The 144,179-nt window shown below is 46.4% G+C and overlaps 1 long non-coding RNA gene and 1 pseudogene across 2 annotated transcripts; one reads left to right on the plus strand and one right to left on the minus strand.

Moving 5' to 3' along the window:
• The first annotated feature begins 74,956 nt into the window (after window positions 1–74,956).
• On the plus strand, window positions 74,957–96,256 carry LOC129623037 (uncharacterized). Of its 2 annotated transcripts, XR_008700264.1 has the most exons (4): window positions 74,957–75,186; window positions 85,495–85,547; window positions 92,723–93,336; window positions 96,029–96,256. It is a non-coding gene; the product is annotated as an uncharacterized LOC129623037 (long non-coding RNA). The 2 variants fall into 2 exon arrangements; XR_008700263.1 differs by lacking the exon at window positions 92,723–93,336 and having other exon boundaries at window positions 75,028–75,186.
• Window positions 96,257–110,818: 14,562 nt separating this feature from the next.
• Window positions 110,819–114,968, minus strand: LOC129623794 (archaemetzincin-2-like; annotated as a pseudogene).
• Window positions 114,969–144,179: the final 29,211 nt, after the last annotated feature.

Consider the following 144,179-nt stretch of genomic DNA (forward strand, 5'->3'; position numbering starts at 1 on the left):
AAAAAACTAACCAGAATTTGGGAGGGACCAAAAGAAGGAGGAGATAGCCAAATTCCCAGATTCCTACACACTGGAATCCATCCAGGCTGAGGGATGCATGTGCCACCAGGAAGGACCCTGAGTCAGACCAAATATGGGCACAGGCAAGATGAGTGGCCTGAGACAGTCCAGAAGCTAACCCCATCACCATAAAACCTGAGGCTCTGAGCCACGTGGCAGAGCAGTTCTCCTGGGCTCCTTACCCTGCTGCTCTCTAACTAGGTGCCCCTTTCCAATAAAGTCTCTTTCTTCATCAGCACATGTATCTCCTTGGACAATTCATTTCCAAGTGTTAGACAAGAGTCCACACTTGGGCTCTGGAAGGGGTCCCCCCTCCTGCAACAAAATTGGAGCGTATTTTGCAGATTGAGCTGACCCAATTTGATGATGAATATGGAAGATTAGAGAGAAAGGAATCAGGACAGCTCCTCATGATGGTGCCAATGGTTGAGATGAAGAAGGCTGGAATAGAGCAGAAATCAAGGGTTCTACTTTGGTCTTCTTAAGTTTTGATACATATTAGACCTCCACGCAGAGATGCCAGTCAGGCTGTTGGACCTCCAGTCTTTTGAAGCATAGTGTGTAAGATTGGGGTTATTCATCTAGAAGTCATCAGAAGATAGATGGGGTTTAAAGCCAACGGTGTTCAAGAGGCTCAAAGAATGTTACCCCCAAAATATTCAACGTTGGCATAAGGATTATTCTGAGCTAGAGGCAATAGAGAAACAACAGATGCAGGAAAAGCTCTCTACCCTTCCCCTATAAGCCCAAAGGTAAGGTATAAATTTTCCTTTGTGAAGGTGTCCCCCCTCCTCTCAACTATAGCAGGAAAGAACAACTCTTAATCACCAGAGACACTTCTCACCCCAATACTGCAAGAGATGGAGTCTGCACAACAAAGCTTACTAAAATAACCCTTACCTTCCATTGAAAAAGGTTTTTTTGAAAGTGTTAGTCGCTCAGTCATGTCGTATTCTTTATGACCCCGTGAACTGTAGCCTGCCAGGCTCCTCTGTCCTTAAGTTTTACCCGTATGTTTACCTTCTCACAGCCTATTGCTCCTAGAAGCCCAGACCCTTGTCTGTTCCTTATTATTTCTCCACAATTTACAGCTTTGTTAAAATGGCATATAAGCCCCAGGCTTAATTGCTCTTTCTTTGGGTCTTCAATTCTTTTCTATAGAAAAGGCCTCCATATGCATACATAATAAGCCTTTTCTTATGTTCATCTCTTTTATCAATTTAATTTGCAGTGCTCCTGGTTTAGAACCTAAGGGGACAGAAGAAAAAAGTTTTCCTGTCCTACAGGTCAAGTGACAAGGTCTGGAAAGAGAATCCAGGGAGAAAGGGACCCTCTAACAGTAAGAGAGCAGAAAGGAGAGGTTTCAGCAAAGGAGACTGGATGGCAGCCAGTGCGGATCAAGGAGTGCATGGTGCCTCAAAAGCCAAGAGAAAAGAGGATTTCAAGGAGGAATGGCCAGTAGTGTCAGATGTTGCTGAGATGTTGAGTAAAATGAAGATAGGGAAGTCATCACTGGAATTATAGAAAGGAGGCCATGGGGGATCTTACAAGAGCAGACTCGGTGGAAATATGGGGCTGGACTCTGGTTTGAGGTGGATCCAGTGGAGGAGGAGAGATGTTGACTCCTCTTTTGAGATGTTTTCCTGTAAAAAGAAGCAGCGACCTGGGGAGGCAGCTGGAGGATGATGCAAAGGGTCAAGGGAGGGGTCTATTAAGAAGGAAGAAAATACAGCATGTTTGCATACTGGAGGACAGACCATGGTGTGTGTAATGGCAAAAACAAAGTCTTTGAGAAAGCTGGACAGGATGAGGCCCAGTGAGGCAGGCATTTGAAAGTGGGCAGTCCATCTGCTGTTTTAAGGGAGAGGCAGCTCCACATGACGAATGGATTTGGAGTTGTAAAGATGAAAGACTCTTTGTCTGATTACTTTTATTTTCTCAATGAAGTGTGAGCAGAGAGTGAGGGGTGTGGGAGGCTAGGAAGTCAGCCTCCCTGGGAAGAAGAGGAATAAGCGGTGAACTGACACAGTAGGAAGATAGGAGGAGGCTCTGCCAGGATGGAGTGTCTGGCTGGTCCCCAGGGTCATTAATTTAAAGTTGGACTGGTCAGCATCTTTGCATGATTTTTTCTAGTCACATGGAGCAGCTTGGGCACAGGTAAGGAATGGGTAGAAAGCTGGTATTTTGATGGTACCAGGGTAGGTATTGGAGAAGGCAATGGCAACCCCCTCCAGTACTCTTGCCTGGAAAATCTCATGGACAGAGGAGCCTGGAAGGCTGCAGTCCACGGGGTCGCGAAGAGTCAGACACGACTGAGTGACTTCACTTTCACTTTTCACTTTCATGCATTGGAGAAGGAAATGGCAACCCACTCCAGTGTTCTTGCCTGGAGAATCCCAGGGACGGGGGAGCCTGGTGGGCTGCCGTCTATGGGGTCACACAGAGTCGGACATGGCTGAAGTGACTTAGCAGCAGCAGCAGGGTAGGTATAGGGACACAGTGCAGGGAGAGAGAGGGGCAAGGAGGCTAAGGGTCCTCGCAGAGAGAGTGAATCTAAGCTGGGTTAGGAAAGAAATGAGGGCCCAGAGAAAATAATGGAAACATCAGAGTAGAGACTACAGGTTTGGGAGCCAAGGAATACTATATTGGGGCAACAGAGGATGTGAGCTGGAAAAGTGGGAGGTGGTGACCAGAAGATGGGCTTTGAAGGCAGTGCAGCTCACTGGTCATAGTGCAGTTCACTGGACATGGACGGAACAGAGGACTTGCTGGAGGGGGATAGAGGAAAACACTGCTATAGATGATATGGTCAAGGAATGTGAGGCTGGGGTCTTGGATGGGTCATGCCTGGGAGACTGGACAGGGGTGGAGATGAAGGCAGTGAGCCGGACTTCTTAAGTGAGTGGCCAGAAGATGTTCCCTGGCAACCCCCCTAGTGAATGACAGAGCTGGAACTCTAAGGCAGGCCAGGGTCCTCAGCACTTGCCTGTAATCACTACACTATAAATGTATTCATTCTTAACATGGAGGCGCCTACAGGACCAGCCTGCCTGGCTGAATAATGCACAGCGATGAGCTTTATAATGCACTTTCCACATGTTGGGCATATGCTCTGTTGGTTGGACCACTCCAGCGGACCTGAGCAACTCCAGTCGGAACAGGGCACACCACTCACATCAGCTCTTGAAATCCATGCCTCTGAACTGCCCACTGGCAAGTGTGATGTTTATGAATTTGACCAGAACCCCTTGACTTTAGGGACTGGGCTGCCTCAGAGATCTGGGGTCTGTGTAGCAATGGCAGTAAGGGGACCTGATGTGGCTGCTGGCTTCCTGACATACCGGCTGCATGCTGCATCTCACTTAAAATGCACTGGTGTCCCTGGCTACTTACAGATGCAGCAGAGTGAATCCCTCTGCAAACTGAAGCTTTCTTTTACAAAGTGAATCATCATCTGATTAAGTGGAGATTTTCGTATTTTACTCTTTTGTTAAACTGGTGTCTAAGTAGAGTTGAAAATCTTGGAAATGACCAATTATTCAAATTTATGTTCATTCCACAAGTATTCATGGAGCCCCTCCCTCCCATGTGCCAAACCCGGTGCCAGGCATGGGGAGATGGAGCAGAGAACAGGAGAGAGAGGCTCTGGGTATGGGGAGGGTCAGGCCCTGCAGTTGCACTCAACATGGGCAGTTTTGTGTTTTCTTTTCCCTCCCTGGCCAGGGCTATCCCTGCAGCTTTTCTGGCAGGTCCTGGTGTGAGCAGCTCACCACAAGGCATTCAGAATTCAGAACACTTGGCAGCAAGGGGATGAGATCGTGGCCATTTGGAAAGGATTAGGGAGAAGTCACGCGGAGTGCGATTTGAGGCTTATGTTTATCTCAACTGTAACTTTCCAGAAAGCTGGGACACCCCATTCCAATAAAAGCTTTCCCAAGTATTTTTAGAGGCATTGTGATGGTGCTCGGCTGTGTGGATGAGGTGGTTTCTGGATTTGTGGAACTGCATTTAGTTACTTATAAAACTTCTGTTCAATTTATGAGCCAACATCTGGTTTCTAAGGGGTGTGCCATGGGCTAGTGATGGAGAAGGTAGAGCTATTGAGCTGAGAGGCAGAATTCAGCAGGGCTTCCTTGTGGCTAGAAGCTGCAGCAATGGCCAGGGCCAGATGGGCCATCTGGGTTGGTGGGAGAGCTGGGACCAGAAGCCTGGCTTCATTGTTCAGAACTGAACTTTTCCCACCACTCCTGGGGCACTGGGGCTGAGGCTCAGAATCATCTGGTTTGGTTTCACTCCAGTAATTCTGCCGGGCCCCAGGCAGGGTAGGACAAGGACCCGGCTGACTCAGAGAGCCACGGAGACAGCACTGTTCGCCAGGGGAGCCCCAGCCAGAGTGAGCTGGCTGTCTGCTGCACACCTGCCAGCCACTGAGAGATCGTTAAACCAGCGGCCCAGCAGAAGGGCCAGTGCACAGCCAGCCCCTCTGGCTCCGCAGGGCGGGGGGAGAAAGGCAGGCGCTGGGAGGTTCCTGGAGCCCAGCCTGCACCCAGCTTTTTCCACTCTCTTTTTATTATTTCCAGCAGTCCAAGGTTTTCAGTTACTCACACTCATTTATTCATTCCATCCATTCAACATACGTTGATTAATCGCTGACTTTGTGCCAAGCATTCTGCTCCATGATTTGCAGAAACTACCTCTTTGCTTTTTAATTATCTCCATCTCCAGACACGGTGCCCACTTCATAGTAGTCATTCAATGCATGGCTGCTGCCATATGGCTATCACTGTCATTAACTAGCAGTGACAAGCACGGCTAAGACAGGGCTCCTGACCTGGAGGAGGGAGAAAGGACACCTACTGGGTTCTGGGTCCTGTGCCAGACTTTGCTATACCTTAGCCCACTGCACAGAGGCTGGCATTATTGCCAGGGAAACTGGCATAGAAACAGATAATGACCACGTGTCTTGGGGCAGTAAGAGGGGCTCCAAGAAGGTCTCACTCTCGTGGTCTCATCTGAGCTGCAGCTTGAAAACCAAGTTCATTTGGTGGAAAATGGAAAGAAAGGGAAGACTATCCAGGTGGAGAAAACAGTATGAGCAATGGCCTGGAGCCTAAACGCGCCTGGAATTCAGGGGTGGGCTGTGTGGGAGGGTGGGGTGGAGGGGGCTGGCCAGAAGTTGAGAGTGGCTAGAGTCGGGGGTGCACTGGTGGGTCCTAGGTTTCATGCATTCCCTCAATGTCTGAGCAGGTCTGCCTCTAAGACATGACCTTGGATAGTCCTGAGCTGGCCATGTCCCCAGACTTTCCTGGCTGGTGTGCTCAAGTGCGGACCTTCGGGTTATTTGCTTTTCTGTTCCCACCTCTCCTTGGCCACTGCTGCTATCCCAAGTACAAGGCTGAGGGCCCTCAAGTCATGAGGTTCTTTATCTGGGCAGGAGCTGGGTGCAATGGGCCCTGAACGTTCCCATCAACACAGCTCCTAGAGTTGTAGTGAGCTCTGCACAGAGTACCCTGCTCATCCACACTCTTGCCTGCCTGCAGCCTCCCTCAGAAAGGATGCGTGGTGGTGTGGGATGGAAAGCAGGCAGCCCTCGGTTCAGCGTAGCCACTGGGGCTCCAAGGAGCACAGCAGAACCAAATCCAAATCCCTATACTGTGCCTGAGCCCTTGCTGACACAGCCTCACATTCACCTCCTCTGCCCCCACTACCCAGCAGACCCTAGACTGGGCTGGGACTCGTCTCCCTCTGTGGCTGTGCGTGGCTCGGGGCAACAGAGAGGTTGTTGTGCAGTCAGGGCTCCTGAATCCTCTATCCTGCCACTGATTTCTTTGCTGTGTAACCCTAGGCAAGTCGCTTAACCTCTCTGAGCTGTCTCATCATCTGTGAAATGGGAATACAGCATTCTCTTTGCTGTTCTGGGGTTTGGGGAAAGATTCCTGAGTAAACACAGGTAAAAACACTGTACACGGGCAAACATAACACGTGTGTATGGCGGGGGTGGGGAGTGATAATCAAAGAGATCAGAGATGCTTCAGTGACCCTCTGGCTCCCCAGAACAAAGACCCTGACTCCTGGCAGGGTGGTCTGGAGAGGGAACATGCCGGCAGGCTCTGCAGCCTCGCCTCTCCTGCCCTAGACCTGGGGATGCTGTCTCCACCCATCAGGGGAGCTGAGGAGCCCCAGGGTGAAGGGAGTAGCAGCACCCCAGCTCTCCCCACAATGGGGTGACGCCATAGTGCCATCCTACAACTGCCTCTCCGTACAGTCCCAACACCAGACCCGCCTCAGAGAAGCATGGTGAGGCCTGGCCTGAGCCATGTCTGGTCTCTCTGCTGGTCTCAGCTCCACGACCTCCCCCTAAGCCCAGGCTCTGCCAAAAGGCCCCAGCCCACCAAACCCAGAGGGTGGGCAGCGGGGGATAGAGGGTGGCTTCCCAGGGCTCTGCTTGAGCGATGAAAACCAGAGACACAGCAGGGGACACCGGTCTAAACCACCATTCGGTCACTTGTTCAGTTATTCACCAATCTTCTTTAAAAAGATCAAACAGCACACACACGAGGCATTAAAAATTCTAGTTGAAGACGCAAAGAAAATGCATTTTAAAGAGCACCCTCCCAGGTCAGTTATGTAACAGCATCAGACAGCAATGAGCCCCAGAGATAGTGGCCCATGAAAGGGTGGTAGATGCCACAGGGCAGGGGCGGCGAGACCCAGAGGGCTGGACGCAGAACAGTGGGTCAGGGCTGAACTCAGCTTCCCTTTGCACAGGGGGGCAGTGCAGGGCTCACCCATGAGGCTCACCCTGTTCTGAGGGGCTGATGCTTTCTGAGGGCTTGCCAGGCACTGCACACACAGATGAGCTCCCTCTTCCCTTGTGGGCGCCTACGGGCAGGGAGCATTGCTATCCTCACTTTTCAGAGGAGGAAACTGAGGTGAGAAGAGGCATGCCCTCTCACTAGGAGCACATGGCTCGGAAATGGCAGAATTGGGCCTGGGACCCAGTCTGCAGAGTTGGTGTGCTTAGCCTGCACCGAGTGCACCAGAGGATATGAGCGAGCAGCCTTCCCAGATATGAGAACATCAGAGCGGGAGGGACCCAGGTGACCCCAGCACTCCCTACTTTTAGGAATGAAGACCCTGTGGCCCCGCATGGTGACCGGTCCTGCTCTCAGCTGTGCAGCCAGTGAGGGGCAGCTCGGGTCTAGGCTGCAGTCCCTGACTCACTGCTGCTGCTTTATACCCATGCTGCGTCCAGTGCAGTCTGGGAACCAAGAATATGGGCATCTCTGGGAGCTAGTGAGGAATGCAGAGTCTCAGGGTCCACCCAGACCTCCTGAAACCGACACTCGCACTATGATCAGAGCTAGTAATTCGGATACTGTCTTGATTGAGAAGCACTGCTCCGTGTGCCCCACCTTCTTGGTCGGCAGTATCTGTTACTGGGAATGCCAGTAATGCCACAATAATGCCATTGTGTCCAGACACTGTAAGACTTCGGCTACTGTCTGCTTTCTGTAATAGGTGGCTTGCTGTTTTTTGTTGACAAAAAGGTATAAATGCTTGGGGAAAGTTCTAGAGGATTCTTACAGTGTTACCCAGCTGGAATATTCTAGAGATAGGTATCTGCTTCATGTAGCACAGTTCTGGGCCAGTCCAGGCTGGGGTCCTTGGGCACAGTCAGGACCAAAGGGACGCACCATCTCTGTCAGCTGGCTTGGCCCAGAAGTGGTGGCAGACATCCCTGGGAACGCAGGGGATAGGAAGGAAGAGGCTCCAGGTATTCCCTCTCTGTCTTTGATGGCTGGGAAGCTGTTCCTGTTTTCCTTCCTGCCCTTCTCCACTCACCCAAATTTCCCAAAGAAAGTGGCCCTCAGTAAAGCAGGGGAGGCTGAAGATGCTGAAGCCACTGCCTTGTTCAGGGCTCAGCTCAGTCCCAGGGACTGAGCGCAATCCTGGAGAAAACCAAGTGGACCTGTGGCTGTTTCCATGGAGCAATTTGCTGGGTAACTGTCTAGTCTCTTCTAGGCTCTGTAGAGGTTGTAGGCTTAGCTCAGGAGAGATCAGACAGTCCTTCACTCCAAAGGGACTGGCCCCAAGAGCTATGAAGATGGCAGTGTCTCCTGACTATCAATTTCACTGCTTTGAATTCAACCCGAGGAGATATTGCATGAAGAAAAGGCCATCTGCATAAAGATAATCACTGTGGTGTTACTCAAAATAGCCCCCCAAACTGAGAACCATACCCAGATACTCAACAATAGGGGTAGTAACTTATAGCACATCATTTAGATAGAATATTAGGCACTCATTAAAATTAGTATGTGGTGCTTCCCTGGTGGTCCAGTGGTTAAGAATCCATCTTACAATGCAAGGGATACCAGTTCAATCTCTGGTCTGGGAAGATCCCACATATTGCAGAGCAACTAAGCCCCTGTGCCACAGCTACTGAGCCTGCGCTCTAGAGCCCACAAACTGCAACCGCTGAGCCCACTCACTGCAACCACTGAGCCCACGCACCTAGAGCCTGTGCTCCACAGTAAGAGAGAAGCCACCACAATGAGAAACCAGCAAACCACAATGAGGAGAAGCCCCCGCTTGCTGCAACCAGAGAAAGTCCACATGCGGCAACGAAGACACACCGCAGCTAAAAAATAAATACATAAAACTAGTATGTGCAGGACATGTGGAAAGATGGACACAACACTAATGATACTATAAAGTGTTAGACCAAAAGCAGCTCAGCTCAGCACTTGTCAATTAGTCTCCTCTCATTTTCCTACAAAGGAAAGAAGTGCAAGGGACCTTGCAAAAATGAAAACAGTTATATGAGGGCAGAGTATTATGAGTTATCATAATTATTGACTATTTACAATATGCTGGGTCCAGTGCTGGTTGCTGAGGAAGGAGCAATGAATTAGAATTCATTTTCCTCGCTGTCCATCTAGAGTTTCAAATCTAATGATGGATTCCTCCTCCCAAATGTCCTTCAAAGTTGTCACAGTGTCATCTTCCAATTAAAAAAAAAAAAAAAACTTATGAGAGAAATAAGCAAAGAAAGGTGCTCCTCTCCTTCTGGGTAATGTATTTCGCTCCTGGCATCAGAGCCAGCTCCAGCTGGATTACATACATGTCAGAAGAAAACCAAATGTAAATGGGGTAGTGACATTTTGGTCTTATAATGTCTTAGTTTCCTTTGAAACAAAAACATTTTAAAAACTCCATGTTAAAAAGGAAGAAAAAAGTTAGAACTTGTTACTAATCTTGCAGTTGAATAATTAAGTATGCCTAATTCTGAAAGTAGCAACCTAAATTATTCAGTGCCAAAAGTGACATCTCTTATACCTACACCATCCCGGCTAGAGCGGCATGGTTTTAGCTTTATAGCTAAAATACGCTGCCAGAAAACCTAATAAAAGGAAGCAAAAATATTTCTGTTTATATCAAGCTGCCATTTGAGAGAGACTTTTAAATATGCTCTTCCCTATGTGTAAATCTGACAGCAGTTGCATAATTAAAACCCCAGTGGAGAGTTTCCTTTTAATCTTTTCAAAGTAAACCAATAAAACATCCTTTAGGATGTGAAATGACGGATTAATACTCTTTGCAGTTTGAATATCATTCACCTAGGGACTGCCTCCAAGAATACTGTGTAGTACTAAAAGAACACCAGTTACTGTCTTTATCTTCAGGACTTCAAGTTATCATGGGAGATGCAGATAACAACATGCCATAGGCGATACATGCATGGTTGTGAGTTCTGCTTGCTTAGGATTTTGTTAAATGGAGGAATGAATAACTGGATGCATTTACATTAAAACAAACTTGATTTCATCTCCTTGGGAATATGTCACAGAGCACAAATGGGAGAAATAATTGCCCAGGATTTCAGTTCAGTGTAAGCAATCAATATGAATAATTTAGACCACAAAGTGGATTTTCATTTTACTTGAGCTATTCAGACTGAATTTCTATTCAGCCTCAACTACCACTGAACAATCACTGGCAAATCTTCCCACTGGGTCTATGTTGTGTGGACACACGTGTGTTTCACAATTGCAAATTACCTAGCTCCAGATATGGGCCTTGTTCAAGCCAAATGTCAGGACAAATATTGCACCTCATCAGGACGTTTCATCTAACCTGAGTATACACAGCCACACCTGGATTTTTCTTCTCTCTCTCCCTCTAGCTGAAGGCCCATTCCTGACACTTCTTTCCTTCCTCTATGCACACACACACATACACACACACACACACAAACTGGTGCAAAAGAAGGCAGAGAGCTGGTGGCTACTGTTCTTGGACCAGAATTTACCCAAATGTCTCCTGCTTGCTAGCATTTCTGTCTCTGACCTTATTGGTACTGGCTCTTGTCTTCTCAGCTGTCTAAGACTTGCCAGATGCTTCTTTCTAGCCTGTCTGACCTCTAAGATGTGTCTGATCCTTCAAGTTCTCTCTGGACTTCATTGTTGGCCTGACCAACAGACCAGTCCATCTGCTCAGCCCTGCTGCGGTATCAGACACACACACACGTTATTAAATACTTCAGCCTCAAATAAGAATGTGCCCACCAATTATATGAATGAAACTGTTAGAATAAACACAGCATAACTTGGATTCTGGACCCAGCTGAACACATAATTAACTGTGACCTGAGACACATCCCTTAACACTCTGAGCCACATGGGACTGGACCAAAGGACTTGTCCTTGTTCCAATCATCATTAGTGAGGCTAGCCAAGATGTGGTGCCCATGAACACTGCAATTCAGCTGCCCTTGTTGGAATATGCTTCAACCCTTGCCTTGTAGAATAAGCTTTAACCTTTCAAAATATAGCACTCAGGGCCTGATATACACATTATATCACAATATATCATATTTATGGGATAAATGACGGCACAGTTTTCTACACTAAGGTCTAGACAAATCTGTTAGCTGGGTCTACACAATACAAGAAAATGTCCACATTGCTGCATGGACCGTGAAAGTGAAAGTGAAAATGAAGTCGCTCAGTCGTGTCCGGCTCTTTTCGACCCCATGGACTGTAGCCTATCAGGCTCCTCCATCCATGGGATTCTTCAGGCAAGAATACTGGAGTGGGTTGCCATTTCCTTCTCCAGGAGATCTTCCCAACCCAGGGATTGAACCCGGGTCTCCCGCATTGTAGGCAGATGCTTTACCATCTAAGCCACCATACACACTGTGATATTCAAATAAAACTGAAAGTGAAAGTGAAGTCGCTCAGTCATGTCCAACTCTGCGACCCCATGGACTGTAGCCTACCAGGCTCCTCCCTCCATGGGATTCTCCAGGCAAGAGTACTGGAGTGGGTTGCCATTTCCTTCTCCAGGGGATCTTCCCGATCCAGGGATCGAACCTGGGTCTCCTGCATTCCAGGCAGACACTTTAACCTCTGAGTCACCAGGGAAGCAAATAAAACTTAGTGCATGCTAATTTTCCTCTTCACTGGGTGAGATGGTAGATATCGAATCCTGACAGCCCATTTGGGACTCAGCTTTGGCTCCCTGAGCTGCTGAATCCATAAAAGCACCAGTAGTGATAATCATTGTCTCTGAAGACTCAGGGCATTTAAGGGAAAGGAACTATATAAACAGAAGTGAAACTGACGTATGTAGGTCTTTACTTAAATTTCATCCAAGTACATTTTTGCAAAAGAAGACTGAAATAAAAATCATGCTACTTCAGGATTCAGCAGAACTTATCTAACTGCCTGAGACCATGACAGCAAGTGGGTTACTGGCAGAGACCCTGCTACCTACGTGGCCCTCTTGGCATCTCTGCAAAGGGGCTAGTTGAATGCTGAGCTGGCCACCAGATGAATCTGGTCCCTAAGTGCAGCTCTTATCCGAGATGAATGTCTCCCTGCAGCAGAATTTGGAAACAATGTGCTGGGTCATTTGTAACATAGCCACAAGCTTCAGCATAGTCCTCCTACAAGGCTTGCCTACATTCCCAAACACAAATCAAGAAAGAGAACATAGTTTCTTTCTGCTTGACTAAAAAACAGCCAATCCTGCCAGTAGATTAAAGGCTCCGGCTTGGAACCATTTGCCAACATGTTGACTTGATTTCATGCATAAGGGCTGAAAAGAAGCTGTAGAAGCTATGACTGGGCAGTGAATAAAGGCAGTGAATGAAGAATAAAGAAGGGAGCTCATCAGAAAGGCACAGAGACCACAGGTCCCTGGAATGAGGCCCCATCTAGACGGACTCGTGGCCTGTAGGGGAAGGGGACACTGCCATCACCTTTTCCCTTAACCAGTGGGTCCCATTAGGAAGCCAAAGTCAGAGCACACTGCCGGGACAGAAATGCTGTGACTGTCCAATATATGCACAGGTGTGCCTCTAGGTGAAAGCAAATGGGTGTGTTTAAAAGAGGAAGAGCATAAATCAATAATGAGCTATGAACACATGATGTCATCAGGACTAAGCATCTTTAGCACTTTTAAAGCACTTAAAAAAACTAGTTGCTATAGCAACTTGATGCAGTTCTTAGAAGGGGATTTTTTTTTTAAGGGGGTCATTTTATATCTTCAATCACCATAACAACATGATATAGCTTTTACAGGGTATTTTAATCCAGTTTGTTTGTGCTTTGGACTTGGGCCATATTTGCCTTTTCTATTTTAAGTCATCAGATCAAACATGACACATGAAAATTCATTGAAAAGAAGTCCTTTCGTAGACTATACATATACGCTCAGAGAGCCATCTCTAGCTGCTCATGTTCTCCACATGGATGCAGTCTTTCTGCCTTCCAGCAGCCATCTGCAATGACTTACATTGGGCAGTTAGTCCACTTTACAGGCCAGAATTCACCCAGAGAAGGCTGCCTACGAAATCCTTCACCTTTCAGTCCTGTGAGTCCAGTCCCCTCTGTCAAACCTACCACCAGCAGAGAGGGCTTTGGGGTGACTGGAAGGAAGAGCAGCCAAATGCTTTTTTTCACCCTGGGACTCGAAGGAGGAGTGGATGAGACACAGAGTCATGCCAAAGTGACAATATTGTATTTATTCTGCACTCTATACAGTAATGGGAGGAGATCTGTTTCACATGACACCCAGGGAAATGGGGGGATGGAGAAAGTGGGTAAGAGAAGAAGAGAGACAGAGACAGGGTGGAGTGGGGAGCAGTGGCGGCTCCCGAGTCTGTATAGAAGCAGCTCAGAGGAGGGTGAAAGAAGTGGGGGAGGGGCTTCAAGGAACATTTACACAGCATTTCTTGTACTGTTACAAAACCATGAGCTGTTTTTACCGAAAATAAGAGGAAGGGATGATGGAAAGTATAGAGAAACTAATCCCTGCATTCAAGCTACCCCTTGGTGCCAATATTTATTGGAAAAGATAACAAGGTTACAAAGAAAAGAGGTCAAGAAATTGGAGGGAAATTGCGGGGTGGGTAGTAAGGGCATAAAACCAGAATCAGAGCAGCTGAAGTCCTGTTCTCCGAGTCTAATGGGCTTTTTGCTTTGGGAAGGGATGGTACAGACTGTAGGAAAAAGGTGGAAGGAGACCTGGGGATTAGTCTGGGAAATGGTCACCTTTTCCAAGGTAAAGGGTCTAGAGGACTCAGGGAAAACGCGTGGGAAAAGAAAGAAGAAGAGAGGGAAAAGAGATAAAAACGCAGAGTGGAGAGAGAAAGGGCTTTCCAGATTACCTGGACGAGGAAACCGAGGACCGGGAGCAGTGAGAAATAAGAAGGAAGCCCCAGGCCCCCCATACATACTCTCCCCTGTCCTTTCCAGAAGCGAACACTGAGGCATAGGAGGTTAGGTCACGGAGGTGGCAAGCGCTGGAGCGCAGGCGGGCCCCAGTCTGCCCCGTGCCCAGGTGAGGGTTCTCCCCGTTTGGCCTCTCTGCCGGGCAGTCAGTCACCGCTGGGTAAGCGCCAGTGATGGGCCTTTCAGGCCACCTCCCGCGCCGAAAGCCAGTAAAGAGGAAGACGAGGCAGGAAGAGAGGGACTGGCGGGGAGGAGAGGGCGCGATGAAAGTAGGCGCTCGGGCATTAGAAGGGAAGAGGGAGCCGAAGGACGCGGCTCGAGCCCCGGAGCAGTGGAAAGGGCGGCAGGTGAAAGAAGCGGAGAGGAAAGTCGCGCGCCGGGCGCGTAGCTCACCTATGGTCGACACCACTGTGCCCACGAAGTAGAAGGCGCCGGGGAAGTCCCAGCGCGGGCGCAGCGCATCGGCTCGGACGCCGGCTGCCAGCGCGGCCTCGTAGTGCCGGAGGAAGGCGCGCAGCTCCGGCTCGGCCACGCCGTGCGCCGCGCTGAAGTTGCGCAGCGTGGCGCCCCAGCGCGCCCGTGCCTCCGCCTCGCCCGGACTCTCGAGTGCCGAGAAGACGGTGGCGCCCGCCACCAGGTAGAGGCCGATGAGCGCCGCCAGCAGCACGAAGCGGCCCGTGTCCTCGTTGAGGTGTGAGCGGCGGCAGCAGCAGCAACAGCAGGAGGGGCGCGGCAGGCGGCGGCGGCAGCGGCGGTGCGGGGGCCGGGGGCTGCGGGAGGACATGGTCCGCAGCTCAGCCCCGGGGCCGGGGCGGCGCTCGGGGCCCGGGCCGCGACATCCCCCCCGCGGGACCAGAAACGTGAGGATGGTGACCAGAGGACTGGGGCCGCCGCGGAGCAGCCCGGACGGCAGGGCGCCTTCGCCTCCTCCTCGGCTCTCAGGCCGCACACGGGTCCCGCGGCCCTTCGGGCGCCAGAGCTGGGGCGCCCCTCTCCGCGCCCCGACGCCTGGCCGGCTCCCGCGGCTCCTCACCCACCGCCCTCGGGCGCGGGGGTCTCAATATAGGCCCCTGCCGCCTTGTGGCCGGAGTCCGCGGGGCCCCGGGCCTCATACTCCCCTTCAGACAGGCCGCGGGCTGCGGGCGGGGCGGGCTGTAGAGCCCGGGCGCCTAGGACTGGGACAGGGCAGCAGGGCACGGGGAGAGACCCCGGGGGCGTCCCATGAGGCGTTCCCGGCCAAGCGGCTCCCAGACGCAGGCTCCGTGGGCAGTCCAGCTCCCGCCCCCGGGCTTGAGCTGGCGGCGTCGGCTTCGGAGCCTTGGAACCGAGCAGAGTCCGGGGAAGCGCTCCCTTTCCAGCTCCAGCCGGAGAGCCGCCCGCCACGGAGAGGCGGAGTCACCGGCGCCCGGGGCGGGGTGTTGGTTGGGGGTGGGGGGGTGGGGAGTAAGGACGGGAGAGAAGGGGTGGGGAGCTGGGCTCCTGCGACGCCTTCCCGGTCGTTCTGGTGACACCAATGCGGGGCACCGAAGCAGGTGTCCGGGCTGCGGTGCAGCTACCACCCCGCCGGAGAACACCGTCCAGTCCTTCCCTGCGCTTCGGCCCCGGAATCCCTCCCTATGTCCAAGCGGCAGCCAAACTTTGCTCAACTTGACGTTGCCCTGCGGTCTCAGGTGCTGGAGGCCGAAAGACGCTAGTTCCCCAACATCGGGTTCTTGGGCTCCGGTCCGAAGTTTAAGTTCCCTTTCGCTCGCTTCTTCTTCCTGGATCCATCCACAGCACCCGGTCTCGGAGAGTTCCTTCGGGGAAGAGGATCCTTCTTAGGAGCGGGGGTGGGGTCATTGGGCTCCGGGCGGCGGGAGAACGAGGGCGTCTCCTCCCCCTGCCGACCGAGCGGGCGGCCGGCGTCAGCACCGCGGACAGCGCATCGGTGCCGCAGCCGCGGGGCGGGCGGCGCTCGGGCTGCGGGGACCCGCGGCACGGGCCCAGCCGGTCACCCTGATGCGCTACGCTCCCCAAACCCTCTTTCCCTTTCTGCCTCCCGTGTGTCCCCTCGACCCCTAAAGCAGGTGCGGTCGCTGAAGCAGAGTGCTGACAGGGCGGGGACGCTGCGGAATAGAGACGGGGGAGGAGTCAAGCGCGAGTAGGGGACCAAGGTGCCTCGGGAGGAGGGAGCGTTCAGGCCCACCCGGCAGCAGGATCTCCATTCGTTACCCCTACCCTCTGATCCTTTCACCCAGGGTGGTGGGGGACCCTGGTTAAGATCCCGGAGGCGGCAGGGTGGGTAGAGAAGATGTAGGGAGAGCTCACTAACCGGCTCCCCCAGGCCAGCAGTGGGAAGGCTGTGTTCTTGAGGCCTGAGGGGGAGGGTGTGTGTCGGGGGCCGGATATCTTCGCCCCTCTTCCCCCGCCGCAACAGGGGAACACCATGCGGGGCTCAGCCTTAACCGCTGGAGCTTCTTCGCCCAGACGCAGGCCGGCTTTGCCTGGATCTCTTAAGTTCTGTGTCGAGGAATGCCCTTGGAACAGACAGAAAACTGTCCTCTTCTGGCAGCCAGCCCCTTCTCTGTCCGTCCCTCTTCCACAGGAGAGGGGGACCCTGAATAATGATGAGATGATGCAGATGACAGAAAATGAAGATAATCAAGGGGACTGTGCTTAGATACCCTAGATGGGTGATGTGTGAAGAAATCCAAAACCAGCCCCTCACCCCAAATCTCAGGCTGTCTGATCTCTACAATAGAAAATATTCAAGCTAAGTTCCACCCAAGGTAGTGGCATCGTCAGTCCCCTAATTGTCAAGGAACTCAGTGGTTCTTGAGCAAGCCTCCACCATTCACTGAGCATTTCAAAGCCTGGAAACGCTTCTGACCCATGCCCTGACAGAAAAAGTGGAGGCCTGGAGTACAAGAGAGCTGTCCAGAAGCTGGAAGGCATTGGACTTGAGATACTGCTTTTCCCAAACCAGGACACATCAGAGACTTGGCTCTTCTTAGAAATTCTACTCCAGTTTATAGATGGAGCCAACTGTACTCTCCTTTGTGTTAGGGAAGGGACAAATGGGAGAGACTCTACCACTAACAGAGTCAGAAGCAGCCTTACTGGTCCTGATGGCATGTGGTTAGTTTTACAGTGGTCTTCTCAGAAAGGGCCAAGGGAACCTTTGAGTGAGGGGAGAGCATCTCATCCACTGAGAATACAGAACCCTCTCCTTTTCTGATGCACAGTGGGAGCCTTATGTAAACACAAATCATTGCCATTGCAGACTATTGTTATTATTGACAAAATACACTTCAATTATTCTCTCCAAGCCTTTGCCTCCCCTGGGCTCACTACTGGTGTCACCACCCTAGCCTGTTCCTCTATCCCTGTAATAACCCTGTCTCTACAAGCTCCTGCAGGTAGGGAGGACAGCCCAGCCATGGGCTTCCAGGGCTGGATTCCACTTGACTGGTCAGCTTTGACAGAAGGCTTATAAGTGTCATTCCAGGAGCTGGCCGTAGAGTCTCCAGATGAAGCTGAAGGGCATTGCCAGATCTCTAGGTGGTTTTCTCTGCCCAGACTCCCAGGGCAGGAACAGAGTGCTTTGCTACAGTGTTCTGTGCCTCTGGACTTTCTCCTTACCCATTTGGCAGAGGGCCTGCCTTGTCCTCCAGCTTGTTATTCTAGCTTGATTAGTAGCAAACCTCTGGCATCAATCTCAGCTCCGAATGACCTAATCGATTTATATAATAGGGAAATGATCACTTCCCTGAACATAGACTTGGGTCCTTTGGGGAACCAGCACCATGATGAATGATGCCTTTGCCCACTGAATCAATGTAAGTCACCAGCTTCCAACTGGCTATCCACTCAACCTTGAATGGCTGCAACAGCCTCCAAAAAATGGGGGCTTGCTATCATAAACGTGTCCATGCTTCTGTCTATCCTGCCTGTACCTGGCCGTCATTACCTTGATCATGTCCATTTGATCTGCTCACGTCACTCATGTCCCTAGACTACAGTCTCCAATGGCTCCTTCAAAACCATAAAAATTTAGTCTTTAAACCCTTGGTGGCTGCTCTTCAAAGACCTTGATGATGTGATTCCCATCGAATCATTCCAACCTCACCTTCTACTACTTGCTACTTATCCCCCAAATCCTCCATACTCAGCCCAACCACCAGTGCTTGGCTTATGCTGTGGCCCCTGCTGGAGTGCCATCTTCTTTCTCTTCTTCTCCAGCTGTTTGTGTATACAGCTCAACTCAGATTAGAGTTCTTTCAGAAAACTTTTTCTTTATAGAATATTTTGACCCAATCACATTGATTGCTGTAGATCATTTGATTCTGAATGTCCTCATGAACTTTAGACAAGACACTTGAGCAGATACACCCTCTGTCTTCTCACCCTGTCTCTCTCTGTGTCTTTCTGTACTTTGTAAAAGAAAGCACAATGGAAGGAATGTTAATCAAGAAAATTAGGTCAGGTCAAGTGCAATCAAATGATTCTACTCCTAGGTATATATCAAAATAAATTAAAACATACGTTCATGTGAAAACTTGAGTGTGGATGTTCATAGTAGCATTATTCATAGAAGTGGAAACAACCCATGTGTCCATCAACTGACAAACCAATCAGTACAATGTGGTGTGTGTGTGCTTGTGGGTCAGTTGCATCCAACTCTTTGTGACCCCATGGACTGTAGCCCTCCAGGCTCCTCTGTCCATAGGATTCTCCAGGCCAGAATAATGGAGTGGGTATCCATTTGCCTCTCTAGGGGATCTTCTCGACCCAGGGATTGAACCTAGGTCTCCCACATTGCAGGTGGATTCTTTACTATCTGAGCCATGAGGAAAGCTGTACAATGTGGTATATTTATACAAGAAATATTCAGTAATAAGAAGGAAGAAAGTACTGATTCATGCTACAACATGAATGAATCTTAAAAGCATTATTCTAAGTGAAAGAGGCCAGTCACAAAAGATGACATAGTGTATGATTTTATTTGTATGAGATGTCCAGAATAGGAAAATCCATAAAGACATGATTACTAGTGGTTGCTTAGGTCTGGGGAATTGACGAGGAATGAGAATGACTGCTAATGTGTATGAGATTTCCTTTGAGAATGATAAAAAAAAATTCTCAAATTGATTGTGGTGATGATTCCACAGATCGGTGAATATACTAAAAATCTTCAAATTGTACATTTTAAATGTGTGAATTGCATGTAATGTGAATTATATCTCAATAAAGCTGTTAAAAAACAAATAGAAATGCAATTAGCCAAGAAATGCAATCTTTACTGAAAAAATGGAAATAGAAAAGAACTTATCCCAAGAAAGATAATTTCTTTAAAATTAAAAATGGGGGGAAAATAAAATGAAAATGGGAAAAATTGGAAGCAATATGGCTGTGCTAAAGGGAAATTTTATTATGAAGTTGAACTTGAATAAAGGAGTTTTTGTCATGAAATACTTTATCTTAAAAATTAATCTGTATTGGTAATATTTTGATAAAAAATTCAGCGTTCCAAATAGCAAATTAAGTGTTCTGGGTACTCCAAATCTCTTTGATCTTCCTGACCTCAGAACTCCTCTAATATTTGTCTACATTACTCATTTGGTAGTTAGCTGTGTTACAGGATATATATAATATTATATATAATGTGAAAATATAGCATAAAATCTGGAGAAGCTGGTCATCTCTATCTCCTGTGAAGGGCCACAGATGAGCAGCCTTCTCATTTGTACAAATGCAGAAGCCCTCTCCTCTCATTTTTCTTTAATTAGTTTTGGGTAGCAGGCTCTATCGGAGAAGGCAATGGCACCCCACTTCAGTAATCTTGCCTGGAAAATCCCATGGACAGAGGAGCCTGGTAGGCTACAGTTCATGGGGTCGCAAAGAGTCGGACACGACTGAGAGACTTCACTTTCACTTTTCACTTTCATGCATTGGAGAAGGAAATGGCAACCCACTCCAGTGTTCTTGCCTGGAGAATCCCAGGGACGGGAAGCCTGGTGGGCTGCCGTCCATGGGGTCGCACAGAGTCAGACACGACTGAAGCGACTTAGCAGCTTAGCAGCAGCAGGCTCTATGTGGGCTAGTCCTGAGAATGGATAGGGTTCAGATGTATGGAAATAAAGGGTACATTCCAGCCAGGAAAATTGACCTGGGTACAAGCATGCAAGCAGGAAAGAGCATATTTTGTTCAAGGAACTGTGGTGCACAGAGAGTAGATGTGGGTGAGAAGAGAGGGAATAGCCCCTGTCTTTTATACTCCATGACCTCATTTGCTGGCCTCTCAGCCTCTCAGTATGACTATTGTATGCAATAACTGACCCTGTGAAACTCAAAGATCAATGCTCTCCTTCCAGAGTGAGAATCAGATAGCTAATATAAATCGACTCAGGCTTAATGAAGCCAATTTAATGATAAATTTTTAGTTTCCCCATATACACGACCACATGGGGTTAGCCGTGCCTACAGAGGAAAAGAGGGACAAGTGGAACCTACTGGGCACACAGTCAAGGGCTCTAGTGCTAAGATCTCCCTGGGCTCCACAAACGTCTTTGCAAAGAATGCACTGTGTCATCTTTGTATCAACACAATGCTTGAAGATAAATGAAGTCACTGATGCCTGTCTGTTTACAAGGAGCTTAGAAATGAAGCCTAGCATCCTAGAGTGAGGAGCTGCCATGAGGCCACTGGAGACCACTCCTTGCCGAATTTTCTTGTCCAGAAAACTGTGGGATTCTTGTCTAAATGTCTTCATGAGCCCACTCTTGCAATGCCAAATCACTTTTTATTAAGAAGTGATTTTTAAATGTCTATCTTAATTCTTTCTTATTTTAAAATCTGATTTTTTTTTGTTCTGTAGCTAAAGCCATACAGGTACTGATTTTTGTCCCAAATAGATTTTGACAAAGCTTTTAAAAGGCTATAAAAGTAATGTATAAATAGAATGATTGGAAGACTTGGAAGATTCAGTAAAGGAAAAAACAAAAATTACTCCAAATTCCATTCCATTATCCAGAGAGAATTACTATTATCAGTTGTTTTAATAACTCTCCTGCCTGGTTGGCTGGCTCTATTAGTCTATCTCTCTGCACATACATACTTAATTTTATTAAAATTATGGGATATGTTGCATACCACTTTAAAATTACTCTTTAACACTATAGGTCATTCAAAAAATATTTCAAGTATTTCAATTCAAACATATCTATGGGGCAGTTACTAGAGAAAGAGAGAGAGTGTGTCATTTGTTGGCATATTGTCCTTCCAAATGAAAATTTAACTAAATTTCACATTGGCAAGTATTTCTGGATTGCTCTCCTCTATCTTTTTGTATTGTCCTTTGCATGCATGCTTAGTCGCTTCAGTTGTGTCCGACTCTCTGTGACCCCTATGGACCATGGCCTGCCAGGCTCCTTTAGTTCCCTATTAAAATGGGCTTCCCAGGTGGTGCTAATGGTAAAGAACCTGCTTGCCAATACAAGAGATGTAAGAGACATGAATTTCATCCCTGCGTTGGGAATATCCCCTGGAAGAGGACATGGTGACTCACTCCAGTATTCTTGCCTGGAGAATTCCCATGGACAGAGGAACCTGGCAGGCTACAGTCCATAGGGTTGCAAAGAGTTGGACACAACTGAGGTGGCTTAGCACACATGCAAAATTTCAGTAGATGTTTGGGTTTGACTTCTCCGTGAGACTGCTAGTTCCCACTCAAATCCATTCTCTACCTCTTTTTCAACAACAGAACATCCATTTTATTTGTGGTGTCAATGTGCCCAACTCAAAGACTACATTTTCAAGCCTCCTTTGTAGTTAGGTGAGACTGTGCTTTTAAGTGCTAGCAAAATATTATATGGCACTTTCAGGAAGGCTGAGTAAAGGGAGATAATTCCATAGGAGTGAATGCCCTTTTATCCTTCAACTATTCCTCCTTCCTCAGTCATGCATCCTAGAATGTGGATGTGATGGCTGGGACTCCAGCTACCGTCTTGAATCATGAGATGACCTTAATGAAGGAAGCCTCATTGTTGAAGAGCAAGATGATGAAATGAGCTTGCATAACAGAGAAATGCCTATCTCTAGTCTTCTTATATGGGAGAGAATTAACCTTTATGCATTTGATCCACGTCACTAATCAAATATTCTGAGTATTCAAAAGTTCCTGCCTGAAATCAGTCCGAGATGAGACTTTAGACCTTCAAATGTTGTGAGACAATCAACAGGCCTGACTCCTTCTTCTGCTTCACATTCTCCCTCGCATCCCCCACTTCCCTTCTTCCAGATGTCTTGCAGCTTCCTGTGCTCTCATGGCGGTTGACTTTCCTCTGAGGATGTGTGCGTGTGTGTTTGTTGTTTGGTCGCTAAGCCGTGTCCTACTCTTTTGTTATCCCATGGACTATAGCCCTGCCAGGTGCTCTGTCCGTGGGATTTTCCAGGCAAAAATACTAGACTGGGTTGCAATTTTCTTCTCCAGGGTATCTTCCCAACCCAGGGATCAAACCCACATCTCCTGCATTAACAGAAGTGTTCTTTAGAACTGAGCCACCAGGGAAGCCCAAACACGTGTGTGTATTTCCAGTTTATTCTTATTATACATATTCTTTTAGTTGGGGGAGCTGCAATATCAGCAACTTTTCTAATTCAAAAATGCTGCTTTACCAGACTCAAAAGCAAAAACAAAGCAGAGGAGGGCACAAGGATGAAGATGCTTTGGAGTTACCATAGCAAATATTTCATTGTTTGAATGAGTCAGAGGTCTAAGAATACGGAACTGATCTTTAGAGATTAGATAATTTAATTGGGCAACTCTTATAAAAGAGGGTTGAGCCCAAGAAGAGAGAGGAATGGAAGGCAGCATTGGAGAATGGGCATTTTGTGGAAGAAATTGTTCACATAATCAAATCATTCTTCAGATTGTTAACTGTTGCTGTGAAACATGTACAAAGACAAGGTTTGTTCATTAGGCATCAGCTAAAACCCTTGTGCTGAAGATGAATCACAGTACAGAGCATCATGCTCACCTTAAACAATGAGAGGGACATGTGCTGTTTCCCTTGCTAACAGTCCAGTGATGAATCTTGGTGGGTAGAGAGGCTGGAGGAGGGCATGGACATGGGGATGGTATCTGGAGGGGTAGGATTGATGGAGGTAGATGCAGAGATAGGATGGGAAGAATCTTGGGGACCCTTTCCAGTATTACATAAGTCAGTAGGGCTTCTAGATGCAACAATATTCCTTGTGGATAGAAGCTCTTATCTATAGATGAATATGCAAGTGTGATCAGCCTGCCTTAATTCCTCCCTTCCTCCCCTCTCCTTCCACTCTTTCCTTCCTTCCATCCACCTATACAATAAATATTTCCAAACCTCTACTCTGGGCCAGGCACTGTGCTATTAAGGATTCTAACTCATGGCAGGTGATTTTAGGATGGGGTAGGAAGGAGGGCAGAGTGTCACTGGGGGAGTTGGAATCATAGATGAGAAAGCTAAGGCCCAGACAGACAGTCAGAGGTACTTATATCCTGCAGTGCATTTGTAATCTATCCACCCAAAAGCCCACTGTACTAACTGGGCTTGAAGTAGAGTGAATTCTACATCTATTTAGTCCTGGAGCCTCTTGCAACCAAATTCCCTGGAGCTCTTACTGAATATGCAGTACTCAGGGCTTTGCTTCCCTTGTGGCTCAGCTGGTAAAGAATCCACCTGCAATGCAGGAGACCTGGGTTCGATTCCTGGGTTGGAAAGACCCCTGGAGAAGGGAAAGGCTACCCACTCCAGTATTCTGGCCTGGAGAATTCCATGGACTATATGTCCATGGGGTTGCAAAGAGTTGGACCTGACTGAGAAATTTTACTTCACTTCACAGGACTCAGCCCAGACCTGCAGAATCCCAATATCTAGGGATTGGGCCTGGGAACTTTCATGGGCCACAGACTTCCCAAGTGAGCTTCCTGGACCCTCGAGTTTGTGGAAGGTGGGCTTGGGCCATTGGATTAGCTGAAGTGGGCCTTAGAGGGTCAGAGTCTGGAAATATGCGTGCATGTGTGCTAAGTCGCTTCAGTCTTGTCCAACTCTGTGCGACCCTATGGACTGTAGCCTGCCAGGCTCCTCTGTCCTTGGGATTCTCCAGGCAAGAATACTGGAGTAGGTTGGCATGTCCTCTTCCAGGAAATCTCTCTGACCCAGGGATCGAGCCTGTGTCTCTTATGTCTCCTGCCTTGGCAATCAGGTTCTTTACCACTTGTGCCACCTGGGAAGCCTGTCTGGAAATATATTTGGCTGTAATTCCAGTGTCATGAGGAAAGGTAAAAGAAATACAAAGCCTGCTCCAGGTACAGCTCTGCCACTCACTGGCTAGGTGACCTTAGCTAGTTGACCACAGCCTATGAGTAATTATTTGAGCCAAACCCACCAACAAACATACCCTTCCTTGATCTAGAATCAGATTATGTCCAGGTATCCTGGATGCCCAGCCCACAGACAAAGAGGTGATATCATTAAAAACCTTTCCTTTGAGTGATTCTTAAGAGAAACCTCTTCAGAGTTGGAGGACATTCTATTTCTATCCCAGACTCTCTTGCCTTGTTAGAAAAGTTCCCTGGAGCCTAGGAACCCAATATTTCCCAGGAGCCGTAGTGAAATGTATCTGTATCATCTCCAGGGCTCCCAAGGAGATCATCTCCAGAGCCCCTGAGGAGGTCAGCCTGAAGCCCGCTTCAACAACTCACATTCTTTTGTAGAACAGCTGAGAATCGTCAGGCAGAGAGGTGAGGGAGATTGAAAACAGAGACAAGAGGGATCAGCTCCAGAAAAGTTTGCCATAAAAGTTCCAGTCTCTCCCCACTTTGCTGAGCCAGGAGCAAAGTGCTGAGTAAAAGCACATTGGAGATTAATTACAATCTGGGAGGTGTTCTCATGATCCCTCAATATATTGCACACAAAAAGCATAAGATAATGTAACCTGAGGTAAGAAGCCAGTGGCTGGATTCACTCTGAGAGGTATGGCTGCCTGCCACCTTCCTCAAAAGCAGATATTATGAGGAGAAAAGTCCAGGCTGGGGGCGATGGGGAGGGCCCTCATGAAAATGCTGAGATTTCAGTGACTCTCCTCTCTTCCCACTTCCCTGAAGAAAACTGCATCTCAACAGGTTGCAGGTTCATGGAAAAGATCCCAGGCTCATTTGCTCATTTCTTTTTCATTTCCCAACAAGTATTATAGGGCATCAACCACATGTCAGGTGTGGTGGTAAGTGCCAGCTACAAGAGCCAAAATTGATGTTTTCTGGCCTTCACTGCAGCTTCAAGCCCCTGGGGAATCACAAATCAAACATGCATATGAGAAATTAACAATGTAACAACACTGTGAGGGAAATGGCATGGTTCTGTAAAAAGTGCATCCAGGGAGATTTTGACCAAACAGGGCAGGGATGTACAGGCATTGACCAAGAGGAGCGTGTGTGAGTGCCAGAGAGTGGGCACACAGAGGGAACAGCCTGTGCAAAGGCCTCTGGGCAGCTGGGAGGAACTGAGGAAGGGTGCTGTGGGGTGGGCGGGGCCAGCAGAGGCTCACCCCTCAAAGCTTTGGAAGCCCTAAGAGAATGGCTCCCAGAAAGGGAAGCCATTGTCACGTTGCACACAGGGGTGCTGGATTCTCAGGCTGCCTCTGATTCTCCCAGGGTCTCATTATGGGTCAGGGGGAGGCTGGTCTGGAGCTGTGACTTCCTCTCTCTCACCTGCCACATCTAAGCAGACACCCAACTCCTATCCATCCCACTTTAGAAATTGCTCTCAAATGGACCTTGCTTCCTGAGTCCCCTGCCACTACCAAGCCTTCCTTCCCCTGGACTGTTGTCATCCTCCACATTCTCCACTTGAGAGTCTTCCCTCTGCAGTCCACGCTCCACAGCAGCTACCTTCCGAAAACACACACTCGGCCTCTCCCCGACTTGTGCAGCTCTGGCGGTCCCCAGAGCCCGGAGGAGCAGTCCCAGTCTCTTCAGAGCAGCTCTCTCATCTCTGCTCTTTCTGACCTAAACTACCCACTACCTTGTCTCCTTCCTCCCTGGCATGGCCTGCCCTCCCTGTACACCTGATGCAGGAACTGCAGATGAAGGACTTCTCAGCCTTCCTCAACACACACATACCATCTCTACGCTGCTCCCTCTTCCTGCAGTGCCAGTCCTTCTTTACTGGAAACTCCTTCTCCTGTGTTAATATAGCAGCAGGCATATCACCTCCTGTACCAGGACACCATCAACCCTCCATCCCTGACCCCCAGGCAGGAAAATTCTGCCGCCACAGATTTTTCTCCCTGGTTAGGGAGGGCAAACCTCTCTTGAGGGCAAACACTCGTGCAGTGCTGGCCCATAATGGATGCTCAAGAAATAGTGAAAGGAAAGACCATATATTATGTGATTCCATTTATATGACGTGTCCAGAACAGACAACCATAGGAGAGAGAGAACAGATTACTGGTTGCCAGGGGATGGGGGGAAAGAGGGAATTGGGAGATATGAGGTTTCTTTTGGGGTAATGGAAATGTTCTAGAATTAGATAATGGTTGCACAATATTGTGAATATACTAAAAAAAAACACTGAATTGTACAGTTTAGAAGGGTTTAAATGGTGAATTTTATGTACTCTGAATTTTCTCTCAACAGAAAATTTTGGAAAAGAAACAAAAAGATAAATGAGTAGTGAATCACTTTATCTTATTTTCTAATTTCCTTTTATCTCATATCTTTTCCCTATTGGTTATTCAGTCCCCCATTAGCCAACATTTTACTTGAAATGAAAAATTTATCCAATCACAGATAAAGTCTGACTTATAATAAAATACCAATTGGCAGTGTTAGCTCAATGGGATTTGATTCTCTCGTGATGTGTCTTTTTCTTGCTCATGTAGAAACTTTGAAGGGGAGAAGCTACCAGGTCTGTGTCATCTTCAGTATGTACGCTGCCCACTTTGCTAAAGACCAAACTTGGACTGGTATCGGAGAAACAAGTTATCATTAGGATTGTTCATTAGACTGTGACCAAAATAACTTTTCAAAGCCTTTCATGCCCATGAGCTCATTGGTTTATCATGAAAACCTTCTGAGGAGGGGGGTTCTTTTGAGGGAGAGCGAAACCATGTGTCCTTCTTAGCTCAAGAGTGACCAGGGGGGCTGAGCTGAGCTCTTCTGACCTGTCGTTTCTGCTCCTGAGGGAGAGAGAATGAGCTGAACATTTTTCTCCATGTGGGTTTTACTTGTTACTCTTGTACTTGTTGTTTAGATTGAACTTGTTACTACTGAGTAATGCAGCCTTTTGAGGAAAATGAGAAAACGCTAGAAGGTACGAGATTGAAGACATCACTATGGTCACTTCAGAAGAGAAAGACAACAAAAAACCCCAGTTAATGAAGATGCTTGTGTTCACTCCACTTCAAACAACTAACTCAAACCCCCGCCTCCAGCTCCGAAAGGCCTACGAGACACACCATTAAGTGGGATTACAGCAAACCTGCTTCTCCCCAGGATGTCCCAAACACTCTTGTGATTAGAGAATTCTCAATAGAGACGCTTAAGACCTGATTTACAATAATGGATCAGTTTCAGTTTCAGTTCAGTTCAGTCGCTCAGTCATGTCTGACTCTTTGCTACCCTATGAACGGCAGCACGCCAGGCCTCCCTGTCCATCACTGACTCCCAGAGTTCACCCAAACTCATGTCCATTGAGTTGGTGATGCCATCCAGCCATCTCATCTTCTGTCGTCCCCTTCTCCTCCTGCCCTCAATCTTTCCCAGCATCAGGGTCTTTTCAAATGAGTCAGCTCTTCGCATCAGGTAGCCAAAATGTTGGAGTTTCAGCTTCAACATCAGTCCTTCCAATGAACACCCAGGACTGGTCTCCTGTAGGATGGACTGGTTGGATCTCCTTGCAGTCCAAGGGACTCTCAAGAGTCTTCTCCAACACCATAGTTCAAAAGCATCAATTCTTTGGCGCTCAGCTTTCTTTATAGTCCAACTCTCACATCCATACATGACTACTGGAAAAACCATAGCCTTAATTAGAAGGAACTTTGTTGACAAAGTAATGTCTCTGCTTTTTAATATGTTATCTAGGTTGGTCATAACTTTACTTTCAAGGAATAGGCGTCTTTTAATTTCATGGCTGCAATCACCATCTGCAGTGGATCAGGGACTGAATTAATCTATGAAAACCTATGTAAATATTTTCCCATGGATTAATAAGGAAACCCTCACTCATTACAAAGGAGAATTTAACCATACCACAGACAAATTATGTGAGTGATTTGTTATGAGCTAATACTTCCTTGGCACATACTATATGCCACACACTATTCTAAATGCTTTAGATGGATTAATGCATTTAATCCTCACAATTACCCTAAAAGATGAATGTTCCTGGTGTCCCCATTTTATAGATGAGAAAATTGAGGCACAGAGAAGTTCGGTTATTTGCCCAAACTTACACAACTAGCAGATGGCAGAGCTGGAACTTGAACCCAGGCAACCTAGCTCCAAAGTCTACCCAACAAGTGGAGTCCACAGGGTAGTGTGGTTAGTCGGTCAGGCCATCAAGGCAAATATTTTGGCTGAAACATTTGCAGCAGAGGACACAATACACAGGAGTAAATCTGCATTTAATAGGATCTCACTGGAGGTTTAATTTGTGATTGTAAAAGCTTTCTCTTGTGCAGTTTGCTTTTTTTCCCCAGAGAGGGGATAATCTGCCAGGACTGTTTTCATGCTTGTGAACTGGCAGGTGAGCCAGGTTAAAGACCTAGGAGCCTTGCTCTTGGGGAACAGAGCGAAGCTAAGTGGTCTGGGCAGTGAAGGAGGTGAGGTCAGCCTCCTTACCCAGCTCCCCGTCTCCATCCTCCTTGGCGCTCTCCAGACTACAGTCTTCATGTGCCTCCTGTCCTTGCCTCCAAGACCCTAGATTCCCTCGCCATTTCAGAAAGACCAAAAGTCACCTCCCTTGTCCTCTAGAGAGAAGTGCCCTGTTTCTTAGGCAGAGATGGTTGATTAAATTTTCAAGTAAGTAGACAAGTCAGCACTAGTTCTTTAAAAAGAAAACTGTAGCGAATCAGCAAATTCTGAATATAAGTTGGATGTTTGCCTGCCTTGTGCCCAGACAAAGGGCCTGGTACCACCTTCTCCCTGCCCCCACCCTACTCCCACCTCCTTACTTCCGGAAAAGCTCAGCAACTACACTATTTCTTCATACAAGTACAGGACCTGAGGGCCAACAGGAAGTGAGGACCCTGAGGTGGATCATTCCCTGCTCCAGAGGACAGAAGTGTGCTGGAATGAATGCCTTCTGCATTTCTTGACCAAGGTATATTCCTTGGTTGATCATCACCAGTTCTACAGTGAGAGCCATGGTGGTTCTAACTGTGTGTGTTGAGCAAATTCTGGGAAGAAAGAGCCCAGCATGGGCCACAGTGGTCGTGGAAGTGGCATTATGACTTCTTTTACTCTTTATAATTATCTATATATCTGGGATCCCTACAGAAACTTGGCATTACCTTGTTGTTTAGTTGCTAAGTCATGTCTCACTCTTTTGCGACCCCATGAGCTGTAGCCCACCGTGCTCCTCTGTCCTTCGGATTTCCCAGGCAAGAGTTCTGGAGTGGATTGCCATTTCCTCCTCCAGGGGATCTTCCCAACCCAGGGGATCAAACTCTTGGCTCCTGCACTGGCAGGCAGATTCTTTACCACTGAGCCACCAGGGAAGTAGTTGTGGAAGGAGATTATGGAAGGAGGACTAGGATCCTGTGTGAGAGAATTGGCAGCCCCCGGGGAGGGAAGGGGCAGGAAGAAGAACACTCCTGTTAGCTTGTTCCGGTGTGGCTAAGACTGTCAGGAGGTTGCAGGGACGATTAAGCGAGAGTCTAAGGTGTCAGTGAAGCTGTGAGGGATACTGGCCATGTTTTCTAACCAGGACACATGGTCTCATCCAAATGTGGCATAGGGACAGATCACTGAAAATCAGGGCTGTGCCAGGGGACCTGTGACCCATAGTCAGGTCCACTTACACAGGAATTATTCCTCTTGTGCTGTGTCCTCCAAAAAGTTCTCAGCAAGAGGAGAGAGGGATCAGGGATGAAAGAGACAGGAGAAACCATGCTCTTCATGGTCCTGGAGTAGACGTGGGTGGCTTCTGTCCACCCAGACTCCATTCCCTTTGGGAAACATCCCCTCAGTTCTCTGGTCTTGGGGTTGGGAGGCTGGTCCTGTGAAGCTCACCCCCACTGCCACCCCAAACACAGAGTTGGGCTGAGACCCAGCCAGGCCCAGGAGTGCACTCCATCCACCTGCTACAGTGTCTGCTCAGGCAAACAAGACAGACCTGGGACATTTGGTGGATCCATCAGGAAAGTGAAGCTCTCATTCAGTGGGCATCATTAGCTATGCGGATCACATCTGAGGGACCAGAGGCCAACAGGAGGCCAAGCCTGCCAAGGGGAGCAGACTGAGAGATGGAGACAAAGAGAGAAGATGTCCTGTCTTTGAAGACAAAGAGAGAAGATGAGGTCCTGTGAGTGCCTTCCTGGATTTTCTGGTTACTCAAGCCCACAAAATGCTTTTTTAAAAAAAACAACAAAAAAACAACTTTTTAATTTAGCTACTTTAAAGTGAACAAGTCAGTGACATGGAGGACATTCACAATGTTGTGCAACCCCCACCTTGGTCTAGTTTCACTTTCGGCACCCCAAAATAAAACCCCATACCCTGTCCTCCTCATGTCTCCTCCCCTCAACCCTAGCAACCACCAATCTACTTTCTCTTTCTGTGGATTTACCTGTTCTGGAGATCTCCTCTAAATGGAATCATACTGGGAATTCCCTGGCAGTCCAGTGTTTAGGACTTAGAGCTTTCACTGCCAAGGCCTTGGGTTCAATCCCTGCTCAGGGAAGTAAATCCTGCAACCCACAAGCTGTGCAGCATGACCCTCACAAAGGCAATCATACTATGTATGACCTTCTGTAACGGGCTTCTTTCATTTGGCATGGTGTGTCTGAGGTTCATCCACATTATAGCTTGTTTCAGCACTTCATTCTCTTGTAAGACTGAATCGTGTTCCATTGTTTGGGCAGACACATTTTGTCTGTCTGTTCACCTGTTGATGGACAGTTGGGTTGTTTCCACCTTTTGGATATTGTGAAGAACAACACCACTACAAACATTCAGAGACAAGTATTTTTTTGACACCTGTTTTTAATTCTTTGGAGTATATGTCTAGGAGTAGAATTGCTGGGTCATATGGCATTCTATGTCTAACTTTTTGAGGAGCAGCCAGACTCTTTCTCCATAACAGCTGAATGCGAATTCCTTTATTGTCGTGTATGACTCAAGGTTATTTCCTGGTGGCTCAGGTGGTAAAGAGTCTGCCTGCAGTGCAGGAAACCCGGGTTTGATCCCTGGGTTGGGAAGATCCCCTGGAGAAGAAAATGGCAACCCACTCCAGTATTCTGGCCTGGAAAATCCCATGGACAGAGGAGCCTGGCAGGCTATAGTCCATGGAGTCGCAAAGAGTTAGACATGACTGAGAGACTTCACTATGACTCAAGGAGCCAAGGCTGTGCCCTTGACCATCTCCAGTGCCTCCAGCAGGATATCCTCACTGGTTTGGAATAGTTCCTGGGCTGGTGATTGCAATGGTGTGATCCAACACCCAGGAATGATCACAGCTAAGGAGCCCCACCCTATTGCCTCCTAAGGCCCCTAAGGAACCATATCTCAGAACAGCCTCCATTTCTGCAGCTGGGAGAAACACACCTGGGCAATGTCCCTCGGTCTGTCTGTCCGTGCTTTCTGCCTGGCTGCGGTGCTGAGAGGAGCCAGGCTGCTTTGGGCCAACTTTCAGGTTGGGTCAAGGCTGTAGGATGGTCTTTCTCTCCATAGACCCAGGCTTTGGGGCTGAGATGGGTGAGGGAACAGCTGCCCACCCATCTTCACGATGGGAATGCTGGCCTGGGTGCCTTGGGGAGAGCTGAACCCAGGTATCAGAGGAGGTCATAGGACACGACAGCTAGCTGGACCCAGGCGGCCAGAGGCTCCTCACTTCCTCCTCTGTCCTTGGAATGTACACTCTGCCCACTGTCCCCACAATGGGAACTTTTCCAAAGATGCAGCCTTGAGAAAGTAATGTGTCATTGAGTCTAACTGGACCCAGTTAAATCCTTTATATAAACTTTAAAGATGCTGGCGGTCAAGTGCGGAGGTCTACTTGTTTGTGTCTACTGCAAGACAAGCCTCGTGTGTAAGTTCCCTTACTTATTAGCCTGCCACCCATCAGTCTGAAGTAGTCTGCCTTTTCCTTGGATTTCTCCTTGCCTTCTGTGTATGAGGGCCAGTTTCAATTTCACCCAGGAAGCTCCCAGATTACTTCCTCTCAAGGAGCAGAGGTTACTGAGGTTACAGATGGGATAAGGGTTCTTCATGACAGGTAGCCCCAAGAGGCCTTGGTAATGAAGGGAAGAGAAGGTGGGCAAGGTCTTGGTGAAGGAGGCCAGCACTGGGCTTCTGCTCAATGCTGCTGATGTTGGCAATGGGATGCAGGAGATGGGTGAGGGCTGGGGTTGGCCGGGGATGACAAAATGACCACTAGGTGTTCCCCACCCTGAGATCCCAGGCTCTCTAGGACTGTAGTCCATGAGGATTTTGTGCCACGTGGCTTCCTCATGCCCTGGGAGGTGTTCTCAGGCTTCCGTCTCTCAAACCATCTGCATCTCTCCAGGCAGGGCAGGTGAAGTGTTTTTCCCCACACTAGGCATGCATTGTTTAAAAATGGAATCACTCTTAATTGATTCATCAGCTGTGTGTGGCAGTGCCAGGAGAGAGCACGTGAGCTGGAGACCCCTTATCCTTATTCCCCTGGCTCCTGGCCCTCTGCCATGCAGCAGAGCACAATAGAGGCACAGAGAGAGTGAGGCTGTTGGCGGGGGGGCAGGGTGGTGATGGCGGGGGATTTGGGAGACATCCATCCATCATTCCAATCCGACCAGTGCAGACTACTTCCTCTCTGCTTGCAGTCCCTCAGGCCAGGGATAGGGACTGGCAGGGCCAATTGGATCTGTACTAAAGGGAAAGGGCTGGCAGACCCCACCCATCAGCCCCTTCCTTCTCATTTCTCCAGTGAGCCAGGGGTCTCTGCCCAGTGCAGACGCTTCTGATCAAGCCAACAAGGAGTCGGTGTCACAGCTCTGCCTGGGTGAGAGACTTTCTCTGTGATAGCTTAGAGATAGCTTTCTCTGTGACGACAGTTAAGACGTGGAAGGGGCTCCAGTGCCACCTGAGAAACATCTCGCTTTTGTGCCTGATCTCTGGTTATCAGGAGTTGTCATCTTTGAGTTTTAAAGGTTTAAATGTTTACAGAAAGGGGAGGATGTTACACTTGAAGACCCCTCTCTTCTGCATTGTATTTCTCCTAGGAGAGAAGTGCCCTGGGATGTCACAAATCCCCCATCCCCCCAAATCTGGAACAGGGTGCGGGTGGAAGACCCTGAAGGGGAGTGGGTGTGTAGAAGGCCAATGTTCTTCTCTATTTTTGCTGTGAGAGTCACTGCAGTGTCTGAAGGAGGGAACAGGCAGGAGCAAGGGGGGAGGCTTGATGTGAGTGGTTGCTGTGAATTTTAATTCAATTCTGTCTGGCTGGCTTACTGAATCGATGTTGGGAAAACACAGCACTCTCCTGGGAGGAGAGGTGTTTGGTATAAATAGAAGGTATTATCATTGTGAGGCAACTGGGGGATGCCATGTGGCTCAGGCAGCTCAAGGCAGCTGTAAGAACCCCAGCGGTGGGCTGTGGGGCTGTCAGCCACCTGCTCTCATTTGCTTGTCCCAAGAGAAAGGGCCTTTCCTCCAGTCAGAGCTCACTGTCAGGGTGACCTCAGCAAACCCAGAGTCCTCTCTGAGCCCTTAACCCCTTCTCTGCTGGACACATTGGACCATGTCCATTCTCAGTGGGCATTTGATGGGACTGCACCCCTTGAGGATTTTGTGCCACGTGGCTTCCTCATGCCCTGGGAGGTATTCTCAGGCTCGCATCTCTCAAACCATCTGCATCTCTCTAGGCAGGACAAGTGAAGTGCTCTCCCCCAGAGCAGGCATGCATTGTTCAAAAATGGAATTACTCTTGATTGATTCATTAACTGTGGGTGGCAGTGCCAGGAGAGGGCATGTGAGCTGGAGACCCCGTGAATGGACTGTAGCAAGGGATTACTGTTCTCCACTCAAAAGCTTAGCAAGAGCTGTGCCTTCCCCTGACCCACCACCATGCTCTTTATTTTTATTTTTTAAACTACTTTATTTCTTTTTTGGCCACACCTCACAGTATACAGGATCTCAGTTCCCTGTCCAGGGATTGAACCTGAGCCCCCTGCAGTGGAAGCTCAGAGTCTTAACCACTGGACCACCAGGGAACTCCCCATGCTCTTTATTTTTAAACAGCTTTATTGAGATATAATCTACACCCCATACAGCTCATCCATTTATGTGTATAATTCAATGGCTTTAGTTTATCCACAGATATATACAACTATCACCACAATTTTAGAACATTTTCATCACCCTCAAAAGAAACCCTGTATCCCTTAGCTATCACTCCCCCCACATCACCATGTCAGCACCCCAGGCAGCAACTCTTCTTCCTGTCTCTATAGACTTGCCCAACCTGGACATTTCATGTAAGTGGAATCATATAATATGTGACTGGTTTCGTAGTATGTTTTCAAGGCTCATCTATGTTGTGGTATGTGGTTCCTTTTTATGGCCAAATAACATTCCATTGTATGGATATATTATCTATTATTTACTAATTCATCAGCTGGACATCTGGGTTATTTCTACCTTTTTATTAAGAACAGATATTTACATTTCTCTTGAGACTGTACTTAGAAACGGAATTGCGAGGTCACGTGGTACCTGTATGTTTAATCATTCAAGGAAATCCACCTTGTTCTTAACCATAATTGCCAAATGACTAATTGATCAACTGGGGCCCTAGGCAGTCATTCAACAAACACTTATTTAACTCTTTCACTGCTCCAAGCACTCTTCTGGAAGCTGGGGCGATAACACTATGAATAGAAGTCAGCCAGCTATGTAGCGTCACTGCTCTAAGGGCTTTGGCTTTTGCTTTAAATGGGATGCAAAGAACTTAAAGGTTTGTTTTTTCTCCAAAAAGGTTTACTGAAATATAACTTACAAACATTGAGCTGCACATGCATGAAGGGTATAATTTCATGAGGTCTAACGTGTATCTATCTGTGAAACTATCAACACAAGACAGTAGGTATCATTCCCCAAAGTTTCCTTGTGCCCCTTTTTAATTTCTCCCTCCTACCTGTCTCTCTCTCTACCTACTTACTCCCAGGCAACCACGGATCAAACTACAGATTAGTTACATTTTCTAGAATTTGTGCTATTTTCAGTGTGCTTCTTTCACTTGACATAATTATTTTGAGGTTTACCTATATGGTTGCTTGTATTAATAATTCATTCCTTTATATCACTGAGTATTAGTCCATTATATGACTATAAAACAATTTGTTTTTCTATTCCCCATATATCTATTTGGGGTGTTTCCAGATTGGAGCTATTGTGAATAAGCTGCTATGAAGATTTGTGTACTTATCTTTGAATGGACATATGCTTTGGCTTCCCCAGAGTAAATATCTATGAGTAGAATATTTAACTTATAAGAAAATAACTATTTTCTAAGTTGATTGTATCACTTTACACTCCCACCAGCAGTATATGAGAGTTCCAGTTACTCCATGTCTTTTCCAACATTTGGCAGAGTCAGTCTTTTAATTTTAGCCATTCTAATAATGTGTAGTGATATCTCATTGTGATTTTGATTTGCATTTCAAAATGACTAGTGTTGAGCATCTTTTCATGTATTTGCCATCAGTGTCTTTGGAGAAGTCTCTGTTAAATCTTTTGCCAATTTTTAAAAAATGTGTTGCTTATATTATTATTATTGAATTTTGAGAGTTTATTATTTATATACTAGATACAAGTCCTTTATCAGATTTATGATTTGCAAATATTTCCTCCCAACTTGTGGCTTATCTTTTCATTCTCTTAACTGTATCTTTCAAATAGAAATTCTTAATTTTGATGAAGTCTGATGCATGAGTTTCTTTCTTGGTTCATACTTTTGATAATACAAGAAAACTTTGCCTAACCCAAGGCCACCAAGATTTTTCTCCTGTTTTCTTTTACAGATTTTACAGTTGTAGGCTTTACCTTTAAGGCTATGATTCATTTTGAGTTAGTTTCTGTATATGGCGAGGCATAGGAAGTTCATTTTTTGCATTTGGCCCTCCAGTTGGTTCAATGTGGCAGGTTTAAAAGACTCCTTTCTCCTCTGCATTACCTTTGCATCTTTGCTGAAAATCACTTGTCCTTTTACTTGGATCTGTTTCTGGACTTTCTATTCTGTGTCATTGATCTATTTGTCTATCTTTATTTTCCTCCAGCTTTATTCTTTTTCGAAGTCATTTTGGCTATTCCATGTAAATTTTAGAATCAGTTTGTTGATTGTACAAAAGAGCCTTTTAGGATTTTGATTGGGAGTTCATTGACTCTAGGGAACAATTTGGGGAGAATTGGTGTCTTAACAATACTGAGCCTTATGAGCCGTGACCAGAGTACTATATATCCCTCCATTTGTTCGTATCTGTGATTGTTCTCAGCAGTGTTTTGCAGTTTTCAGTGTTCAGGTCTCTGCAGGGTAACTGTGCTCCCACATATCTTAACGTAGGATGGTCACCTACTAGGTGAGCTCCAGATCTGTAGCAATAGATGTGGGACCACTTGCTGGGAACAGAGGTGATTATGAATAAGTGGTATAAATGCCCACTTTCCCTGCCAGAGGGTGCCCTGTAGCTGCCACTTGGGGATTGACAAGCCCTTCTGGCTGCCATCCTGCAGACCTGCAAGCCCAGCCCAAGTGCCTTGGAAATTTGTGCCCAATCCAGGCCTGGCACCCAAACCCACAGTAGCAGGATTGAGCCTCTCTTGCAGAAGGTCAGCTCCTTCCTCCCACTCAGCTTTGTGCATGTCCTTTCTGACCTGGGCTCATCATCTTAGATCTATGTGTGCCCCTTGAATCATTTTCCTGGACACCACGTTCTAAGTTTTTCAAGGAAAACACCCACAGATGAGAAATAGCCAGACTGGTGCTATTAACGCCAGCAGCCAAGACATAGTGATGTCTGGTGAGTCAGGAGTCCAGAAAAACTTCTCTAGGTTCTTCCCCTGGGTATTTCTTAGATTGGTCAGTTCCCACACTCATGCCCCATCCTTTAACCTCATAACAGGTTAAAGCAATAGTTGCCAGGCTGGTCTCCTGGCGTTTAGACTCTCAGCTCCACATCATTTCTGCATGGAGTGGGCTAGATATATCCTCTTATGTCACCATAGCCATCATATTGCTCAGCTGCTCAAGAACCATCCATGACTCCCCAGTGCCCTCAGAATAAGGTCCAAACTCCTTGACCTGGTGTTCAAGGAAGCCCAGAATCTGGTCTTTCTCCATGTACCCCAAATAGTCTGTTCCAGCCAAACTAATCTTCCCATTGGCCTCAGCATGCTTCCACCTCTAAGCCTTTACTCATGGGCGTCCTGTCCTGCCCTTTTCCCATGCACACCTGTCCGAATCTCACCTCTCAAATCCCAAATGAATTGATTCCAATCCCATTTTTCTATGAGATGCTACTAACAGTTCCAGGTTTAATTAGGAATTTTACTTTACAACTTTCTTTCACCTTCATTTGTTTTATTTAAGATAATTATTAGCTAATAATAAGAGCTTCCTTTTAATGAAGGAGGAGCCCTGGTATCTATACCAGGCACCACACACACGTCACACACAATTTTACATTCTTTCCTTTGTTTATAAATATTTGTTTTCTTATAAAAATTGTTTCTAACACACATCAAAAGTCTGGACTTCCAACAGTCCTGGTTATAGAAGGTGACATGGGGGGAGATTCAGAGAGCCTGAGTGACTGGCCCAGGTCCCACCACAGGTGAGGCTTGTGGGTGAGATTGGAGTCCTGGCCTGTGTCCTTTCCACTCCCACACAAACTCCTACAGCCCTGGACACAGGAGGGCCCAACAGCCTCACGTTACAGAGGAAAGGGATTGAAGGCCAAGAGCTGTTTGCCTTCAAGGTCATGCAGGAAATCAATGGGACCTTCCATTAAAAAAAAAAATTGTGATAAAGTACACATAACCAAAAAATGTACTATTTTAACCATTTTACAGTGGGCAATTCAGTGGCATTAAGTACACTCCCAAAGCTGTGCAGCCAACATTACTCTTTAGTTCCAACTTATTTCATCACCCCAAAGGAAACCCTGTACTCACTGAGAAGTCTCTCACTCTTACCTGCTGCCCTCAGCTCCTCGTAGCCACTAATCTGCTTTCTGTTGCCTATTCTGAAAGTGAAGAAATGAAAGTATTAGTTGTACTATTGTGTCTGACTCCTGCCAGGCTCCTTTGTGAATGGAATTCTCCAGGCATGACTACTGGAGTGGGTTGCCATTTCCTTCTCTGGGGCATCTTCCCAACCCAGGGATCGAACCCAGATCTCCCACACTGCAGGCAGATTCATTACCGTCTGAACCACCTATTTTCTGAACATTATATAAAAGTGGAATCATACGATTTTTGGCCTTTTATAACTAGCTTCTTGTCCCTGGGCCCTTTCATTTAATACTGCCATTTGAGACATATCATCTATGTTATAGTTTAAAATCATGTGTCAAATGGTTGTATCAGAATAGTATGAGCCCTGAGTGGTGATACATAGCCCAGAGTCCAGGTTTTCTGATCCCTGGGCTGTGGCCAAAAAGAGGCACCTGTCTGCCTCCTAGCGCTTGGAGTCTGGCCCACAGTCTTGCATTTCCTCTAATTCAGGAGGCCCCCCTTCTTGCTTTTCTCCCAGACCCTACTCCCACCCCAAACACATAACATCTGAAACAGAGCTGGGCAGCCTGGGCACACCAGTGCTGGTTGAATTACCTGCAGCTGGCAGAGTGTCTGACCTCCTCTGACACAAAGGGCCCAGCAGGCAGGGCTGGGGGGTGCCTCCTCCGCTCAGCTGTGGTCTCCTCTTAGCCTTCTGCAGGTCAAGCCATCAGCACTAAGCCTGAGCACCTCCCCCCACGTCCTGCCCAGCGGGGTTGGGCTGGTACCCTCTCCAGGGCTGTCTGCCCTGGACTGGTGTGTTTCCTGCATATGCAGCACTCCCCAACAGCTTGAATTTTTCTCCTCCTCCCTTGTGATTCCTCAACATGCACATGACAAGCATCAGAGATAGATGTGAAGGCCAGTTAATTCCGAGTCAGGGGCTGATACTGGTACAGACATGGCTGGATACAGAATTAAACGACTGCCAAGGTCCTCTGCTGACTCAGCACTTGGAGGAGCAAGTGGTAAACCCTGGGGCCTTCTGGAGAGCTCTGCCTGCGCAAGCGTGATCTTCACTTTTCAGCTTTCCTACCCGGAAAGCAAGTCCCAGCCATTCTTCCCACCCTACCTGCTCACTAAGCCAGGTAACGTATTGTTAAAAGGGATTTTCTGCTCTCCAGGGACCTCCCTCATCAAGTCCAATTTCCTGTCCCTACCTCTGGCACCTGAGTCCCACACTGGAGGGTCTTGGGTTTGGGGGCGGGGCGGGGGGGGATAGGATCGCTAATAGTGGCAGTCTCCAACAGACTCTCTTACTGCTGCTTGTCTCTAATAGAGACAGCGCCAAGGGCTGACTCTGAGAGTGGTGAGCTGTAATCTCCAGTTACAAACACCATACTTGATGTGCTGACCTGGCTTCCACCCAAATCCGCCAGCTTCCTCTTCAACCAGATTGTCCTCCCTAAGCCCTTCTGACATAGATGTTCCAGAGCCACCTCCAACTCTTGGTTTGAATGAGTGCATTTGGCCTTTTCCTGCAAGGGAGACACAGGTCGCAGACCTATTGTAGTCGTTAGGTTTCTGCATCTCAGGCTCTGGGTGCGGATGTGAGGTCCTTGCCTATGTCCCCTGTGCCTGTGTGTACCTGGAAGCATGTGTGCAGTGAGCAGACACAGGCTGTCTCCACCCTCTGGCAGCTGTACAACTTTGCTTTGTGCAGTCAGCACTGCTTTGGGTTTAAGGAGGTATGTGGTTTATAGATCCCAAGTGCTGTGTGTGGCCAAGGTCTCCGGTGCCCCAGCCTGTTCTAGAGGCTTTCCTAGGCCTGGATGGGCTGCTGGCAGTTTCCCCTCTTGCTGTCTTACCCCAAATGTGACCCAACTGAAGACTCAACAGCTTCTTTATTGGGCATTCCACTTGTTTCCAATTGTTAGGCTGTTATAAATGATGCTGCAAGGGTCATCTTTGTTCATTCTGTCTGTCACTGAAATGGCCTCAAAGGGAGCCAGACAAAGACAGGAGAGATGCTCAGAATCCAATTGGATTTAAATATATTCAAGAGGCGTGGCCCTGCCAGATTGGAAGAGCACAAAAAGAATTTAGAACAGCATTAAGCAGTCAATAGACAAGTTCTAATGGAGTGTGGAAGGAATGGGGGTAAGGGGGCGGGGGTGAGTGAGGTTTGCAAACTCAAACCACACTTGATAATTAGGGACAGTGTCACGCAGGGCACAGGCTGTGAGACCACCCTGTTTGGAGGGTATGGAGTGGGAACTGCAAAGTTTAAGCCGAGCTACAATATAACGGGGCTCCAATTGTCCCTACTGTCATGAGAAAAATCTCATGAGTCTATTGCTGCAGATCTCACCCCAACCAAAAATGTGGTCTATGGGTGACTCTAGCCTGGCAAGAAAGTCACACCTAGTTGCCTGGAATGGTGACCCTGATCCCCTTCAAATGATAAAATTATTGCTCCTTTAGTGAGTTAGAGGTTTTTTTACCCAGAGAAGGCTTAGAATTAGGTAGGAACATGAAAAAGTAATAACAATCATGGTATTGCTGTTTTTTTTTCTTATTAAATTTAGTAATAACCAAAGTATATTTGGTTTTTAAAGTGTTTGTCTAGAGTAACTGATAGATTAGCCCCATGACTCCATCTTTCCCTGCCCATTCCCCATTTTGGCTTAACACAGTGACAGTAATAATTTTGCTCTTTTCATTTAGGCAAAATTGCAGCCTGCCCAACTTCAAAGGGAAGAGAAATAAAGCTCCACTTTTTCTTGGGCGGGGGGTGGGGTGGGGGTGTGGATTCCCTGATGGCTCAGATGGTAAAGAATCACCTGCAATGCAAGAAATCCGGCAAGAAATTCAGGTTCCATCCCTGGGTGAGGACGAATCCTGGAGAAGGAAATGGTAACCCACTCCAGTATTCTTGCCTGGAGAATTCCATAGACAGAAGAACCTGGTGCGCTACAGTCTATGGGGTCACAAAGAGTTGGACACGACTGAGCTACTAACATTTTCACTTTTCTTCCTGGGGAGTGGCATGATTCTAGAAGGGCAAGTGGAATATTGTTGTGGATCCACGGCCACCCACCTTGTCCAGACAGTCCCTCTGAAGCCCTTTAGGTTTTTAGCGGTCATTTCTTCAAGGTCCGTTTAGTCTCCAGCACCCAGTCCCAAAGACACATTTGGAGGCTTTATTTTTTTTTTAAGGTCTTTTTAAAAAATATGGACCATTTTAAAAGTCATTATTGAATTCGTTACAATATTGCTTCTGTGGTTTATGTTTTTGGCTGGGAGGTATGAGGGATCTAAGCTCTCCAACCAGCACTAGAACCTGCACCCCCTGCATTATAAGACTAAGTCTTTACCGCTGGACTGCCAGAGAAGTCCCTGGCAGCTTTATTATGGTAGCATCTTGCCTCCAGGCCTGCCCTCAGTCTGTATGAAGTATTTCTTGCTGCACAGGAAACCACCCCCAAGTGTGGTAGCTTAAGACAATGACAACACTCACTTCTCTCATACGTCTTCAGTTTAGGGCAGGACTTGATGGGAATAGCTCATCTCTTTTTCATTCCGTTGAGCTAAAGCAGCTGGAAGGCTGTGGCCTGGCCTCCTCTGGAGGCTTACTCACCCGCATGTCTGGGGATTCATCCCAGCTGCACTTAGCAGGCAGAGACCAACAGATCCATCCATACCGTCCCTACATGGCCTGGGCTTGCGCGCAACATGGTGGCTGAGTTCCAAGACCACGTGTCTAGAGAGGGAGAGGCAGATGGAAGCAGTATTGCCTTTCCTAGCCTAGCCTCATGAATCATACAGTGTCACTTTCACCACATTCTGTGCTGAGGTAGTCACAAAGGCCCACTCGATTTCGCCAGCTCTTGGTGGGGCAGCAACAACGTTCTGGAAGAACATGTAGAACACTGATGTGGCCATTCTGGGAAACTCCAGTCTGCCCTGTTTCTGCATGAGCCTGTCCTTGGCTGTGGGCTAACCCCTGCGGATACAAGCTCCCAGGTGCTTTCAGCTGAGAGTAGTAGTAACCTAAGGGCTGTCTTCTTAACGTAGGAGTGGACGCATGGAAGTTGGGGAGCGGGTGCACAGCAACGCTCAAGGGGACATCTAGGAGTTCTGGAAAACACATCAACAGTGTCTGTTCCAGGACGGTAAGACAAAATACTGATAACTCAGAAGTCAGGGTGAATCATATTCCTGTTCCTTGTCTCATGCAGTCACAGGCATCTCAGTCTTTCAGGAAACATTAAGTGACCAAAAAATGTGAACCCAAGATCAGCTAGATGCTCATTTATAACCAACAGTTGGCCTGACCTGACATGTCCATCTCTCAAATCCTTTTGGTCTCTGACCGCTCAAGGGACGGACCAATGGCCCTTCCTTAAATCATACTGTTATTCATCTATGACTTGTTTTGATCTAACAGAGGCTGGAAATTAACTAGTTTGCTTTTACATATGGTCCTGTATGTGTGCAAAATGAAGAAGCCTTTATCCACTGAACATGTTCTTTGAATAAGGTTTTGAGAATAGCTACCAAAATATATTTATATTTGTTTTTTTTTTCTTTGAAGTATAGTTGATTTGCAGTGTTATTAGTTTCTGATGTACAGCAGAGTGATTCAGTAATACATATATATATATATATATATACACATACACACATATCTTTTCCATATTTGTTTTCATTATGGTTTAGTATAAGATATTGACTATCTTATACTCAATATGTTAGTTCCCTGTACTACACAGTATGACCGGTTTCACCTATTTTATATGTGGTAGTTTGTATTTGCCAATCTCAAGCTCCTAATCCCTGCCCCTTTCCTTTTATAATAATAAGTTTGTTTTCTATAATGACTTGCTTCTGTTTCATAAATAAGTTCATTTGTGTTATGTTTTAGATTGTGTATGCACGAGATATATGGTATTTATCTTTCTTTTTCTGACTTCACTTGGTATGATAATCTCTAGGTACCTCTATATTCCTGCAAATGGCATTATTTCGATCTTTTTTATGGCTGAATCATATTCCATTGTGTATATGTACCAAATCTTCCTTATCCATTCATCTGTCATCGGACATTTAGGTTGTTGCCATGTCTTGGCTATGGTAAATAGTGCTGCTAAGCCACAGGGGTGCATGGATCTTTTTGCATTATCGTTTTGTCTGGGTATATGCCCAGGAGTGGGCTTGCTGGATCATATGGCAACTCTACTTTCAGTTTTTAAAGAAACCTCCATACTGTTCTCCATAGTGGCTGCACCAGTTTACATTCCCACCAGCAGTGTAGGAGGGCTCCCTTTCCTCCATCCACTCCCCAGGATTTATTATTTGTAGGCTTTTTAATTATGGCCATTCTGACAGGAATGGCGTGGTACCTTACCATAGTTTTGATTTGAAGTTCTCTAATAATTAGCAATGTTGAGCATCTTTTTATTACCAAGATATATTTAAAGATCGTAATTGGGCCACTAAGATTGCAGTGTTTTGATTATGGTGAACTAGCTTCTATGAGAAAACAGTGAGAAAGATCTTTGCTTTAAGGATGAGCAAACACGTTCATGGAAGGTGGGCATGAAATAGCTGCAGAACATACTCCTCGCCTGCTGATGCCAGGAAGACTGCTTAATAGATTAATAGGAAATGTTAGGATGGTGTCATAGAGTAGACTTCTCCATGCTAAGGACATTTTTTTGTGCTGCATCAAACCTGTAGGTTTTTTTCTTACTGCCCAAACTTCATAGGCACTTAGACCCTTCTCACCACCACAGTGTAGCTCTAAGAAGGCTCAGAATAAAAGAGGAGGATTCGGTGAGAGGTCCCAGGGAAGCCAAGAGAGTGTGAGATGCCGTTCCTGGATGGAGCAGACATCCTTTGCTTTGTAAGGCAGTCTTTGAAGGAGTCAGCCTGGCTCCAGTTCTGACATCACAGAGAGAAGAACCTACCAAGCTGCCTCAGTTTCTTCAATGTAACTGACTCGATGGGTCTGAAAAGATACCAATGTTGGTAGGAACACTTAGGGGTCAGCAGCACCACTCATGCTGGGCAGTCCACCAGGCAAGCCCCACACTGCACCCCCTTCCAGGAGGACCTTTGGCACTGCAGTAGAGCTCACATGACCTCGGGTAAACATTCAGTCATGTCTCTAGAGACCAGGAGCTCCCAGCTCTCTAAGGTCCCAGGCCTGCATCTAGATTCCGTCTACTTTTCTAAATCAAAACTCACTCATTCTGATCCATATTAGAGTCTTTAATGGAGAAAAAGTTTCAGTACACAAAGTACCTTCTCTGGGAAGATAACTCATCAAATCTCGGTCTCTGTCTCCTTGGAGAAGTAAGGTGCTATCCCCAACCACAAGAGAAAGCCATTGGACGATCCCCAAACATGTGTCTGGACAACACGGAAGAAAAAGAATGATCACACTGGGGAAATACAGCAGGCTCTTCCCTGGGTGGGGCTTTCCAGGTGGCACTAATGTTAAAGAACCTGCCTGCCAATGAAGGAGACACAAGAGAGGTAGGTTCGATGCCTGGGTCAGGAAGATCCCCTGGAAGAGGGCATGGCAGGGATGTCTGCTCCACTCCAGTATTCTTGCCTGGAGAATCCCATGGACAGAGGAATCTGGCGGGCTACAGTCCATGAGGTCCCAAAGAGTTGGACATAAGACTGAAGCAACTTAACATGCATGTACTTCCCTTGGGTTCCAGGATGGTGTTCAGCCCTGACCTCCCTCTTTCCTCTTCCTCTTTGGTGGATGGCGTGGTAGGGAGCAGACCTGCTTTGGGTTTTGCTACTAGGACTGTTCCTTCAGCAATGGGAACGGCCCTGGATCTGGAGACGGAGGACTTGGAAATTAACCCCAGCTCACCCCCGGCTAACTGTGTATCTGGGACAAATCCTGTAGCCTCTCTGAGCCTGCTTCCTGTCTAAGCCTGCCTGCCCTTCCTCACAGGCGAGAGGGGAGGACAGATGAGATGTGTGGGAAAGAGCTCAGGGAGTTCCAGAACATTCTGTCCTAATATCAATGGTCATAACTGGCGCTGACTTAGCACAAGGTTCCAGGTCCCCTGTCTCAGGATGTGGCACAAGATCTCCGCAGGATCTGGAAGATACAACAGAGTTGAGTGATTCCTACTGACCCCTGGGTTGCCCTGGAGACAGAAGTTGCAAGGCCTGACTCCCTCGATGCATACTTCGAACCTCTCGAACACATAGCCTCTCAGAGCAGTGCTGTGGAAGGAGGGGATGGACTGTGGATCTGGTGACAGGAATGGATTCCTCCTGTAACTGACCACTGACACAGACCACAGAAAGTTAACTTGCAGAATTAATGAAGACCTCAGGGAAAAGCAAGAGTTGGGATGAAATGCCAGCCTCACGCTGTGTTGAATGTGATTGGTGAACTAGAATCTGTGGCTGGTGTGATCTGACCACACTCCGATTGCAGCTGCCCAGAGCTTCCACCTACCAGCACAAGCGCTCAGGAAAGTCCTGCTGTCGGTCACTTTATTGCTGGTGCACGTGGCAGCTGTGTGGCTCTTCTCCTTCAGGTGTCCGCTCTCCTGAGGCAGAGTGGAAGGTGTTGGCCCAGGGTTAGGGATGCTTAGTTCCTGACTAGCAGCTCAGAGAGGGTTTTTAGGGGCATGAGATCTCCCTGGCATCCCAGCAGTTCCTCACTTTCTCTGTACTGGAGTCAGGCTGACCTTGGAGAACCCTGAGATCTGGGCCATGACATGTCTTGGGGATGATCTTCAACTTTCAGATGAAAGAAGCAAGTCTGGGGAGGAGCTGCACTCTGATCCAAATGGGGTGCTCGAGGCTCATTTGAAAGCTCCAAGCAGAGCCACTTGAAGCTCAGCTGGTTTGCTCAGCTGCGTGTAAAAAGAGGCACTTTTATGAGAATAGAGGCTCCTCAAGGTCAAAGGCCTTTGGGGGAGGGGATCCCAGGGGTCCAGACACTGGAGAGAGCCTTGAGTAAGCGTGATTTCAGGTGCTGGGAAGGATGCCTCCCCTCCCCACCCCCCCCCTTTTTTTTTTTTTTAAAGATTGTAATCTGATCCTTGTGCTGCAGCTCAACTGCAGATGCCCAGGGGAGGGTCACAGTGCCTTAGTAATTTACCCTCCCCTGTGAACGAGCTCCAGACCTATCCTTGGAATCTTTACCAGAACAAAGCAGGTGGGCCCTGGAGGTTATCAAAGGCCCAGAGTTAGCAGTTATGAAGTGAGTGCTGAAAAGCAGGCAATGTTAGATACTGAGTTTGTTATCTCATGTTGGATGTGTGCTAAGTCGCGTCAGTCGTGTCCAACTCTTTGCAACCCCATGGACTGTAGCCCACCAGGCTCCTCTGTCCATGGGATTTTCCAGGCAAGAATACTGGAGTCGGTTGCCATTTCCTATTCCAGCGGTCTTCCCAACCCAGGGATAGAAACCGCATTTCTTATGTCTGCTGCATTGGCATGCGGGTTCTTTACCACTAGTGCCACCTGGGAAACCCTCTCTCGTGTTGGTCTCACAATAATTAAGCAGGGTGGGTCTTATCCCCATTGTACAGATGAGGAAACTGAGGCCCAGCAAGCCATTTGTCTAAGGTCAGTTGGCCTAGGGCACAGAGTGGCATCACGCTCATCCTGCCATTTCCCCCACACTCTCTTATCTGGCTTAGAGTCCACAGTCCAAATTACCAAGTCCTTAACTTCCTTGCCTTCCCTCCCCTTCTGTTAAACCCAAGCTCATTCCTGCTCTGCGGCCGCAGAAGAGCTTGCATCTGGGCTGACTGTGCGGCCTCTTTCTGTTCATGACCCCAAACTTCACACAACATCAGACACCAGCAGGCCTTCGTCACTCGGCTTCCTAGGGGAGCCCTGTCTTGCCTGCACCCTTGCCGTGTTCTTTCTCCATCTCATCCTTCCTGGAGAAAACAAACCTTTAAAGGGAACTCCTTCACTGACCTCTCCCCAGTCCCCACTGCCCACCTGCCTCTCGCTCCTGTCACAGTGGAAGACCCGTCCCTGCTCCTGTCTAAGGCCAAGCCTTAGACAGAAACCTCTTGGTCTGTAAACCCTCCCCTGCCCCCACCACATGCTCCGGCATTTCCGTCTCCAGCCCTGCCTCCTCCCTGAGCTGTGGAGTCCACATCAAGCCCCATCAAGCCCCACTTGGTGTCCAGTGGGCAGACCAGGGGCTGAGGCGGGAGACCCAAAACCAGACAAAGCCTGACCACTGCTGGGGTCAGTCATGGAGGACAGTGCCTCAGAGAATGAAGACTCATCCCCATGATTTGGGGAGATGAACGAGGGGGAAAAGCCTTGAGAGGTCATTGCCACCAGGAGGGCAATTTCCCACCTGACCCCTCAGATGTCAGTCGCTGCAGAGCAGACTGCCAACGGGAGAGAATTGGCAAAGGCCTCCTCCAACTCTGCTTTAACAGGCTGTGTCTGTGGCTGCCCTTTGACCTCAGAGCTGACCCACCTCATAAGGAGGAATTTCAGGGCCAGCCTCTCTCTGAGCAGGTGAGATCGGGGGAGGTCCAGGCTTAGGTGCTTGTCCTGCTTTGTCTTAGGGGTTGTTGAGGGTGGGGGAGATTTGCCCATAGCCACTGTCCTGGTACTGCTGGGGAAGGGGACCAAGGGAGCCCCTCCCTGCCTGCCTGGGGGCTCTGGGGCTCCAGGTTCCAGACAGGTTGCAGAGGCATCTCATTAGGAAGCTCCCTGACTCTGGGTGTGGGGACAGGCTATTCGTTCACCCTGCTTCCTGAACCATCCCCTCTCCAACTCCCCATTCTTTCCAAGCAGTTTGTTCCTTGGCCAGTGTCTGGGAGCCAATTTATTCAGGCCCTGAGGTTTGTTTTGTTAAGGATTTTAAAATGTATTAAGAAAAGTGCAAAGAGCTTTGTCATCACTTTCCCCTTTCTAATGTACTTGAGTGATTGGATCATGAAGTCCCTGTTGGCCTCTTGCACTGGCGGGCCACCAGGGGTGGCCAGCTGTCCCAGGGGCAGGAAGCAGGGGCTCAGTCCCCTTCAAGCCATTCCTCTGGCCACATAACCTGCCTGGGCTGTAATGATCTGAGTACAGGAGAAGGCGGCGGGTGGGTGCTTCTCTCTGTTTGTCTCTTCACTCCCTGTTTTACAGGGGCTGGAAGTTTCCAGGAGTCAGAGCCCGGGACTCTGGGGCTCCCAGCTCCCAGGTTACTCTACAGGGCGTGAGGAGGACTTGAATGAGGACAGTCACTGAGACAGGGGGCAAGGTGCCTGCCTCCATCCTCTCTGATGTGCCTCTGCCAGGCTGCAGGGTATGGGCCAGGGGTCCCCAGGGTCTGTCCTGAGGGCTCTTCTGGCTGTGGAGAGGATGTTTGATGTTGCTCTGAGCTGAGCTTGGGCCCTGAGGAGAGAATGTTCATCTCAAGATGAGTTTACCGGTATTATAGGTTCAGCTGTACACCCCACTAAAATGATATGTTTAAGGCCTAACCCCCAGTACCTCAGAAAGTGATCCTTCTTCCTTTTTTTGGTTTAGAAATTAATCTTTTTTGGCAATAGGGTTTGTTACCGATGCAATCAGTTCAGATGAGGTCAGACTGGGGTGGGGGGCCCCAATCCAACATGACCGGTGTCCTTGTAAGAAGAGGACAGAGTTACTCAGGCAGATGACAGTCATGCGACAAGGGAGGCAGAGAGTGGAATGGGGTGTCTCTAAGCCAAGGAAAGTCAAGGGCTGCTGGTGAAGCTAGAAGAAGAAGGAAGATTCTCCCCAATAGGTTTCAGAAAGAGTGGGGCCCAGTCTCCAGCTCTCTCTGACTTCTGGCCTCCACAACTGTGAGACAATGCATCTCGGTTGTTCTCTGCCACCCAGCATGCGCTGCTATAATACAGCAGCCCTAGGAACTAAGACAGAGGTGAAGGCCAGCGCAGTCCACAGCACCCATTTAAAGATCAGTTTCGCTGTCTGTGCCCTGTCTGTCAATGTTGCCAATCTGACCCATCAGTCATCCTCCGCCATCTGTCCCTTCATTTCTCTACTGCTGGAGCCCTGGATGGGATGCAATCACAATCAGGGCCAGGGGATCCTGTGTGATGAGTCCACGGGGACCTCAGGCAGAGGTCAGGCCTGGGGTCAGGAGCTGGGGTCATGTCTGCTACAGAGCCTTGTGCGGGGCCGCTCCTGGGAAATCTACTAGACACGCTTGCTCACTGAGTCCATGTGATTGGATTTTTAGCCAAACAGAAATTATCACAGGTCACAAACCTTCAGGATCAACTGGAGGATACTCGATATTCTGAATGGTAAATTTGTCAATGATGAGGGTATGGCATTGAGTGAAGGTCCCTGTGCCATTCTAGCACATGTCTGGCCTTCCTGAAGTCTCAGGTGACCCTGGACATGCAGCCATGTCTCCTGTATGGTGTATCATGCGTGGGGACTCTGCTGTGCTCCTCTCATGCTCACCACTCCCCCTGAGAAAACTCAGCTCTCCCAAAACCACACCTGGCCAATCGGAGAAACAAATTCAAGTCCTCAGTAATAACAATAAGCTGCATTTGTTCACTTCCTAAACCCTGTTCCAGGCATCATCCCATTTTATCTTCACAACAAGTAGATGTATTTTATCTCCTCTTATCCCCTTGTTACTGGATGAGGACTCAGAGACTCAGAGAGGTTGAAGACTGGACCAAAGTTCACACAGTTGGTGATGGGTGGAACTGGAGCCTCATTCTGTTGAACTTCAAAGCCCTAGCTGTCTCCTCTGGGTCCTGATTGGGACTCGCTCCATCCTCTTCCCAGGACAGCTGCCTACTTTCCGACAGGAGCTTTTTAGAAAACCGTAACACTTAGGAATTTCAGGCACCATAACACACAACAGCAGATGGAAAATGTTGGCGTGGCAAGTCCTTCTGGGGCAGCCTGTATGCCTGTGAATTCAGAAAAGTCTCGAGGCTTAGTTCTGGGGCTATTTTTAGCTCCTCTCAACCTTGCCAGGCGTGGCCTGAAGTTCGATTGGCCTCCCAGAGCAGAGCTGCCAGGAAGATTGAACTCTGCTTATTAAAATGCTCATGGCATTTGCGATGAGGAGCTTTTCCCAGTTAATTCTAACCTGTCAGTATTCATTCTCCCTTTTGAAGCCCAAATAGCAACGTGTCACCTCCCTAAACAAAGGGCCAGCATTGACTTTGGCCCCCTCTTCGGGTTAAAGTCATGGGAGGTGTAGGAATCAGAAAGATGGGGCTTCTGTTCATGTGTGTAGGAAAAAGATTATGGGGTTACATAAATTATAGGGCACCTATTCCATGGAAAGCAGTACAGTTATTAAAATGCCAGTGTATTTATCAATATGAAAGTCATTTATAATATGCTATAGAGTAAAAATAAGAACTTACAAAACTGTGGAGCATAACCCATTTTGTATCTAAAAATATATCTACACATAATATGTATATGAATAACTGATTCACTTTGCTATACAGCAGAATCTAGCATAACAATGTAAAGCAACTATACTCCAGTAAAAATTACTTTAAAAAGTATATCTACACACAAAAATTACCACCAAGGCATATTCTGAAATAGTTAAAATTGTTATTTCTGGGTACTGACATTGTGGATAATTTTATTTTCTTTTGTCCACCTCTCTGTTTTTTATTCTAATCTCCCCCCCACCCCCATTTAAATATTATATGTTCAAATTTAAACACAACAAATTTACTGATAAATGTGGAACTTTAACAGCAAACCTCATGCCTGAATTTCAGTGGATACTGGTCTCCCTCAAATCGGGTCACAGTAAACTTATGTTTGAATGAAATTCTATTCAGGCCCATATTCTATTCTTTTTTTTTTTTTTTAACCTAGTTTTCTATTTTGAAAAATTTAAAGCCCAAAGAAAAGTTGTAAGAATGGTACAATCAACACACCAAGTCCTTCACCTGGATGGTTTGATTGATTGCATTTTTGTCACATTTGCTTTATCTCTGTGTTGTTATATGTATTTCTAACCCCTTAACATCTAACACTGTTTTCTGTGAATGAACAAATGGCTGCAGTGGCAGGAAAGTCAGTCCTTAAAGGGCAAGGTGGCTTGTGCAGTGGGTGCTACCTGAAGTTCAGCTGTGGCACAGGAGAACCAGAGGTGGAATGCCACCCACCCCAGGTAGAGAGCAGCTTGAAAATATATTTGGAGGCTAGCAGCACAGAGCTTCTGCTGAGCTAGACAACAGGGAGTGGGATGGCAAGTGGAGGTGAGGCTGAACACACAAGCCCTGGGGTGGAGGTGGGGGTGGAGGACCCAAAAGTTCTCAGCTACCACTCAAAAGGCTTCCCTGGTGTCTTAGTGGTAAAGAATCCACCTGCCAATGCAACAGACTTGGCTTCAATCCTTGAGTCAGGAAGATCCCCTGGAGGAGGAAATGGTAACCCATTCCAGTATTCTTGCCTGGGAAATCCCATGGACAGTGGAGCCTGGAGGGCTACAGTCCACAGGGTCGCAAAAGAGTCAGACACGCCTTAGCGACTAAACAACCACCCGAAAGGGTCAAAGTGTAACGGGAGGGACTTCCCTGGTGGTCCAGTGGATACGAATTTGCCTGCCAATGCAAGGGATACGGGTTCAGCCCCTGGTCAGGGAACTAAGATCCCACATGCCTCGGAGCAACTAAACCCATGCACCACAGCTACTGAGCCCACGTGCTCTGGAGCCGGCATACCACAAGAAAGACCTGACGCAACCAAATAAATAAATACATAAATATTCATACATAGATGTATTTAAAAGGTGTAAGGGGAGCCACTGAAATTTTGTGTATTTTATAGATCACTCCACTGCCACGACAGACATGGACTTGAGAAGTACAAATGCAAGGATGAAAGAGAAGACCAGTTAGGGGGCTGTTACAGTGGCCGAGACAAGGACAGGTGGAGGGATAAGCAGTAGCTCTGGAGGTGACTGCCTGGGTTTGTTGAGGCAGCGAATAACACGGGATGGCTCCAGGTCTGGTTTGGAACAGATGCATAGAAACCAGGGCTGCTTCTTTAGGTGGGGAACACAGAAGGGAGAAAGTCAGTGGTGAGGGGAAGAGGAGGAGGGGAGCTGCTGACTTCAGTTTGGGTATATTGTGGTTGAGTAGCTATGGGATGTCCAGGTGGAAATGACCAGCAGGCAACTGATTATGGGTCTTGAGCTCAGGACCGAGGACAGGTCTGGAGATAGAGATACAAGAATCCTAAGACTCTTGTGGGTTGGATGACCACCATCTGGTTATCCTGGAGTTGGCCTATTCGTGCCTATATTGTAGCATATTTATTAATAGCTCCCTCTTTCACTTGCTTGGTTCAGACAATGATGTATATGGTATCCTGGAAAAGCTGAGATTTGTTGCTTCCTGTCTTCACTTGATACCACTCCCTGGCTTGGCCTGGCTCTGTGGTTGTGGATGTGGTTAATTACTAGAAGTCCATGTCCTCTATCCTTGGGTATCCCCACCGTGTTTCACATGCTACCTCTCAGGTGAAAGTGTTAGTCACTCAGTCGTGTCTGATTCTTTGCAACCCCATGGATGGTAGCCCATCAGGCTCCTCTGTCCATGGAATTCTCCAGGCAAGAATACTGGAGTGAGTTGCCTTTCCCTACTCCAGGGGACGATCCTGACTCAGGGATTGAACCTGTGTCTCCTGCATTGCAGGCAGATTCTTTACCATCTGAGTCACCAGGGAAGCCCCTTTCAGGTAGATGGTGCCTAAGATGTTATCTGTGTGTCCTAGGTTGAAGATCCACAGGTCCCCATCTTCTGAGGGAGTGAGGGTGGAGAGGTTCTGCGGGTTATCATGCAGGAGGCTGATGGATTGAGATGGTCCCTGACAATCTCCTACTAGGTATGGGATTTAGGAAATGTCAGAGAAGTGAGGAAACTCTAAAACATTGCCACCTTGCTCCATTCCTTCTCTGCCTGCTTGGGTTCTGACAGCTAGAGTGCTGGTGAGACCCTGTCCCCCAGAAGCCCCGGAGGCACCCAGTGCTGAATGAGTCCTTTGGGAGCCCACCCTGCTGATGAGAGTCACCCCTGGGCAAGCCCTGTTCCCTCCTGGACTTTGCTTCAGCCAAACAGCCCCCAAACATTCCCTGGATAGTTTTGCCTTTGGGACCAGGAATGCCCCCTTCCCAGGCCCTCATGCCCACTTCCCAGGCCCTCATGCCCCCAGCCCGTGTCTAACTATTAAAATTGACCTGCCCTTCCTTCAAGGCTGACTCACACGTGTCATGGTGCCCCAGGGGACTGTCTTGGATCCATCCCTGCTGGATGCGATGCTCACTTCATCTGAAAGGCCCCCGAAGCTCTCACTGCCTTCCTCATTGTTTCGTCTGGGCTCTCTTGTCTTACTCTTTGGAACTCAGGGTGGAGACACTTTCTTTTGCATTTTTGTATTTCTCTACAATGCCAAACATGGGAGTAATCACTTCATGATGTGTACAGGAAATGCGTGATGAGTTCAATTGCCAGGAATTTAGTCTCCAGATAAGAGAGCACCACTGAAGGTTAGGAAGCATAGAATAGCAGGATGAAAGCAGAATTTACATGTACTCCTGCATTCAACCGGTATTTATCAACAACCTTTACGTACTTCACACTCTGGTACATAGTGGATTTAAAGAAATAGTCACTTGAGTCACTTCAGGGACCTCACTGCAAGACTGAGTGCATAGTGGAGTTGGGAAGGGCTTCACCAAAGAAGTAACATTTAAACTGGGTATTGAGGCATGCACAGGAGTTTGCCAGACATCAGGGGAAGGGTACTGCTGATAAAGGGAATAATAAGAGCAAAGTCACTGAACCCTAAAAAGGATTGTGTACAGAACTGAAAGAAACCCTGTGCCAGGGGTGAGGGGGAAATAAGCATGTGGGACAAGGCAGGGAGATGAATCCAAGGGGGAGGAAAGGGGCCTGACATTGAGGCAAAAGGTAGGGTTTTGGTGGCTCACTGGTAAAAAATCCACCTACCAAAATGTGGGTTCAATCCCTGGGTTAGGAAGATCCCCTGGAGAAAGAAATGACAACCCATTCCAATATTCTTGCCTGGGAAATCCTAGGAGCAGCCTGGTAGGCTACAGTCCATGGGGTCGCAAAAGAGTCGGACACAACTTAGCAACGAAAGAACAACAAGATGTGCTGACTGTGAGGAGTGAGGAGTATGGAAGATAGGTAGTTGTGAACATGCAGCTGCTCCCCATCCTTCTCCTGGGGCTGCCCTGAACTCCTGGTCATGGCTGCTTTCGTTTGGATTGTAGGTCCCTAAGGGGAGCTGCTTGCCCCATACCTCATCCAGCAGCAGCTACAGATCCCAGCCACCTCCTCATCTACTCTCCTGAGACCTCAGCAGAACTGGTCTCTGGACTGAACACTCCTCTGCCACCTGTGCCCTTAGGGGGTGGGCAGATGGCAAGGACCATCCTCCCAGCTGGACAGCCTCGCTGGGCCGGCGGTGCCCTTTGGATCGTGCAGGAGATGGCAGGAGCCTGAAGGCCAATATCCGCCCTCCCAGGTGTCCAAACTTGGCAGTTTCACCAGTCTCCAGCCAACTGTGTCCTTGCAGATGAAACTGGCTAAAGGAAGGACCTGGATTCCAAATTGCTCCCTGAGTTTTTTTTAAATCACAACTTTGATGTTTCCCATTCTCTCTGCTGACACCATTAGTTCTTTTTCTTTTTTTAACCACCTTTTATATGCTACCTACATATTCTTGGTCATCCTAGGGTGTCGGATGGTCCCCTCCCCCAACTCTTAGTGCTTACCTATTCCCTGTTCCTCTATGGTCTGTTTGGAGAGCAAGCTGGCCTTTGTCTTGTTGTGAATGTTTACACAAATGAAAAATGTCAGAGTTCAATCTATAAAGGAACCCAGGTGGGGAAGTTCCCAAAGCAAACATCCGAAGGTGCAGTGTGCTTCCCCTAAGGGTGGTCCATGGGGCGAAGCTGGTGCAGTGGCAACTCACAGCCTCACATTTATTCAGCACCCGAGGCAAGAGCCCCTGCCCTCCTGGAGATTCCAAAATGAAAAAGACAAATCTGCAGCTGGTGAAATCCCAAGGTCAGTGTCACAGTGCTGTGCGAGCTCTTGGTCAGGAGTGTCTTGCCCTGGGTGCAGGCAGGGAAGATTTGGTGGAGGAAGGGCTGGAAACCTGGGTGGAAAGTGGACACGCCGCCAACAGGAGAGGACATGAGGAACGGCGAGGACATGTCAGGCTGGAGTAATGGTCTGACCAAAAATCTGAAAGGAAAGCTCAGGGACATCGATGACAGCCTGGAGGGTGTTGGACAGACTCAGAGACCCTTGAATGTCTGCCCAGGGAGTTAGGCTCTTCTGTGTGCAGGAGAGGAAGTGAGGCCTGTGGATGGGCATTTACACCTAGCACTAGTCCTCATGGTGGATATGTCTATGGCCTGGACCTGTCTGTGTTTTAAAAGATGCTGATGCTTCTTATGTGTATCACAGGATAAATTCATTTCTAAAATCCCATTAATTGTAAAATGGTCATATTTCTGAGATAGGAGAGAATGGTGATGTAGTGAAGGAAAAACTTTTCCCTCACCCTCGTAGGTTCAGTTCTTGGGGTCTGTGAATTAAAATGACAACAGGTATGAACAGGAAGAAAATGTTTATTTATGTGCATCATGCATACATGTGGATATGCTCAGTGTTGAGTAACTCAAAAGGATGGTTAGAATTGGGGTTGTATATACCTAATTTGACTGGAAAAGGTTAGTTTTCATTCCAATCCCAAAGAAAGGCAATGCCAAAGAATGCTCAAACTACCATACAATTGCACTCATTTCACACGCTAGTAAAATAATGCTCAAAATTCTCCAAGCCAGGCTTCAGCAATACGTGAACCATGAACTTCCAGATGTTCAAGTTGGTTTTAGAAAAGGCAGAGGAACCAGAGATCAAATTGCCAACATCCGCTGGATCATCAAAAAAGCAAGAGAGTTCCAGAAAAACATCTATTTCTGCTTTATTGACTATGCCAAAGCCTTTGACTGTGTGGACCACAATAAACTGTGGAAAATTCTGAAAGAGATGGGAATACCAGACCACCTGACTTGCCTCTTGAGAAATCTGTATGCAGGTCAGGAAGCAACAGTTAGAACTGGACATGGAACAACAGACTGGTTCCAAATAGGAAAAGGAGTACATCAAGGCTGTATATTGTTACCCTGCTTATTTAACTTATATGCAGAGTACATCATGAGAAACGCTGGACTGGAAGAAGCATAAGTTGGCATCAAGATTGCCGGAAGAAATATCACTAACCTCAGATATGCAGATGACACCACCCTTATAGCAGAAAGGGAAGAGGAACTAACAAGCCTCTTGATGAAAGTAAAAAAGGAGAGTGAAAAAGTTGGCTTAAAGCTCAACATTCAGAAAACGAAGATCATGGCATCTGGTCTCATCACTTCATGGCAAATAGATGGGGAAACAGTGGAATCAGTGTCAGACTTAATTTTTTTGGGCTCCAAAATCACTGCAGATGGTGACTACAGCCATGAAATTGAAAGACACTTACTCCTTGGAAGGAAAGTTATGACCAACCTAGATAGCATATTCAAAAGCAGAGACATTACTTTGCCAACAAAGGTCCATCTAGTCAAGGCTATGGTTTTTCCTGTGGTCATGTATGGATGTGAGAGTTGGACTGTGAAGAAAGCTGAAACCGAAGAATTGATGCTTTTGAGCTGTGGTGTTGGAGAAGACTCTTGAGAGTCCCTTGGATTGCAAGGAGATCCAACCAGTCCATTCTGAAGGAGATCAGCCCTGGGATTTCTTTGGAAGGAATGATGCTAACGCTGGAACTCCAGTACTTTGGCCACCTCATGCGAAGAGTTGACTCATTGGAAAAGACTCTGATGTTGGGAGGGATTGGGGGCAGGAGGAGAAGGGGACAACAGAGCATGAGATGGCTGGATGGCATCACTGACTCAATGGACGTGAGTCTGAGTGAACTCCAGGAGTTGGTGATGGACAGGGAGGCCTGGCTTGCTGCGATTCATGGGGTCGCAAAGAGTCGGACATGACTGAGCGACTGAACTGAACTGAACTGATACCTAATTTAGAAGAGGAAATGGAAGAGAGAGAAAAAAGTCTCCTATGGGAAGAACAAATGGGTTTCTTTAAGAAAGAAATATGACTTTTTAGGAGAATAAGTGGGAGATAAGAGAATTTGTGATAACATTTGTCTATACAGCTATGAGTGGCCTTTACCTCTTCTTCAGGGCCATAAAACTCCCCCAGAGAGAGTTGGTGGATTGGCAAATTATGGTAAACTTACTCTTGGCCTCTTTCCTGGAAGTGGACCCCTCCCTAAGAGGGAATTTATGATAGTCCTGATTTCTCAGAAGATTCTGATTTTGGTCAGTTAGGGGGAAGCTCCAAGAAGCTTTCTTTCTGCATCTGTTGAATCTCAAATGTCTACAGCTGAAAACAATCATTATACCAATTTTGGGGTTCTGAGTTACTCCCACAGTAAAATGGGGAAACTGTAGGAATTCCTGGCCAGACTGGAGCTGACCTTCACAACCAGAGGAAAACCAGTGATTGAAGAGTCATTCTCACTGCATAGGCCAAGCATCTGAATCACTGGGGTTATGTGGATAATTTCAAAACATAACTGATGCCGGGGAGTGGAGAGACTTTTGGGGACTGAATGATCCAGATAATTGTAGTGGTGGTGATGCCCTCCCCGCATGCCCTGGGTGGTGGGAGCACATTAGTCATGGGTTGGGGTGAGGAGAGGTGGTTGAGGAACAGGGAATAAATAAAAGGAGTGAGCAGTCTTGTTTCCAGCAGGCCTGCAAGGGCGGGTTGGGAGTGGGGGCGGCTGCCGGCGTCCCAGGCAGGGAGACATGAGTCACACCCCAAGACGTTGACCTGCCAGCACCCGGCCTCTCTGGGAGAAGGAGGGAGCAGGCAGGAGCTGGAGGTTCCAAATGCCAGGCTTTGCCTCTCACCGTAGCCTCAGGCTAGAGATCTTTGTCATCCCTCATCAGCAACCTTTGCAAAGCCACGTGACTGAGTGGCCTCTGTTCATAGTTCTCCTACCACTCTTTACCCTTAAACCATCAGAAGCTCTACTTCTGATCGGAAGAGCTGGAGCCACCCAGTCATGGTTCTACTCGTTGGGACTGTTCTCTGCTTGGGGGGGCTGGTTTGTGAAGGTGGGAGGAAGGAAAGACTCATGTCGTCTTCACAGCAGCCTGTTCTCCCCCAAGGCCTCAATTTGCTCTCGTTCCTTCTCCTGTGTGACCCTTAGCCCACGCAGGAGTTCGTCTGCCCAGAGAGGAGGTCTTTTCTAACGTTCTGAGAAGAACATCTCGGCCCTAACCCCAGGAAAGGTAGCACCTGTAAAGCTAGCCATCACCAGGTGACATAGCCAGGCAGCTGGGTGGGTCAGGACCACTCCAGCTGAGGACAGGTGCTTGCCTCTGGGACCCACTTTGCAGGAGCCAGAGGCCAGAATCATGGTCTCCTCCCGGTACTGACAGTGAGAGTTAGTGCCCCCTACCCCCTTTTAAATGTGTTTGGCTGCACGGGGTCTTAGTTGCCATACGCGGGGTCTCCGTTGTGGGATGCAGGATTTTTTTAGTTGCAGCAGGTGTGATCTAGTTCCCTGATCAGGGATGGAACCCGGGCTCCCTGTACTGGGAGCATGGAGTCTTAACCGCTGGACCAGCAGTGAAGTCCCAGAGCCCCCTTTTTATCTCGTCTATGCTCTGTAGCCTCCTGGGTCCCAGCCCCTCTGCCTCACCTTGGTCTGTGCCTCTCCCCTGCTCTATGCCTGGTCTCAGACGGGTGTGCAGCTTAGGGCCAGTGCCTCAGGCTTTAGCCTTGCTGGGGCAGCTTGGGTGGGAGCTAAAGTTGGGAGTTCTCGGCCAACCTCGGCAGAGAGGCTGAAGGCCATTGTCTGCCTGTGTGAAGGACTTTCGTTCCCAGGATTCTGCTTGACGACGCTGGGCAGTCTTGTTAGACGAGCTGAAAAGTTCATCTTTTGTTCCTCTACTGGATGTTTATAATGTCTGGGTACTTGCCTTTTTAAAATGTCATCATCTAGAAGAGCTTTATTTTATTTTATGTCCGGTCTTCCTTTCTATCTTTTAAGCGGGAAATAGAAGACCAGAGTGAGGGAGCAATTGAGAGGCTTGCTCTAAACAAGGGACACAAGATCCTTTCCCCAGTTTGCCCCTGCACCTTCCTTCCACAGCTCCAGAGCAGAGCTCATATTCCAGCCGCCAATGCGCCCCTTGACCTTGAACCAGGCACAGCTGGTTCACACTCGGACAGCCCCGGAACAGGAGTGGCTGCTCTGAAATAACTCTGAGATGTCATCCTAGAGCAGAGACTGCCCTCCTTCTTGGAGCAAAGAGGGAAGAGCTGGAAGGACACAAGATGCTTCACATCCATGACCTCTGGCTTACAAAGCACCTGGCCCTCCCCCGGGATGGGGGAAGGCCACCATTCCTTTGAGGAGGGGCCCTTGGTGAAATTCTTCCACCTCAGTATTGGGATGTGGTTGATAATAGAGATTCTCGCTATGCAATGTGGTGGTCATAGCCATGCCAGCGTATGTGAACCTACATTTATGTAAATTAAAGTTTCTAAATTAGTTCCTAGGGACTTCCCTGGTAGTCCAGTGGTTAAGACTATGCCTTTCCATTGCAGAGGGTGCAGGTCCAATGCTTGGTCTGGGAACTAAGATCCCACATGCCATGTGACATGCAAAAAAAAAAAAAAAACAAAGAACCAGTTCCTATTGCACTAGCCACATTTCAAGTTCTCCACATGTAGCTGGTGGCTACCTAATCACATGGCATGGATATGGAATACTTCTGTCATCACAGAAGGCTCTCCTGGACAGCCCTGCAGGTGACTGGGAGAGAAGTTTGACAGAATTGATCAAATCCCCTGTACCCTGACCTGTCCATACAATCGATGTTGCATTCATGCCTCTCTGACCTTTCGGTGGACATTCAGAGGCTTCATTCCCTCTGCTGACACCCCCAAGCTTCTTTCTCAACCCAGAGACCTGGTTGCCCTGGCCTTGTGAAACCTCCCTTCCAGAAAGAATAGGTAGCATGCCTCTGATCCATCTGACTAGGCAACCCCAAGGATGAATTAACAACCTGACATTTACTGCCCAAATGAACACCACTCTGTCTCTGGCGGTGAGAGCTCTCACTCGGCTGTCCTGTCTCACTGCTATTTAGTAACTGGTAGACATTGGATGACAAGACCCATTCGATGCTCTGAGGTCTGAGGATATTCTTTCCAGCTCCTGCATGTCACTCCTCCCTTCCCCCAAGAGTCACCATCTCCCCAGATAAAACTGTCTGTTAATATCCTAGGTGCAGCCTGTACTGGAATGACTTGGTGGGAGGGGCTTGTTTAAAATGCAGATTTCTTGGCTCTGCACCAAGCCAATAGAATGAGGATCTCCGCAGGAATGGGGTGGGTGGGGGGTGGGGGCCGAATTTGGAAACCACTGCTAGTGAGGGAGTATCTCAGGAACCATCCTTGGAGCCCCTGGAAACTAGAAATTGACCGCCTTTGCATTCTGGGGTCTCCAGTATATTGCAGATCATACCACCCCTGCGGCTGAAAGCTGGATACTGGGAGTTGCTGACGGTGGTAGATGACAGACGTTTGCCACACCCTTTTGTTTCTCCACCTGCTCATCCCCCATGCACACACATGTGTGCACACACAGGGGTGAGGACACATGTGCGCATGCACACTACTCCCCATTAGGTCCGCTGGGTAACTAACAGACCGTAAGAAAACCCTGTTCCCAGCGCTGCCAGGAGGAGTTCCGGGCCTTCTCTCACAGGCCCTGCTGTGTGGAGCCTCAGGAACTGAGCCCTCAGGACCTGCCTCAGAGAGAGCTTCTTTCTTTTCTCTAAATCAGGGTTTCACGACCTTTATTAGCCCTGCTCCACGTTAACGAACATTAAACTACCTCAGGGATTCTAATGTGCCATTATGTCCCCTCTTCTTGTCCCTCCAAAATATTCTACAGTTTGTATTATAAAAATAAGACTTCCCCCTCACTCCCCAAATGTAAAATTATATACACATACCACCTAACAGAGCATGAAGGTGCAGTTCATTACTGGAAGGAAAGGCATACTGCTGGAAGAGCGTCTCTCTAGCAGGAGAACACTGGCCCCGCCCGAGACTCAGATTCAGGAGGTCTGGGCGGGTGCCCAGGAATATGCACCCGGACGGGTTTCCAGGTGCCGCTGCTGCGGCCATCCCTGGGCGGGGAAACCACACTTTGAGAATCACTGCTCTAGGAAGACTGTCCTCACTCCATCCCTTGAGCCCAAAGGAAGTTCAAGCCTTTGTTTAAAACACCCAGATCATCACATGGTCTGGTCTCTCTCTGTTCTCCCCCCTTCTTCAGATCAGAGAGCCTGTAAGACCAACCCTGTTGTCAATAATGCTGATGGCCTTTCCTGGGGAATCTTCGTATTGTTATCAGACCAGTTTTCTGTCCCTGCAAAGACTCCATCCACGTGGGATAGCTGTGAAGACAGGAGATGAGAAGAGTAGCAAAGACCCCTTTCTTGCCAAAGCTATACTGAACACACGTTTCCAAACTCTACATCCAGGAGGCTGGGTGTCCTTATCCGTAATTGGTAGTAACCACAGCAGAAAACTCACACAGGGACTCTGAATGACACTGGTGGAGAATACAGGCCTCCTGTTCCAGCCAGGACTTGGAACAATCATACAGGTTGTGTATTTATTCAGACCTTGCCATCTTGGCAATGAAGAAGTTGTGTGGAGTAAATGAGCAAAAGATGGAGAACTTTTCTGCTCTGTGTTTATAGGTTTTGACATTTCCCAAACGATCCATCTTGAGGTCTCACATCAAGCAGGCAAGCAGCCCTCTGACACTCTTGTTAGAAGTTTCACACTATTTATTTTTTGCCCTGGGAAGCAATCTAGTTCTCTGCCACTGAGGCTGTCAGGCAGTAACAGAGTGCATGAGCTCACTCCGTTGTTTATGGGGCTTTCTCTGAATCCCCAGGCCTTTCCCATAGATGAGAAAAATCAGTGGAAAATCTCTCAGCAACAAGCCTGAATGGCCCATCTGTCCTCAGCTGTCCCCAACTCGCTCTTTGTTTAGTGTCCCTCACATCGATCAGCTAGGCTCTTTCTACTCTGGGCTACTCAGTCTCACCTGGACGTTTACACTCAGTTAAAGGAACTTTGAGAGGAGAATGGCCCAGATGGTGATGGACTTACATGCATGCCTTCCCAGGAAAGACACAGGGAACTTGGAAGATCTTATCTAGAGAAGGGTCCTCCAGGGGACACCACTCTGCCTTTCAGATATCCAAGCAGCTACCAGGTAGAAATCTCTTGGTCTTGCTTCCTGTGCTCCAGAGGGAAATCCTATTTTGTCAATCAGGCTATTTGCTGGGGTTTTTTCTTCTCCAAGTGGGCTTCCCCAGGTGGCTCAGTGGTAAAGAATCCGCCTGCCAACGTAGGAAATGCAGGAGACACAGGTTTGATCCCTGGGTCATAAAGATCCCTTGAAGGAGGAAATGGCAACCTATTCTAGTGTTCTTGCCTGGGAAATCCCATGGACAGAGGAGCCTCAGCAGGCTACAGTCCATGGAGTCATAAAGAGTTGGACATGACTGAATGACTGAGCATGCACACGTGCCTCTTCTTCGGGCATCTAACCTTGGTGTCCCTTGGAGCTTTTCTCTCTCTCCCGCTCCCTCACTAGGAAATTTCACTTCTTCTTCTTCTGGCTCTAAATGTCGTCTGTAGGCTGATGACTCCCAAAAGCATATCCCTGGCCCAGATCACTTTTTGAAAATGTAAACGTATGTACTCAACTGCCGACATACATTTCCACTTGATATCTCCCTGACATTCCTAAAGTAATGTGTGCAAAAGCGAACTCTTTATCTGAGCCCCTAACCCAAATCTCATCCTGCCACAGTTTTCCCATTTCGGTGAATGGCACCAGCCTCCGCCTAGTTGTCAAGTCAGGGATCTGGGAATCATTTCTGGCACTTCCTTCTCATTCATACTCCACATCCAGCCCATCAGCAAGCCCTGTTTATTCTCCCTAATGGCACCCCACTCCAGTACTCTTGCCTGGAAAATCCCATGGACAGAGGAGCCTCATAGGCTGCAGTCCATGGGGTCGCTAGGAGTCAGACACGACTGAGCGACTTCACTTTCACTTTTCACTTTCATGCATTGGAGAAGGCAATGGCAACCCACTCCAGTGTTCTTGCCTGGAGAATCCCAGGGACGGGGGAGCCTGGTGGGCTGCAGTCTGTGGGGTCGCACAGAATTGGACACGACTGAAATGACTTAGCTGAAAATGTGTCCTGAGCACCTCTCCTCCCACCTTTGTTTCCACCACCCTCAGTTAGGCCTCCCCACTGCCTTTCATGGGGTCTGCTACTGGTATTCCAACTGGTTTTCCTGCTTTCCCATCATCTGCCTCCATGCAACAGCGAGAGAGACATCTGAAAACTCCACATCAGATCATGTCATCCCCCAGCTTAAAACCCCTTGGTGGCCTCTGATACAGTTAGAATAAAGTCCAGGCTCTTTCCAAGACCTGCAAGGCCCTGCATGATCAGGCTCCACTTCCCCCTCTCACTTCATTTGGTACCGCTCTCTCTGTCACCATCAGTGGGCACTTGAGCCACACTGGCCTCTTACAGCTCCTCAGATGCACCAGGCTATTTCCTGATCCCTCTGCCTGTGCTTGCCTTCCAGGGTGCCCCGACTCCCTTCCATCTTTTAGTTCTCATCTTACACACCACCTTTCCAAAGAAACCACCTGTTTTAGTTATCCACCGCTTTGTAACAAATCATCCCCAAACCTAGTAGCTTAAAACAACCATCTTCTTCTCATAGACAACCTTACCCCAGGTAAGCTACCTGGGTTTAGCTGGTAGTCCCTGTGCTGGTCTTGCTTGGGGCTTTCTCTCTCTCTCTTTTTTGAATTAGGTATGTGGCTGTGCAGGATCGTAGCTGCGGCATGCAGGATTTTTAGTTGTGACATGCGAGCTCTTCGTTGCAGCGCGTGGGATCAGGTTCCCTGACCAGGGATCGAACCCGGATCCGTGCATTGAGAGGTTGAATTCTTAGCCACTGGACCACCAAGGAAGTCCTGGGGCTCTCTTAAGTGGCCACAATCAGACAGCGACTGGGGCTGAGACGTTCAAATGGTTTCACTCACAGTAAGCAAGATGGTTACTTGGCAGGAACATTCCAGCTGGAGCACTGGGATGACTGGGTTTTTCTATGTCATCCCAGGGGCTCACCCTCTCCAGCATAGTCTTTCCAACAGGATGGGCAGGCTGCTCTGGGCCTGGGTTGATCCCATTAAAACACTTGTTAGAATAGAGAGCCACAGATACGTATATTTCTTAGTATGGATAACTGGGCTCCAGGAGTCTTGGTGTCATATAGTAGAAAAGAACAGGAATTTGGAGACTAAGATTCAAATCCACTTCTGATTCTTGCACTTTAATTAAGACTCTTTTGGAGGACTCCCTGGTGGTGCAGTGGATAAGAATCTGTCTGCCAATGCAGGGGACACGGGTTCGATCTCTGGTCCAGGAAGATCCTGCATGCCGCGGAGCAGCTAAGCCCGTGTGCCACAACTACTGAGCCTGTGTGCTGCAGCTACTGAGCCTGTGCATCCTAGACCCTGTGCACTCAAAAACGAGTAGCCCTCACTCTCCGCAACTAGAGAAAGCCTGCTCACCACAATCCAGCACAATCAAAAATAAAACAAATTATTTTTTACAAAAGGACTCTTCTGGTTGCTAGCAATGGGAATGGATTCTGGCTTGCCTAAGCCAAAAGGGGAATTTGCCGGAAGGATCATAAGGCAGGGTTGATAACAATTCAACAGTAGTTGTCAGTGGCCTTTCTCCAGAGTACAGCTACTAACCTGTCTCAACCTATGTGTCTCTCATTCTTTAATTTCAAGTCTCACATCTCTTAAGAGTCTGCTTGATCCAGCTTGGTTTCAGTATCACATTCCTGGTCAATACATCAGCTAAGGCCAGAGGACAGGTACAGAAAAGGCTGCTGGGACCCCCTGAGAATGGGGTACAGGGCCAGAAGAGGAAAGCAGCTCATCTTCCACTTGCCTTGCTTCATTTCTCTGAAGAGCTCTCATTCCTTTTGTGGAAAAGGATACTCAGAAGCCAAGATCTGGTCTCTAGATATCCTCACCGCTATTGGGATATTGCTGCTTCCAGGGGCCTTCAGGGATCAGACAGAGGCAGAGAACATTCACACATACACACAGAGTCACACCTGCAGGGGTTAATAGTCAGCCGCCTGTTGCTCTGGCTAAGCCGTGAGAAAATCATCATGGGAAAAGAATAAAAGCAAAATATAGCAATACAGCATAACCCAAATAAAAGTACATTGGGTTGATCAGCTGGGGTTGTCATGCCCTGCTAAGCTAAGGAAAAACATAGTGTGGACCTTGGAATGCCACGTCAGCTCAAGTTCAGAACACTGCTTGTGCACACACTGAGATGTTTTCCCAAGGCATATGTGGGTCTATGACCTCCAGCTAGGGATAGCCCTTGTACAAGAAAATAACAGATAGTTTAAATTAATCAATAAAATGGGAGATGTGACTGGGAAGACAGGAGGCTGACTTCATCGTAGCACAACAGATACTTTCTGCTTGCCAAGACTAAATAAGAGAGATGTGGCTCTGAGGAACAGGGCTCTGGACCCAAGAGGTCTTGAGGCTCCTGGTCCCATCTTTAATACTTTAATCCTGTCTCTAGTTTCTTTTTCCCAAACCGTGCGTTAACCACTTTCGATCCCTACCTGTTGTGCTGGCTGCTGCACACACCCACATGTCTACATTTATTTCTGTCTCTCTGAACATGAAAAATTGAGAGTTCACATGGATGCCTGCAGTTGCAAACCAATACCACAGGGTTAATGTTCATTTTCTCTCTGTCTATATTTGTTAATCTACTGATGTTGATAACCATACTGTGGTTGTGAAGGAGAATGTTCTTATTTGAAAGAAATACATCAGATCAGATCAGATCAGATCAGTCGCTCAATCGTGTCCGACTCTTTGCGACCCCATGAATCGCAGCACGCCAGGCCTCCCTGTCCATCACCAACTCCCGGAGTTCACTCAGACTCACGTCCATTGAGTCAGTGATGCCATCCAGCCATCTCATCCTCTGTCGTCCCCTTCTCCTCCTGCCCCCAATCCCTCCCAGCATCAGAGTCTTTTCCAATGAGTCAACTCTTCGTATGAGGTGGCCAAAGTACTGGAGTTTCAGCTTTAGCATCATTCCTTCCAAAGAAATCCCAGGGCTGATCTCCTTCAGAATGGACTGCTTGGATCTCCTTGCAGTCCAAGGGACTCTCAAGAGGCTTCTCCAACACCACAGTTCAAAAGCATCAATTCTTCGGCGCTCAGTCTTCTTCACAGTCCAACTCTCACATCCATACATGACCACAGGAAAAACCATAGCCTTGACTAGATGGACCTTTGTTGGCAAAGTAATGTCTCTGCTTTTGAATATGCGATCTAGGTTGGTCATAACTTTCCTTCCAAGGAGTAAGCGTCTTTTAATTTCATGGCTGCAGTCACCATCTGCAGTGATTTTGGAGCCCAGAAAAATAAAGTCTGACACTGTTTCCACTGTTTCCCCATCTATTTCCCATGAAGTGGTGGGACCAGATGCCATGATCTTCGTTTTCTGAATGTTGAGCTTTAAGCCAACTTTTTCACTCTCCTCTTTTACTTTCATCAAGAGGCTTGTTAGTTCCTCTTCCCTTTCTGCCATAAGGGTGGTGTCATCTGCATATCTGAGGTTATCGATATTTCTCCCGGCAATCTTGATTCCAGTTTGTGTTTCTTCCAGCCCAGCGTTTCTCATGATGTACTCTGCATAGAAGTTAAATAAACAGGGTGACATTTACCCACTGATGGGGCATGAAGTCAGCAATTTACTCTCAAATGATTCTGGAAAAAAAATTCTCCAAACCATACTTGCAACTTTTCTTTGAGATTTTGCAAAATAGATTTATTTTTTAAAAGTGTTCATAGGGAATTCTCTGACTTTCCAGTGGTTAGGACTTGGTGCTTTCAGGGCCTAGAATGCAGTTTCAGTCCCTGGTTGGGGAACTAAGACCCTGCAAGCCACGCAGCATGGCCAAAAAAAATAAATTTTTTTTTTAAAGCTCTCATACAATGAATAGCCCTGCATGTGTTATTTCTTACACAGGGAAAGGGAAATGCTATGTCAAAGGGCCTATGCATTCCTAATTGTAATGACTATCACTCCTATCCCCCTCCAATTATCTTGATAATTGGCCTTATCAATTATAGACACTCCCACCACAGGGAATGGGCTTCCCTGTTGGCTCAGACAGTAAAGAATCCACCTGCAATGCAGGAAACCTGAGTTCGATTCCGGGGTTGGGAAGATCCCCTGGAGGAGGGCATGACAACCCACTCCAGGATTCTTGCTTGAAGATTCCCCATGGACAGAGGAGCCTGGTGGGCTACAGTCCATGGGGTCACAAAAGGTTAGACATGATTGAGTGACTAAGCACAGCACAGCACAACAGCGAATGGTGTCCCCACATCAGTGTTTTATCAAATTTTAATTTTTTTTAAATAATTCAGTTGATGAAATCTGTTCTCTTTTGTGCCGGGTCCTAGTCCCAGTATGCAAATTCTTGTTCTGGCATGTGGGATCTAGTGAGAGTTCACTGACCAGGGATGGAACTTGGGACTCCTAGCCACTTGACCACCAGGGAAGTCCCTCTAATGTACTTTTAATCTGCATTTCTCTTATTGTGAATGAGTCTGAGCATCTTTCAGAGAGACTCAGAAGCCAGTTGTATTTTTCTTTCCTTGAGTGATTGGGGCACAACCTTTCGCCATGTTTTTATTGGCTATTGTTCTTTTATTCCTGTAGTTATGTTATTGATTTTATTTAGGACCTCTACACATGATGGAAATTACCCCAAATGTAAATTTTAAAGATGCATTTGTATAGTTTTCATTATTATGTAGGCATATTTATGATCTTCTATTTTAGAGCTTTTTGGTTTTGTTTTACACCAACAAAGCATTATTCACAAACCTTTTCCCTATGGTTTCTTGTAGGATGTTTTTACGTTTTATTTATTTGTACATTTAGATATTGGACACAATTGATATTTATCGTCATCCAACTTCATGGTTTTTCCCAACTCCATTTATTGAATAATTCCTTTCCCCCACTGGTTTGAGATGCTGCCTTTACTGTACCTAGAATTTCTCCAAGTACTGGGATCTGTTCCTGGGGTTTCTGTTGTGCCCTTGGATCTCTGGGTTCTCTCTGAGGCACAGTTTCTCATCTGTGTCCCTGGCTCTTCCTTCTCTCCCTTCCGCTGTTTCACTGCACCCACCCTGTGCTGGGCTAGTACATTTTCCCCTCTCTCTGCCAAACAGATCTCATCCAGCGTCATGGCCTGAAGTATGAGCCATGCATTGATGGTATATGACATTATTTCTCTGGCCCAGACCTCTCCCCTGAACTCCAAGCCCATGTAGCCACCTGTCCTCTCAGTCTCCCCTTTGGAGAATTAATCTGCATTTCAAATATAACATTTCTGAATCTGAACTCCTTATCTTTCCCAGAACCTGATTCTCCCACGAAGTTTCCCAGTCAAGAAACAACAGCCCCACTTTTTCCGTAACTCAAGTCAAAAATCTTCAAGTATTTTAGAAAATATTTGTTTGTTTGACTGTGCCAGGTCCTAGTTGCAGCACGCGGGTCTTTGATCTTCGTTGCGGCACCCAGTATCTTTAGCGGTGGCATGCAAACTCTTGGTTGTGGCGTGTAGAATCTAGTTCCCCTACCAGGGTTCGAACATGGGCCCTTTGCACTGGGAGTGTGGAGTCTTAGCCACTGGACCACCAGGGAAGTCCCCCAAATCTTCAAGTCTTGACTTCTCTCTCCTTCTGTACATCCACTCTATCAAGTCCTGTCAGTTCTGCCTGCAAACATATGCAGAATCTAATCAGCTTTCACCACCTCCACCACTGCCCTATCACCCCTCACCTGGGTTGTAGCAGTAGCTTCCTAACCAGTCTTTCTATGACATCTCTGATTCTCCCCACAGGGGCCAAATCAATCCTTTTAAAAAGTAGTCAGATTCTCTCCTCCTCTGCTCATAACTTTCCAATGACTTCCAAAGCCCCACAGAAGTTCCCAAGACCCACCTAACCTCACCCCCAGCCAACTCTCAGAACTTCATTTTCTTCCATGCACCCACTCTTTTGCTGAGCTCCAGCAGCATTAGTCCCCCCTCTGTTCCTTGATTATACCAAGAGGACTCCTGCCTCAGGACCTTAGCACATGCTGTTTCCTCTACTTACAATAGTCTTTCTCCAGGTATACCTGAGACTCTCTCTCTCACCTCCTCTGTGTATTTATTAAAATGCCACCTCCTGGGAAGGTCTTCCCAGACTTCTTTGTATAAAATAGAAACCCTACCTTGTACCCCAACTTTCTGTCTTCTTACCCTGTACTTCAGTCAGTCAGTTCAGTTACTTGGTCGTGTCCAACTCTTTGTGACTCTATGGACTGCAGCATGCCAGGCTTCCCTGTCCATCACCAACTCCTGGAGCATGCTCAAACTCATGTCCTTCAAGTCAGTGATGCCATCCAACCACCTCATCCTCTATCATCCCCTTCTCCTCCTGCCTTCAATCTTTCCCATCATCAGGGTCTTTTCCAGTGAGTCAGTTCTTCACATTAGGTGGCCAAAGTATTGGAGTTTCAGCTTCAGCATCAGTCCTTCCTGTGAATATTCAGGACTGATTTCCTTTAGGATGGACTGGCTTGATCTTCTTGCAGTCCAAGGGACTATCAAGAGTCTTCTCCAACACCATAGTTTAAAAGCATCAATTCTTCAGCACTCAGCTTTCTTTATAGTCCAACTCAAATCCATACATGACTACTAGAAAAGCCATAGCTTTTACTAGACAGATCTTTGTCAGCAAAGTAATGTCTCTGCTTTTTAATATGCTGTCTAGGTTGATCATAGCTGTTCTTCCAAGGAATAAGCGTCTTTTGATTTCATGGCTACAGTCACCATCTGCAGTGATTTTGGAGCCCAAGAAAATAAAGTCTCTCACTGGTTCCATTGTTTCCGCATCTATTTGCCATGAAGTGATGAGACTGGATGCCATGATCTTAGTTTTCTGAATGTTGAGTTTTAAGCCAGCTTTTTCACTCTCCTCTTTCACTTTCATCAAGAGGTTCTTTAGTTCTTCTTTGCTTTCTGCCATAAGGGTGGTGTAATTACAACCCTGAAATATTGCATATTTATTTATGTCTGTTTATTGTCTATCTTGCTAGCATGAAAATCCCCACGAGGGCAGAGGTGTATTATTTTCTTTTACTGACACTCTTTTGCATCTAGAAGAGGCATATACTAAGTCCTCCATAGCCTCATGTGGACACAGAAGTTTATCATATGTCACGTGCTAAGTCAGTCGTGTCCAATTCTTTGCAACTCTGCCCCGTTCCTCTGTCCATGGAATCCCCCAGGCAAGAATACGGGAGTGGGTAGCTATTATTCCCTTCTCCAGGGGGTCTTCCAGAACCAGGGATCAAATCCAGGTCTCTTGCATTGCAGGCAGATTCTTTACTGTCTGAGCACTAGGGAAGCCCGTCATATATCACACTTGGAGGTATATAAGAAATAAAATTTGAATGAGCAAAATGAATTGACTAAAGTAGTTCTAAAGTGTCTTTACATTCATATTTTGATTCTGACCATTGATGTCCTTGTTTTTCCAACCAATTTTGTCCTCTGTGCCTGCAAGAGTCCCACTTAAATGACGCAGCATTTCTTAAAAGAATACCCCACTATTGTGTCCAAGAGTTTCTTCCAAGTTGCTGATAATCTTGGCCAGTGTTTTTGTATATGGACAGGTGATGACAATTACCTCCTGACTGCCACCTCAGTGGCAGATGTTAAATTGTAAAAACAACAATCAACAGGAAGCAGAACCAATGAATTATGGTACTTATCTAGTAGGACTGATTCCCCCAGTTATTCTTCTTTTCCATTTTTTTTCCTAATTATTCTTGGTCATTTTTTCTCTACGAGTAAAGTTAGGAAATCTTGTTTATACAAATAAATGATGATGATATATGACAAATAAATAAATGACAACAGTAGAAGCAGAAACATATAATCACTTGGTTGATTATTTTATGTAACAGTTGTAACTGTTTTTTGCATTAGAGTCGTATCAACAAATACCAGGTAGTCACTCCCATCCCATGCTCCTAGCAGACACTGCCAATCCATCAGGAATCTATTTTTCATGGTTCCCAGAGGAAGGCCTTAAAATCCTTTTCAACACAGTATTCCAGGTAGCCATTAGCAGTTGATTAGAGTCTGCACATAGATTAAATTCGCCAAGCCAACAGTCACTCAGGACATGTGGAAGTGAAAGGGCAAAAAAGTCTAAATCTGTTATCAGTTCTTCAACAAGACAAGATATGCACTCTAAACACCTCTTGTTGTTGTTCTTTAGTTGCTAAGTCATGACCGACTCTTTGTGACCCCACGGACTTCAGCATGCCAGGCTTCCTTGTCCTTCAATATCTTCCAGAGTTTGTTCAAACTCATGTCCACTGAGTCGATGATGCCATTCAACCATCTCATCCTCTGTCGTCTGCTTCTCCCGCCCTCAATCTTTCCCAGCATCGGGAGTCTTTTCTAATGAGTAAGCTCTTTTCATCAGGTGACCAAAGTATTGGAGCTTCAGCTTCAGTATGAGTCCTTCCAGTGAATATTCAGGTTTGATTTCCTTTAGGATGGACTGGTTGGACCTCCTTGCAGTCCAAGGGACTCTCAAGAGTCTTCTCCAACACCACAGTTCAAAAGTATCAATCCTTTGGCACTCAGTCTTCTTTACAGTCCAGCTCTCACATCCATACATGATTACTGGAAAACCCATAGCTTTGGCATTTGTTGGCAAAGTGATGTCTCTGCTTTTTAATATGTCTAGGTTTGTCATAGCTTTCCTTCCAAAGATCAAATGTCTTTTAATTTCATGGCCGCAGTCACTGTTCACAGTGATTTTGGAGCCTCCAAAATAAAATGTCACTATTTCCACTGTTTCCCCATTATTTACTAATAAATGATGAAACAAGATGCCGTGATCTTAGTTTTTTGAATGTTTAGTTTTAAGCCAACTTTTTCACTCTCCTCTTTCACCCTCATCAAGAATCTCTTTTGTTCTTTGATTTCTGCCTTTAGAGAGGTATCGTCTGTATATCTGAGGTTGTTGATATTTCTTCCAGCTATCTTGACTTCAGTTTGTGAGCCATCCAGCCTGTCATTTCACTGGATGTTGTATTCTGCATGTTGTTGTTGTTTAATCTCTATGTCATGTCTGACTCCTTTGCAACCCCATGGACTGAAGCCATCCAGGTTCCTCTGTCCCTGGGATTCTCCAGGCAGAACTGGAGTGAGTTACCATTTCCTTCTCCAAGGGGAAGAACATACAACGTTGACATACTTCCTTCCCAGTTTTGAATCAGTCCATTGTTTCATGTCTAGTTCTAACCTGCATGCAAGTTTTTCAGGAGACAGGTAAGGTGGTCTGGTATTCCCATCTCTTTAAGAATTTTCCAGTTTGTTGGACCCACACAGTCAAAGGCTTTAGTTTAGTCAATGACTAAACACCTCCACCCCTCCTTTGGGAAAAATTGAAACCCTGTATCAGTTAAAGGCTATTTAAAGACTTCCCCATCACACCCCCAGTTTAGCTGAGTTCAAAGCTAAGTTATGAACCTGCAGCTCTGCAGCCAGTCCATAGGGTGGCAAAGAGTCGGACACGACTGAGCAACTGAGTGACTGAATGAACTGAACTGGGGAACTAAGGTCTCTCATACCTCAAGGGTGAGGCCAAAATAAAGAAAAAAAGGTTAAGTGAGGACACAGGGTGGGGTCCTGATTCAATAGGATTGCTGTCCTCATCAGAAGGACACCTGAGTTCTTTAGTCTCCCACCCAGGGTTCAAACCCAAAACGCCCCCTGCAGTGGAAGCACATAGTCTTAACAACTGGACCACCAGGGAAGTCCTTGTCCTCATTTAAGCTTAATCACTTCCTTAGAGGTCCTACCTCCAAAGAAAGCCTGTGAATTGGATTTTCAACATACAAATTTTAGGGGGACACACTCACTCGGGCCATAGCACTAAGCATAAGAACACGGGGGAAAAGTCCTACTTTGTCAGTTCCCTAGGAAAAGCAAGTATTCCCTGGACACCTGCACAGGCCTGGCCTCAACACCTGAAATGATCAAGCTGAAGGATTTATCAGGGACTAGATCCAGCAATCTTGTGTTGTGTTGGCAGGAAAAATCCTTTGTCTAATTATGAACCGCCGCATCCCAGAATTGTGGGGCGAAGTCTGTTTTCAATTCCTTTTAACAGAGCTTCTCTCTGTGACAGTTCTAGCCAATTAAGCCTACTCTGCAGGTTCCAGGCAGAGAGGGCTCTGTGTATGGGCTATATTTTGTGCCCAGGTGGCAGATGGACATGGGCCATGCTGAGCGCAGCACTACTGTGCTCACCACCCCAGCTGTGCCAGGATGGCTCCCGGGGGCTTGTGTGGCAACACCGAGGCTCCCTACGCCTGTGCCAACCCAGGCCTCCTGCCCAGCCCCAAATGGCTTTGGAAAAACCTGCCTTAGGTGACGCAGGGCCTCTTTATGGGCACCGTGCCCAGGGCCTGCTGGCTTTTTAAGGACTTGTAGAAAATATCTGAAACCTGAGTTTAAAATGTATTGGTTTCAAGAGACAAAAGTTTCTAATTTGAAATCAGTAAATGTTAATTAAATGCCCAGAAAATGTCAGTGGTCACCTACAGTTTAACTCTTTGTTGTTCGTCACTAAGTCATGTCTGACTCTGTAAGACCCCATGGACTGTAGCCTGCCAGGCTCCTCTCTCCATGGAATTTTCCAGATAAAATCACTGGAGTGGGTTACCATTTTCTTCTCCAGGGTATATTCCCAACCCAGGGATAGAACCCGTGTCCCCTGCTTGGCAGGTGGGTTCTTTACCATTGAGCCACAAGACAGAACAGTAGTGGGGAGTTCCCAGGAGTTGGGACTCTTTGCTTCCAGTGCAAGGAACATGGGTTCAACCCCTAGTCAGGGCACTAAGATCCAGCATGGCAAAACAAACAAACAAAAAAGTAAGAACAATAAGGATAATTTATTTTAAAAAGCTAAAAAGTATAAAAGTCCTTTCAAATTTTCTAGAGCAAAGAGATATTTAGCATGGAGTTTGGGGGCCTTGTGATGTTCACTATGATGTTGGAGATCCCCTAAGGCCAACTTGCCCAGAGCCTGGCCCAGGTGTGTCCTCTAATGACTGTGAGGACTTGACATTTGGGCAAAGCCTGAGTCCCAGCCCACCTGCTGCCGTGTTTCTGAGGTTGCCTAGCTGTCCCAGTTTGATCCAGGCATCACCCAGGCCCCAACACTCTACAGCAAGTTCCTCACGAGGTCATCTAGGAACCACCTGCAGCATTTGGAGCTCTTGTTTAAAATGCATCTTCCTGGGCCTCAGGACCTACTGGATCAGGTTATCTAGGCAGAGCCCCAGAAAGCTGTACTTAGAACCAGCTCCCAGGTGATTCTGATACACAGTAAGCTATATACCAGCGCTTGAGAGCGCATGCTTCCTGTTTGGCGAAGAGCTGAGCTGAACTAGTGAGAAGGAGGTCTCGGGATAGGAAGCAGGACGCTGTGAGGTTCATGGCAGAGAACTGGGCCAGAGCCAGGACCCAGGGAAGATGTCTAGGACAGGAAGGGCAGCAGGTAAGCCCAACAGACTGGGGCTTGTGCCCTTTCTGGCTCCCGAATTCTCCCACCTGCCCCAAGCCAGCCTGCAGGGCTCAGGGCTTAGGCACTGGCAGAAGCTCTTCAGGGCTGGATCAAAAGAAAGGTGGGGGGTGAGGGTCGACATGCACTCATTTATTCAGTGTACATTCATCCATCTAATGTTAATGAAGCACCCACTCCACCCTAGATGCTGGGCTAGGGCCTGGCCATACAGCAATGAACAAAAATGGATGTTGTTACCTGCCTTGTGAGGCACACAGATCTGGCATAGCCTCTGGGCACATCTAACAGGGCTACTTGGGCCTGGCAACAGCTGCTGGGAAGTGAAGGTGGGATCATGGCCCAGGGAAGGGGGTCCCATTTTATTCCAGGTAGGAGGGGCTCAGGCCACTGCAGACTCTGAGGATTGTCAGTTGAGGGGTTCTGCATTATTAGCCAACCAACAAGTAAGTCAACACCTGCCTCTTTCTCCTTATCCCATCCACCTCCAGTTCCTATCCATTCTAGTTTTTAAAAATTTTAAACACCAAAAACATTTTGTACTGGGGTATAGGAGGAGAAGGGGATGGCAGAGGATGAGATGGCTGGATGGCATCACCGACTCAATGGACATGAGTTTGAGTGAACTCCGAGAGTTGGTGATGGACAGGGAGGCCTGGCGTGCTGCGATTCATGGGGTTGCAAAGAGTCGGACACGACTGAGCGACTGAACTGAACTGATAGCCGATTAAAAATGATTTGATAGTTTCAGGTGAACAGGGAAGGGACTCAGCCGTACATATATATGTATCCATTCTCCCCCAAACCCCCCTCCCATCCAGGCTGGCACATAACATTGAGCAGAGTTCCATGTTCTATACAATAGGTTTTTATTGGTTATCCATTTTAAATACAGGAATGTGTACATGACCTTCCCAAAGTCCTTAACTATTCTTTCCACCCAGCAGCTGTGAGTTCGTTTTCTAAGTCTGTGGTCTCGCTCTGTTTTGTAAGTAAGTTCATTTGTGTCATTTCTTTTTAGATTCCACATATTAGGGATGTTATATGATATTTCTCCTTCTCTGTCTGCCTTATTTCACTCAGTATGATACTCTCTAGGCCCATCCATGTTGCTGCAATCTTGTCCATTCTACTTTCAAAATATCTCTTGCACTGCCCACTTCTCTTATTCCCTCTGCCACTAGCCTAGCCCAAAGCCGTGATCATCTTCCTCCAGGGTGATGGCAGGAGCCACTGACCATTGTCGTGACAGCACCATTCTAAACCATCTCTAAAACATTATCCTAACTCCCACCAGGGACAGGGATCCCCTGCTTATAGCCTCTCAAGTGACTTCCCAGGGCTTCCCTGGTGGCTCAAACAGTAAAGAATCTGCTTCCAATGCAGGAAACCTGGGTTCAATCCCTGGGTTGGGAAGATCCCCTGGAGGAGGGCGAGACAATCCACTCCAGTTTTCTTGCCTGGAGAATTCCCATGGACAGAGGAGCCTGGTGGGCGACAGTCCATGGGGTCCCAAAGAGTCGGACACGGCTGAACAACCAAGTACAATACAGTGACTTCCCAAGGGGCTTATTTAAAATAAAATCTCAACATGATTTACAGAACTCCTGATGACTGGCCCCAGGCTTCCTCACCAACCTTGCTTCAGGCAGACACCCCTGCCCCAAAGTTTGTTGGCCTGAGGACACTCACACACCTGGAATGCCTTTCCCCGCTTCCTGTCCTGTTGCCCGAATGATTACTAGTCATCCTTTAGGCTTCTTCTTAAATATTCCTTCCACAGAGATGCCTTCCTTGGCTACTCCCTACCCTCAATACAAATGCGGTCCCCTGTCCATTTCACCTTTACTTTGTATTCATAGTATGTACATAATAATTATAAATTTCATTTTCTTGTGATTATTTAATAACTAAATCATAAGCTCCTCCAGGCGGAAAGCTGACCTGTTTTGTCACTTTTGGCACACACAGTACCTAGCACATTGGTACTCAATAAATATTTGTTGAATGAATGAATGAATGAGCGAGCACATCTTCATGCTGTGCTTGTTCCAGAGTGTCCATCCTTGTGGCAGGAGTCATGGCAAATGCAAGGAAAAGGAAGAAATCATAGTCCCTGCGCTTTGATAGATTTGAGAAGGTACTTCACGAACAAGACATTTATATATGTTATTGACTAATGAATAATTAATGAATTACTCCAAAACTTAGCAGCTTAAAATAATAAACATGTATAATCTCACGCTGTTGCAGGGGGTCAGGTATTTTGCAACAGTGTAATCAGGTGGTTCTGGCTCTCATGAAGTTTTAGTCAACACGTTGGCCGAGGCCTTGGTTATCAAGGCCTCGGTTACCTGAAGACTTGACTGGGACAGGAAGATCCACTTCTAAGATGGCTCGCTCACAAGCCTGCCATTAGTATTTGTTGTTGCCTAGTAACCTCAGCTCATCATCACACGAGCCTTTTCATAGGGCTGCTTGAGCATCGTCCTGACCTTGACATGGCGGCTGAATTCCTCCAGAACAGGCCATCTAAGGGATTTCCCAGGGGGCACCAGCGGTAAAGAATCTACCTTTCGCAGGAAATGTGAGATACAGGTTTGATCCCTGGGTCTGGAAGATCCCCTGGACAAGGGCATGGCAACCCACTCCAGTATTCTTGCCTGGAGAACCCCATGAACAGAGGAGCCTGGTGGACTACAGTCCAGAGGATCTCAAAGAGTAGGACACAACTGAAGCGACTTAGCAGGCATGCACAGACGGGAGAGTACAAACCAGAAGTCGCACTGTCTTTTATGACCTAGCCTTGGACTTCACACTGATGTTTCTGCCACATCCTATAGGCTACAGAGTTCAACTCTACTCATGGAGGGAGAAGACTACACAGGAAGTGAGGATCACTGGGGGCCACTGTAGAGGCCGGCTACCACGTGGTCCCTGCATATAAGTGTGAATTCAGAAAAGGGAACAATCTCTGGAATCATTAGGATTGATTTGATGAATGAGGTTGATTTGCTCTGTATCCTGAAGAATAACTAGCCACTGGAGAGTCCTCCGTGAGTGGAGGGAAGGCAGGCCAAGTGGGAGCAGAGCATGAGCAAAGGCACTGAGGCAGGGAATGGACATCATTGTTAGAGAGGACAGTGGTCTGGCTGGAGCAGACTGTGTTTGGTAAGGTAGAGGTAATAAGGTAAGGTAGGTGACATCAAGCGACTTAGCAGGCATGACATAAGTGGGTGACATCAAGTTAGAGCGGCTTCGGAAGGTCGATAATAAGAAACACTGTAGGCTGCCGTGACGCCTGGCTGTGCTGACGCAGAGCTTCAGGAAGCGTCATCGAGGGGCAGCATGTTGGGTGGCTTGGTCTGGGGTAAGGCTAAGGCAGATACATGAGCCGTGTCCTGGTGAGAACCAGAATTAAGATATTGGCATTAGGAGAAGGAAAGGAGGCAGTGGGTTTTTAAAAAACATTTATTTGGCTGTGCTGGGTTGTAGCTGCAGCATGCAGGATCTTAAGCCTTTGTTGCTACATGCGAAATCTTTAGCTGGTATGTGAGATCTTTAGTTGTGGCAAGTGGGGTCTAGTTCCCTGACCAGGGGTTGAACCTGGGCCCTCTGCACTTCCACTCGACTTGCATTGGGGAGTGCCAAGTCTTAGCCACTGGACCACCAGGAACATCCCAGAGTTTTAGGTATTATTACAAAGAAAGAACCAACACTACAGAAAGCCTGGGAAATGGAGGATGAGGTCTGCACCCCAATTTGTCCTGTGCACAATGTGGGGGGGCATGTTAGTACCTGCTCCACCCACCCCCCAGCATTGAGATTTACATCATGTGATATGATGGATGAAACTACTTTGATAGAAGCTGTAGACACTGAAGGGATTAATACTGTAGGAATGATTCACCTGGGGAGCAGTGTTTATTTTCAGTCAGAGGGAGGTAAAAGTTGGAAAAAGAATAGGGACTATGTGGGGCCATGCCTGTCCAGCAACCCATCACTCTCTCCTTTCTAACCCGATAGATCTAAAACCCAACACCTTTCTTGTCCTTTCTTTGTGCCCCATTCTTCTCCCAGTTACCCATTTGTAGTCTGGGCATGTGACTCCATGGTCCTAGGGAACCTGCAGTCTCCCCATTTTCCTTCACTCCAGTACAAGCCCACAGCAGTCAGGAGACTGTGCCGGGGAAGCATTGGCAGCCACTACCAGTTACTGCAAAAGGCTGAGTGATGTGGGAGACTGGGTCTTTTGGAGCCTGAAGCAATACCCAAAGTGACCAGAGCAGAGGAGATGCTGACCCAGCCAGCAGACCCTGAATTTCAGTGTCTTAACCTCTGTGTCTGTCTAATCTCTCCTGGTCTACTAAGTTCCTTGCCCACAGATAAATTTGCAGAGAAAACACAGTTGTTTTCCTCTTTGCTGTGTTTATCATATGCACAGCCCTGTGGTTACTTATACTCATCGTGTTAGAAATAATGAGGTTCTGGATTTGCATTGTCATTTCCAAGTACTTTCACAAACATCATCACGAAGGGGCATATAATGAAAAATAGAGATATCATGTATTAAGTATCCAGATTTACCCCCGGTTACTGTCATTGCATAGACTCAATCTTCTCATCTGAGAAATGGGATAGCAATAGAACCTACCTCTTCCAGCTACTGGGAGGATTGAATGAAGTTCAGCATGGTGCCTGGCAGGTAATGGTGGGAGGGCAGAAACCTCACTCTCAGAGTGCCTGCAGGCTGGTTGGGGAGACACGTGGGGGAAAAAAAATGTCTGCTTTTTTTGGGCTGCCTGGGCTTTTGTTAATAAATTTCCAGCAGGACGTTTCCGCCACTTGCCTTTTTTTAGAGACATGAAGAGAGGAGAATTGAAAACATTTCCTATGTTGAAATGAAAGGCACTATTTAATCTTGTCACCATCTGCCTGCGCTCCAGGCTTGGAGCCCACAGGCCCGGCTCCCTGTTTCCTAGCGACAGGCAGGCACACCTTCCCCATTAGAGAACACCCACTGCAGGGAATGCTTCCACCCCAGGGAACTGGAAATGAGGTGCCCCAGACCAGAAGGGGGCCCAGCCTCCTGGATGTATGTCTTCGAACAGGCCACCTTGTTCTTCTCCTCCAGGGTCACACAGCAGTAGGGCCAACCCTTAATTTGCCAAGTCCTTGAGGTCGCCCTCAGCGCCCCGAGCCCCCTTCTCATCAGCAAAGCTCTCAGGCTGTTTGCATTTCCAAGGGATGCCATAACAAATTACCACAAGTTGGGGGGCTTATAACAGAAATTTACTTCCTGGCAGTTCTAGGGGTCAGAAGTCCAGAATCTGGGTCTGCTTAGGGTGAGTCCCTTCCAGGGCCTCTGTGGGAGAACTGGCTCTGTGCCCACCTAGAGGTCCCAGTGGGGTCCCCAAGCCCTGATATTTCCTGGTTTGTAGATGTACCACTCTCTGCCCCCATCCTCACAGCTTTCCCCCTTTGTCTCTGTGTCCTCTGTTCTGTTTCTTACAAGGACACTCATAATTGGATTTAGGGCCCATCCTAATTCAGGATGATCACATCTTTCTATTTTTACCTAAATTACATTGCAAAGACCCTCTTTAAAAAAAAATTTTTTTTACTTGGCTCTGCCGGGCCTTAGTCATGGCATATGGGCTCTAGTTCCCCAGCCAGGGATCGAACTTGGGCCCCCTGCACTGGCTGTGAATAGTCCTACCCACCAGACCACCAGGGAAGTCCCACCCTCTTTGAAATAAGATCATTTTAGAAGATCTGAGGTCCCAGGTGGACAGATCTTTGAAAGGGCGGGGAGGGATGCAATTCAACCCACTGCAGAAACTAGCAAGTCACCTGGGCTCTTCCTGTCCAGGTGAAAAGCTTAACAAATGACTCTTAGGACAGTGTGTGGGGATGCCCCTGGATCCCACAGTCAAGTGATATGTATTTTGAAAATGTTGCCATGGGACAAGGCAACAGCTTAACCAAAGAAGACGTAGCCCCTGTGGTGATTTCTCTCAGGGAGGTGCTTTCTGACAAGGTGTCTTCCTGGTGATCCTGCTTGGCACAGGGCAGCAGCCATGTCTGTGCAAAGAGCAGAGAGGCACCCCAGCCTGTCCTGAGTTTCCTAAACATCTCCCTCTGATAATGAAGCTGGAACCTGATCATCTGAAATTCCCACCTTTTTGTTCTTGTCCTTTAAAAAAAAAAAAAAAAGCAACAACAACAAAAAACTGTCACACGCACTTATCCTTTTTTGAAAAGATAATATAATCTCATAGTTTCGGCTTCCAAAGGAACAAAAGGATAGTCTGTGAAGATTCTCCCTCCCACTACCGTCTCCCCACCACTCACCTTTCCAGAAGTCACTGATGTTTCAGTCTCATGTATTCTCCAGAGACGCATAAATAGTCAGATTTTCTTCTTCCACTTACTGCTTAAGTGATAGCTACTGTACGAGCTTTTGTAACTTGCTGTTACAAAAAAACCTTGCAGTACATTCTGGGGATCTCTCAGTAGCAGTCATGAACAGAGCCTGCTCGTAATTCTTTAATTATGAGAAGTATGGCAGAAGTATCCACCGTGAGGAAACACTGCAGGGAAACATTCCCTATGTTTCCTGCTGCTACAAACAGCTGCTTGGAGGAACTCTCCATGGGCATCATGTCCTACATGGGTGGCAATAAGTCTCTAGGTTAAAGTGCTGGGAGTTGCTGAAGTCCCCTCCCTCCATCACAAACCTTCTGGACTCGAAGGCCCTGGACTGAATGGCACAGCCTCAGAGAACCTGGCTTGGTTAAGACGGCAGGTGGAAATGCACCATGAACTAAAGCTTGGCCACCGGCTAAAGCTTTGCCACCAGGCACGACCTGTGTCAAGGTCCCTGGACTGAGGTGGTTGGACTGGAGACTGCAGGCTTGGTACCAACTCCAGTTCTGCTCAGTGTGACCTTGGCAAGTCACTCACCCTCTCTGGGTCAGTGAGTACCTTAATCCCTGTCACTCCCTCTTTCCCAGATTTTAGGATGAGATGGGTAGATGTGCTCCAGAGCTCACTGTAACCCAGGTCCCGACAGCAATCACATCCTGTTTATTGCTAATAATGGTGGCTATGAAATAGCGTGAACTTCATTTCACCCCTCCTGCTCCTGTGTCTTTCCAATCTTACGTCCTTGTTGTTTTTCAGTCACTAAGTCGTGTCTGACTCTTTGTGACCCCAAGGTCTGCAGCACACCAGGCTTCCCTGTCCGTCACTATCTCCCAAAGTTTGCTCAAACTCACGTCCATTGAGTCAGTGATGCCATCCAACCATCTCATCCTCTGTCTCCCCCTTCTCCTCCTGCCCTCTGTCTTTTCCAGGATCAGGGTCTTTTACAATGAATAGGTCTTTTCCAAAGTATTAGAGCTTCAGCATCAGTCCTTCCAATGAATATCCAGGGTTGATTTCCTTTAGGATTGACTGGTTTGCTTTCCTTGCATTCCAAGGGACTCTCAAGGGTCTTGTTCAGCACTGACTCTCTGAAAAGAAAGATAAGGTTGAGGGAACATCTTCCTTTTTGGAATTACCTGGTCTGCTGGGGCAATGTGGGCTTCAGGCAAGCAGGTCTGGGAGGTCTGACCCAGCAGACCCCAAGAGGCAGGGAAGGTTGTGTGGGAGATCCCAAGACCAAGTGACAGACAGGTGTCTGAGAGGACTTTCTGCCAGAAGGCCTCAAATACAGATAGCTAACATTTTTCTGGTTCTTTACAAAGTGCTTTCTCATATGTTTTCTCAGTTAATATGTGATTCAGCCAGATTCTTAGTGGATTTAAGCAGAAAAAGAATCTAGTGAATATTCTGGGTGGGAGCTCACAGAATTGCCTTCAATTTGAAGTATGCTGCTCAGAAGTCCGGAGAAGGCGATGGCACCCCACTCCAGTACTCTTGCCTGGAAAATCCCATGGATGGAGGAGCCTGGTAGGCTGCAGTCCATGGGGTCGCTGAGTCGGACATGACTAAGCGACTTCACTTTCACTTTTCACTTTCATGCATTGGAGAAGGAAATGGCAACCCACTCCAGTGTTCTTGCCTGGAGAATCCCAGGGACGGGGGAGCCTGCTGGGCTGCCATCTATGGGGTCCCACAGAGTCAGACACGACTGCAGCAACTTAGCAGCAGCAGCAGCAGCAGCAGCAGCAGCAGCTCAGAAGTCAGATGGGAGCCAGGAAAGAGGCTGTGAGACCCCATGGCCTCAAACACTAGATTTCACCCAGGCTGGACACAGGCCACCAGAGGCTGAGGTGACCTCTTAGCACAAATTGTCATCTCCATGGCTGGGACAACCTCTGTGCTGCCCTTTCAAATCACTCCAGGATGAGCGCCCCCTTCTGGCCTGGATGCCTGATGAGTGGAGCTGGGGCAGAGCCTGCACCCGACCACCATGGAGATAAAAGTGGGTGGCCTTTTCACTTTCTCCAGTGAGAAGCCAGCTGCTCCAAAAAGAGTTACAGAGGGGAATCCTCAGTCCTAAGGAGGGTGGGTCAGATGTCGGGTAGCAGAAGGGCAAGTGTTTATGACTATTTGCACAACAATCTTGGGGTCTAGGTTACTGTATGCATATCTTACTTCTTGAGAGGTACTGGGGGGTAGGACCTTTACCTGAACCAGGGCTACCGGGATCTTTGCATCAAAACCTCTGCATATCTGGCCTGACATTGCAGCTGATTGTTCACAACCAATATACCATTAGGGATGTGGTCCAGAGAGCCCTTGAAGAACCTTCCTCCCCTAGAGACTTCAGAGGGATCACAGCCCAATCATCACCTTGCTTTTGTACTTCCAACTTTCAGAACTGTGACACAGTTTTCTGTTCTTTTAAGCCGTGTTTGTGGTAAATCGTTGACAGTCTTAGGAACTGAATACAGACAATTGTTTGGTTATTCTAAAAAGGTTTTTGGGCCCACCATCTATCTGGGCTCCAGCCTCATAGACCCCCTATTCCCCACCAACTTGTGATCTCCCCTTGGTTGCCTGGATCTTGCAGCCCTGTCAGTGGCCCCTCCTGGTTGGAAGGCTCAGATCCCCCCTCTTCCAGCAGAATCTCCTCACTAAGCTCCCTCCTTGGGTGGGGGCCAGACTCCCTGGGTGCCCTTCCATTCCCTCTGGGCCCCTGGGTCCCTAGGGCCCATGCTGAGAGCAACGTCCATGACTGGTGCCACTGGTGGAAAATACTGATCTTGGGGAAAGAGGCTCTTTGTGACTCTTGGGCATTGTTGTGGCTCCTATCAGCTGTGAAAAAATCAAAGCACCTGCATGCCTAGCCTAGAATTAGCCAATTCCCCCTAATTGCCTAAAGAACTCACCTGGGCAGAAAGGGTACTATCACCATAGATGACTAGGGTGTGAACTAGGTGTGTAGACAGGGAAGAATGCAGCAAAGTGTGTTTGTTAGAATTCCTTTCTGTGTCCCATTGTCTCTGCAGGCCCAGCAAACATTTGTTTACCAATAACTCGCTTTTCCTTGGTTGCCTTCCTCTCCTTGGAGGTTTCAAACCACTACCCCAAACATCCTCTCTTGTCTTTAGGTGAAGATGATATTTAAGGTGAGTGTTTCAGCAAGTTACTCAGTTTTCCTTAATTTCTCCCATGAATACACATTATTAAAATTTTGCTTGATTTTCTCCTGTTAATCTAGCTCATATCAAGTTCATTCTTAGACCAGTCAGAACTTACAAGGGTAGAGGAAAATGTCTTCTTCCCCAACATTTACCTTGGGGTAAATGAAACATCAAACCTGCATGGAAGTGATGCAGTCTAGTGAGGAAAGACAGACAGATGCTCAGCAGCAAAAGATGTCCTTACCAGATGACAGTGAGGGGATCCTCTCCAGAATCAGGATCAGCATCCTAATTCCCCAGGCGAGTCACCAGGAACCCTTGGAATAGAATGTGGGGGTCCCAAAGTGCTACCAGGATGGAGCATCTCCTGGGGAGGGTGCTAGAGGGCAGAGGGCAGACCTCCCAGAGGGTGGGGAAATGGTATCTAAAGGAAGACAGACTTAGTGCCACCTCCCACCTAGGTCTCTGGGCTTTTGTGGTATAAATGGATGCAAAGAAGAAATGGACACTTTAAGAGTGGCTGGGTTTGATTTATATTGAAAAGGACAGGAAGTGGGCTGGTTGAGAGTGTGAGGAGGAGGACTGAGCCATGGTGGACACAGTCATCAAACTGTCCTCTATGCTATCATATAATCCTCCTCTGGTATCTTATTGGATGACTATAGTAAAGCTTTCTCCTGTTTTTCAGTTACTTCTGGATGCCAGACTGAGGATTCCTTCAGTGCTGACACTGACATCAAGGTGGGCACAAACCAGCTGCTCCTGGAGGTTACAGTTGAGTGGGACCTGCTTATATTGGAGATGGGGAACTGGGGAGCAAAGGCAAAGAGATGGGCAAGCACTTTGTGTTCTGGGCTGAGAAAGAGCCATTTGGGCAAAGGTGCCAGTTTGGGGGGGGTGAGGCGGGGAGGGTAGGGTGGGGCTGGCTTGCGGGCTACCTTTTGGCACCATTCAGGGCCAGGCTAGGGGTGCCTTCTTGGGTTTTAAACATGAGGAGACAGTGCATGTGGGGGCACGTGATGTCATCAGTGTTGCAGAAGGTTTTTCAGGTTTGTCGGCTCTTTCAATCCTTCTCCCTCCTTTCTTTGCCTTTTTCCACTGAGAATGAAACCGCACTTCTCCTTGGCTGGGACTCGAACCCAGACACACCTCTGGTTGGGACTTGAGCCCATGGGATGAGACTGGAACCCACTGTCTTTTAAATTAAAACGGATCACCTGATCTGAAATTGCAGAACTCATCTCAGGACTTAACGAAGCTCAAGTTCTTTGATTCTGGTGCAGAAAGAATTCAGGGAGAGGCAAAGTGACGTATTAGTATAGGACACTTGTGGGCGATACAAGAAAGGGAGTACCACCCTGAGAACTTAGTGGGCTCCAGTTTTATAATCAAAGGAAAATGTGAAGGGGGAGAAGATCACTTTCTTCTTCATTCTTTGAGTTTTTCATCGTTAACTCCTACATGTTGGGTGGGGGAGCTTTTGATCCTATATGGCTCTGTCATGATGCTATGGAGATGAATAAAAAGACAGTAATGTATACTAAAATATGATAAATAATCTCAGATTTCAGTATAATTTCATATTTTCCTTATATTTTTATTTTGAGTGCACGCAGAGAAGCATGTCCTAGGAATTGTTAACTTATTGACCTCACTGGGCAGGATGTGGGTCTCATTCCACCGTTGCTTTGAGGCATGTCTCGTGCTTCTGTTCCATGAATTTGTTGCTAAGGAAGTGTGCTTTCTTGAGTGATCATTAACTTAAGGGGCGGGGAGGGTCTCCCATACTTTTTTCTCTACTTATAATCCCTTAGTGGGATTAACTATTTAATCACCTACATTGTCCCTTCATTCTGTTACTATCAAGAATACCTACTGGAAATCAGTCTTGTTGGAGGTTGCAGGAATTACAGTGAGACCCACACCCAGCTTCTAGGAGCTCATCTCTGGCTGGAGAGACCGATAGATTAAGAAACACCCTTCAGTGTAGTCGAATGGGCACATATAAGTTGCCTGGGAGCACATAGGAGGACCCCCAAACTCAGCGCGGCTTCTCAGCACTAGAGTCACTTGAGCTGAGTCTTAAAGAATAAGTTATTATTCCAGGCAAAGAAAGGAATAGAAAATACGTGTGATGTAGGGAATGGTCATTGTTGCAGTTGGGACTCTGAGGTATGTGTTTGTATGTTGGGAGAAAGGAGGGTAGAGGTGAGCCTAGAAATACAGAGCATGACCAGATGGAAAAGGCCTTGAGTGTCCTACAAAGGACTCTACCCTTATCTTAAAGCCCAGGTAAAGGTCACACATGGCTTCCCTGGTGGCTCAGTGGTAAGAATCCACCGGCCAATGCAGATGTGGGTTCGATCCCTGGGTTGGAAAGATCCCCTGAAGGAGGGCATTTAAACCCACTCTGGTATTCTTGCCTGGAGAATCCCATGGACAGAGGAGTCTGGTGGGCTACAGTCCAAGGGGTCACAAAGAGTCAGACACGACTGAAGCGACTGAGCAAAGCACACAACCCGAAAGTCACACATAGACCTTTTCTCTTTTGCCTCTCGCCAGCTTCCAAGCTCTGTGTCTCAAAATGATTAGCTAAGAATGCTCAAACTACTGCACAATTGCACTCATCTCACACACTAGTAAAGTAATGCTCAAAATTCTCCAAGCCAGGCTTCAGCAATACGTGAACCGTGAACTTCCTGATGTTCAAGCTGGTTTTAGAAAAGGCAGAGGAAGACAGAGATCAAATTGCCAACATCCCCTGGATCACGGAAAAAGCAAGAGAGTTCCAGAAAAACATCTATTTCTGCTTTATTGACTATGCCAAAGCTTTTGACTGTGGACCACAATAAACTGTGGAAAATTCTGAAAGAGATGGGAATAGTAGACCACCTGATCTGCCTCTTGAGAAATTTGTATTCAGGTCAGGAAGCAACAGTTAGAACTGGACATGGACCAACAGACTGGTTCCAAATAGGAAAAGGAGTACGTCAAGGCTGTATATTGTCACCCTGCTTATTTAACTTATATGCAGAGTACATCATGAGAAACGCTGGACTGGAAGAAACACAAGCTGGCATCAAGATTGCCGGGAGAAATATCAATAACCTCAGATATGCAGATGACACCACCCTTATGGCAGAAAGGGAAGAGGAACTAACAAGCCTCTTGATGAAAGTAAAAGAGGAGAGTAAAAAAGTTGGCTTAAAGCTCAACATTCAGAAAACGAAGATCATGGCATCCGGTCCCATCACTTCATGGGAAATAGATGGAGAAACAGTGGAAACAGTGTCAGACTTTATTTTTCTGGGCTCCAAAATCGCTGCAGATGGTGACTGCAGCCATGAAATTGAAAGACACTTACTCCTTGGAAGGAAAGTTATGACCAACCTAGATAGCATATTCAAAAGCAGAGACATTACTTTGCCAACAAAGGTCCATCTAGTCAAGGCTATGGTTTTTCCTGTGGTCATGTATGGATGTGAGAGTTGGACTGTGAAGAAGACTGAGCGGCGAAGAATTGATGCTTTTGAACTGTGGTGTTGGAGAAGACTCTTGAGAGTGCCCTGGACTGCAAGGAGATCCAACCAGTCCATTCTGAAGGAGATCAGCCCTGGGATTTCTTTGGAAGGAATGATGCTAAAGCTGAAACTCCAGTACTTTGGCCACCTCATGCGAAGAGTTGACTCACTGGAAAAGACTCTGATGCTGGGAGGGATTGGGGGCAGGAGGAGAAGGGGACGACAGAGGATGAGATGGCTGGATGGCATCGCTGACTTGATGGACGTGAGTCTGAGTGAACTCTGGGAGTTGGTGATGGACAGGGAGGCCTGGCGTGCTGCAATTCATGGGGTCGCAAAGAGTTGGACACGACTGAGTGACTGAACTGAAGATTAGAACTGTTTGTCCCCCTGAAACTAGCTAGACACTGACAAGCATCACCTGTTCAGCTAAATGAATCTTCCCCTGGTTGTAAACACAAGCTAAGTATAAGTCACCTCGGCAATAGCTCACAGTTACAACTTGTAACACCTTACTTGTAACTCCTCCCTGTAAAAGTCTAAGGCAACCATTGAGACATTCTGATCTTTACATCTGGGTGGATTCTTATCTTATTGAAATATACTGACTAAGTTAATCTCCTCAAATGTCCAGTTTCTGCCTTTGACACTATGATATGCTTGCTTTTTCCAACTTCCTGGAGGGCAGAGTGACGCGATACGGCTTTGCTAAATAATACTGTACCCAACATTTCTAAAGGACTCTACTGTCTCTGTGTACTTTTCCATGTATGATCTAATTTAATTGACACTGTTGTCCTGGAAGACAGGCAGAAATCAATGTCACCATTTAGAGATGGGGAGATTGAGATTCACAGAAACCACATGGCATATGTGGGTCACACAACCTGTAAGTGTCAAAATTCTGCACTGGAAAATGGGATTTTTTTGTTTTTCTTTCTACCCCACTGTGCTCCTTCATCAAGTTAACAACTTTTAAAAAAACATTTGCTGATTTATTTGGGGGTATTGGGTCTTAGTTGTGGTACTTGGGATCTTTAATCTTTGTTATGGCGTGTGAGATCCAGTTTCCTGAGCAGGGATCAAACCTGGGCCCCTTGCATTGGGAGCTCAGAGTCTTAGCCAATGGACCACCAGGGAAGTTCCTAACAACTTTTAAAAACAGTACCAATACCCCCTTCAAAAAAGAGCCCGCTCTCTACTTTTCTTTCCATTTTGAAAGCTCAGGCCTCATTTGCAGACAACCTTAAGCAGGAAATAACACAGTATATCAGGATGATGCATCAGGATAATTTCCTTGGGCTTCAGGGCAGGGTTCCTGGGACTCAGGATTCACATTCACCAGTCATCTTGAGCTTGTCCTTCCTGAAAAGGACTCTGGTTCAGATAACTGTTGCACATGCATCCTGAAGGCCACTTTTATATAAACACAGAGCCCAAAGGCCCGGCTCTCACTGTTCTTATTAACACTGCTGCTTTCAAAGAAAGAAAAGCAGCCTTTGATTAGCTTCTGCCCCAACTGAGAGAGAGGCCAGTCAAATCAAAAACCGCTTCAGCTAAGGGAGAAATGGATGTAACAGGACTGCATTCTCTCAATCCTAATTGACTTTTCAATTTCTCTTTTATTTAATAACCTTTTCTGAAATGACTGATGTCACTGTTCTGTATTCAGAGACTTTCTCAGCTAACGTATCCAAGGCTTGGAGTGAAGGGCAGCTGTCCATCTATCACAAGCCATGCTGCCTCTTCCCACAAGAACTGAATTGAGCACTTCCTGGGTACCCACGGCATGCCTCAAGCCTATCTTGCTGCCAGAGAAAGCCAAGACCAGGTCCCTGCCCTTGAGGAGCTCACAGCCCTGGGGAGGAATGGGGAACTAACACACAGGAAGAAACGCAAGGAAAACCAATGTCTGGGGCTCCAAAGCAATCCAGGGAAATAGCCGTGAGTGGACAGATGAAAATTCCTGCCAACCTGGAGGGAAGACAGAAGTAAACCAGAGAGTCAACTAGAAAGCTATGAGCATCAGGGAGGAGGATGGGGAATCAAGCAGGGAGCAGGGTAAGGAAAAGACTGTAATTTTAAATGGGATGCTTGAGTCAAGGTCCAAAGGAGGGGAAGGACCAAGCCCTGAAAAACATCTGGAGAAGACAATCTGGGGAAAGGGAAGGGAGCAGTCAAAGGATCTGAACATGGGCAGGCCTGGAATTTCTGAGAAACAGCAAGGTTAGAGAGTAGGTGTTTTCTTGGCCAGGGGTTGTAAGAGGGGAAGGGTCCTTTTTAAAAGGACTCACTCTGGGCAGCAGTACAGGGAAGCATCTCTGAACCTCTATTACAGTTCTCTGTGCAGTTCCAGTGTGGCTGGAAGCGTGGTATTGAGGAAGTGGAGGTCACAGAGGTGAGGAGGGACAGATCACCTGGGGGTCTCAGCAGCTTTCTTCAGGGGACACCAGTGAAAGGTTGGGTACAGAGGAGAAATGTGATCAGATGTTGATTCTAAAGGGATTATTCTGTTTTAAGAACAGTGTGGACAAAGGGGTAGAAGCTGGGGGAGAAGTTAGTGCAACAGAGTTGATAAGTACATGCTTGATGTTTCCAGCTTCCAAAGTATCTGTGCATTTTGCATTCCCACCAGCAATGTATGAGAGTTCACTTGTCAACACTTGGTGTTATCAGTCTTTAACTGTAGCCTTTTGAGTGGGTATATATTAGTATCTCATTGTGATTTTAATTTTTTTCCCTAGATGACTAATGATGTTGAGCATCTTTTCATGTGTTTCATCAGTAGAGAGCTGATGGTGGTTTGGAGCAGGGTGGTGGTAGCACAGATGATGAGAAGGGTCTGAGTCTGGATATTAGAAATCTCTAGAGTGGGCATCCTTCCTGAACCCTGTGGGAGAGGGAACCACATCCAGACAAACTGGATCTCTGTCAGAATTGTTGTTCCCAATACTCCTCTTCCCCTTCTTCTAAGAGGCTAGAGCCCTGATTTTGGCCAGGCATATGGCTATCCAGAGTGTACTTCCCGCTTCCCTTGCAGCTAGTAGAGGTCATGTGATTAAGTTTTGGTCGATTCTATATGAGCAGAGGAGTTGAAGGTAGGTCCCAACACCTTCTTTAAAGGGCAGCTGGCACATATTCACCTCTTCTTTTTCTGTTTAATACTTATTAATTAACTTACTTAGCCAGCCACACCAGGTCTTATTTGTGGCATGTAGGGTCTAGTTCCCTGACCAGGAATCAAACCCAGTTCCCCAGCATTGAAAACTCAGAGTCTTAGCCACTGGACCACCAGGGAAGTCCCTCTTCACTCTTTAACATCCTCTCCCTCTAGCCCTTTCCTTTGAACATAAAAACCATTGCAGGCTCCACCTTCAAGATGATAGGTGCCAGAGCTAGAAGTCCCTGAGCCCCAGGCACCGTGGAGAGCTCTGTCAGCCCTAGACTGCCACTTCCTGATGTCTCAAATGAGAAAAAGAAGATATACTTTTAATCGGTTTCAGCCATCATTATTTTGTTTTCCCTGGTGGCGCAGATGGTAAAGAATGTGCCTGCAATGCAGGAGACCCAGGTTCAAACCTGGGGTTTGGAAGATCCTCTGGAGGAAATTGCATACTCCAGTATTCTTGCCTGGAGAATCCCATGGACAGAGGAGCCTGGCAGGCTACAGTCCACGGGGTCACAGAGTCAGATGCGACTGAATGACTAACTCCACTACACTATCATTATTTTATTGGTGGTAATGTTCTCAGTGAACTTAATCTAAACCCATTTGACAGGCAACCAACAGCATCTGCTGTCAAACAGCTTCTTGGAGGAAGGGATACATACAATTATTAAGAGCTTCCAGATGAATAGGGCTTAGGGAATCAGAGACCAAAACGGTGAGAACTCTAGTCTAAGGCAGGATAGTGAGCCTGGCTTGAGGGTGAAACTACAGAGGGAGTGAGTGCAGAAGGCTCAGATCACCCCAGGGCTGGTGCTTTTAAGCCCAGAGAATCCACACTGTGTTTAATGGCCCCTGGAGAAAGGTTACCCCCTTCTCCCAGGGTCCCCTCCCATGTTTAACTTAAATGTATCACGTTGCGGTTTAAACCCTCTTCCCCGATAGTGAAGCATTTTGGGATGGACACGTACACAATGCTATATCTAAAATGGATAACCGACAAGGTCCGACTGTAGAGCACAGGGAACTCTGCTCAAAGTTATGTGGCAGCCTGGATGAGAAGGGAACTTGGGGGAGAATGGATACATGTATATGTATGGCTGAGTCCCTTCACTATGCACCTGGAACTATCACATTGTTAATCAGGCATACAAAATATAAAGTTTTTAAAATTAATTTTTAAAAAATGAGACAATGCAATGAAATAAAGCCTCTTCCCTTATTCACAGGGAATAATCCTGGTTTCAGCGTTGGAAAGCTGAGCCTCTATGTACCCTTAGATGTGATTAAATGCCACTCCGTCTCTCCACACAGCCAGCCAAGCAAGCAGAGCTGAGTCCTAACCTTCCTCGGTCCCAACCATCTGTTTCTCTAAATATGTTACTTTCATCCCCAAAGACCAACTCTCAGACCAGACGGAGTGAGCTGGCCAGGGCAGGAAGCCCATCTCCTCCCTCAGCATCCGCCCAGGCCTGGCCTCCCGGGCTCTCACTCGTAGAATAGCTCCATCCTTCTCTGAGTCACCTCCCAGACACTCACCCTTTTAGTCTGCGCCAAAGGAGCCAAGCCCCAAGCATGAGACCCCTGGCAGCTCAGCTGGGCTGGGTGTGTGGCAGAGCTGCCTGGAGGGGCCCTCTGCCTTCCAGAAGCCATCCTGATGTCAATCATCTGAGATGCAGGACGACCCGCCATTGGAACACCCAGGCCCAGAGCCCAGAGAACATCTTTGATTACTGAGACGCCTAGGCTCCCGAGGCCAGCTGCTGAGGATTTTCTACACCCAGACGTTCAAAACAAAAAAGCATTCTTATTTTCACGTGGATTCCATCATGGCACTGTGCAGGTATGGCACTGGGAAAAGAGAGAGCTTTTTGGTCAGGGTCATTTGAGGAGCCTTGGACCCTGGCCAAGGGGCCCGAGTGCTGGTTCTGTTCACTGTGGAGACAGAGGGAGGCAGGCTGAGAGGGAAGGAGGAAGGGGAGACGAGGCACTGCCCTCCGCCCTGGGTCTGCAGGTTGCTGCGATGAACGCAGTGCCTTTCCTCCACCAAGGATGCCTCAAGAAGGCAAATTGGATTTTTTTCTAAAAATCAAATTTTGATTACCCATAAGTCAGCCTAGCCTCCTGTCCAAGCTGTATGAGATGAGCAAGAGTGTTACACAGATGATGTAATTCCAGCTGAAAATGAAGAAACTAGGGCTTTAGTTAGCCTTACTGCCTCATCTCAGAGACTTTTAAGCTTTGGTTCTGGCTTTTTGTGCTATTGTCCATAGCCCAGTAACACCCTCAGCCCCCGTTCTCACACTGACTCTTGCCTAGGGCCCAGCTTGAGACCCATCATCAAGTCTAAGAAATGCCTCTTGGACTGCAGCTCCTTGAGCAGGTGTTTCAGGCCCTCAGTCGGGGTGTCCTAAGGCCCCCCAACCATCTGCAGTGCTTCAGGGCATTGCATTGCTAGAAATTCCAGCCAAGTTCTTCATATGAAGAACATCATGGGAAATGTAGGTGTATATGCAGTGGAGGGTGAGAGGAGGAACCTGGGCTTCGTGGGGAAGCTAATTTTATGACTAATTAAATCTGAGAAGATGTGGAAAATCCTAGCACTGATTTACAACACTCCTCATAATAGTCTTCACACCTTCAGTCTCCCCAAAGGGTTGTTTTCTTAGGAAGAGGAGCAAAGCGGGCATCTCAAGGTTTTCTCCTTTGGTGAGAGGGACTAACGGTGCTTGGGTGTCCAGTCTCTGTCCCTCTCTCTTACTTTGTGACCTTGGGCAATAATGCGTTAACCTCTCGGAGCCTCATTTCCTTACCTGAAAAATAGCACTGTTATGAAAATCACACAGAAAATTCACACCGAGCATTTAATGTCTCTGACATATAGTAAGCACTCAGGCTAGGGTAGTAACCATTACTGCGTTGTTCATTATATGTGATGTTCTTTGCCTTTTCAACCCCCCCCACCCCCGCCCCACCACCAAACTTCATCTTCTCCTAAAAAGAGGCTGACCTGTGACTCCTGGGTCTGGCCAGGACCTTTATCAGTGTGGAGACAGCACCTTCCCACTGAAGTGCGGGCTCCTGGATGACTGGGGGGTGCCCTCGTCTTCCTCTGGGCCACCCATCCCCATTCCTACCACGCCAGGCGCCGTGCCAGTCTCAGCTTGATCATGAAAGATCCTGAAGATGTCACTGTTGGAGAAGAAAGAAAAATGTTCCCTCTACCCATCTGAGTTCTTGGTTGAGACTCTTAAAAGAAAAGACAGATTAACCAGAGAGAAACAAACAGAAGTGTATGAACATGTATACCTCATGAATACATGGAGATACCCAGGCCCCGCAAGGTGGCTTTGAATTCAATATTAAATACCATCTTAATAGGGAAATCGGGGCTTCCCTGATAGCTTAGTCGGTAAAGAATCAATCTGCAATGCAGGAGACCCCGACTTGATTCCTGGGTTGGGAAGATCCGCTGGAGAAGGGATGGGCTACCCACTCCAGTATTCTTGGGCTTCCCTTGTGGCTCAGCTGGTAAAGAACTGCCTCCAATGCAGAAGACCTGGGTTCATTCCCTGGGTTGGGAAGACCCCCTGCAGAAGGGAAAGTCTGCCCACTCCAGTATTCTGGCCTAGAGAATTCAATGGACTATATAGTCCATGGGGTCGAAAAGAGTCAGAAATGACTGAGCAACTTTCACTTTCACTTTTTAATAGGGAAAGGGACGAGGCATTGTACCTCTACTTATTAGGGTAGAATCAATTTTAGAAAAAATGAATGGGCCCTCAGAAGAATAAATGGTAGGTATGATAGTTTGTGGAGAAGGCAATGGCACCCCACTCCAGTACTCTTGCCTAGAAAATCCCATGGACGGAGGAGCCTGGTAGGCTGCAGTCCATGCTAAGGGTCGGACACGACTGAGCGACTTCACTTTCACTTTTCACTTTCTTGCATTGGAGAAGGAAATGGCAACCCACTCCAGTGTTCTTGCCTGGAGAATCCCAGGGACGGCGGAGCCTGGTGGGCTGCCGTCTATGGGGTCGCACAGAGTCGGACATGACTGAAGTGACTTAGCAGCAGCAGCATGATAGTTTGTGAGGGCTTTCCAGGTGGCTCAGTAGGTAAAGAATCCACCTGCAATGCAGAAAATTGCCTGCAATGCAGAAGACCTGAGTTTGATCCCTGGGTCGGGAAGATGCCCTGGAGAAGGAAATGGCTGCCTGGGAAATCCCATGGACGGAGAAGCCTGGCGGATACAGTCCATGGGGTCACAAAAAGACGGGCATGACTGAGAGACTAAATCACTACCGCCACATGATAGTTTGTGATGAAGTTCGTCTGTGTGTGTTGTTAACGTCTAGTTTCCTCTCCTATGATGCTTGATGAAATTCCTTGGGAGGGGATTTGTGACAATTGAGTTCCTTCCGGAGGATCTATATTTATGTAGATAAGGGGAGTTCAGAGAAAGCTTCTCCCTGCCTTTTCTGGTTTTCAAGTGCCTATAGTTCGCAATAATCATTATAACAACTTCATTGCAGGAGCCTCTTGGGAAGCAAAGAATCAAGAATCTGACCCCTTTCACTTTAAGAATGAATTTTCTTTAACAAGATCTGTGGCCTGGGGCACCCTGCCTGAGATGAGAAGATAACCCAGGAGAGCCCAGGGAACTCCCTGGAAGGGAACCGGGAGGCTGGGCCACAAACGCAGCCACAACACCAGCATGGAGGGGACCAGTTCTGGGCATTATGTGACCCAGAGGCTGCAGACGTCTCCCAGCACACCAGCCCCACTGGCTGTGTGTGCTAGCGTGACCATGCTACACACTGCCATCCGTTCATTCAGGCATGTTTACTGCACTGTTCTGTTACTGCTAGGCTCTGACCTAGCTGTGGGAAACAGCGATGAAAAATAAATAAATACCCGATCTTATGGGAGCTTGTTCATTAGGGGTCCCTGTGTGATCCTCTGTCTTAGCAATAAGCTGCTCTTTCCTCTGGTACAGGGAGGGCAACTCGCATGAGGGTCTTATGAGCTGCTTCAGGAGAGAAGGGTGGGGGAAGGTCAGAGTGGACGTCCTGCTTCTGCCCTTTTCTCAGATTCCTTCAGCTTAACATATTCCATGTACCAACATGCTGTATTTGGGGGTAGCCTGTTCTGAACCCTGCCAGTACTTAGGAGAAATTTGAGTACAGCAATCACATAATCTAACTTTTGTTTTATTTAAAATTTTAATTAAAAATTGTATGTAGATTTCAAAGTACTTCAAAAGTAGTCATTGAAAATGAAAATAGTCAAATGAACTCTCATAGATATTAGTACTTGTTACAGCAGCACCCCACTTATCTGGACCAAAGCTGGGGCTGCCGTTACAGTATACCACAGACTGGGCAGCTCAAATGACAGAAATGCATTTTCTTACAGTTCTGGAGGCTGCAAGTCCCAGATCCAGGTGCCAGCCAATTCTGTTTCTGGCGTGAGCTCTCTTCCTTGCTTACAGACAGCTGCCTTCTTGCTTAGCCTCGCATAGCCTTCCCATAGTATGTGTCTGAGGAGAGAGCTCTTCTTCCTCTTTTTTTTAAAACCATCAGTTATATCAGATTAGGGCCCCACCCTCATTTAATTACCTCCTAAAGATCCTTTCTCCAAGTATAGTCCTGTTGGGGGTTAGGGCTTCAGGGTATAAATTTTAGGGAGGCTGTAATTCAGTCTATAGCATAGGGAATCTGGAATAAACTTTTCAGGGGCTGTTGGAGGTGACACGGGTGCCAGGAACCTAGAAAGGCCCCTTTCTGGTTCTCTTCCCACAACCCTTCATTCCCATTCATTAACTTAGTATTTGTAGAGTAGATTCCAGGCACTTGCCTTGTTTGCATTGCTCTGTTTGGCTCAGGAAATTGCCTAGAAACATACACACAGGGACCTAGGAGAAGTCTTGAGAAATGAGGTGGTTTCATTCTGCAGAATCTGGACTGTGAGGCCCAGGGCTCTGGGAGGTCCCATTCCACCAGCCTTAGCCCTGTGTGGGTCAACCCCAAAAGTACTAGAGGCACTCACAGGCACATCATTTGCTACCAGAGATGCTGCCTGTGTTGGGAGAGAAGAGCAAGTGCTGGAGTAACAGCTTTTATTTCTTGAACAAAGAGTTAAGTGACGGAGTCCAGAGAGTGGGAGGGACTTCCAGCTCAGTGATGAAACACTAGGATTTTGGAGACAGGTTTTTAATTCAAAATGTGTCATGGGATTCAATATCAAAGTAAAACCATAGAACTTGGATCTAGGGCCAGGCAAAGAGTTCTTAGACATAATACTAAAAGCATGATCCATAAAGGAAAAATTGATAAATTGGACCTCATTAAAATTTAAAAGTTCTTCTCTGTGAAAAACTTGTTTAGCAGAAACACCTGTTAAAAAGACAAGTTACAAAGAGGAAATATGTCGCATGTCCAACAAAGGGCTAGTATCTAGAATATATTAAAATAACTCCTGAAACTCAGTTATAAAAAAAGAAAAACACACAATCCAACTAGAAAATGAGCCATGGGACTTCCCTGGGGGTCCAGCAGGTAAGACTCTGAGCTCCCACTGCCAGGGCACTGGTTCAATCCCTGGTCAGGGAACTAGATCTCACATGCTGCAGTGAAGATTCAGAGCAGCCAAAATAAATAAATAAAAATTTAAATTAAAAAGAAAATGAGCAAAAATATAGAGACATTTCACCAAATAGAACAGACAGATGGTAACTAAGTACATGAAAAGAAGTTCAACAGAATTAGTTCTTAGGGAAATGCAAACTAAGACCACAATGAAACAGCACTGCTCACCCCTCTGAATGGCTAGAATAAAACATAGTGATAACACCAAATGCTAGCAAGAAAGAGGCGAAAGCCAAGAACTGATGCAACATCGCTGGTGGGAATGCAAGATGGCGCCAGCACTCTGGGAAAACAGTTTGGCAGTTTCTTACAGAATTAAATATGCAACTACCGTTCAAGACAGTGTTTGATTTTATTTCAAAGAAATGAAAACTTATATTCATGCGGCTGCTGCTAAGTTGCTTCAGTCGTGTCCGACTCTGTGCAACCCCATAGACGGCAGCCCATCAGGCTCCACCATCCCTGGGATTCTCCAGGCAAGAACACTGGAATGGGTTGCCATTTCCTCCTCCAATGCATGAAAGTGAAAAGTGAAAGTGAAGTCGCTCAGTCGTGTCTGGCTCTTAGCGACCCCATGGACTGCAGCCTACCAGGCTCCTCCGTCCATGGGATTTTCCAGGCAAGAGTACTGGAGTGGGGTGCCATTGCCTTCTCCAATATTCATGCTAAAACATGTACAAACTTTTATAGCAAGTTTATTTGTAGTAGCCAAAAGCAACTCAGATAACCTTTAAGATGTGAATGGTTAAACAACCTGGTATATCCATCAGTTCAGTTCAGTTGTCGCTCAGTTGTGTCTGACTCTGCGACCCCATGAACCACAGCACACCAGGCCTCCCTGTCCATCACCAACTCCTGGCTGCTGCTGCTGCTGCTAAGTCGCTTCAGTCGTGTCCAATTCTGTGCGACCCCAGAGACGGCAGTGCAGCAGGCTCCCCCATCCCTGGGATTCTCCAGGCAAGAACACTGCAGTGGGTTGCCATTTCCTTCTCCAATGCATGAAAGTGAAAAGTGAAAGTGAAGTTGCTCAGTCGTGTCCGACTCCTAGCGACCCCATGGATTGCAGCCTACCAGGCTCCTCTGTCCATGGGATTTTCCAGGCAAGAGTACTGGAGTGGGGTGCCATTGCCTTCTCCAACCAACTCCTGGAGTTCACTCAAACTCATGTCCAGTGAGTCGGTCATGCCATCCAACCATCTCATCCTCTCTCATCCCCTTCTCCTCCCGCTCTCAATCTTTCTCAGCATCAGGGTCTTTCCAACAAGTCAGTTCTTCACATCAAGTGGCCAAAGTATTGGAGTTTCAGCTTCAACATCAGTCCTTCCAATGAACACCCAGGACTGATCTCCTTTAGGACCATGGACTAATACTCTGTGATAAAAGGAAGAGGCTATTAAGACACCCAACAACTTGGACAAATCTCCAGGGAATGATGCTCATTGAAAAATGCCTATCCCTAAACGCTATACACTATAATACTTCAGATGACATTCAAAATGACAAAGTGATATAGACAAAGATTATTGGTTACCAGGAGACAAGGGTGTGGATTGGTGTGGGTGTGGCTATGGAAGGGCAACAAGTAAGATATTTGTAGTGATGGATAGAAATATTCTGCATCTTTTTCAGGCACGTGGGCTCTCTAGTTGTGGCGAGCAGGCTAGGTTGCTCCGTGGCATGTGGAATCTTAATTCCCTGACCAGGAATTGAACCAGCATCCCCTGCGTTACAAGGCGGATTTTAAACCACTGGACCACCAGGGAAGTCCCTATTCTGCTTCTTGACTGTATCAGTATCCTGGTTGTGATATTGTACCATAGCTTGGCAACATTTTACCACTGGAGGAAACTGGGATAAAGTACACATGGATATCCCATGGGATCGCTCCATATTATTTATGACTATGCATAAAACTATTTAAAAATGAGAAATTTTTTAAATTTTGCAAAAAATTATTTTAGAAAAAATTTTTTTTTTTTTTACTACACCACCTGGCATGCAGGATCTTTGTTCCCTGACTAGAGATCGAACCTGCACCCCCCTGCAGTGGAAATGCAGAGTCTTAACCACTGGACTACCTGGGAAGCCCCTAAAAAATTATTTTTAGAAAATTACAGCCTCTCCTTTGTGTAGGGTCATCAAAGCCACCTAGGAACTGCTCTGAGAAGTTGCTTCACTGACTTCCTTTGTTATGTACATATGAAGCTTCTGGGCCTCTCTGGCACTCTTTTTTTTTTTTTTTTTTTCCTGGTGCTCTTGATTGACTCTTCTCAACTTTTATATGCAGAGAAATGGGAGATAACTTGCATAAGGAATTCCAAGGTAGTTTTGGTAGGGAAGGTGGTAGTTGCTGCTGCTAAGTCACTTCAGTTGTGTCTGACTCTGTGCGACCCCATAGACAGCAGCCCACCAGGCTCCCCCGTCCCTGGGATTCTCCAGGCAAGAACACTGGAGCAGGTTGCCGTTTCCTTCTCCAATGCATGAAAGTGAAAAGTGAAAGTGAAGTTGCTCAGTCATGTCCGACCCTCAGCGACCCCATTAACTGCAGCCTTCCAGGCTCCTCCATCCATGGGATTTTCCAAGCAAGAGTACTGGAGTGGGGTGTCATTGCCTTCTCCGAAGGAAGGTGGTAGTAACCTAAGCCCTACTGTCTGTTGTGACTGTAGACCAAAATCTACAGACTGCAGAGAACTCCACGGCCTCTGAAGTTCACCAGGACCCAGAGAGACTGAGGCTGGAAGGCCCTCTGGACCCAGCCACGCCAGTGCAGTGATCCACGCTGGGAACCATGAAGAGATTCATTACAGGGATTCTATAGTGGAGACAGTCTGACCTGGGAGGCCAGGCAGGCTGCCCTGAGAAGGCTGGCAGAAGTGTGGGCCTGAAGTGGTGGACAAGCTTAGTTCTCTGTTGGTCTGGGCAGGCCTTCCTTCAACAGCAACACCAACTCACATTTGTAATAACTTGAGATGGAGAAGCCTCTAGAGGAAGATAATGGACTTTCCAGTAATAAGGGCAAGTGAAAGCTGGAAAAACTAATTTGAAAAATCAAAGAGATATAATTGTATTTGCACCTCACACTCATAGAAAAGATCCTGTTTGTTTCAAAAGAGGCTGAAATTGGACCTATGAGGGACAGTCTCCATTTAGCACAGTCCTGAGTTCAACATCTCTTGAAATTGCAAGACAATTTTAAACAGTCTCAACACAGAAGCCTCCCTTTTGTCTTCAGGTGTTGCCTCTATCTGTTACTCTTTCTCTCCATCTTGTTCAGAATTCCAGGTGGAGTCGATTCAGAAACAGTCAAGGCTCCAGTCTTGGAGTGATCAAAATCTATCATGGACCAGAATCTGGCATGCCTGCCACCCCAACCAGTTACCTTAGGTCTGTGAGTTTGGAGCAGTTAGAGAAGCTCTCATAGACACCAGGTAGCTGTGTTCTAGATGAATGAAGCATATAAGATGTGTTTGATCTTTAGGAGATAGAAACCTTCTGTGAATGGTAAGAGCATGGTGGTTCCCTGTAAGGTGAAAGCTGTCAATCTCTCAAGTATCGTGGGACTAGACTAGAATAAACATACAGCCAGGAATGTCCATGGGGCCCAGATCAGGGAAGTTAGGAACCATCAGAGAGGAGGAGTTCCTTTGTCTGGGCTAATAGTAAAATCAGCACAAGACAGATTAACAGGAGAAAAACATTTTAATTCATCTGCATGCAGGTCTCATGGTCCTGGAACCAGTCTACCACCGATACAGATGGATGACTGTATACACACACACACACACACACACACACACACACTTGGATTCCCTGTAATTCCAGCCTCCAGCACTGCCTACTTCCTCTCACACTGCCTAGTTATTGTAGGGCTACCCCTGGCCCCCAAGATGCCCACCACTCCCCTCCCACTTCCATTCACCCAGCCCCTGGGCTCTCACCCCATTATCTTTACTCACAGGTCACCCTCCTCATTTGGGGTATATCCAGAGTTTAGGCTGAGTACCAGTAGTCCTTCTCACCAAACACACCTTGTGTGCTTGAGAAACTGCAACACTTTCCTCTTCACTTAATCTCTCAAAAGGAAGGTAATGCCAAGCCAGCAAGATATCAGGCATTGCTCAGTTTCCATGGAGAAGATCATCCACCTACAAGTCACTCCCTCATTTTGTCCCCTCCCCCCACCTTCCCTCACCCATCATTTTCAGGAAAGCCCAGTGGGCTCTCTGTCTTGCCCTGCGAGACCCTGGCATCCTCCCGACTCCTTCCCAGACTTGCCCCCTAAACAGCTGGCTCTACCAAACATTGATGTCCATGCCAGCCCCTTGGCCTCTGGGGCAGAGCAGCCAAGGCTCAGTCTTGAAATCAAAGAGAATCTGTTAGGGATATTAATGTGTGCAATAACCACTGCTTCTATTTTCGTAAGAACACACTCGCTCAAGAGTGAAGAAGCTGTCCCTGTGGATAGCTTTCCCTGACAAGCATCCTGTCTCCATCTTGTTTCTGAGATTAAAATGGCCTTTTTATTGGAAAAGGAATGATTCCAGGAGAGGCTTTCTGCCTCCAGCACCACTGACTGGTCCCCGTTACCCCACATCTTACCCTCTTAGACTGGAAGGAGAGAGCTCAAGGGCTGGCCACCTGCTGGTGAAGTCCTGAGCCACAGGGCTGTATTCTGGGCACCCAGGGCCATACAACTTCCCTAGATTTTGCTCAGAGCCTGGTAAACAGTAGACACTCACTAAAGAATGAGTATTTAGACTTATCTGACTTGTGTCCAGTCCATTCCTGCATCGTCTTCCCCACTCAGGTCCCTCAGCATCTGCCTTCTAAGTGGTTCCCCCCTAAATAAATGACTACTCTCTTGTGGAGGGTCTATTATTGATACCAGGAAAGTTGTTCATTGTCTTGATTATGAGGGTGGCCGGGGGGAGGAAAAAGTTATGCTCAACCCTCTCAGGGTTCCCAGACAGGGTCTAAAAATGTTAACTGACAGAGAAGAAAAGCATACAAATTTATGTAATATACGTTTTAAGTGATATGGAAGCCTTCATAAGGAAATGAAGACCCAAAGAAACAGTTCTAGCTGAGTATTGTTATGCTAGGTTTGTTGAAGAGTGGACACTCATGCAGGAATACGATCGGTCCCGCATAGTATACAGACTAAGTATAACAACTGGGGAAACTCAGAAGGCCCTGTGTGTCAGGATTCTTCTCAGCACCCCGCTGTCCTCGGAGATAAGGATGCTCCTTTCCTGTAGGACAGGGAGCACACCCCTCACCTGAGGGTTTAAGATCTGTTTCAGGGCAGAAGGGTGCCCATGCTGTTTTCCCCAACTCCTTCAGCTTAAAATGCCTAGCATGCCAAGGTGCCACATTTTAAACAGTGTGTCTCCTGTTTTTTTGTCCTCTCATTAAACTCTGTTTTGATGGGTCACAAAATTGCATGGCAAATGTTTTGTCAAGTTGTTTCCATTAAAAAGTTCCAATATTAAAACTAATAACTTAAAACTGCCCCCCACACACCCTGAAAAACCGCCCACAAAGCCTTCTCCTGTCCTTCTGAAGGTCTGACGAAGCACTGTTAGCATTAACCAGTCTTTTACTGTTAAGCTCTAACAGCAATTGAGGCAAACGCTTTTGAGACCTTTCCTCCACCACTGATCAAACCTGGGATTGACAGCTTGGGAGATAAGACCCATTTAGCCTTCTGAGCTTTCCGGGAAGGCTTGATGAGAGCTTCAGATGCGGATACATAGGACGTTTATCAACTTGAACACTTTAATAGATGTAGATTATTGCATGTCAGTTTTACCTCAGGAAGGCTGTTAATAAAAAAGAAAGTTGTTGTTTTTTTTTTTAAAGAAGTGTTTTTTAGGGAGAATTTCCTGGCAGTCCAGTGGTTAGGATTCCTCACTTCCAAGGGAACTAAGATCCCACATGCTGTGCAGCATGGTCAAAAAAAGGTGGGGGTGGTTTGCATTCGTTAGCCCCCCTCAAAGGAGCCAAGCACCGTGATTATACCCATTTAAATATTGTTCTTCAATCCCCATTATAGTTTTCCTACCTTTCGGTATTAAATATTTTTACTTTTATGCACATAGTAAACGGTATACATTTTCTCTTTACATTTTACTTGACTTGATGAAATTTGCCAACTTTACTGAGGAAGTATGATTTTCAAAAAGTAATGAGTCTCGTGCAAATAAAAAAAAATGAGCTTGTGTCAAACTTTAACTCCTTATGAGGTAACCAGCAAGATAGTAATGCTAGTTCCCAGAGTGTTGGGGAGGGTGAGGTCTCTGTAGGGGCAAAAAAGAAAGAGTATTTACAGAAGTTTGCTAACTTAGATACAAAACTGACATATCCTACATTAGCCCAACATTACCCTAAAAGGAAAGATAGCAATAATCCCTATTTCCAAGTTTCAGAACATTTTTCCTAACAGAGCTTTGGTCCCCTAAAGGTTATCTATTTCTTTTTTGTTTATTTTAAAATTTTGTTGGTCCACCTCCAAACTTTGGAACTGCTGGCTCTGGATAATCTTTTTTTTTTTTAACATAAGTGGTAATTCAAGAAAACTTAAATTGTTTACAAGAGGCATTTTCCACTCATTCAATATGAAAATAGCTATAATATAACTATGAAAACAATGTACCTTCTCATAATTTTGATAACCACCTTCTTGGGATAGAGAGTGAGTAATGATAAAATGAGTTCTGCTTTTAACAGCTGAGTCTTTTCAAGAAGCAGCTTTCTAATCTTCATCTTGAATTGAGAGCTCCAAACCCAGCTTATCCTTCTCAGGCAGCTCCTACTGGCTTGGACTGTTGCCCCGGAATTGTGTGGGAAGGGATTTACTGGCAAAATCCTAGAGGAATGGGATCCCAGGGGCCGGAGATGGGGTAAGATTTGGGGAGTTAGAGGGGGAAAAGGGTCCAGAAAGGAAGGTGGGATTTGTGGTATTGTAATTCTGCAGAAGTCCAGGCTGAAAGTCCAAGACTGCTTCACTGAGGTCCTTAGGAAGGCAGAAGAAAATTTTTTTTACTGAACCTTAGAAGCATAGAGCTTTCAAAGCAGTCAGTTAGGCTTATGGAATTTAAAAGTAAAGTGTTTCATGTAAGGCTCTTGTCCTTCTTAGATAACCGAGGCTAGGGAGTAAAAAGTCTTAGCAGCCCTTCCTTTGCCTTCAAGACGTTATGTGTCCAAGTGGGTGGTGGTAGTGATGTAGTCTCCCAGATCAACGTTTTATCCCTCCCGGAGGGCACACGTGCAGGTGTCTGGAGCCTTCTGAAGATAATGCTTCTGTCCGTAAGAGCGGCTCGTGGTAGAATTCCAGACACTACGTCAGGCCAGTCATGCTGATATTACTAAATACGGCAGTGAATAGCCTACCACTATTTCTACACGGTCTAATATGGTAGCCACTCACCACGTACTGAGCACTTGAAATATGGCTAGTCCAAAATCAGTTGTGCTCTACATGTAAAATATACACTAAACTTGAAAGACTTACTGAGGGGAAAAAAAAAAAGCATGTGAACTATCTCCAAAATATTTTTTTATGTTGATCACATGTTGAAATATTTTAGATACACTGAGTTTAAAATGTTATTAAAAATAAATTCCCATGCTTCCTTTTACTTTTTAAAAAGTGTCCACCAGAAAAATTTAAAATCTACCTGTGGCTTCAATCACATTTCTACTGGACAGAGCTGACCTATGCTCTGCCTTCCCACCCAATTCCAGAGAGACAGCATCTCCCAGCTGTCATCCCTCCCACCTCTCTTGACAGGAGTTTGCTTTTAAACTGCAGCTCCTTTCTTCTGGTGCTCATTCATGGGATAGATGGCTCTTGTGCCCAGGTAGTAGTTACTCTATTCATGGTCCCTGGGAGAAACGATGCAGGAGTACTGTACAGGAGTACTGTACAGGACTGGGGAATCGGGAGACTTGTGGCTTAGTCCCAGTGTTGCTGCTGATGGGTAGCAGAGTATGCCACCCCAAAATATGCTACTTTGGCGTAAAGATTGTTTGAACTCATGGCATTTAAGAAGAACCAGATACAAGAAAAGCTCTGCCCTCCCCCTATTTGCCTAAAAGCAGGACGTGAAGTTGTAGAGTGTGCCCCTCCCATCTCTACTAGGAAGAACGGAAGTTAGCCATGCTGGGTAACTCTGGACTTTTATCATCCCAGAGGTGGCACCAGAGGAACCGACAGAATAAACTTTACTAACAAGCCCTTGTCTTCTATTAGTTGCCTCATATATTTACCTTCCTCAAATTTTCCATGCCTAAGGCAATGGCACCCCACTCCAGTACTCTTGCCTGGAAAATCCCATGGATGGAGGAGCCTGGTAGGCTGCAGTCCATGGGGTCGAGAAGAGTCAGACACAACTGAGCAACTTCACTTTCACTTTTCACTTTCATGCATTGGAGACAGAAATGGCAACCCACTCCAGTGTTCTTGCCTGGAGAATCCTAGGGACGGCAGAGCCTGGTAGGCTGCCGTCTATGGGGTCACACAGAGTCGGACACAACTGAAGCGACTTAGCAGCAGCAGCAGCAGACACTCAAAATGTCTTTTTTCTCTGTCACTTCTCTATAAATTTATTATTCCTTGGTTATGATGCAACATAAGCCCAGTTCTAACCACGCTTTGAGTTACTCATCATTGTGGTTTCTCTCAAGTGATGCGTTAATAAACTGCTCATTTCCTCTCGTGAATCTATCTTTTGTCAGTCTAATTTGCAAGACCACAAACAATGAACCCAAGCTGGGTAGAAGAAAAAGAGAATATTTCCTCCCTGACATCACTGACTTCCTGTGGGACCAGGGCAAATCCCTAAACCCCTCAGGGCCCTCCCTTCCACACTTCCTGAATGACCCAGCCTGAGTGAGATCAACTTGAAGGCCCCTTCCAGCTCTACTTGCTTGAGGATATAAGAAGAGAAAGGGGCTTTTATTACACTGTTATTGTTCGGTGCATGTGTGTGCTCTGTCATTTAGTGGGGTCCAGCTCTCTGCGGCTCTATGGACTGTAGCCTACCAGGCTCCTTTGTCCATGGGATTGTCCTGGCAAGAATACTGGAGTGGGCAGGCATTTCCTCCTCCAGGGGATCTTCCCAACCCAGGGATCGAACCCTTGTCTCCTGTGTCTCCTGCATCGGCAGGTGGATTCTTTACTACTGAGCCACCGGGTTTGGTGACCTTGTAGCTTTTGTTTAGAAGAGCAACTACAGCAGGTGCACCAGACCTGACCCTCTCACCCTGGTCCAGAGTTGTGACTTCTGACCCTGCTCCATTTCATCTGGGAAAGTAGTTGCTGCCACCGTGTTTTTGTCTGTATCATTCCTTCTCTGTCCATCAGTGCTAATGCACTCAGCTTATATTTAGTGCCTAATATGTGCCAGGCACTGGGATACAAAGATAAGAACACTTAGGGCTGCTTGAGCACTCATCTATCCATAGGTATGACCACCAACAGACAAATGTAATCCAAGGTGGGCAATTGTGAGGATCTGTGCTTGGGTAATACTGTGGAGAGACACAAGATGGGCTTGGGACAGGAAGATTTCCTGGAAGAAGGACCACCTGTGCTGTGTCTTGTGGAGTAGGTGGGCGTCAGCCAGCTAAAGAGATGTGAGAAAAGGAAGGCATTCCAGGGATGGCAACTGTGTGAGCAAAACAGGCAAACAAGGCTCATCTTGGTGTGGGACAGGATTATAAATCATTTAGTCGTTAGACCTTAAAATTCAGTAGTGAGAGAGGAAGCAGGAAAGGCGGGCAGGCGATTCCACCCCAGGGCAGCATCAAGAACTCCTTAGGGTATTAGGTCCCTTTCCTGGTTCATTTTCCTGCCTTCCTCCCTTCCATTTTCCTGGCTTAGTAAAAATTCTAATTCCTGTTTGCAGCCTCTTTGGGACTCCAGCTTCTGTCCTCTTGCTGAATACCACTCCCACCCCCTCGTGTCATCAGGGGTGATTCACCTGTAGGCTCCTACATGCTGAAAGCCGCCACAGTGAGCCAGGAAATAAGTTCTGAGTGTCTGGGAACAGTCCCCTACTTTGAGATTGGGAGCAGGGAACATCCATTCTGTGTATGTGTCTCCATTTGTTCCTTGCTTCCTCTGGACTTGTAGGTTGTTGCAGCAAATCCCAGCTGCTCTGTAGTGAAATCAAAATAATTAGAATTTTTACAGGAATTACAAAATTCCTGTAAATATATGTGCCTTTAGAAGATTGGTTATCATGAAGATGTTTTTGACTGTCTTTTGTAGCCCATTTTCTTCCCCAGCAGGACCCAGGTATAATTTTAGGTAAAAGTAGAAAGGAAATTATGATTCTCTAGTCATCATCTAGTTTTAGTAATATACCTACTTCAGAGAATCTCAGTCTCTCTGAAGCACTCCCTGGGTACAAAGAGTAGTCATTGAATTCTGGAGTGTTTGGGCAGGATCCTAACAGGATCTGGCCCGGGAGTTTCTCAGGCCTGGGACATGTTCCACTGCTTTGAGAAGTGGAGCTGTGGACAGATCTGCTGCTGTTGAAAGTGTAAGACATATGGGTACAGAAGGCAATGGCACCCCACTACAGTACTCTTGCCTGGAGAATCTCAGGGACAGAGGAGCCTGGTGGGCTGCTGTCTATGGGGTCACACAGAGTCAGACACGACTGAAGTGACTTAGCAGCAGCAGCATGATCACTTAGGCATAATCATTCCATTTTCTGTAGCAACTCCCTTCTGTCTCCTCTTACCTGAGAAACTGTTGTGGCCACTGCCTAGTATGTCCAGAAACCATAACACCATCAAAATTCCCAGAAACAGACTGGTGTTTTTCCCGTCTGGTGGTTTCCTGTAGCAGCAAAGGAAAGGACTCAACAGCCATTCTCAATGCCCATTCATGGACCTGCAGTTTTCTTGTTATATTATCATTATTATTTCTTTTGCTCAGGAGAAAAGAAAGGGGCCTATTACATACAGTTGGCCTTCTGTATTTGTGGGTTCCACATCCACAGATTCAACCAACTGGAATCAAAAATATTCGAGGAAAAATAATTTCAGAAATTTCTAAAAAGCAAAACTCGAATTTGCTGCATGCCAGCAACTATTCACATAACACTTGTATTAGCTATTATAAGTAATCAAGAGATGATTTAAAGGATAAGGGAGGATCTGGGTTAAGTCCTGTAGGAGAGGAAAACAAGTTTTTCTCTACCCGCCTAGGTTCTGTAGCTAGAGCCCTGGAAATCAAACTGACAAAAGAAAATTTAACAAGAGAAAAACAGAGTTGATTAAGACATGCAGTATGCATATACATGGGAGAAAGTCAATGATGACTAATTCAAAGGGATGGTTAGAGCTTTGAGCTTGGGAATTCCCTGGTGATCCAGTGGTTAGGACTCAGCACATTCACTTCAGGGCCCAGGTTAAGATCCTGTAAGCCAAGAAGGGCAGCCAGAAAAAAGAAAAAAGAACTTGGGGCTCATATAGCATCTTTTTTTTAAGATTCATTTGTTTATTCTTGTCTGTGCTGGGTCATCGTTGCTGGGCACAGGCTTTCTCTAGTTGTGGCAAGTGGGGGCTACTCTTCACTGCAGTGCACAGGCTTCTCATTTCAGTGGCTTCTTTTGTTGCGGAACATGGGCTCTAGGGCCCCTGGGCTCCATACTTACGATGCACAGGCTTAGTCGCTCCATGACATGTGGGATCTTCCTGGATCAGAGATCAAACCCCTGTCCCCTGCACTGGCTGGCAGTTTCTTAACCACTGGACTGCAAGAGAAGGCCCTTATATAGCATCTTTTTTTTTTTTATAGCATCTTAATAAAGAGCAATGAATTTGTAGAGAAGGGATTAGACAAAAGAAAAGGAGTTTAGGCTTTTCAGGGTGGCAAACTGTGGGAAGGTAAATATATGGGAGGAAGTTAATAGCAGATGATGGTAAGGTTTAGTGAGGTTTGTTTCAGAGATTCCTCTTAATGCCATCCCTGTCCTGCTAAGAGTCTAGAGTTGTCCTTGGTGATTAAGAGTCCAAGAGTTATCTTTCTCTTTCCTGGCATTGAGGAGGGAGACACCTTTACAAACAAAAATTAATAACTTGCTCTCAGCCAGGTGGGGAAGGGCAAATGGCTTTTTTTTTTTTTTTTTTCGCATTTGCTGTTTTGTAATTGTCTTCAGCACAAAGTGATCCTTATGTGAAAGTGGTGTGTTTTCGACGGCATATTCCAGTCCCCTTCATTACTAACTCCATCAGCTGAATGAGCTTCATCAGTTTACCCAGCTTCTCAAAGCCTCAGAGAGGTTTACAAAATAGGTTCAATAAGAGTATGTTCTGTAATATTACCATATGTGAAATGGATCGCTAGTCCAGGTTGATGCATGAGACAGGGTGCTCAGGGCTGGTGTACTGGGATGACCCTGAGGGATAGGGTGGGGAGGGAGGTGGGAGGGAGGGTCAGGATGAAGAACACATGCACACCCATTGCTGATTCATGTCAATGTATGGCAAAAACCACCACAATATTGTAAAGTAATTAGCCTCCAATTAAAATAAATTTTTAAAAAAAGAGTATGTTCTTCTTCATAGAGCTCTGATGAGGATTAGATGAAATATTGCACATAAATCTTTTTTTTTAATATGCAAGTATTTGTTTTAATTACTCCTAATTGAAGGTTCCTATTTTTGGAGAATAGCAAGGCATTTTATTATTCACTTTTTCCATTCCTTTTTTTTTTTTTAATACTGAAATATAGTTGATTTACAATGTTGTGTTAATTACAGGTGTACAGCAAAGTATTCAGCTATATATATATGTGTATGTATTTCAGATTCTTTTCAACTATAGGTTATCACAAGAATACTCTTTCCATTCTTTAAACATTTCCGCTGGTTTTGGCAAATTCACCTTCTTTCTTTTTCCCCACACTGTGCCACTTGCAGGATCTTAGTTCCTTGACCAGGGATTGAACTTGGGCCCTCAGCAGTGAAAGCACAGAGTCCTAACCACTGAACAGTCAGGGAATTCCCAGCAAATTCACATTATCCTCATGACTGTATTTCAGAGTAATTCCAGGTATGTTGGTGGATTCATCATCAATCCACCATGTATCTTTCTGTAATATTGAAGAGTAGCACTCTGCAGCTTGCATAAACAGGGCAAAGATGGAGGGGTCTCTGGTCAGCTTCTTCCAAGTGGCTGGAGCCTTGCATTAGGCAGGTTGAAGTCTAAATATGTGTCCAATCTCATGGGTTAAAGTCTTACAGGATTGTAGCAGCAAAGCATCATCCAGGAGGGTAATAGTTATCAAAAACCAAAAAGTCCCTTGGAAAGTATTTTCTGCAGCTTCTTCACTTTGCCTTCATAGAGATATAAAATCACTGCCATATCTGGCAAGGCTTGCCCATACCAGCTGTCAAAGAGGCCTGTCCAAAGACAAAATGCTAAGAGCCTCTTGGATAAAGATCGACACTGTTACTCTCACAACACAGAAGGCATCTTCAGGTTCCTTCTCTTTTAAGAACTTCAGGGTGTGTCCTGCATGAATTGTGGGCTTTATGTGTTCTCATTGTACTAAAGGAACACTCTGTTACAGAGATAAGAATTAGTTCTAGGAGTTTTACTATCTAGCCATAGCAAAATGCTTCAAAGTAGCCCTTGAGTCATTTAGTATATTTTTCACTGATAACTCTGCTGTTTCCCAAGAGATCCATTGTACTGTGTAACCATGCTGCATTTCTCAGAAGAAGGTGTCTTTCTGTAAGGGTTACTGAAAAAGTGTTCAAAGTCTTGGGGAGCCCCGAGATGGGAGGTGACCCAATCTGATGCAAACGCAAAGTAATGGATCCAAAAAGACCATTGTCTGCCTGGAAGTCTTCCATCAAATGCCGTTGCGTCTCATACGTGACACCAGCATTGGGCACTTTGAGTTGAGAGCTGTTCTTAGTGTCTGTTCAGAGTGCTGTCCTGCGTGCCTCTTTGGGGAGGAAGATTCCCATTGACGTTTTCACCGTTCTAGGACAGGCCTGTCTGGGCCTAAGAAAATACTGTCTGGGCTGTCTTCACCCAACAATAGTTTGTTATTCTGAGAGGAAAGGATGATCCAGAAGTTATAAACATGGCTTCTGGAGCCACATTGCCTGGCTTTGAATCTCATCTCTGTCACTGTGTGACCTTGGACAGATTACTTAACCTCTCTGGTCCTCAGCTTCTTCACCTATAAAATAGAAAATATATTTCATAGGGTGCTGAGTTTTTCAAAAGTTTTTTGATGTTTATTTTATTTTTATTACTTATTTGGCTACTGTGGGTCTTGTGGCACACAGGATCTTCCATCTTAATTGCAGCATGAAAAAAAATCTTTAGTTGTGGCATGTGGGATCTAGTTCCCCCAATCAGGGATTTAACCCAGGCTCCCTGTATTGGGAGTGCAGAGCCTTAGCCACTGGACCACCAAAGAAGTCCCAGTGCTGAGTTAATTTTTTAATATGAATGTATGTACAGCACTTCAAATGAAACCTGGAGTACAGGAAGGTTTATGTGTTAGCCAGTCACATCATCCGGGACCGAGGGAAGGGCCCTCGGCATAAGCCCTCAGCAGTGGCAAGTAGACCATTTGTTTCTGGCTAAGATCAGTGGATGGGACAAAGCCCCCTGTTATGAGTCAGGATTCCTAAGTGTGTTCCCACCAGACCTGCAGGCTGTGACCTTGAGCCATGGTCCTTTTCTCCTTGGCCCTATTTCCCCTTTTGTAAATTGTGGGGGTAGGACATGGCAGGGCGGGGGATCTCAGAGGTGGGGTCCTCATAGTGAATGACTGGGACAGAAGCATAGACACGAACAAAAATGACAAAGCAGAAATCCAGGATGACCTTTTAGGGCACCCGAAGGTAGACCAGTGAGCAGGAATACTGCTGGCCTGGGGGGAAACGGTGGCATGCTCAGGTGAGGGACCTAATTTCTGCTTGGGTTGGAAGAGATGAGAAACCCCATCCTCTCCCACCACCTCCCCACCCTGAACTCCTTGGCAGCATGCAGCAGCGTGGTACTGACAACTCCTTTGCCTTACTCTGGCAGTCTAGTTTACTGCAGAAGTGTAAAGTGTTCATGCTGAGAAAAGCCTGGAAACTTTCAGTAAATGCTTCCCAGGGGTTTATCTGTGCCAGGGACTGGAATTCAGGGAGAAAATGAACTGCCTTATCCTCCTGGGAAGTGATGGTGGCAGGAGCAGGACACGATGCTGAGAGGATACGATGCCCGAGAGGACTGTGCATAATTCCTAGGGAGGCTCCTTAATGGAGAGACTTGGGGAAGAGCCAACTGAGGGCCATACATCGTGGCTGTGGCCCCTGGGAGACCTCATTTCCATGCTGACTTGGAGGATGCAGGAGATAAGAGGGAGGTCTCGGCTGCCTCTGGAGACGTTAACCTGCCTGTTACACCAGGAAGAGGCAAAGATTAAAGGTCAGGGAGAGCCTTCTTTGCTGGTGATCCCCTTGGGGCAGGGTCTTTGGCCTGGTCTTCCTAGGAGTCCCCCTGTGGAATGAAATCCAGTTCACTACTTTTACAGATGCCAAGGACAGGGCTAGGTGCTGGAAATAAAACCCAAACTAAAATGCAGCTCCTTAGGGACTTCCTTTGCAGTCCAGTGGTTAAGACATACAACAAGAGCAAACGAACAAGAACAGGAGCACTGGAACCAGGATAGAACTTTCTCCTGCAAAGTACCCCCAGCCTCCTCTACTGGCAAAAATTAATATTGTAATTGCGACAGTAGGGATTAAAGGGTCTGATCCATTATCGAGAGCAGATCATGAAAGGTTGATTTAGCTCTGAGAGGCAATAAATTGATAACTAGCACAATGGTCAAGAACTTTAAAACAGCCATTATGAATATACTTAAGGATGGAATGGAAGAGACAAACACAATAAATAAACAAATGGATAATCTTAGCAGAGAAATGGAAACTATAAAAAAGAACCAAGTAGAATTAGACATCAAGATGGGGAGTAGCTAATTGGTTTTTTGATGAAGGATCCAGAGAAATTCAATAGGGAAAGGAAACTTTTTCAACAAACTGTACTGAAAAAACCGGGTAAACATATGAGATTGTTTATGATCCTAAACAGAAAAGGTTAAGAGACAAAGCTTCTAGAAGAAAGCATTGAAGAAAATCTTCATGATCTTGAGCTAAGCAAATATTTCTTAGACTGAACTCAGAAAACAATAACCATAAAGACTGAGAAATCAAAATGTAAAACTTCTGTTCATCAAAAGTCACCATTAAGAAAATGAACAAGATCATGGGCTAGGGTATGTCTAGATCCCAGTCTATATTTGTAACTCATATTCTGCCAAGAGTTTGTATATATATTATATAAAAATTCACACATCAATTTCAAAACACAATTAAATTCATACACCAATTAAAAAGCACAATAAAAAAAATAGTGAAAAGACTTGAACAGATACTTCACCAAGAAAGATATACAAATGGCCAATAAGCATATGAAAAGGTAAATTGCATCATTAGTCATTAAAGAAATGCAAATTGAAACCGAATGACATATACTGTTTCATAGTCGCTAAAATGACTAAAACTTAAAAGACTGACAGTAATTGTTAGCAAAGACATAAAGCAATTAGAATTCTCATAACTGTTCATGGGAATGTAAAATGATAAAACCACTTTGGTAAACAGTTTGGAAGTTTCTTTTAAAGTTGAACATATACCTACTCTATGATCTAATATTTCTACTCCTAGAGATTTACCCAAGATAAATGAAACTTTTTATCCAGACCTGTGTCCAGTTGTTCATGACTACCATGTTCCCACTAGCCAAAATCTGGAAACAACCAGTTAGCCTCCAACAAGTAAATAGATTTAAAAGATTGTAGTATATCCATAAAATGGAATACTACTCAACATTAAAAAGGAGCAAAATGTTAATTCAAGGAACAACATGGATGAATCTAGAAACATTATGCTAAGTAAAAGAAGTTAGAGACAAAAGAGTACAGATATCATGATTCCATTTCTATGAAATTCCAGAAGAAGCAAAACTAAGCCAGATTATTGGAATCAAATGGGTGATTACCTAGAAGAGGGGGTCACAGGTTGATCACAAAGGGGCAGGGAATAACTTTCTAGGTTGACGGGAAATGTCTATACCTTGATTAAGGGGGTGATGGCATGGGATTATGCATTTGACAAAACTCAAGAACCATGTATCTTATCTTTTACATGTATTTATTTGGCTGCACCAGGTCTTAGTTGCAGCACGTGGACTCTTTGACCTTCTTTGCGGCGTGCAAGATCTTTAGTTGCGGCATACAGAAACTTTAGTTGCAACATGTGGGATCTAGTTCCCTGGCCAGGGATCAAACTCAGGCCCCCTGCACTGGGAGTCTTAGCCACTGGACCAACCAGGGAGATTCCCACAATGAGCTATATACTTAAAATGTCCATTTTATTTGTAAATTATACTTGAATAAATTTGGTTTTATAAAGGGATTTATTGAACATGTACTAGATGCCTGGTTTGTGAACTGTGAAGAAAGAATGAACATAAAATAAGTTTTATAGAAAGAGAGGAACAAAGAGGAAGTAGTCAAAGATATACAAGACAAGGAATAACAAACAAGGTATTTAAGAAGATGAGAAAGGAGGGACACTTAGAGCCTGGTTGGCTGTGGTCAAGGAGAAGGAAATGGCAACCCACTCCAGTATTTTTGCCTGGAGAATCCCATGGATGGAGGAGCTTTGTGGGCTACAGTCCAATGGGTCGCAAAGAGTCAGACACAACTGAGCGACTTCACTTTCACTTTGGCTGTGGTCAGCGTGGTAGACACTGAGACAAGAAGAGGAGGACAGTGGAAGGAAGAGCTGCTTAGAAACAGGCAGAGGGCTGTTAGACCATGCTGTGGTCCCAGCTGAGCCTGATAGACTTGAATCTCTGATTGCCCCAAGGATAGAATTTCTGCCGGAGTCCAGCTCCAGAAGCCAGGGATTCAACCTGAAGAGATGAATGGTGTCGGCAATGAGGCAGCCTCTCAGTTTTCTATGGACTGCCTGTTTATTTCAAGTTTAAGATTCTGTTTTATACTTTTACAAAAACATTAGGCCAGAGGTTTGACATTTTCAGTTCCCCCCTCCCAGATTTATTATCTCTATAAATCATTGTTGCTCTTCAAACAGAGTTCCTGCTTCAGTGATTCTCTCAGAATCAGCCTTATCATCTATTATCTACCTCCTCTAATGTGTCCTATAGTTAACTTGTGATTACATTGTAACTCATGCTACATTCCTCAGTTTACTACTTATCTTCCTAAATCCTGTTTGCCCCTAACATCCTGAGCTCACTATCTCTTAAAAAGGCTTCTAGCTATAGTGTCTCTAAAAATTCCTAACTTCTATGCTGCTGCTAAGTCACTTTAGTGGTGTGCAACCCCACAGACGGCAGCCCACCAGGCTCCCCTGTCCCTGGGATTCTCCAGGCAAGAACACTGGAGTGGGTTGCCATTTCCTTCTCCAATGCATGAAAGTGAAAAGTGAAAGTGAAGTCGCTCAGTCGTGTCTGACTCTTAGCGACCCCAAGGACTGCAGCCTACCAGGCTCCTCCATCCATGGGATTTTCCAGGCAAGAGTACTGGAGTGGGGTGCCATTGCCTTCTCCACCTAACTTCTATAAGCTATAGTAAAATATGCTAACTTTACAACATTCCTTAAATCTTTAACTTCTAACTGTTTTAATCATTTCTAAGCCCTAAATTCAGTAAACTCCTTTGCCATAAACATTCTCCTCACAAATAGGCTTCAGATAGCAATCCCTCCCATGGCCTCAAGCTACGGCCTATGTGCTCATCCTGGAACACTCTTTTGTAAAAGTCCTTGAACAAATGTCAATGATTAACTTTATGAATTATTTTCTGGGCACAGCTGCAGAAGGCTTTGTGCCTTCTCATGCTCCTCTCAAGAACAATAAGCACCTTAATATTCCTTTTCAGTCAACTCAGCAGAGGAGAGAAAAAGACAAGTCAAAATTACAAGGCCTAACTCCTTTATCCCAGGACCGTGCCTGCAGAATGAGGAGAGGGGTCTGGGGCTGTGCCTCCATTTTGTCACTAACGCCTAACGCGGCTCCCGACAAATTTCTCCAGCATTGCTTGTTGAACTAGTGGAGAGGCAGGGAGTGGGTACAAATTGTGGGGTGTTTAAAAGCATGTGTCATGGATGGGAAAAATAATAAGAGTTGGAGGCACTGACAACTACCGATACACAGGAGTTAAGCTGGGAGGGAAAGGAAGTGAAGCCAGGAGGGGAGCAGAAGGAGGAAGTGGAAGGCTTGTGGGACAAGCGGAACAGGTAAGAGCACTAGAAGCAGCAGGTCTCGATCCCGCTGGGTCTGGAATTGATGATTTCTGGTCTGGTCTATTCCTCTCTCTCCTGGGCTTCTCCAGCGGCCTGGTGGTAAAGAATCTGCTGGCAGTGCAGGAGACACGGGTTCAATCCCTGGGTCAGGAAGATCTCCTGAAGGAGGAAATGGCAGTATTTTTGCCTGGAAAATCCCATGGACAGTGGAGCCTGGCAGGCTATAGTCTATAGGGTCGCACAGAGTCGGACATAACTGGGTGACTCGGCACACCTACACCTCTTCCTCCTACAGACACAACACCTAGGATTTCTTTGGTGCTCTTTTTTTCAGTGAATTCCTCACATTTATTGAAAGCCTATTGTATAGTAATGCGAATTGTCATGAACTGAAAGGTTTGTGCAGATTTTCTCCACCTAATAGATATATTCTCCTGAGGCTGTATTCATACAGAGCTTTGTGTGCCCACCTCAGCAGCATACCTCACACTGCAATTAAAAAAAAAAAGTGTTTGATTTACTTATGTATTTCTTTATTTGTCTGCATCGGGCCGTAGTTGCAGCCTGTGGGATCTTTAGTTGCAGCATGTGGGATCTTCAGTTGCAGCATGTGGGATCTAGTTCCCTCACCAGGGATCAAACTTTGGACCCCTGCACTGGGAGAGCAGAGTCTTAGCTACCTGACCACCAGGGAGGTCCACCTCACACTGCCCTTTTAAACCGAGAACACAGCTACCTAATCTTAACATTTTCACACCCTTTAGCCAGCAATTTCACATCTAGGAATTTATTCTTATTGCTGCACCTGGACATGCACAGGCTATTTGTTTTAATGCCATTGACAATCATAGGAGGAATAACACACCAGGAGGCTCGTTAAATGAACAATAGTACTTCCATGCAATGAAATACCATTGTATCCATTACAAGAAAAAGAAAGTTCTTTCCGTATCCATATGAACTGGTTTCAAGGTGTTTAAAGTGAAAATGAAAATAAGATACCGAACAGTATTTTGTTTTATCATTTGTGTAAAAACAAAAGCACATGGACCTAGACACTGGACACTAGTCACCCCTGGGGCAGTTCTGCAGCTTAGGGACAGGAGAAGGACTGATTTTGTACTCCACACCCTTTGTACCTTTATAATGTTGTGTTAGTTTACCTTTAGAGTTTTGAGAGAGTAAGAGAGTTTGAGAAATGGAAAGAGAGGCGGGGGAGTGGGGGCAGCAGTGAGAGAGAGTATAAGTGAATTACTTATTAGTGTCTGGAGGACAGAGGGAAACCTCAACCTAAGAATGAAGCCCTAAGAAGCACCTTCAGGACTTTACCCCCAGGGTCCCTCAGTTGTTATTGGACATTTCAAGCACCTATCCAGCTCCAAACAGCTGCATCTCAGAGGGCCGCCCTCGCTCTCTGGAATTGGGATCCACCACTTATCTCTGTCCAGACACCTCTCCTTTACTCAGCTTCCTGGCGACCTCACTTGCCCAGAGCTCAGCTAAGAAGCAAAACATTTTTTAAAATGACTCTGAAGTGTCATCATACATGTCACTAAAGCTCATGCATTTGTTTGATCCTAACTCAGAGCCCACTTCCCTTTGTGAGGATCTTCCATCCTCACAAAAAGGATCTTGGTATGAGTATTATTTCTTAGTTAATTAATCAGGCTGTGTCAGGTTTTAGTTACGGCATGTGGGATCTAGTTCCCTGATCAGGGAATCGAACCGGGTCCCCTGCATTGGGAGCTCGAAGTCTTAGCCCCTGAACCCCCAGGGAAATCCTGAGTGTTATTTTAAACTGAAGACATTTTAGGGGCTTCCCTGGTGGTGCAGTGGATGAGAATCCACCTGCCAATTCAGGGGACATGGGTTCGATCCCTGGCTCGGGAAGATTCCACTTGCCTCAGAGCAACTAAGCCCACATGCCGAAACTACTGAAGCCCCTGCACCTGGAGTCTGTGCTCGGCAACAAGAGAGGCCCCTGGAATGAGAAGCCCATGCACCACAATGGAGAGTAGCCTCCACTAGAGAACGTCTGCACGCAGCAAAGAAGACCCAGCACAGCCAACGTAAATAACTAATAAAAAATAAACGGAAGACATTTGAGACACAGCAGGTATAGAGAGAAGCCTTTAGGAGCTTCCCTTATCTGACTACAAGGTAAAACCTTTGAAAGTGAAGGTGCCGTAAATCCCTTCTTCCAGGAATCTTTGCTCCCTAGAGAAAACCAATCATTGGATGAGAAATTATATAAACTAACATTATCACTAAACGTTCATACCTTCCATTTGTTTCCCTGAAAGTCACTTTGTCTTCCCTAAAAAAGGCTCATTTGTCCTTCCCATACATGTCCTTTCACCCCTTCCCTTTCCCCTGTTAAGCTGGTATGGAAACTCCTATTTCTAGATGTTCAGTGAGCCATTTCATCTGAATGCTCCCACATGCGTATGAATCAAATTTGTGCATTTTTCCTCCAGTGATCTGTCTATTATCAGTTAGCCCCTGATCACTGGACCTAAACTAGTAGAGGAAAAGTTTTCTCTCCTTGCTGAGTTGTTTTTTTTTTAATACTTATTTTTATTTACTTGGCTGCACCAGATCTTGGCTGTGGCACACAGGATCTTTGGTCCTCACTGCAGGATCTCTTAGTTGCAGCATGTGAACTCTTAGTTGTGACATAAGTGATCTAGTTCCCTGACCAGCAATCGGACCCAGGCTCCCTGCATTGAGAGCACGGAGTCTGAGGCACTGGACCACTAGGGAAGTCCTTACTTTGCTGAGTTTTAACTGAGCTTGGTTAACAGACCCATAGGAAAAAAGAGACAGCAAATTATAAGAAGAGAGGAATGTTATTTCATGCAGAAACCTTCCTTCAATTTCACTAAGTGATAGATGACAACCTAACTGTTGCAGGGAAGACAGAAACATCTATTTCAAACAAACAAACAATAATAAACTCAAAGAATATTTGCCACTTCGCATGTCCTGATGTCATGAGGGCATCTGGAATTAGCCCACAGCCCAGCCACTGCTATCTGTAATCATGGCCCATGTTTTAACACAAAGAGCTAAATTCTCTTCGGGGCTTTCTGATGGAGAAAAGAGAGCAGAGCCTGTCAGGGAGATTTCTATATAAACCTTTTAAAACTGTCTGAGGGTTAAAGGCATAAACCCCATCACTTCAAGATCTTGACTTTTACAGAACGACTCATTCCCCTAAGGTTTCACTTCAGTTCAGCGGGAGGGAGAAGGGGAAGGTTTGTTCAGTGCTTAGACGATTACAAAATCACAGAATTCAAATAGACAAAGGAAAATCAACAGCAGCTTGCCTCCATGGGCTCTTGAATGAGCCCAGGAAGGGAGGAGTCTGTCCTGCCCAAAAGGCAGCAGGGCTCAAAACCAGGGTCCAGATTCTTGCTCTGCAAAAACCTCTAGATAAACACAGTCACTCGATTCTGTGCTTTGTCTTCTGTACAATGGGAATAACAACCTCTAAGCTCTTGGTGTTACCAAATCGTTGTGATTATTTAATTCAGTTCAACTTATTCTAATAAATATTTACTGAGAATCTACTGTGTGCCCTGCCTGGCACCAGGTAATCCCTGTAGGGAGAATGGAAAAATGAATAAAACAGTTTTTTACTTCAAAGAGCTTGTCATCTGGCAGGACCAAATTAACTACCAGATGGTGTGAGATAATAGAAAATATCTGTTGGTCTCTGTTCCTGGTTCTTGACACAGAGCTCCTGAAACCCTTGTAATTTCCTGGAGGATAGCAGTGAATTGTATTCTAAAGAGGAGACTCTGGGTGGACTCCTACATGTCTCCTGGCTGGAAGGACCAAACCATAATTAGAAACTTGGAATTTTCAGCCCTGCCCCCACTTCCTCTTGAAAAGGGAAAAAGGCTGAAAATGGAGTTATTGATGGATCATTCTGAAATGATGAAACCTCCATAAAAATCCCAACTGTATGGGATTTGGAGGACTTCCAGGCTGGTGAGCAGGTGGAGATTTGGGGAAAGAGGGCACGGAGGCTCTACAGCTTCTCCCTGTGTCTTGCCCTGTGCATCTTCCATCTGTCTGTTCCTGAGCTATAGTCTTTCATTATATACCAGTAATCTAGGAAGTAAAACGTTTCTCTGAGTTCTGTAAGTCTGAGTTAGCAAATTAATGAAAATCAAGGAGAGGGTCATGGGAACCTCTGATTTATAAGCCAGTCAGAAGTACAGGTAACAACCTGAGCTAGTGACTGACATTGAAGTCCAAGGAGGGGTCATTGGGCCCTCCAGCCTATAGCCCATCAGTCAGAAGCACAGGTGATAATCTGGGGGTTGGGGGTGAAGAGTGGAGGGAGCAGTCTTGTGGGACTGAGCCTCAGCCTATGGGATCTGATGCCATCTCCAGGTAGATAATATCAGGATTGAGTTGAATTGTAGGACACACAGCTGGTGCCCCAAGAATTGCTTGTTGGTGTGGGAAGACCCCCCTGCCCCATACACACACATCGAAAATCGGGTCTTGGAACGTACTTTAGATAGGAAAGTGCCTTAGAAAGGAAACCCTCCTCTACAAAAGTTAAGTGTCAGTACTTTTTCTGGAAGCTTGGAGTTTGTGGTGACAGTCTTAATAAAGGAGCAGCATAGCTTAAAACCAGGTTTAGCAAACTAAGTCCTGGGAGAAGCACCCTGTCCAAGCCCTACCACCCAAGAATCCATCTTTCTTGTAAACCTTTCCAAGAAAAAGATGCAATTCCACCCTCCAAACCAAGAGACCCCTTGATCCTGCTGATCTAGCCTCTTAACGCCTCCGGAATCAGCCCCCTGGCACAACTGGAGTCCTGCTCACAAGTTGCCCTTATGGATAAGGTGTTAGCAGAACACAGCCATGCCCATTCATAATATCCATGGTTGATTCATGCTTTAACAGCAGGACCGAGTAGTTGGTAAGAGACTGAATGGCCCACAGAGCCAAAAAATATTTTCTATCTGGCCCTTTATAGTGTGGCGATAAACAGGAATTAGCCACTATTACTCGCAGTTGGCAGAGACACTAAGGCAGGCAGAGGAATGGGAAAGCTTTAGAAAAGTGCAGGCTTCAAATGTGCCCCAACTGGAGGCTGCCGGCCTGGGGAAGCTGAAGACGAGAGGCCAGACGCCGGGCGACCTGTGTGACTGGTTAGCGACCCATACTGGCTTCCTCTGGTTGGTCCCAGGTTGGAAGCAGGGACAAAAACTAGGGGCATTGTCAGTTATTAATCAAATCCTAGCTACTTGAGACCAGCTCTTACCAGGGTTATTTTTTGGCTTCCTGAGCTGGTGGCTCTGACAGATGGTGGTCTGACATCCTGCGAGTCTGACTTATAGATAACAAGCTGGCTTCCTGAGCAGGGTACTGGAGAGGATGGATTGGTTTCCTGGACAGAATGCTGTAGATTATGGGAAAGGGTCCTATTTTTATAGAGGATCTGTCTATTTTCCATTTGCATGTTCAGTCTCTCAACAGAAGTTACCTTATTCTAGTGGTGATCATTTTGTAATGTATCAAGATATCAAATCACTATGTCATGTACCTGAAACTAAATTTGTAAGTCAATTATGCTTCAGTAAAAATATATATACATATAGATGTATGTATGTGAAGTTTGCCTATTCCAGGATTCAGGTTAAATGTTTTCAGTGAGTGGGTCCTAGATACCTGGGTAAGTTACTTCAGATCTCTGTGCTTCTGTTTCCTCATTCATAAATTGAGGATTATGATAGTTCTTGCCTTGTAGGGTTTTAGAAAAATTAAGCCCATGTACAATGCACCCAGCAGAGTGTCTGATACATAGTATGTCTCGGTGAATATTACCCACTGTATTGCAACCTTCCCACAGAGTTCCTTCAAGGCAAGGTCTGTGGCTTTTGTCTCAGTCGTCCCAGCTTCTATCAGAGGGTTTGACGCATAGCAGCTATTCAATAAATATGTGATGAGTAAGTGAGTGACTTGTAAGAAACCAGAGATAGAGGGAACCTGGGCCGCCCATCTCAGATAGAGGATAATCTCTGTATTGTGTTGCGTGTGTGCTCAGTCGCTCAGTTATTACTATATAGTGAAAAAGGCCTAAACTTGAGGACCCCCATTCCCACCTGGGTATTCCGGCCATAACCCTGTCTTGAAGCTAAGGGAATCCTGGTCCCCACCGACTAGACCCACGGGAAGCCCAGTGACGGGGGAGTCTCTGACTCTCAATGATACTTTGACTTTACTAAATAATTCCTGTGTTTTCTTTAAATTGCCTCTCTATCTTTTTGGGAGCCTTCCCACTCCTGTAATTGGTGCTGTGGAAGTTGGTGTCAATATTTACAATCTGATTCAGTAGTTTCCAAGGCTGCTCTGATCCTTCAATTTAATAAGAAACAACAGCCAAGCAAGATATTCCTTCCCCCTGCACCTTTGACCTTGACAGAGCTGGCCTCGCAAGGAAGTGGGGCCTTGGATTCCAGCAGCTGCTGCCGGATCCTCTCCCAACCTCCAGTCCCTCTGCCTGGGAGCAGCACCCAGTCTGAGCCCCACCACCCAGGAATCCATCTTTCCTGTAAACCTTTCCAAGCAAGAGACACAACTTCACACTCCAAAACCAGAGACCATTTGGTCCTGCTGATCTCTACTCTGCAAGCCTCAGTAATCAGCTCCCTCCCCACCAGCCCTTCTGTATTTGTCATGTCTTGGACCCTCATGACTCCTCCCTTGAGCTCCAGCAATGCCCTTCTGACTCCAGTCTTCCTTTGCTCCATCCCAGCCCCTGGTCCAATGAGATGACCTGGTCACTTTTCGGTGTGCAACCCTCCAAAAACTTCCCATCACCTATAAGTTAAAGTCCAGCACCCTTCAAATGGCATCTGTGGCTCTTCCCTGAGCTCTCCCAGCCTGCTCTGTCCCTACCACTTCTGCCCTGCACTTCACCAGAGCTGCTGAGCTGTCCAAGATGGTAGTCAGAGGTTGCCCGCAGCTCTATTAAATTTTGATTAAGATGAAATCAAATTAAAAATTTAGCCTCTTAGTTGCACTATCCACATTTCAAGTGCTTAATTGCTAAAGGCTACATAATGGACAACATAGAGATAAAACATTTCCATCAACACAGAAAGTTTTACTGAACTCTTCTAGAAAAAGGGTTTGTGTTTCTCTGCACACATTATGGTACTTCACCCTGCCAGATTTTTACTCATGTCTCTGTCCGAATACTCACCCTCCCCTCTTTCCACTGAGTGATTCTTCAAGACTCAGCTCAGGAGTCACTTCCAAGAAGCCTTGTTTGAAGCCCTAGGCTAGGGTGAGTGCTGGGTTTCTGGGTTCTTAATAGCACCTCACATTAGCTAATGTTTATCTGACCACTTACCATTTGCTGACATATCTGTCTCCTCTGGGAAATTGTGAGTTCCTCCAGGGCAAAAACCATGTCTTTACAGGCCCAGCGTCCCCAGTACCCAGCACGAAGCAGGTGTCCATTACTGTTGGCTGAACTCATACTAACAGAACACTCAGCAGTGCGTGACCACAGGACAGGATTTAGCTGTGTGTCAGTGAAGACCCTCAAGTAGAGAGAAACCAGTCAAGAGGAAAGAGGACTGAATGGTTCAGTAATTGGGAGGTTTAGGGGCAGTTCTTGCTCCATGCATGATGGGATCCAGAGGCTCAGAGCATGTTATCAGGGTTCTGGTCCCCTCCCCAGTTCTTGGCTCTACTGATTACTGTCTCCAGGTAATGACCACCAGTAGCCTTGGCTCTAAATAGTCCCAATTCTGTCATCTTCAGTAAGAAAGAAAATCTCTCCCCCAACACCAGTGTAGTGGTCTCCAGAAGATGCTGTTTGGCCTTGCTTGGGTCTTGTGCCTTCCCTGCATGAATTACTGTGGCCTGGAGTAGGTGCTTGGCTCTGTCACCCTGACTCGTGTGTTTGTCCTGAGGTGAGAGGTGAGAGGTGAGATGGTGTACAAAGTCATCATGATTGACAGCTCTCCAGGTCACATGGAAAAAAAGGAAGGAGTCACCAAAAGGAAGCAGAAGAGCGGGGTGGACAAATGCTGGGAGACAGGAGGGTCAGCTGGTCTGGCCTCCCACCCTGGGAGCCGGACTCCTGCTTGCTTTCTGTTGCTGTTTATACTTTCCCCATGCAGACAAGAGCCTTGGGGGGTCCAGCCACCCTTAGGTTTCAAGCCACCAATCAGCAGCTGGCAAAGGGTCTTGAGTTTAGGTTTCTCTGCCCTGGAAATTAATAGTTGATGGAGCTTCTAAGGACACTGGCCATATTTTGGGGAAAAAAATTTCCCTTGTAGGATTAATCAATTCTGGTCAGTGCCTCACAAGTTTCTGCAAAGTTCCTTTTTTTTCCATTTAAAATATTAAGATATAATTTACATACAGTAAAATTCACCCCTTTTAGTGCATAGTACTCTAGGTTTTTAACTACAGTCTTCTACCACAATCAAGATATGGAAGAGTTCTATCAGCCACAAAAAATTCCCTGGGTCTACTTTGTAGTCAACCTTTCCCCCAGCCCAGTCCCTACAACCACTGCTCTGTTTTCTGTCCCTTTTGTTGTTGTTCAGTTGCTCAGTTGTGTCTGACTCTTTGCGACCCCATGGACTGCAGCGCGCCAGGCCTCCCTGTCCTTAGCCATCTCCCAGCACTTGCTCAAACTCATGTCCATTGAGTCGGTGATGCCATCCAGCCATCTCATCCTCTGTTGTCCCCTTCTCCTCCTGCCTTCAGTCTTTGCCAGCATCAGGATCTTTTCTAATGAGTCAGCTCTTTGCATCAGGTGGCCAAAGTACTGGAGCTTCAGCGTCAGTCCTTCCAATGAACACCCAGGACTGATCTCCTTTAGGATGGATTGGTTGAACTGATCTCCTTTCAGTTCAAGGGACTCTTGAGAGTCTTCTCCAACACCACAGTTCAAAAGCATTAATTCTTTGACGCTCAGCCTTCTTTATAGTCCAACTGTCACATCCATACACGACTACTGGAAAAACCATAGCTTTTTGCCTTTTCCCAAATGTCATATAAACGAAAACATATAGTATGTAGTCTTGAGTCTGGCTTCTTCCACTTAACGTAAAGCAATTGATATTCGTACATGGCGTTCTGCATACCAACAGTTCATTCTTTTTTATTGTTAAATTTTGTTGTATGAATGCACCGTATTTTATTTACCTTTTCTCTACTTGAGGGCCTTTTGGGTTGTTTCCAGTTTGGGGAAATTATGAATAAAGCTGCTATGAACAGATTTTTAATTATCTTGGGTAAATACCCATAAGTGGGCTTTCTGGGTTGAATGGTAAGTGTTTAACTTTGTACAAAACCGCCAAACTGTTTTCAGACAGACTGTATTTTTTGCATTCCTGCTAGCAGTGCATGAGCGCTGCAGTTGCTTTGCATTCTCACCAGAACTTGAGTTTGCTGGGTTTTTTATTTTAACCATTCTAACAGATGTGTAGTGGATCTCACTGTGGTTTAAATTTGCATTTCCCTAATGACTAATTCATTTGAATATTTTTCTATGTGCCTTTTTTTTGCAATCTATATATCATCTTGGGGGAAGTGTCTGTTCAAATGTTTTACCCGTTTAGTTGACTATATTTTATTGAGTTTTATGAGTTCTTTATATATTCTGGATTCAGAGCCTTTATCAGACATACATTTTGTAAATATTCTCTCCCAGTCTGTGGCTTGTCTATTCACTTTTTAATGTGTCTTTTGAATAGCAGAAGTTTTTAAATTTGAAGAAAGTCATTATTATTTTTTATTTTATAGGTTATGCTTTTAGTGTCATATCTAAGAAATCTCAGCCTAACCCAAAGCCATAATGCTTTCTCCTAAAAGTTTCGCAATTTTAAGTTTTACATTTATGCCTAAGTCCTTTTAGAGTTCATTTTTTTTAAGGTGTGAAGTATGGATTGAAGTTCTTTTTTTTGCATATGGATATTTAATTATGCTAACATCATTTCTTGAAAAACCTTTCTCTATTGAATTATCTCTTTATCTTTGCCACAGATTGACTGACCAAATATACGTGGATCTATTTCTGGACTCTGTTCTTTTCCGCTGATTCACCTTCCTCCCCTACCATGCTGTCTTAACTACTGTAGCTTATGGTAAATACGGAAATCAGGTAGGGTGAGTTTTCCAACAGTGTTCTTCTCTTCTTTAAAATTGTTTTGTTTATTCTAGTTCTTTTGCCTGTTTATATAAATTTTAGAATCAACTTGCAGACTCCGCATTTCTCTGGGGAATCCATAGGGGGCAGGGGCTGCCTGGTCAGGATCCACACCTCTGTTGGTGATTTATTATGAGGTGGTTCCAGGACAGAATGGTGACTAGTACAAGACTCTGAGACTGGACTGCGCGGACTCAAATCCTAGCTCCAGTTCATCCCACAACTTGGGAAAGATACTTGACACCCCAGTACTCCATTTCCTCTCCTGTAAAATGAAGGAAATGGCTGCACCTGTTTTATGGGATCTTTGTAGGACGGCAATAACACGTGGAAAGCAGAACAGTACCTGGCACACAGTAAACCCCTGATAAGTGTTGGCTATTATTTGTATTTGGAGCAGGCAATGGCACCCCACTCCATTACTCTTGCCTGGAAAATCCCATGGATGGAGAAGCCTGGTAGGCTGCAGTCCATGGGGTCACTAAGAGTCGGACATGACTGAGCAACTTCACTTTCACTTTTCACTTTCATTCATTGGAGAAGGAAATGTATTATCTTTACTGATCTCAGTCTTTCCCCTTCTCTCTGCACTCCCACTAACATTCCACAACTGCTGAACTACTGATTTTTCTCTCAAGGACATTTCTCAGGCTTTTAAGTCACTTAATAGTCAGCTTATGACATTGCCATGGCCCTCCTGGAAGTTCAATATACAGATATTTGCTGTTTCACCTTATCTGTTTCTTCTCATTTTGACATTTATGGAAAATCTGTTCTGTGAGCAGTACGATTTGGCTTGGTAGTGAAAGGCCAGGCTGAGGGTTGCCTACTGTGTCCCGAGACTGAAGGCCAAGTACAGTGATTGCCACATACCTGCCGGCAAGCAAGGGCTGAGCCTGTCCTCTGACTGGGTCCATTCTTCCTCCATAAGCCTGGCATATGCCAGGGGCAAGGATTTGATCTGTCTGGATCCAGCAGATTCTCCTCAACAGGGGAATCTACTTCCCCCACAGGGTCAGGAGTTGTGGGAGAGTGAAGTCTCAGCGATCTCAGAGGTGTTCTTACCTTTCCCAGTGGAAAGGGGGCTGTATCTATTCTGATGCTGCATACTTTTTTCTACATAGTTTAATAATTTTCACAGTCATAGTTTGAAAATGGATTGCTTTTTTGCTGCCTTCTTTAAGGAAGTCACTGAGTATCATTTAATATTTCCTTGATAATTCAAAGCCATAATCATGTACATCAATGGTTACATTAGGATTGTAGCTGAAATTCAGCCCCTGAACAGTGGTACCAAATTGAATCTCAGAGACAGAGTTTTGGGTGAAGTAGGCTTCCCTAGTGGCTCAGACAGTAAAGAATCTGCTTGCAATGCAGGAGAACTGAGTTCGATCCCTGGGTCGGGAAGATGCCCTGGAGAAGGGAATGGCTACCCACTCCAATATTCTTGCCTGGAGAATTACATGGACAGTGGAGCCTGGTGGGCTACAGTCCATGGGGTCCCAAAGAGTCGGACACGACTGAGTGACTAATACTTTCACTTTCATAGAAGAATAACTTTACTGTTTTGCCAGACAAAGGGGGCCACAGCAGGTTAATGCCCTCAAAGGTGTGTGTCCTGACATGAAGGGGCTAGTGAGGAGTTTTCTGGTAATGGTTCAAAGAGGAGGGCATGATCAGTTCATGGACATTCTTCTGATGGGTTGGTGGTGAGGTAACAGTGTCAGCACCATCAAGCTTCTAACTGGTTCTGACTGGTCTGGGGTCCACATCCTTGTTAACTTCTTCCACCTGGTGGTGCGTTCAGTATCTGCTGCAGCTGCTGCTGCTAAGTCGCTTCAGTTGTGTCCGACTCTGTGCATCCCCAAAGACGGCAGCCCACCAGGCTCCTCTGTCCCTGGGATTCTCCAGGCAAGAATACTGGAGTGGGTCGCCATTTCCTTCTCCATCAGTATGTGCAAAGCAGCTCAAAAATATTGTGTATATCCTTTCGGGGGGGGGGGTAATTTTTAGTATATATTTGGCTGCACCAGGTCTTCACTGGGGCATGCGGATCTTTTCGTTGCAACATGCAAGTTGGGGATTGAACCCTGGCTCCCGGCTGAACCTGGGCCCCTGGCATTGGGAGTGTGGAGTCTTGGCCACTGGACTACCAGGGAAGACCCTGCCTTGTATATCCTTTGATTGGAGAGCCAGGACCCTGCCCTAAGGCTGTACTATTGTTTCTAGGCTGCTCCTCCATTGTCTCTGCATCCCCTCCCTTCCCCATTAGCAACTGTGTGAACCTGCCCTTTGGAACTCAGGGAAGATCTTGGAGGCTGAAAGCAAACTATTTCCTACAAATGAGAAGCAGGGACACACGAAGGCTTTTGTGTCCAGGAGCCCCACAGGGTCCTGCATGGTTTCAGGATGTCATGACTGGGGCCTTTTGAGGCACACAGGCTATTTCCATCCTGCCCTAATTCTCTCAGACCTTCCTGTGGATTAAGTGCATGGGCTTCCTCCTCTGTCAGCACTTACCTATTTCAGGGCCCATCCCTTTGGTGTCTAAACTGAGACATGGACCTGAACACTAGCAATGTTCCGTTACTCATGGCAAAAACAGTGAGCAAGAGAAAAGCAGCTCCTGGGAGCCAGAAGTTGGCGGGACACCCGGAGCTGGGCTGCCCCCACTGAGCATCAACCTTCAACAAGCACACTATTGGAGCCAAGCCAGAGGACGACCATGTTGGGGCCCAGATCAGGCCACCCCAACATGTGCCTCAATGGCATACTGATTATGTTACCTAAAGAAAAAAATGAAAATATTAGTCATTCTGTTGTGTCCAACACTTTGAGACCCCATGGACTGTACCAGGGCTCTTCTGTCCATGGGATTCTCTAGGCCAGAATACTGGAGTGGGTAGCCATTCCCTTCTGCAGGGGATCTTCTCAACCCAGGGATAGAACCCGGGTCTCCTGCATTGCAGGCAGATTCTTTACTGCTGAGCCAAAAAAAGCCAATGCAAGAGGGACACCCTCACCCTCCTCTCTATCTCTCTGAAAGCAGGAAATAAACCTCTCCTGTGACAGGTACCCTCCTGACGTCTGCAGGTGGAAGGACACACTTATCACCAGAGATAGAGATTTTGAGATGAAAAGCGTTACCTAAATAAAACTTATTGCTTCTTTACCTCACTACCCCCAGTCCAAACTCTGCTTAGATTTTTCACTAATTAAGCACCCAAAGCCCAACTTTCTTTGTCCTGTCAATTCCTCACTATTTTGTCTAAAAAGTATAAAAATTGCCTGCTTTGATCACTTCTTAGGTCCCATTTCTATGAAACTTTCAGTCCATGAATGTGTCTCTTTTTCTCCTGTTAATCTGCCTTGCGTCAGTTTTATTATTTATCCAGTCACAAGAACTCAAGATGGGGAGAAGGGGAAACCTTTCCTTCCCTGACAACATCATGGACTACTCCCTCATCCTCATGCCTGAACATAGGCCAAACAGGAACATTGTCCAAACCACAAAAACAACCAAACATCTCTCCTATTTGTCTAATACGAGCGATGGCTACTTTAAAAAAAAAAAAAAAAAACAAACAAAAAAACAGTTATAGCTTTCGCCTCGTTTCATTCCCATGGCTTCTAGATAAGAAATATTAAGATTCCTGGTGATAGAATTACCTCCACTTTCTGATACTGTTCAGTTCAGAACAACATCTTGCTTCTTTGAATACTCCTCAGAATCACCTGCCGAGGGACTTCCCTGGTGGTCCAGTGGTTAAGACTCCGGGTTTCCACTGCAAGGGGAGTGGGGTCAGTCCCTGGTCAGGGAACTCAAGATCCCACATGCTGCATGGTGCGGCCAAAACAAAACAAAACAAAAAAAATCATCTGCCATGAGCCCCAGTACTTAATAAGTCCTTAAATCAAAGAAGAGGTTCTCAGTGGAATTAAGGAAGGATAGAGAAGTTTTCTGTGTTGTTCAGATCCCAAACCTTTGTAGAAACCAACCTACTATGCTTAAAATGTGAGTGAAGAGTCATTTGTATATCTGTTACACATTTCAGATCAGCACAAAATCCAATTAGGAATGTGATACCCGCCTCTGGCGCATCCACCTCCACCCCACTCCTGACTATCCTGAGAGGGACGTGCTCAGTTGTATTGCATTAAAGAGAAGAAAATTTTAACTGCTCAAAAAATTATTGGTAGAACAATGTCTGCCAACAGAGATTGCTTCAATAATGGAGCCCAAAATAGAACAAATAAAGCTGTCGAGACGTCTGTGGGTTTAGTGTCGGTGAGCATCCCCCGCTATTCAGAAAACATAAAAATGATCTTTGCCATGAGCAAGTAGCATTTTATTTCCATAGGGGAAGAATTTCTCATTTAACTCATTTCATTTCCTTTATGAAACAGGAAATATACTGCTCACTCTTTTTGGAAGGCGGTAGCTAGGAGTCGGACACGACTGAGTGACTTCACTTTCACTTTTCAGTCTCGTGCATTGGAGAAGGAAATGGCAACCCACTCCAGTGTTCTTGCCTGAAGAATCCCATGGATGGAGAAGCCTAGTGGGCTGCAGTCCATGGGGTCACACAGAGTTGGACACTACTGAAGCGACTTAGCAGCAGCAGCAGCAGCGTGTTAAAAATGCATCTGAGTATTAATGTGAGACTATTCAGTCCATCGCAGTTAAGGTTGAAATCCAGACTAAAGTTTTAAATGTGAGAAAAGAGAACGCGTGGTCCAGAGGATGTATTTCATTTCAGTCTTCTCTTCCCAGGGTTATTCAAGAAAGACTTTAGGGCCCTTTTGGAAAAGACCCTGATGCTGTGAAAGATTGAGGGCAGGAGGAAAACGGGGTGACAGAGAAAGATGGTTACATGGCATCACCGACTCAATGGACATTAGTTTGAGCAAACTCTGGGAGATAGTGAAGGACAGGGAAGTCTGACATGCTGCAGTCCATGGGTCCCAAGGAGTGAGACACGACTTAGCTACTGAACAACAACAAAAATTTAAGCAGAAGGGAAGTTGGCATTTCATCTCAAGTCGGAAACTGGAGCAAGTGAGGACCTCATTGCAGGGGGTGCTGCCTCCTCCTCCTTCTCTTCAGTTCAGGTCAGTCGCTCAGTCGTGTCTGACTCTTTGCGACTCCATGGACTGCAGTGCCCCAGGCCTCCCTGTCCATCACCAACTCCCGGAGTTTACTCAAACTCATGTCCATTGAGTCGGTGATGCCATCCAACCATCTCATCCTCTGTTGTCCCCTTCTCCTCCTACCCAATCATTCCCAGCATCAGGGTCTTTTCTAGTGAGTCAGTTCTTTGCATCAGGTAGCCATAGTATTGGAGTTTCAGCTTCAGCATCAGTCCTTCCAATGAATATTCAGGACTTATTTCTTTAGGATGAACTGGTTTGATCTCCTTGCAGTCCAAGGGACTCTCAAGAGTCTTCTCCAACACCACAGTTCAAAACCATCAATTCTTTGGTGCTCAGCTTTCTTTATAGTCCAACTCTCACATCCATACATGACCACTGGAAAAACTGTAGCATTGACTAGATGGACCTTTGTTGGCAAAGTCATGTCTCTGCGTTTTAATATACTGTCTAGGTTGGTCATAACTTTTCTTCCAAGGAGTAAGTGTCTTTTAATTTCATGGCTGCAGTCACCTTTTGCAGTGATTTTGGAGTTCCCAAAAACAAAGTCTGTCACTGTTTCCACTGTTTCCCCATCTATTTGCCATGAAGTGATGGAACTGGATGCCATGATCTCAGTTTTCTGAATGTTGAGCTTTAAGCCAACTTTTTCATTCTCTTCCTTCACTTTCATCAAGAGGCTCTTTAATTCTTCTTAGCTTTCGGCAATCTTGATTCCAGCTTGTGCTTCATCCGGATCAGCATTTCTAGATTGCCAGGAGAAATATCAATAACCTCAGATATGCAGATGACATCAACCTTATGGCAGAAAGCTAAGAAGAACTAAAGAGCCTCTTGATGAAAGTGAAAGAGGAGAGTGAAAAAGCTGGCTTAAAACTCAACATTCAGAAAACTAAGATCATGGCATCTGGGCCCATCACTTCATAGCAAATAGATGGGGAAACAATGAAAATGGTGACAGACTAATTTGGGGGACTCCCAAATCACTGCAGATGGTGACTGCAGCCATGAAATTAAAAGACACTTGCTCCTTGGGACAAAAGTTATGATCAACCTAGTTCAGTTCAGTTCAGTCGCTCAGTCGTGTCTGATTCTTTGCGACCCCATGAATTGCAGCACGCCAGGCCTCCCTGTCCATCACCAACTCCCAGAGTTCACCCAGACTCACGTCCATTGAGTCAGTGATGCCATCCAGCCATCTCATCCTCTGTCCTAGACAGCATATTAAAAAGCAGAGACACTACTTTGCCAACAAAGGTCTGTCCAGTCAAAGCTATGGTTTTTCCAGTAGTCATGTATGGATGTGAAAGTTGGACTATAAAGGAAGCTGAGTGTCAAAGAATTGATGGTTTTGAACTGTGGTGTTGGAGAAGACTCTTGAGAGTCCCTTGGACTGCAAGGAGATCCAACCAGTCCATTCTGAAGGAGATCAGCCCTGGGATTTCTTTGGAAGGAATGATGCTAAAGCTGAAACTCCAATACTTTGGCTACCTCATGCGAAGAGTTGACTCATTGGAAAAGACTCTGATGCTAGGACGGATTGGGCGCAGGAGGAGAAGGGGACGACAGAGGATGAGATGGCTGGATGGCATCACTGACTCGATGGACGTGGGTTTGGGTGGACTCTGGGAGTTGGTGATGACAGGGAGGCCTGGCGTGCTGCGCTGTGTATATCATCAGTTAGATAAGCGGGCAACAGTGTACAGCCTGGACTCCTTCCCTGATTGGAAAAAGTCCTTCTCTATGTTCTCAAGAACTCAGTGGATCGGGAAGAAGCCCGAGCCTTGAAGTCTGGGGTAATTTTCCATTCTCCTGCAGACTGTATTCCTAGCTGCTCTGCCTCTACAGTGCCCTGTATCTGCCTACAAGCAGGAGGAAATAATTATTTTTCCCAACATGGCAGTGTTTTCTCTTTCATTCCTTATTGAGCTGTCATTAAGTCATGGGATTCTCTGGGGAAATCACTTTAATCTCTTTGGGGGTGGCTTACAAGCCCCTGAAGGTGATTCAAGTACATCCAGGCAATATATCACCACTGAATCAGAGAACGAGCAGTTAGAAAAACTCATTTGCTATTATTTCACTGGATTGTCTCTCTGCAGAGGCGCCCCTCCCCGCCACCAATGGCATCCTGCCACTGCCTGCTCCCCTCTGGCGCCTTCTCAGCAGCTGCATCCACTACTTTTGTTCCCCACTCGCTGACTCCTAGCCCTGGCTACTGTCTCAGCTGACTGCCTAAGGCCCCGAAAGACCCCGGTGGGAGCATGAGACCCCTTTCAGGGGGTTCTGCAGTTAAAGACACAAGAAGAATCTTCAAGAATCCAAGTTACTGTGTTGGGACCATAGGGGAGGAAAAATGCCTTTTACCTTCTGCCTTTCTAGGTTCTCTTCTGGAGCTCTGTAATAAGAGACAGAAAGCACGAGAAAGATATACACATTTATTTAATGTAAATTTTACTTGATACAGGGGCCCTGAAGTCCTCATAAGGGAATGAATGATCCAAAGAAGCAGTCAAACCAAAGCACCTTGATGCTAAGTTTCATGAGGCATGGGAGGTGGTGGAAATCTGTGATAGGATATGAGCTAATGTATTAAGCTGGGGGGAACTTAGCAAAGTGTTCAGATTCCTCTCAGTCATTCCCCACCCCCACCCCCATCTTTGGCGATAAGGTTGCTCCTTTCCTCCCAGTATATGGAGCGCACCTCTTCACGTGAGGGTTTTGTGGCCTGCTTCAGGGACAAAAGGTTCGCAGGTAACACTACTGGTAAAGAATCCGCCTGCCAATGCAGGAGATGCAAGCGACGTGGGTTCAGTCCCTGGGTCAGGAAAATCCCCTGAGTAGGGAATGGCAATCCACTCCAGGATTCTTGCCTGGAAAATTCCACGGACAGAGGAGCCTGGCAGGCTACAATCCGTGGAGCCGCAAAGAGTTAGACACAATTGAGCATGCATACATCAGGGGAAGGTCAAAGAATCCTTCCCACAATTGCTGTTTCTCAGATTCCTTCAATTTAATATGCCAAAGCGCCGTCTTTTCAAGTAGGTTGTCCTCAACCCTATCAGGGTTCCCGGCAGTGGGCTTGATGCTCTGCAGCAGGGAGCACAACTCCAGGCACTGGGGCAGGCTCAGTCATGCTCCCTGTCTCTGTCTCTGTCTATCTCTCTCTCTCTCTGTTTCTCCCTCTGCTTTCCTTTGTCTGCTTCCAATCCCGATGAGCTCAGCATTAACTTTCTCAATACATAAGCTGCCAAATACTCCTTTTAAACTTGCATATTTCCCACCCATCCCCATCTTCCAGAAATCTCTTCGACACAGAAGACATTTACTGAACAGAATTGTTAAGACACTAGCCTGTCTACTACAGATTCTGCCAATAGTCAGATGCTTAACTGTCTTCAGGATTTTAACTACTCTCATCTGTGAAATGGAAATAAAGCATGGATTAGTCCATAGTCCTTTTCAGTTCAGTTCAGTCGCTCAGTCATGTCCGACTCTTTGCGAGCCCATAAATCGCAGCACGCCAGGCCTCCATGTCTATCACCAACTCTCGGAGTTCACTCAAACTCATGTCCATCAAGTCGGTGATGCCATCCAGCCATCTCATCCTCTGTCATCCCCTTTTCCTCCTGCCCCCAATCCCTCCCAGCATCAGGGTCTTTTCCAATGAGTCAACTCTTCGCATGAGGTGGCCAAAGTACTAGAGCTTCAGCTTCAGCATCAGTCCTTCCAATAAACACCCAGGACTAATCTCCTTTAGGATGGACTTGGATCTCCTTGCCGTCCAAGGGAGTCTCAAGAGTCTTCTCCAACAGCACAGTTCAAAGGCATCAATTCTTTGGCCCTCAGCTTTCTTCACAGTCCAACTCTCACATCCATACATGACCACTGGAAAAACCATAGCCTTGACTAGACGGACCTTTGTTGGCAAAGTAATATCTTTGCTTTTCAATATGCTATCAAGGTTGGTCATAACTTTCCTTCCAAGGAGTAAGCGTCTTTTAATTTCATGGCTGCAATCACCATCTGCAGTGATTTTGGAGCCCCAAAAAATAAAGTCAGCCACTGTTTCCACTGTTTCCCCATCTATTTGCCATGAAGTGATGGGACCAGATGCCATGATCTTAGTTTTCTGAATGTTGAGCTTTAAGCCAACTTTTTCACTCTCCTCTTTCACTTTCATCAAGAGGCTTTTGAGTTCCTCTTCACTTTTTGCCATAAGGGTGGTGTCATCTGCATATCTGAGGTTATTGATATTTCTCTCGGCAATCTTGATTCCAGCTTGTGCTTCTTCCAGCCCAGCGTTTCTCATGATGTACTCTGCATAAAGTTAAATAAGCAGGGTGACAATATACAGCCTTGACGTACTCCTTTTCCTCTTTGGAACCAGTCTGTTGTTCCATGTCCAGTTCTAACTGTTGCTTCCTGACCCACATATAGGTTTCTCAAGAGGCAGGTCAGGTGGTCTGATATTCCCATCTCTTTCAAAATTTTCCACAGTTTATTGTGATCCACACAGTCAAAGGCTTTGGCATAGTCAATAAAGCAGAAATAGATGTTTTCTTGGAACTCTCTTGCTTTTTCCATGATCCAGCGGATGTTGGCAATTTGATTTCTGGTTCCTCTGCCTTTTCTAAAACCAGCTTGAACATCAGAAAGTTCAAGGTTCACATATTGCTGAAGCCTGGCTTGGAGAATTTTGAGCATTACTTTACTAGAGTGTGAGATGACTGCAATTGTGTGGTAGTTTAAGCATTCATTGGCATTGCCTTTCTTTGGAATTGGAATGAAAACTGACCTTTTCCAGTCCTGTGGCCACTGCTGAGTTTTCCAGATTTGCTGGCATATTGAGTGCAGCACTTTCACAGCATCATCTTTCAGGATTTGAAATAGCTCAACTGGAATTCCATCACCTCCACTAGCTTTGTTCATAGTGATGCTTCCTAAGGCCCACTTGACTTCACATTCCAGGATGTCTGGCTCTAGGTGAGTGATCACACCATTGTGATTATCTTGGTCGTGAAGATCTTTTTTGTACAGTTCTTCTGTGTATTCTTGCCACCTTTTCTTAATATCTTCTGCTTCTGTTAGGTCCATACCATTTCTGTCCTTTATCGAGCCCATCTTTGCATGAAATATTCCCTTGGTATCTCTAATTTTCTTGAAGAGATCTCTAGTATTTCCCATTCTGTTGTTTTCCTCTATTTCTTTGCATTGATCGCTGAGGAAGACTTTCTTATCCCTCCTTGCTATTCTTTGGAACTCTGCGTTCATATGCTTACATCTTTCCTTTTCTCCTTTGCTTTTCGCTTGTCTTCTTTTCACAGCTATTTGTAAGGCCTCCCCAGACAGCCATTTTGCTTTTTTGCATTTCTTTTCCATGGGGATGGTCTTGATCCCTGTCTCCTGTACAATGTCACAAACCTCAGTCCACAGTTCATCAGGCACTCTATCAGATCTAGTCCCTTAAATCTATTTCTCACTTCCACTGTATAATCATAAGGGATTTGATTTAGGTCATACCTGAATGGTCTAGTGGTTTTCCCTACTTTCTTCAATTTAAGTCTGAATTTGGCAATAAGGAGTTCATGATCTGAGCCACAGTCAGCTCCCGGTCTTGTTTTTGCTGACTGTATAGCGCTTCTCCATCTTTGGCTGCAAAGAATATAATCAATCTGATTTCAGTGTTGACCATCTGGCGATGTCCAGGTGTAGAGTCTTCTCTTGTGTTATTGGAAGAGGGTGTTTGCTATGACCAGTGCATTCTCTTGGCAAAACTCTATTAGCCTTTGCCCTGCTTCATTCCGTATTCCAAGGCCAAATTTTCCTGTTACCCCAGGTGTTTCTTGACTTCCTCCTTTTGCATTCCAGTCCCCTATAATGAAAAGGACATCTTTTTTGGGTGTTAGTTCTAAAAGGTCTTGTAGGTCTTCATAGAACCGTTCAACTTCAGCTTCTTCAGCGTTACTGGTTGGGGCATAGACTTGGATTACTGTGATATTGAATGATTTGCCTTGGAAACGAACAGAGATCATTCTGTTGTTTTTGAGATTGCATCCAAGTACTGCATTTTGGACTCTTTTGTTGACCATGATGGCTACTCCATTTCTTCTAAGGGATTCCTGCCCGCAGTAGTAGATACAATGGTCATCTGAGTTAAATTCACTCATTCCAGTCCATTAGAGTTTGCTGATTCCTAGAATGTCGACATTCACTCTTGCCTTCTCCTGTTTGACTACTTCCAATTTGCCTTGATTCATGGACCTAACATTCCAGGTTCCTATGCAGTATTGCTCTTTACAGTATAGGACTTTGCTTCTGTCACCAGTCACATCCACAGCTGGGTGTTGTTTTTGCTTTGGCTCCATCCCTTCATTCTTTCTGGAGTTATTTCTCCACTGATCTCCTCCAGTAGCATATTGGGCACCTACCGACCTGGGGAGTTCCTCTTTCAGTATCCTATCATTTTGCCTTTTCATACTGTTCATGGGGTTCTCAAGGCAAGAATACTGAAGTGGTTTGCCATTCCCTTCTCCAGTGGACCACATTCTGTCAGACCTCTCCACCATGACCCACCCGTCTTGGGTTGCCCCATGGGCATGACTTAGTTTTATTGAGTTAGACAAGGCTGTGGTCCTAGTGTGATCAGATTAGCTAGTTTTGTGATTATGGTTTCAATGTGTCTGCCTTCTGATGCCTCTTGCAACACCTACCATCTTACTTGGGTTTCTCTTACCTTGGTCGTGGGGTATCTCTTCACGGCTGCTCCAGCAAAGTGCAGCTGCCGCTCCTTACATTGGATGAGGGGTATCTCCTCACAGCCGCCCCTCCTGACCTTGAACGTGGAGTAGCTCCTCTCAGCCCTCCTGCGCCCGTGCAGCCACCGCTCCTTGGACATGGGGTTGCTCCTCTCGGCTGCCACCCCTGACCTCAGGCGTGGGGTAGCTCCGCTCGGCCTCTCTTGTGCCGTTGCAGCCTTTTAGGACTATTAATTGGAGGGGGTAATGGGAGCCAGGATATTTCCAGAAGGTGGAGAAAGACCCTTTATAATTTTTTTTCCTTTGAGACCCAAGAGTTTAACTGAATACTCCTGGAAATAATTACTATATACTCTGTTTTCCCAGAGCAATATAATAACATCTCTACTTCATTTACTTGACCCAGTCAAAGCTCACAGATCATCAGAGTTGGAAGGGACCTGAAGGACTCTTTAATTCAGGGGTTTTCAACTTATATATGGGGTCGCACAGAGTCGGACACAACTGAAGCAACTTAGCAGCAGCAGCAGAAGCAACTTATATGTCACTGAAGTTTTTAAAAAGTACTGAGCCTGGGCCTCACCCTCAGACCAATTACATCAGATCTCTGAAGGCATGGCAAGCCTTCTTTTCTTAAAGCTTCCCAGGGGACCTCAGCATCTAGACAGAATTGAACATCAGTTATTTGGTCCAACAGTCTCTGCCCAAGGAAAAGACAATGAGAGGAGGTGATGTGAGCCAAACCAAAGTCTCACAGGGATGGCATCATATGACTTGTAGGTGCTAAGGAGAATGGAGAATTACAGGAGAGCCTAGACATTATCAGCCAGTCAGTCACTAAGTTAAATAAACACTAGGTTATATCTACCTGGAGCAATAGTTCGATGCCTTTACGCTCCATTTTCCACGGAAATTTTATTATCACAAGGACGTGTCCTCATTATGAGTGGAAAAAATAACCTTATAACTTAACTTCATGCATGGGCTATACGCGTATGATCATAGGTTATATGCATAAGCGAAACACACCAGAAGTTAACAGGTGCTGAGAACAGGACGCTTCCTCTTTTTTACAGCTTCCTTTGTTTTTTCTGTTTTTCAATTATTTTTAAAGAAGCTGGGCCAGAGAATTGGAACTCACTTGGTGAATGTGTTGCAGAAACCAGTAATCAAGAAACCAAGCACCAGACTCAGAGAGTTGGGAAACTCATGTTTATTAAGCTGGCGGGCCCAGAGGAGTTAACACTTCAAGCTCTGAGCACCGAACAAAGGGGTTACAGAGTTTTTATAGACAGACTATAGTGAGCAACACTAGCTGCTAATAGGCTGGTTTAAATTAAGCGGTTTTGCACGCATGGGATCAGCAGTCAAGATGGGGAGGGGTATGCCTGATCTTTACACAGACAGGCATGATTAAGCAGGTTTGCAGGGACTGGGCAATTGCAGAGAGCAGGACAAGGGTGAGTAAGATAAGCTCCAGTTCCTAGTATTGTAAGTTCCCACTTTCTGAGACTATGTGACAAACGTGATCCAGATTTTGCAAGGAGCAAGCTGAGTTACAGAGGCAGCAGGAGCAGGAGGTTATGTAAAATTTTAACTTTTCCTCCTCAAATGGTGGGGGATACTTCTTGCCTCTGTAATCTTCAGAATACCCTGTGCTCCTCACCCGTGCAGGGGTCCTCCTCTGGGGACACGGGCTCAGAGAGATCTACCAGGGATCTCCCGACAGGCTAGCTGGAAAGTCAGAGATACACCCCAAGTCTCCTGTTTTGTAGTCTGAATCTTGATGGGGCTGCAGTCTGAACACGTGGGCAGGCCCAATGGATAGGAAAGAGGCTGTTACAAAGGATGTGCCCATTCTGAGGGGCCAGCCCGTTCCCAGAGACCTGGGGCTAGCTCCCCATCCAGGAATCACTCTCCCACCCAGGAATGAAGAGAAGACCTGTGGACAGCAGATCCTACAGCCAAGTGATGTGGGAAAGGCACCTGTGGGACCTTGGAATAATCACCAAAATGATCTTTAAGACTGTTTGCAGTTATCACCATAGTGAGAACTCCAGGTGTTTTAGGGACTTAAGGATCTGCTTTTTGCAGATCTGCCACCTGGGGGCAACAGAGTGGCTGACCCAGCATAGGAATGAACCTCTGCTGCTGCTGCTAAGTCTCACCAGTTGTGTTCAACTCCGTGCGACCCCATAGACGGCAGCCCACCAGGCTCCCCCGTCCCTGGGATTCTCCAGGCAAGAACACTGGAGTGGGTTGCCATTTCCCTCTCCAGTGCATGAAAGTGAAAAGTGAAAGTCATGTCTGACTCTTCGCAACCCCATGGACTGCAGCCTACCAGGCTCCTCCATCCATGGGATTTTCCAGGCAAGAGTACTGGAGTGGGTCGCCCGTGCCATCTCTGGAATGAACCTCTAGTCCAGATGAATGGCTTGAAAAAATTCTGGGTGGCTCTGAGCCTGGTCTAATTTGTTTAACACTATTGAAGAGTTGAACAGTTTGATGTTCATTTAAGTCAGAGATTCTCAACTTTGGCACTTTTGACATCTGGGGCTGAATAATTCTTTGTGGTGGTCCAGTTCGTTGTAGAATTGCCACCTCTACCCACTAACTAGATACTGGTAGCCTTCCCTGCACCATCATGAAAACCAAAACTCTCAGTGCATAACCTAAGGCCTCTCTGGGGCATTTAAATGTAAACATTTAAATGTAAACATTTAAATGTAAACAAGTCTTTCAGGAAGTTCCTGGATTGAACAATGAAGTTATTTGTAACTTGTATCTCTTTGGCAAGTTTCCTATGGTGCTGAGTTCTGGTTGATAAAGACAGTGGAAGAGCCAGTGATTGAGTTCCCATTTCAGGGGAACTAAGATCCTGCTTGCTGTGGGGTGTGGCCATAAAAAGACTGGAAGAGCATCACCATGTACTGTAGACTCTAAGTGGTGGGTTGGGGACAAGGTGGTGGTAGATGGTTTCCATTCTCTCTCTCAACCTACAGCCTTGCCTCTCCTACCTCTTGCAGTCTTCTGTTTATGGTCAATTTTTAGCTTGAAGATACAATATCTCTGAAGTCAAGGATTCTAAGGAATGAAAAGAAGGCAGGCTAAGGTTTACTGAGCTCTTAACCTGAACACGATAGTCTTCATATAACCCCATGAAGTGTCATTAGCCATTTTATAGATAAGGAAATCGAGGCTCAGAAAAATGAAGAGAATTGCTTCTATCAATCAGTGAACAGTGAGGTTGGAATCTGAATGCAAGGGTCTGACTCCATGCTAAGTTACCAGATTTAGCAATGCTATCGTATAGAACATATTTATACTCAAAAATTATTTGTTGTTTGAAATTCAAATTCAATTACACATCCTATATTTTATCTGAGTACTCTACTTCAGTACGCCTTCTCTGACCCCACGGGACCATTGCAATGGGTGTGTGGTGCTGGCTGATGAACAGAGGATGGGGGACCTGGGAGCCCTGGATCTTTGAGGAGAGAGGAGGTGGGGGTGTAAAGCCCCGCCAACCGTTTCTGCTTTGAGAGCCTGGTGAGGAGTGACCCCTTGTGGCCATGCAGCATCCTGCAGCTGCAGGCAGTCCAGCTCCTGCACTGAGCACAGAGCTTCAAGAAGGACATCTGTTCTTGGTTCTGACCTCCCTGGAGAGCTGACATCCTCCCAGGGACTGTGGGGAAGGAAGCCCGGACCAGAGCCACCCAAGAGTTTTTCAAGCCATTCAGCAGGACCGGAGGTTCATTCTCACGCTGGGTCAGCTACTCTGTTGCCCCCAGGTGGCTGATCTGCAAAAAGCAGATCCTTCTGGTCAGTTTAGTTCAATCGCTCAGTCTGACTCTTTGCAACCCCATGGACTGCAGCATGCCAAGCTTCCCTGTCCATCACCAACTCCCAGAGCTTGCTCAAACTCACGTCCATCAAATCGGTGATGCCATCTAACCATCTCATCCTCTGTCGTCCCCTTCTCCTCCTGCCTTCAATATTTCCCAGCATCAGAGTCTTTTCCAGTAAGTCATTTCTTCACATCAGGTGGCCAAAGTATTGGAGTTTCAGCTTCAGTATCAGTCCTTCCAATGAATATTTAGGACTGATTTCCTCTAGGATTGACTGGTTAGATCTCCTTGCAGTCCAAGGGACTCTCAGGTGTCTTCCTCAACACCACAGTTCAGAAGTGTCAATTCTTTGGTGGTCAGCTTTCTTTATAGTCCAGCTCTCACATCCATACATGACTACTGGAAAAACCATAGCTTTGACTAGACGGACTTTGTCGGCAAAGTAATGGCAAAGAATCTATAGTATGAAACAGCAGATCCTTAAGTCTCTAAAACTTCAAGGACCAAACGTCTGCTCCCCCATGTGCAGTAAAGTCAATCTACGGTGCAGGGTTGTGGTGAAGGAAAGTGCAGTGCTTACTGCAAAGCTGTACAACTAGTCCAGGACAGCTAGCAGTCAGAAAAGCCTGAACTCCAGGACCTCCCTGGTGGGCCAGTGCTTAAGAATCTGTCTGCCAATGCAGAGGACATGGGTTCAATAATTTATTAATTAT

Source organism: Bubalus kerabau, chromosome 11 (genome assembly GCF_029407905.1).
Source record: "Bubalus kerabau isolate K-KA32 ecotype Philippines breed swamp buffalo chromosome 11, PCC_UOA_SB_1v2, whole genome shotgun sequence".
Taxonomy (NCBI): Eukaryota; Metazoa; Chordata; class Mammalia; order Artiodactyla; family Bovidae; genus Bubalus; species Bubalus kerabau.